The sequence below is a fragment of the Pongo abelii genome, chromosome 2 (assembly GCF_028885655.2).
Source record: "Pongo abelii isolate AG06213 chromosome 2, NHGRI_mPonAbe1-v2.0_pri, whole genome shotgun sequence".
Lineage (NCBI taxonomy): Eukaryota > Metazoa > Chordata > Mammalia > Primates > Hominidae > Pongo > Pongo abelii.
The window spans coordinates 206,199,591-206,342,453 of record NC_085928.1 but is presented as its reverse complement, the minus strand read 5'-3'; the positions used below and the strand labels follow the sequence as shown (position 1 = coordinate 206,342,453).

At 46.7% G+C, this 142,863-nt stretch overlaps 3 protein-coding genes, 1 long non-coding RNA gene and 1 other non-coding gene across 26 annotated transcripts in view; 4 read left to right on the top strand and 1 right to left on the bottom strand.

The window, feature by feature from the left end:
- The window catches only part of TNK2 (tyrosine kinase non receptor 2), a 44,441-nt gene extending 30,033 nt beyond the window's left edge, over positions 1-14,408 (top strand). For 7 of the 21 annotated variants that reach the window (XM_054551029.2, XM_054551026.2, XM_054551025.2 and 4 more), the window contains 9 exons: positions 348-494; positions 593-687; positions 6,896-7,090; positions 8,794-8,885; positions 9,462-9,506; positions 10,211-11,559; positions 11,656-11,751; positions 11,904-12,031; positions 13,628-14,408. In XM_054551029.2, the coding sequence (XP_054407004.2) occupies positions 348-494; positions 593-687; positions 6,896-7,090; positions 8,794-8,885; positions 9,462-9,506; positions 10,211-11,559; positions 11,656-11,751; positions 11,904-12,031; positions 13,628-13,634 (2,154 nt within the window). In that variant the 3' untranslated portion in view covers positions 13,635-14,408. Of the gene's footprint in view, positions 1-347; positions 495-592; positions 688-6,895; positions 7,091-8,793; positions 8,886-9,461; positions 9,507-10,210; positions 11,560-11,655; positions 11,752-11,903; positions 12,036-13,627 lie in introns of those variants that run through there. The other 14 variants (XM_063722620.1, XM_063722618.1, XM_063722619.1 and 11 more) reach the window with 6 other exon arrangements.
- Positions 13,870-41,885, top strand: LOC103890336 (uncharacterized protein DDB_G0290685-like). The gene is made up of 7 exons (XM_063722434.1): positions 13,870-13,923; positions 14,163-14,361; positions 16,744-19,583; positions 33,524-33,688; positions 33,972-34,152; positions 37,229-37,292; positions 40,538-41,885. Exons 1-4 carry the CDS (start codon positions 13,870-13,872, stop codon positions 33,614-33,616), a joined length of 3,186 nt encoding a protein of 1,061 aa, XP_063578504.1. The 3' UTR covers positions 33,617-33,688; positions 33,972-34,152; positions 37,229-37,292; positions 40,538-41,885.
- Positions 19,707-29,919, top strand: LOC134761119 (uncharacterized). 2 transcript variants are annotated; one of them, XR_010139393.1, is made up of 4 exons: positions 19,707-20,059; positions 26,503-26,579; positions 27,017-27,134; positions 27,446-29,919. It is a non-coding gene; the product is annotated as an uncharacterized LOC134761119 (long non-coding RNA). The 2 variants fall into 2 exon arrangements; XR_010139392.1 differs by having other exon boundaries at positions 19,711-20,059; positions 27,017-29,919.
- A 19,481-nt stretch (positions 41,886-61,366) lies between the features above and the next one.
- On the bottom strand, positions 61,367-120,077 carry LOC112131255 (uncharacterized). Its single transcript, XM_063722636.1, has 5 exons — positions 119,683-120,077; positions 65,219-65,282; positions 62,722-63,024; positions 62,279-62,383; positions 61,367-62,016 (listed from the first exon to the last, which is right to left on the bottom strand). Exons 1-5 carry the CDS (start codon positions 119,733-119,735, stop codon positions 61,921-61,923), a joined length of 621 nt encoding a protein of 206 aa, XP_063578706.1. The 5' UTR covers positions 119,736-120,077; the 3' UTR covers positions 61,367-61,920.
- A 20,588-nt stretch (positions 120,078-140,665) lies between these two features.
- Positions 140,666-140,769, top strand: LOC129058773 (U6 spliceosomal RNA). The gene has a single exon (XR_008524123.1). It is a non-coding gene; the product is annotated as a U6 spliceosomal RNA (small nuclear RNA).
- Positions 140,770-142,863: the final 2,094 nt, after the last annotated feature.

Sequence of the window (142,863 nt, the reverse complement as noted above, 5' to 3'; positions counted from 1 at the left end):
CGCCCCGTCTCTCCTCCCACGCCCCGTCTCTCCTCCCACGCCCCGTCTCTCCTCCCACACCCCGTATCTGTATGGCCTCAGGGAGAGCCCAGCAAAGAGACGCGGGGGGAAAAGCTGGGGCCTGCCTTCCTTCTCTAGCCCTTGCCACATCCACTTGTTCTGAGACCCCAGACCTGGGAAGAAGGGACTGGGGTTCTGGAGAGGGCCCCTCCCAGGCAGGCAGATGCCTTCTTTGGAGGCTGGGCCCGGCAGCAGCCGCTGCAGCTGTGGACGGGCCAGAGGGAAGGCGGGAAGTGAAGGGCTGGGTGCTCTGTTTGTCCTCAAACTCTGCACCTCCTCACCTTCAGATCCTGCATAAGATCGACAAAGAGGGGGAGCGGCTGCCTCGGCCCGAGGACTGTCCCCAGGACATCTACAATGTCATGGTCCAGTGCTGGGCTCACAAGCCAGAGGACAGACCCACGTTTGTGGCCCTGCGGGACTTCCTGCTGGAGGTGAGGGACAGGTCAGCCCAGGAGAGCTGGGGTGTCCAAGCCGAGGGGCTACCCAGGCGTCAGTCCCAGAGTTGGCAATGACCTTCCTCTTCCCCCAGGCCCAGCCCACGGACATGCGGGCCCTTCAGGACTTTGAGGAAGCGGACAAGCTGCACATCCAGATGAATGATGTCATCACCGTTATCGAGGGAAGGTAGGGAGTGCGGGGCTGGGCCCCGCCCTGGGATCGCTTGAAGGGCACGGGTCGGAGGGGCCTGTGGACAGATCTCTTTGGCCTCCAGGATTCCCTTGGCCATACACAGGCTGGCGATTGGGCCTGAACCCTGCAGTGTGAGGGGAGGACAGGCCTGCCTCCGTCTTCCTAGTACCTGTCCCTGCCCAGCTTTCCTCCACCACCCTTTCCCACTGGGCTGCAGCCCTAGCTGTGTGATTGGGCCCAGCTCCCTTTATGGAGGGGTAGGGAGTGGCCTGGCCTGGCCTCGGTGGCAGCAGAGCTCTGGACTCCCGTGCTTCCTCCTCTGCTCCTCCCCGCTTCTCTCCCTGCTTCTTCCTGCACAGGGACTCAGCCATCCACCTGGGTGCTTTTCAGTAGCTGAAGCAGCCCAGCCTGCCCTCTTGCAGCTTTCCATCCTTCCTGCTGAGCCCACCACCATCTCCCAGGCCTGCCTCCAGCCTCTGGTCCTCTCTTCCCATCTCCCCTTGAGGGGACCCCCTCTATACCTAATCCTCCTCCCACAGCCTCTCCAGAGTCCCTGTCTTCCACCTGAGCCCCCGCAATTCTAGCGCCTGCCCTGAGGCCTCACCCATTGCTGGCCTTGCCTTCTGCTGGCTGATCCCCAGGGTGTCTGAGCAACTGGCTGAGGCAGGGCAGGTTTCAGGTGCCTTTGAGGCAGGGGGCAGTATTGAGGACCAAGAAGAAGAGTGAAGTAGAGGAAATCCCCTGTGCTCCCACCTCCTGTGACTCAGGCCAGGCAAGGATGGGGCTGGGGCTGCTTCCCAGGGAGCCTCTTCCACCTGCACTGCAGCTTTTGGGGTCTGCAGCCTTCGGTGCAATCCTGTGCCTCTTGGGGGTGGGTGGAGGAGAATTGGGGGGGCCTGTGTGGAGTGTGACCTGCGCCGCTGTGGCCCCAACACCCCGAGCCTTCCCAGGCCTGGCTCCCTCACCCTTGGGCCCAGGGTCTGGGAATAGGAATGACATACTGAGACTGCAGGGCCTGAGGTTAGGGGTGTTATGCTGGGGAAGAAAGCAGAAGGTTCTAGAAAGAGAGGCCTGGGGACAGGAGGCACACAGTCTGCAGGTTTGGAGCTAAGGGGCCAGGGATGGGATTGCAAGCGTGGCGCTCCAGGAAGCGTTCTGGAAATAGGAAGATTAAGGGTGGGGGGTCCCCTGGAGGTACCTGGCAGGGCTTCCAGCCCGAAGTCCAGCCACACGACCGTGTCTGCCTCCACGAGCTGGAGGGCCATGGGCCTGGCCCCTCTTGTACTGCTGCAGGAGCCTCAGATGTTTACTACCTGCTTCCCTTGCTCTCAGCAGGAGCCTGTGTGCCTGCCAGTGTCCCCAGGGGTGACTCAGAGTGGCCTGTGTTTGGGGCGTGTGTCTCTGGAGCTGGTGCTTTAGGTCACCGCCTGGGCAAGGCGGGCAGTGGGAGGGGCCGGGAGCGGTTGCTATTGGGAGGGTTGTGGGTGTGCCCTGCCCCACCCTTCCGTCGAAGGCTCCCGTTGGCCCCAGCCACTGGTTCCCTGTGGCTGCTGCTGGTGGGGCTCTGGGGTCTCCTTTCCCCCGGCCACCAGCCCTGGCTTGGACCACAGCACCTGCCCTCCGTGCCTGGAGCTGCTCAGGAGGTAGGACGTGAGGGGCAGGAGGCCACGACAGCCGGTGAGGCTTGGGAGCGGGCCTCGTGTCGGTGGTGGCAGAGCTTGACTCTGCCCCCTTGTTTTCTCAGTCCCTGAATATCTCCATGTTTGTTTGGCTCCTCCGTCTCCATGTCTTCAGGCAGATGGCTCTGTGTGTGTCTTTGGGCCTGGGTGTGCATCTGTGGGTCTCTGTGTTTGGAGCTCCCTCCTAGCCTGGCCTTCTCTTTGCCGTGGCTTCCCGCTTGCTAAGCTGTGTCCAGTATTTGTTTCCTGGTGCGGAGTCTGGGAGGGCCACCTGCCCCAGCTCTGACTGAGTCTAGGCTCAGTCCTTTTCAGGGTACCAGGCCGTGGGCAGAGGGGAGACACCTAGATATTTCGTGCTCTGTCTAGATTTGGAGACACAAATGATGACTGGTCTTTCCCGGGGGCTTGTTTGGAGGAAGGGGTGGCTGGCAGCACTTTTGTTCCGCGTACACAGCAGGTGTTGGAATCCATTGCGGGTCCTTGGCCTGGTCTGGCCCTGGAGCCTCGGCTTCCTGTGGTGGGTGGGAGCCAGGCATCCGGGTTATCCGTCCAGGCCTGGGTGCCTGGGACCCCCAGAGAGAACAGTGGGCGGGCATTTTGAACAGAGAATGTCCAGCATTGGTTGAGCCACTTCTGGACTACCTTCGGCCTGGACGGGAACATGGTGCTGAGATTTCCAGAGCTGGGGCAGCCTGAGGCAGTTCTCAGCACCGGCCTCTGTTTTCTGTCTTGTCTACCCCAGGGATGTTGACCAGAGGCCCGGGGGCAGCAGGAGGTAGAAGGTTCACACGGGGGGTTTTGGGCCCTTTGCCTGCCTCCCCAGGAAGTCCTCATCCACCCCTGCTTCAGTCACGGCCGAGTGGCAGCCCTGGCCCTCCCATGGCCACGGGGACTCCGGCCTGTTCGTGGCAGGAGAGAGGGGGCAGACAGGGCGGGCCTGGAGGGAAGGGCTGGCCTCAGTCCCCTCTGGGCTGCTGGTGCCTCGGCCACACTGAGCCTCACACGGGTGCGTGTGGGCTGTGAGAAGTGACACGGTCCTCTTGGAAGTCCCTCTGGAGCCTCGGGATGAAGCTGCCTCGGAGTGCTTGGGCGCCATCCCGAGGGGGAGTTTCTTGCCACTCATCCTCCGTACTCTTACTCTCCTTCCTCCAGGAGCAAGCATGTTTTCTCGAGTGGTGTCAGGACTCCCAGCAGCCATGGGGGCTCTTGCCTCGGCCATACCTGCACTAAGAGAGGTGGGCTTGGTGTCGCCTTTCCCTCTCAGAAGTGGGTCCCAAAGGAGGCTTCCGTGCCAGGAGCTGGGCAGTGTTGGCAGAAGGGAAAGGCCAGACGGAGTGACCTGCCTTGGGCACGAGTCACGCTGCTCTGAGCAAGGTCTCTGCCTCAGCTGCATCCTCACCTGGTAACTGAGCGCCTCTGAAGAGGCGTGGAGAGCAGAGTCCAGCGTCCGGCCCGCGGCGGCCACCAGGGAGCCCGCAGGTGTAGCGGGAGAGCCGCAGCCTGGCCCGTGCCAGGGGTTCCTCCTCTACGGGCTGCCGCGGGAGGCTGTGTGTGTGCCGGGGAGCCGTGGCTCTGCTCCTTCGAGTGGCCCTGCTATTTTTCGGATGGGACTCGTCCCTTCTCGGGGTATTGTTCTCTCTCCTTCCTTCGCGCCCTGCAGGCAGGGTGGGAATCGCAGGGTGGCTGTGTGTGGTGGGGCCGGGCCAGTGGCCCCCTGTATGAGGAGGCTGGGCAGGGGGAGCACAGCCCCGTCTCCCCGCACCTCCCGCCTCCCCGCACCTCCTGCCTCTCTGCACCCCCCGTCTTTCCCCACCCCCACCTCCCCGCACCCCCACCTCCCTGCACCTCCCACCTCCCCGAGGACCGTGGTACTCTGGGGTTTGACTTTGGTCTCTGGGATGGGCTGTTCCGGAGTCACCCGGCTCCAGCCAGGCCTTGTCACCTCACAAGGCTGTGGGTCTGGGTGCCCAGGCGTCGCCGCCTCCTCCATCCTCTCTCCCCGACCTGGCTGCGTTTCAGAGGAGCCCTTCTTGACGCTTTGGCCCTGGGACAGGAGAAGCGGCGGTTGGTGGGGAGGGCGTGCAATGTGGTGCCACACGTGTCCACCCTAGCAGCTTGGGGCTGTCACTGCCCCCGCCTGCCCAGACTCTGCCCACGACATCACGTATGACAAGTCCAGCAGCAGACGCGGGAGCCTCACAGCCTGTGAGAGCCTTCGGGAGTCAGGAGTGTCTTGCGGAAGCCCTGTGCTTCCTGGCCTGCCTGCCCCCGCCCCCGCCCCTGCCCAGGCCCCGGGTTAGGCCGCATCAGCAGAGGTTTCGTGTCTGAGATCAGAGGGGGACTGGCAGGACTGTCTGGTCACTGTGGGAGTGCTGAGTTCCCTTCTGGACACAAGCAGAGCCCCTCCTGAGGAGATGGGGAGGCGCCCGCAGGCCTTCCGGGAGGTGGTGGAAAGCTCTGGAAGCAGGTGAAGTGGTGGAGAGAGGGACTGAGTTGCCCGAGTGCTTCTAGACTCCCACGGGTCTGCATGCGGGAGGCAGGTTGTAGTTGGAAGCCTGGCCCCCAGCCTAGTGTGAGACCCTCGGTGTCCCCTGGTACCCCCGCACCTCTCAGAACTCCTGGAACCCAGCCGAGGAGTGAAATCAAGTGGCCAGAAGAGGACTGGGGCCCCGGCCTTGCCACGGGACTGAGGGGTGAGGAGGAGGTGTGGGCGGGGCGCTGGCCCCACAGACCTGAAAGCTGGGATTGGGTCCCAGGTCTGCTGGGATCTTTTTGGTAACCGCAGACAGGTCATGTTGCCTGCTGCAGCAGCCTCTGGCGTGCCTCCTTATTAGCAAACCGTAGGGAAAGTGCCTGCTGCAGCAGCCTCCGGCGTGCCTCCTTATTTGCAAACCGTAGGGAAAGCGCCTGCTGCAGCAGCCTCCGGCGTGCCTCCTTATTGGCAAACCGTAGGGAAAGTGCCTGCTGCAGCAGCCTCCGGCGTGCCTCCTTATTGGCAAACCGTAGGGAAAGTGCCTGCTGCAGCAGCCTCCGGCGTGCCTCTTTATTGGCAAACCGTAGGGAAAGTGCCTGCTGCAGCAGTTTCCTATGTGCCTCTTTATTGGCAAACCGTAGGGAAAGTGCCTGCTGCAGCAGCCTCCGGCGTGCCTCCTTATTGGCAAACCGTAGGGAAAGTGCCTGCTGCAGCAGTTTCCTATGTGCCTCTTTATTAGCAAACCGTAGGGAAAGTGTCTGCTGCAGCAGCCTCCGGCGTGCCTCCTTATTAGCAAACCGTAGGGAAAGTGCCTGCTGCAGCAGCCTCCGGTGTGCCTCCTTATTGGCAAACCGTAGGGAAAGTGCCTGCTGCAGCAGCCTCCGGCGGGCCTCCTTATTGGCAAACCGTAGGGAAAGTGCCTGCTGCAGCAGCCTCCGGCGGGCCTCCTTATTGGCAAACCGTAGGGAAAGCGCCTGCTGCAGCAGCCTCCGGCGTGCCTCCTTATTAGCAAACCGTAGGGAAAGTGCCTGCTGCAGCAGCCTCCGGTGTGCCTCCTTATTGGCAAACCGTAGGGAAAGTGCCTGCTGCAGCAGCCTCCGGCGTGCCTCTTTATTGGCAAACCGTAGGGAAAGTGCCTGCTGCAGCAGTTTCCTATGTGCCTCTTTATTGGCAAACCGTAGGGAAAGTGCCTGCTGCAGCAGTTTCCTATGTGCCTCTTTATTGGCAAACCGTAGGGAAAGTGCCTGCTGCAGCAGCCTCCGGCGTGCCTCCTTATTGGCAAACCGTAGGGAAAGTGCCTGCTGCAGCAGTTTCCTATGTGCCTCTTTATTAGCAAACCGTAGGGAAAGTGTCTGCTGCAGCAGCCTCCGGCGTGCCTCCTTATTAGCAAACCGTAGGGAAAGTGCCTGCTGCAGCAGCCTCCGGTGTGCCTCCTTATTGGCAAACCGTAGGGAAAGTGCCTGCTGCAGCAGCCTCCGGCGGGCCTCCTTATTTGCAAACCGTAGGAAAAGTGCCTGCTGCAGCAGTTTCCTATGTGCCTCCCTATTTGCAAACCGTAGGGAAAGTGTCTGCTGCAGCAGCCTCCGGCGTGCCTCCTTATTAGCAAACTGTAAAGAAGTGCCTGCTGCAGCAGCCTCCGGCGTGCCTCCTTATTAGCAAACTGTAAGGAAGTGCCTGCTGCAGCAGCCTCCGGCGTGCCTCCTTATTAGCAAACTGTAAGGAAGTGCCTGCTGCAGCAGCCTCCGGCGTGCCTCCTTATTAGCAAACTGTAAGGAAGTGCCTGCTGCAGCAGCGTGCCTTCTTATTTGCAAACCTTAGGGAAAACTGCCTGACCTACCTAGAGTTGCGGGTAAGGCCGTGTGCAAACAGGCCTGTATGGGGTGTGGTGGGTCACGGGGGCTGTTGGGGAGGAGGGCCGGTGGCAGACAGCCTGGTCCTGAGGCCTGAGCTCCATCCCTGTTCTGCCACAGTGGCCAGGCTGTGAGGAAGGTCCCAATGCCGGGGCTGCCCCGCCATGCCTGGCATTCACTGTGCCATCTCTGTCGTGCAGGGCCGAGAACTACTGGTGGCGTGGCCAGAACACGCGGACGCTGTGTGTGGGGCCCTTCCCTCGCAACGTGGTGACCTCCGTGGCCGGCCTGTCGGCCCAGGACATCAGCCAGCCCCTGCAGAACAGCTTCATCCACACGGGGCATGGCGACAGTGACCCCCGCCACTGCTGGGGCTTCCCGGACAGGATTGACGAGTGAGTACCGGGTGGGGATCGATGCTGACCTGGCCCCGCTCGGGACTCCAGGGCCCTCAGCACGGCACTCATGGGCGGAACCTGCTCTTCACCCTTTCGCCCGGGCTTCAGCCCCCAACCTGCCACTCTCCCCTCGGGGAAGCTGTGGAACCCTAGGAAGCCCAGCCTGGTGGGGGTTCTCCAGGGGAGTGTTCTCCAGGGGAGGGGAGGGTTCTCCAGGCGAATGCTGTCCCTGCCATTTTCAAGTTTCGGGGGGCCAATCTCCTAACTCTGAGACTGACTTCATCTGTGAAACGGGTCCACCCCCCCGGTGAGGGGAAGGCTGTAAATGCACTCTGAATTAGAACTCGCTGCTCAGATGCAGGAGTCCTGAGAGAAGCTGTCCCAGTCATCGTAGATGAAAGTAGGGTCAGGAGCTTCTGAGGATGGACTCCTGTTTGGTGGAAAAGTCCCCGGGTCACAGCTGTAACCCCTCTTGGTACTCGGGCCTTAGGAAAATGGACTTGGGAGGAACCCGGTGGGAGCTGCTGAGGAGGAAAGCTTCTCCCGTGACCCCCTGTGGCCCCGTGTGACCCCGTGTGACCCCCCTGTGACCCCTGCACGTGAGCAGTGGTTTTCCTTCTCCTGCTGGTGGTGCCAGAGTCCTGGAGACGTGAACCTGCTGGCTGGGGCCCTGGGGATGTGTGCAGGTCCACGTGGGAGGGAGCCTGCTTCCCAGAACCAGAGCAGGACTGGGGACTTGGGGACGCAGAGGGAACGTCAGGTGGCAGCTCCGCCTCCCCACCGCACAGTGCTCTACGGAGCTCACTCCATATCTGGGAGGGGCCCTGTCTCCTGTGTAAGAGGATAAGGCCACCAAGGGGCATCTGGGAAGGACACGCAGAATCAGTCACTTCCCGGATGCCACACCCCCCGGAAGCTTCTTGCGCCAGGCCTCCAAGCCTCTCTGCTGGCCAGAGGGGGATTCCAGGCCCCTGGCCTCTGCAGCCCTTCTCCTGCTGACTTCTGATACTCTGGTCTGCCCTGAGAGGCGTGGAAAGCAGAGGCCTTCACCCACCGGCCCCCACACACCAGAAGCCCAAGCTCACAGGGCTCAGCCCATGTGTTTTGCCTAAGAAGAACCCGGCAAGGGCCTGAGAGTTGGGGTGAAAGATTGCAGACACCTCCAGGAGAGGCTGGTGCCCTCTGCCCCACTCCTGGCTGTCGTGGCCAGTCCAGCCCCATTCCTTCGGGCTTTAATCAGCCCCAGTGACTAAGTCGCAGATAACTGACAGTTGGTGCAGGGATGGAGGGTGGATCCGGAGCAGGACAGGTGGCCCAGCCTCTCCCGTACCTCCTGGCCATGTGGTAGAAGGGTGCCTCCTGCCCACCTGGCCGGGCACCGTAGCTGAGATGGCCCGTGTCTGCCCTCTGGCGGCTGCCTGGTGTGGGCTGGGGCCCTGGGGGGTTGTGGAGGACCACCTCTGCCCTCGTAGGGTGTAGTTGGAGCCCCTGAGGTTCTAGGCTTTCCATCCTGGGGTCAGGTGTCCTTTCTCTGCTCTCTCTCCAGGACACTCCCCAGCTGAGATGTGCGGTCAGGTTCTGTCGACTGGGAGGCGGGAGGCCTACACCCAGTTTCCTCCAGGAGGAAGGGGTTCTGATGAGATTCTGCCACCCCTCCACACGCTTCCCCTGCCCTCTTGACCTGGCTCTGTCCCCCACAGACTGTATCTGGGAAACCCCCTGGACCCCCCCGACCTGCTGAGCGTGGAACTGAGCACCTCCCGGCCCCCCCAGCATCTAGGAGGGGTGAAAAGTAAGAGCTCCCCTCTGCTCCCTAGTGTCCCTAACTCATCGGCTGCTCAGGAAGGGGCACTGTCTTCACAGACCACCCTGAGCCTGCTGTTCTGGCTCTGGGGACAGTGGGGTCAGGGCAGCAGGCGGGACAGCTGTGTCCCTGGCTCCCGCTGGGCGTGGGGTGGAAGACAGGCAGCTGTATCCGCCGAGGTGGGCCTCCTCGAGCTGGGTCTGCAGCAAGCCCGTCTGCCCTGGAGTCCCTCCTCCCTCCTTCCACAGCCGAGCTCAGATTCTGGCTTTCCTCACTTCCCCCTAACCCTGCTCTCCTGTCCCAATCCAAAACCACCCCATGGCTCCGGCTCCACCTAGAGCCTCCTCCATCTCCCGGTCCTCTGCCTGTCATACCGGACCGCCGTGTTCCTCATCCTGCCGCCCACGGCCTCCCGTTTGCTGGGGGCTTGTACACTCACCCGCCCCCATTCACTTCTCTCCCTTCCTGTTTCTCTACACTCTGTCCTCTCGTCCGGCCGTCTCCCTCCTTTGTCCTCTGTCCTGCTCCGTCCCTCTCCCCCTGTCCGCATGGCCTTTCTTGCAGGGGAGCCTCCACCTCGCCCACCTCAGCCTGCCTTCTTCACTCAGAGTAAGTGGGGCTGCTTCCGATGCCTTGGCCCCCGCCCCCGCCCCCTCTCTCTCACTCCTCTCCTGGAAGGTACAGAGCCCGGGCGGCTGGGCCGGAGGGGAGGTGGGTGTGTGCTGTGAGCTTCCGCGGCTGCCCTGGCCTAGCGTGCCTGCCTCCCGAGCCTGCCCCCCGGAGCCTGGGCTTCTGGAGCACGAGTGTGGCCCTGGCTTCCGCCTCGGCCTCACTCCCTCCCAGACCTGCAGGCGCTCTCTGGGCTTCGTGGCCCTTGGTCAGGAGTGCTGTTCTCTCCAAGGATAGTTCCTATAGCCCCTGATGGCAGGAGGCGGCTCCGTGCCTGCACTAATGGTGTGCCGTGACGGGGGCGGGGATGAGGGCTTACTAACTCACCCGGGCACAGGAGCAGGGCTGCGGGGTCTTGTGCTGATGGAGGCAGCAGCCAGTGTTGCTTGCTCCAGCTTAGACGGAGGGAAGCGGGGCTCACCGGCCCGCACGGGGCTGCCGCGCAGAGCAGGTTCCGCCCTCCTGATGGAGTGGTCGGAGGTGCGCTGAGAACCTGGCCGCCGATGGCTGACCTCAGACCTCGGGGGGAGCTGGGAGTGGAGGGTTGCTGGGGGACACTCGGCTTTCTTTCCCATGTGCCACCTCCCCTCGTGCCCCGACCCTGCCTGACTGCCTTCCTGTTGGGGTCTCCCTTTCCATCACAGAACCAACCTATGACCCTGTGAGCGAAGACCAAGACCCCCTGTCCAGCGACTTCAAGAGGCTGGGCCTGCGGAAGCCAGGCCTGCCCCGAGGGCTGTGGCTGGCGAAGCCCTCGGCGCGCGTGCCGGGCACCAAGGCCGGCCGAGGCAGCGGGGCTGAGGTCACGCTCATCGACTTTGGTGAGGAGCCCGTGGTCCCGGCCCTACGGCCCTGTGCGCCCTCCCTGGCGCAGCTGGCCATGGACGCCTGCTCCCTGCTGGACGAGACCCCGCCTCAGAGCCCCACGCGGGCACTGCCCCGGCCCCTGCACCCCACGCCTGTGGTGGACTGGGACGCACGCCCGCTGCCTCCCCCGCCCGCTTATGACGATGTGGCCCAGGATGAGGATGACTTTGAGGTCTGCTCCATCAACAGCACCCCGGTGGGCGCGGGGGTCCCTGCCGGGCCCAGCCAGGGCCAGACCAACTACGCATTTGTGCCTGAGCAGGCGCGGCCGCCCCCTCCCCTAGAGGACAACCTGTTCCTCCCGCCCCAGGGTGGGGGCAAGCCGCCCAGCTCCGCACAGACGGCAGAGATCTTCCAGGCTCTACAGCAGGAGTGCATGAGGCAACTGCAGGTTCCAGCCGGCTCCCCGGCCCCCTCTCCCAGCCCGGGGGGTGACGACAAGCCCCAGGTGCCCCCTCGGGTACCCATCCCCCCTCGGCCGACGCGCCCACACGTCCAGCTGTCTCCAGCCTCCTCGGGCGAGGAGGAGACCGGTCGGTGGCCTGGACCTGCCTCCCCTCCCCGGGTGCCTCCACGGGAGCCCCTGACCCCTCAAGGCTCGAGGACACCCAGCCCCCTGGTACCATCTGGCAGCTCCCCGCTGCCATCCCGGCTCTCAAGCTCACCTGGGAAGACCATGCCCACCACCCAGAGCTTCGCCTCAGACCCCAAGTACGCCACCCCCCAGGTGATCCAGGCGCCTGGCCCGCGGGCCGGTCCCTGCATCCTGCCCATCGTCCGGGATGGCAAGAAGGTCAGCAGCACCCACTATTACTTGCTGCCCGAGCGACCGTCCTACCTGGAGCGCTACCAGCGCTTCCTGCGTGAGGCCCGGAGCCCCGAGGAGCCAGCCCCGCTGCCTGTGCCTCTGCTGCTGCCCCCCCCCAGCACCCCAGCCCCCGCCGCCCCCACGGCCACCGTGCGGCCGATGCCCCAGGCCGCCTTGGACCCCAAGGCCAACTTCTCCACCAACAACAGCAACCCAGGGGCCCGGCCACCAGCCCCGAGGGCCACTGCTCGGCCACCACAGAGGGGCTGCCCTGGCGATGGGCCAGAGGCGGGCCGACCAGCAGACAAGATCCAGATGGTGAGCACCCAGCCTGGCTGTGGGCGAGGCGGGGCAGGGCCCAAGGGGCCTGGAGCAGTGGGCCCTAGTGGTGCTGACGGGGGTGGGTGTGCCCAGCTGCAGGCCATGGTGCATGGGGTGACCACAGACGAGTGCCAGGCGGCCCTGCAGAGCCACGGCTGGAGCGTGCAGAGGGCTGCCCAGTATCTGAAGGTACCGCCACCTCCTGCTCACTCTGGCTTTCAGGGACCCTGAAGCCTGGGTCTGCTGCCCCCAGCCCCCCACCCCCTGGCTCCGACTCTTCTCTTCCCCACCCTAGTCGGTGCCCTGGGCCCTCGTGTCCATGGTGCCACCCTTACCCCCAGGTGGAGCAGCTCTTTGGGCTGGGTCTACGGCCCAGAGGGGAGTGCCACAAAGTGCTGGAAATGTTCGACTGGAACCTGGAGCAGGCCGGCTGCCACCTTCTGGGCTCCTGGGGCCCTGCCCACCACAAGTGAGTGAGCCCCACAGTCTGCCCCGCTCCATGCCCCAGGAGGGCTGTCCCAGAGCCTGCCACGCTAGGAGGAAGCCCAACACCTCTCACGCCGCTCCTGGCCAGGGCCACACAGCTCTCCAGCTGTGGGAGGGAGGTGCGCACAGGGCCCAGCAAATCGTTTCTCCTCAATGTGTTTATTTGGACATTTTAGCCACTTAGTTTTCAAATGAGTACAAGAGGGACTTGGAGCCTCTCTGGTTGAAGGAGGCTTGCTTCCCTAGCACCTGCAGCGACCCTGAGCGGCTCCAGGAATGGCACTTTTTAGGACCCCATGATTTGCACACTTCTTTCTCACCTCTGTGTTTCCATATTTCTGTTTAAAGTAACATTTAAAATTTCAGTGTTGGCCGGGCACCGTGGCTCATGCCTGTAATCCCCAGCACTGTGGGAGGCCAAGGAGGGAGGATCACCTGAGGTCAGGAGTTCGAGACCAGCCTGGCCAACATGGCGAGACCACGTCTCTACTAAAAATACAAAAATTAACCGGGTGTGGTGGCGCATGCCTGTAGTCCCAGCTACTCGGGAGGCTGAGGCAGGAGAATTGCTTGAACCTGGGAGGCGGAGGTTGCTGTGAGCTGAGATTGCACCACTGCACTCCAGCCTGGGTGACAGAGCGAGACTCTGTCTCCAAAAAAAAAAAAAAAAATTTCTGTAAAAAGAAAATATATTGTCTTTCCTGTAAAAGGTTTATATTATAGTGTAACAAAATATATAGACATTTAAAACATATACATATATAAACATACTTTATATATTATGTAAATATGTGTATGAGAGTGCTGTCAAGTCAAAAAGAAGTGAACTGAGGTCAGACGGGAGGAGCCAGCATCCTGGCGGGAGGCGGAGCTGACACGGGCCAGGCCCTGGATACGGCAGCTCAGTTGGGACCTGCTGCCCTTGTCCCAGCAGCGTGGCCCTGTGCACGGCGCTGAGTTTCTCCACATGTAAAGCGTGTAGATAATAGTGCCCACCCCGTGGAAGGGACTGGCGCGATGGATGGGGGACATGTCTGTCATATCGCACACCGAACACCTGGCGCCAGGATGCAGGCACTCCGTGTCACCTGTCTGTCCCATACTGTCTCGGGTGGTTCTTACTGATTTGCACCTGGGACGCAGGCACTCGGTGTCACTTGTCTGTCACTGTCTCGGGTGGTTCTTACTGATTTGCACCTGGGACGCAGGCACTCAGTGTCACCTGTCTGTCCCATTCTGTCTCGGGTGGTTCTTAGTGATTTGCACCTGGGACGCAGGCACCTGGTGTCACCTGTCTGTCACTGTCTCGGGTGGTTCTTACTGATTTGGACCCACATGGGCTTGGGCTCTAGCCTACCTGTCTTCTTCGGATTCTCTAATACACAGGAGTGCTCTTCTGTTAGTTTACTCAGTTTATTAAAGTACAGAGAAAGGACATCCAGGATGATAAATTTTACAGTCCTTGCCGGGGACTGCCAGCTTCCAATGGTGTTGCCTGGCACCAGTGTGGCCCCTGGTACCCGCCCCGCTGAACTTTCTGTAAACTGTTTAACTGTGCTGGTGGTTTCCCATTCTGTAGGCGCTGAGATGCGTCTGGAGAGCCAGAGGGCCTGCCTGAAGGAATCACCTGAGCCTGTCCGTCCACCAGGAGTGGGGAGATGCCCCCATCCAGTCCTGGAGGACCCGCTGCTCCCTGCTGCTCCCAGGGATGGAGCAAGGCCAAGGCTGCGGGAGGCCGGGAGCCCTGCCCTGCCCTGCCCATTCCTCCCGCACCAGCGCTGTCCCTGCACACTTTGGTTCAGCCCTGGTGCCCCAGCCAAGATGAGGAAGGAGCCCGGTGAAGACAGGCCTGGGGGCTGCCCCAGCAGGCTCTGGGTATGACCTGCCTCTGGCCCTGGTCCTGGGTGGGGCCTGTGGCTGGAGTAATGCCCCCAGGCCCTGCCCTGGGTGACAGACTGGGAGGAAACCAGGCTGGACCTGGGCAGGCGGGATGTGTTGGCCACAGAGAGAGACGGAGCAGCACCCGGTGGGACCTCCTAGGACTGGGCCTTTGTCCAGGGGGCCCCTGGCAGCAGTTGGGGTGTCGGGCCTCAGGATCTTGTGCTTGGAAATAGCCTGAGGTGGCTCAGGAAGCGGAGAAAGGGCGCCAGACCATTCTCTGGCGGGGACCAGGGCCCAAGGCCCCAGGGCTGGAAGGAGACCAAGGGGCAGCCGCCCTGGAGGGACATCAGTGCTTCCTCTTCCACCCGATTCCCCTGCGTGGTTCCACGTTTTCCCACCAGCCTGTCGGCAAAGTTGCTGCTCTGGCATTCGGTACCTGCTTCTTCCAGAGAAATAAAGTTAGTTTCTATTTTATGTTACTTACTTGTGCCCGCCTGTTTCTTTGCCTGTTGGTCAGCAAGCTCCAGGCCCCAAGCGAGGCTCCCCAGGCCGCCAGCATCTGCTCCGGGCAGCAGGCCTTGTAGCACCACCTGGAGGCAGCGGGAGGCCTCTTCCCTCACAAGGCCGGCAGTGGGGCCGGAGTCCCCGCCGGTCTGGTCAGTGACTTTCACAGTGCCTGGATTTCACTTGCCGCGTGGACTTTTGTAAGGCAGGATATATACTGCAGGAGAGAGTACAGCAACTCAGTTAAATAGAACCAAGCCAGAAATGTTAGCAACAAGGAACCCTTCAATACGTTAGGTATTTTAATTGCTTTTCTGAATAACTCATATGTTCACACGGTTCAAAATTGAAAAGGCACTGAAGAGTGTACAGTGAAATGACTGGGGAACAGCCCAGAAAGGTCTGTATCACCCACCCCGGCCGTCCACTTCCCCAGCGCAGAGAGGCCTGGATCACCCACACCGGCTGGGCTTTCCCATTCTTTCGGGTTGCGTGGATGTACGGGTGTACCATAACCTACTTAACTGGGTTCCTTTTGATGAAGGGTAATTTTAGTCGTATCCAGTCCTTTGCAATTACAACCATTGCCTCAGTAAATTGTGTATGTGGGCTGTTTTTCAAAAACTCGCACATCAATCTGAAAGATGAGTTCCAGCAGTGGGACTCCTAGGTCAAAGAGTGTGTGCCATGGCGGTGGGTGGTGCTGAACCTGCCCTCAGTGGAGGGACATTCTCAGTTGTCACACCACCTGTGCAAGGGAGCTTTCCATGTGTTAAGGAGTTTTCTGATCTTTGCCAGACTGACTGGTAGAAAATAGTGTTTCTATAGTTTTATTATGCATTTCTATTACGAATAAACTCAAAAATAAGTTGAGCCATTTGTATTTCCTTTTTAATGAGTTGCCTATTAATATCCTTGGCCCATTACAAAATGTTAGATTATTCATCGGTTTCTTACTGCTTTCTAGGAAATTACTGGATCAATCAAGGAAACCAGCTGTTTGAGCTTCACATATGATCATGTGAACTTTAGGAAAAGAGGTGAATCATAAGAAAGTTAAGAAAGTTAAGCTTAATGACTTGGGCTTATTGAAAACAAAACAGAGGCAGTTCACGACGAGTCTGGGCCACGTGTGTGTCTATGGCTATAGGATGGCCTTCGTGGGTAGGCCCCGAGGCTCAGAAGCTCTGAGGCCTGGGAGCTTTGCATATGCCGTTTGCAAAGGCAGGAATTCTATTATTTTAACTGTGATTTAAAATACCTACTCAAATATATCACAAAAGGGAACAAGTTTTTTTTTTTTTTTTTTTTTTTGAGACAGTCTTGCTCTGTCGCCCAGGCTGGAGTGCAGTGGTGCAATCTGGGCTCACTGCAAGCTCTGCCTCCCGGGTTCAAGTGATTCTCCTGCCTCCACCTCCTGAGTAGCTGGGACCACAGGCGCATGCCACTGCACCCAACTAATTTTTGAATTTTTAGTAGAGATGGGGTTTCACCATATTGGTCAGGCTGGTCTTGAACTCCTGACCTCATGATCCGCCCGCCTCAGCCTCCCGAAGTGCTGGGATTACAGGCGTGAGCCACTGCGCCCGGCGAGAGCAAGTTCATATTAAGTGAGCGTTGAACATTGCTGTTAGACCTGGATTTCATTCTTAGCTCTGTTTCATCTTAGAAATGTTATTTAACCTTTCTGAGTCTGTAAACTGATGGAGTAATTCCTGCTTTATAGAAGGGTTGTGAGGACTGACTGAGGTTGTGAAGGTAAAACATTTTGCTTAGAGTATGGTCAGTACCCACTAAACAGTAGTTATTATAAATGTTATTTCCCCGTGTTCCTGCCTGTTTCTGTTAATTAATAGCTTACATTATACACTGACCACACTCTGCGCATAGAATTGTGTTTTACTTTTCTCATTTTCCCTCTTTTTTTCAGAAACAGTTTATTCTTTTGCTCACAATTATCCTATTTATAGATCATAGGTGTTTTTACTTCATTTTAAAAAACATCAATTTTTTGTAAGCAATCCAGACGTATGTATGCTTTACAAGCATTTAAAAATCTGTTTCAGAGCCAACACATCCAGAAAGATTTCTGCAGGGGGCAGAGGATGTCAAAGCAGCTCGAGGTTTCTCAGGGGAGGAGGGAACCCAGTGTACTTTTCCTGCCAGACACACAGTTCCCTAAACCCTGGGTTTCCTGCTATGTTTTTCTTGCTTCTAATCTGCCTGCCAGCTTTTCCAGCATCTCCTGGGTTTACTGAAAAGATCTTAAGTTGGAAGTTGAAACGCTGACCCAGGTGTGTTTGCCAACAGGCAGAATCAACAACAGGGAGACTCAACAACGGGGAGAATCAACAACGGGGAGAATCAACACCACGGAGAATCAACAACGGGGAGAATCAACAACACGGAGAATCAACAACGGGGAGAATCAACAACGGGGAGACTCAACAACGGGGAGAATCAACAACGGGGAGAATCAACACCACGGAGAATCAACACCACGGAGAATCAACAACGGGGAGAATCAACAACGGGGAGAATCAACAACGGGGAGAATCAACAACACGGAGAATCAACAACGGGGAGACTCAACAACGGGGAGACTCAACAACGGGGAGACAACGGGGAGACTCAACAACGGGGAGACTCAACAACGGGGAGAATCAACACCACGGAGAATCAACACCACGGAGAATCAACAACGGGGAGAATCAACAACGGGGAGAATCAACAACGGGGAGAATCAACAACACGGAGAATCAACAACGGGGAGACTCAACAACGGGGAGACTCAACAACGGGGAGACAACAACGGGGAGACTCAACAACGGGGAGAATCAACAACGGGGAGAATCAACACCACGGAGAATCAACACCACGGAGAATCAACAACGGGGAGAATCAACAACACGGAGAATCAACAACGGGGAGAATCAACAACGGGGAGAATCAACAACGGGGAGAATCAGCAACACGGAGAATCAACAACACGGAGAATCAACAACGGGAAGAATCAACAACATGGAGAATCAACAACGGGGAGAATCAACAACACGGAGAATCAACAACGGGGAGAATCAACAACGAGGAGAATCAACAACACAGAGAATCAACAACGGGGAGAATCAACAACGGGGAGAATCAACAACGGGGAGAATCAACAACGGGGAGAATCAACACCACGGAGAATCAACAACGGGGAGAATCAACAACGGGGAGAATCAACACCACGGAGAATCAACACCACGGAGAATCAACAACGGGGAGAATCAACAACACGGAGAATCAACAACGGGGAAAATCAACAACGGGGAGACAACAACAGGGAGACTCAACAACGGGGAGAATCAACAACGGGGAGATCAACACCACGGAGAATCAACACCACGGAGAATCAACAACGGGGAGAATCAACAACGGGGAGAATCAACAACACGGAGAATCAACAACGGGGAGAATCAACAACGGGGAGAATCAACAACGGGGAGAATCAACAACGGGGAGAATCAACAACACGGAGAATCAACAACGGGGAGAATCAACAACGGGGAGAATCAACAACACGGAGAATCAACAACACGGAGAATCAACAACGGGGAGAATCAACAACGGGGAGAATCAACAACACGGAGAATCAACAACGGGGAGAATCAACAACACGGAGAATCAACAACACGGAGAATCAACAACGGGGAGAATCAACAACGGGGAGAATCAACAACACGGAGAATCAACAACGGGGAGAATCAACAACGGGGAGAATCAACAACACGGAGAATCAACAACGGGGAGAATCAACAACGGGGAGAATCAACAACACGGAGAATCAACAACACGGAGAATCAACAACGGGGAGAATCAACAACACGGAGAATCAACAACGGGGAGAATCAACAACGGGGAGAATCAACAACGGGGAGAATCAACAACACGGAGAATCAACAACGGGGAGAATCAACAACACGGAGAATCAACAACACGGAGAATCAACAACGGGGAGAATCAACAACGGGGAGAATCAACAACACGGAGAATCAACAACGGGGAGAATCAACAACACGGAGAATCAACAACGGGGAGAATCAACAACACGGAGAATCAACAACGGGGAGAATCAACAACACGGAGAATCAACAACGGGGAGAATCAACAACGGGGAGAATCAACAACACGGAGAATCAACAACGGGGAGAATCAACACGGAGAATCAACAACGGGGAGAATCAACAACGGGGAGAATCAACAACGGGGAGAATCAACAACACAGAGAATCAACAACGGGGAGAATCAACAACGGGGAGAATCAACAACACGGAGAATCAACAACGGGGAGAATCAACAACACGGAGAATCAACAACGGGAAGAATCAACAACACGGAGAATCAACGACGGGGAGAATCAACAACACGGAGAATCAACAACGGGGAGAATCAACAACACGGAGAATCAACAACACGGAGAATCAACAACGGGGAGAATCAACAACGGGGAGAATCAACAACGGGGAGAATCAACAACGGGGAGAATCAACAACACGGAGAATCAACAACGGGGAGAATCAACAACGGGGAGAATCAACACCACGGAGAATCAACAACGGGGAGAATCAACAACACGGAGAATCAACAACGGGGAGAATCAACAACACGGAGAATCAACAACGGGGAGAATCAACAACGGGGAGAATCAACAACACGGAGAATCAACAACGGGGAGAATCAACAACGGGGAGAATCAACAACACGGAGAATCAACAACGGGGAGAATCAACAACACGGAGAATCAACAACGGGGAGAATCAACAACGGGGAGAATCAACAACGGGGAGAATCAACAACACGGAGAATCAACAACGGGAAGAATCAACAACGGGGAGAATCAACAACGGGGAGAATCAACAACACGGAGAATCAACTCAGTGGGGAGGTGTCGGCTGCTTTTTGTGTGTAGAGCCCTGATGAGGAAACACAAGCCAAGTAGAAACAGTCCGTGCCCCAGAGGGGTTCGCAGCCTTTGGGGGACTGTGACAGCATCACAGCAGGACGAGTGCTCTGTGATCCTCACGCACCAGGTGTCTCGGGAGCAGAGGAGGTGGCTCCGCACAAGGCCACGTGGCGCCGATGTGACGGGGGAGGACGGCGAACGCCAGGTAGGCGAGGGGACGGAAGCCGGCTTGTCCCAGGCACCGGCGTCGGCAAGGCCGGAGCGCGCCCTTTTGTTGCTTTGGGGGTGGGTTAGAGGCGGCTCTCGCGATGCTGGCGCGTGAGGCTGCTGCTGTGGGACGCTGAGTTCTTTCGACTTTGCAGACGAAGGGAGACAGCGGCAAGAGCCAGAGGGGTGGTGGGGCTGCGTCCGCGCGTTCCAGCGGGACGGGCCTGCCTCACAGTGGCTGGCGGCTCCACTGCGGCCGCGAAAGGAGGAAAGACCTAGCGCGTGGCTCTCGCTGCACGCTGCGGACGAAAAGGTGTCCTTAATTCGAAGCAAGTTAATTTGTACAGAAACTAGATTTGGAGATTGGAGGAACCTCCGACTGCTGGAGTCTTTGTCGAGAGCAAGGGTTCTCGAAGGCCAGTCCAGGGCCGCTGCCGGTCTAGAGTCAAGTTTTCAGCCACCTGAGGTGAAATGGTAAGAACTGCAGAACCGAGCTTTTCTTAAAATGAAATAGATTCCGCTTCAAGGACGGTCTCTATTCGGATGTTTCTGTCTTCCTGAGTTCTTGGTATTGAAATGGCTGTTGCTGCGTCGTGGCGGTGGTGGCGGCGTTAGGCGGTAACCGTGTCCCCCGTGCCCTGTGAGGATGCCCCTCGGCCATTCCTGCTGCTTGAATGGCCCCGAAGTCGGTCTTGAGCGCCCGGGGCCGGGGCGCGTTCGTGTTAGGCAGCGCCCCCTGTTGGCAAAATGTGGCTTCGCGGCCCCTCCGGCTCAATTTCAGAGTGGGAGGGATGAGATCGTGTATTCATTGCCCAGTAAATCAATTAATTCCAAATCTGCGGGCTCGAGCCCATGGGTGCTTAAAGGGAGTCAGCCCAGGGAAGCTTGGAGGGGAAGGAACCGGGTCGCCCGCCATCTGGAGCCAAACGGGGACCAGCTGGGATCTAAGGTCAGAAAAGGAGACGGGTGGGGGGCTCTGAAAAAGGCCACGCCTGCACCTGGGCCGGAAGCCTGCGGCTCTGGGCTAGCTGGAGAGGAGCTGAGGGCTGGGAGAGCGGGCAGTCACTCTCCAGCAGAAGTCCTGGCGTCACACCAATCCATCTGGGAAGCCTCAGCTCCACTGTATTTGCAAAAAATGTTTTTATGATTGTCGTACATGCTCTTTGTTGAATGCACCATTCAGAAGAGCGCAGTGAGAAAATTAAACACCCAGAAAGCCGCTTAAAATGTTGATATATTTTCTTCCACTTTTTTTCTGTGCACATGTATGTTACGTGTATTACGGTTTTATAAAATAAGGTCATGCAGCATGCAGGGTTTTCTTAAGGTTTATTTTTGTCTTTATTTTATTTGGTTTTGTTTTGTTTGAATCAAGGTCTCACTCTGTCACCCAGGATGAGTGCCATGGCATGATCACGGTTCAGGGCGGCCTGGAATTCCTGGACTCAACCGATCTTCCCACTTAAGCCTCCCAACCAGCTGGGGTGACCGGTGTGCCCCACCACACCCGGCTAATTTATTTTATTTTTTTATTTTTAGTAGAGATGAGGTCTCACTGTGTTGCCCAGGCTGGTCTCCAATTTCTGGACTCAAGCGATCCTCCTGCCTCAGCCTCCCAAAGTGGGGGGATTATAGGTGTGAGCCACTGTGCCTGGCCAGTTTTCTGTATCTTTAAATTCATCTTCTCAAAAAATATTTAAACACTGCCTAGTTTTTATTCTGTGGATAGACTCCAGTTAACACATTTTGTTAATGTTTTTTATCTTGTAACTGTTCATTTATTTAGAGACAAGGTGTCCCTCTGTCTCCCAGGCTGGAGTGCAGTGGCTCCAGCTCAGCTCACCGTACCTTGACCCTCCAGGCTCAAGGGATCCTCCCACCTCAGCCTCCCAAGCCATGAGGACTACAGGCACGCACCACTATACCCACAGAATTTTGTTCTTTTTTTTCTTTTTTCTGTAGAGATGAGGTCTCACTATGTTGCCCAGGCTGCTCTCGAACTCCTGGGCTCAAGTGATCTGACCACCTCGGCCTCCCCGAAGTGTTGAGATTACAGGCGTGAGCCACCGCACCCAGCTGTAACAAATTGTTTTAATAAATAGTGCTAAAAGGTTTTCCAGAAATGTTTGGCTCTCTTACTAAAATAAAACATATGTTTTGAGTTTTTTTCATGAAAGAAAATGTACTATATATATATATGTTTTTTTTTTTTTTTTTGAGACAGAGTTTCAGTCTGTCACCCAGGCTGGCGTGCAGTGGCTGGATCTCGGCTCACTGCAACCTCCGCCTCCCGGGTGCAAGCGATTCTCCTGCCTCAGCCTCCCATGTAGCTGGAATTACAGGCACACACCACCACGCCCAGCCGACTTTTTTGTATTTTTAGGAGAGATGGGGTTTCACCATGTTGACCAGGCTGGTCCTGAACTCCTGACCTCAGGTGATCCACCTATCTCAGCCTCCCAGAGTGCTGGGATTACCGGCGTGAGCCACCATGCCTGGCCATATATGTTTTTAAAGAAAGGACTTATGTTCTGGACATACATTTTAAAATATTTATGTAAAATTTTTATATGTATGTTTATATAAAATATATATTATATATATTGAGATGGAGTCTCACTCTGTCACTCAGGCTGGAGTGCAATGGTGCGATCTCGGCCCACCAGAACCTCTGCTTCCCGGGTTCAAGCGATCCTCCTGCCTCAGCCTCTGAGTAGCTGGGGCGACAGGCAGGCGCCACCACGCCCGGCTAATTTTTGTATTTTTAGTAGAGACGGGGTTTCACTCTGTTGGCCAGGCTGGTCTCACAAATTCCTGACCTCAGGTGACCCGTCCGCCTCGGCCTCCCAAAGTGCTGGGATTACAGGCGTGAGACACCGTGCCCAGAGGATTTTTATTTTATTTTATTATTTTATTTCATTTTTATTTATTTTATTTTTAGAGATGAGGTCTCACTATATTGCCCAGGTTGGTCTTGAACTCTTGAGCTCAAGCAGTCCTCCCACCACGGCCTCCCAGAGTGCTGGGATTCCAGGCTTGAGCCACCGCGCCCGGCCAAAATGCAGTGATTGTTTTAATGGAAGACATATTGTCTGCAATGGCAAATCACTGGGTCCCCAGTCCCATGTCCTCCCCTGCCAGTATCAGAGAGGGCCCTGGAGCAGTGAGCATCCCTGAGCCGGGGTGGGCTCTGGAAGGACTCAGCCTGCAGGGAGCCCCCGTACTCCCTTCCCTTCTTGGCCTGCCAGCCACCCACCCCGCTCACCCTCTCTCCCTTGGAACCTCAGGGCTCATCATGGCCTTGGGAGTGAGGAGAACTGATCAGAGGAAAAGCGGTGTCAGGCCTAACCCGGGTTGGAGGTGGCGGCGCTACAGGCTTGAGCTTCTTTCAGAGGCCCAGGCAGCACTGTGTTTGGGGGAGTGGTTTGGCTGCCGGAAGTCCTGGGGTTACGAGCACTGTGTCTTGTCTGATAACGATGCTGTTTAACCGCAGCCTAGTCTGCAGGCAAGAAAGCTAACAGCTTCCTCTGTCTAATGTGCATTTATTTTTCTTTGTCTCAGTTACATACTTCCCATTTGGAATAATTCTAATTCCTTTCTCTACTAGAAGTTTTGTTGTTGTTTTTGAGACAGGGTCTTGCTCAGTTGCCCAGGCTGGAGTGCAGTGGCACAATCTGGGCTCAGTGCAACCTTTGCCTCCCGGGCTCAGGTGATTCTCCCACCTTAGCCTCCCAAGTAGCTGGGACTACAGGCGGGCGCCACCACGCCCGGCTAATTTTTTGTAGAGACAGGGTTTCACCATGTTGCTCAGTCTGGTCTGGAACTCCTGGGCTCAAGCAATCCACCTGCCTCGGCCTCCCAAAGTGCTAGGATAACGGCCGTGAACGACCACACCCAGGCATTTTTTTTTTTTTAATTAAAACGATTTTTTTTCCTGGAAGCTTCTGAGGTCGAAAAAGGAAAAAAGAAAAATAAAATTCTGCCCCCTCATAGAAGTTTTAAAATTTCAAATAATGTCGTATGTCTAAGTATATTATTCATCCATTCATCAACACACATTTTCTGCTTTCTATTGTGTACCTGGCACTGTACCGGGAGCCAGAGGTGCAGTGATGAGCAAAGTAGGAATAGGTTAGCAGGTATGGAGGGGCTTGACATCACACAAGCTATCGTTCCAACTGTCAGCCCCGTGCCAAAATAGAAGAATGGCTTTTTTCCCCCAAATAAATGTTTACCTTCTTTGCCAAAAGAACATTCTCATTATAGAGCTTCTGGATAATCTCTCTCTCAGATAACCTCCCTCTCAGAGTGTTTCCCGGGAACTCCACCCAAGATGCTGCCCTAGTGTCATGCAAAAGAGAACGACGGAAACCTTCAGCTCATCCTGGCTCTTGAATCCAATCACTGTTGAACAGCTTGGGGCTTCTCTCCTGTTGTGTGTATGTTTTTTAATGTGCTCACTTTATTATAGATTTGTAAATATTGAGCACATGTGCCAAAATACTCTGTCATTCCTGTTTGGTTGGTTATAGAGGTAGTTCCCATTTTTCTTCTATTATTCTTATTGCCAAAAAAACCTCATAGTGCTAAGTCTATTACTATTGAATCATCCCCTCTCAGTGCTTAGCATTTACTCTGGTGCAGTCCTTGAAAAAATCACAGTTAGCCATTATGCTTTTTAAAAAAAAAAAAAAAAAATACAGAATCTCTCTCTCTTGCCCAGACTGGAGTGCAGTGGTGCAATCTTGGCCCACTGCAGCTTCTGCCTCGCGGGTTCATGTGATTCTTCTGCCTCAGCCTCCTGAGTAGGTGGGATTCCAGGCAGGTGCCACCACGCCTGGCTAATTTTTGTATTTTTAGTAGAGACAGGGTTTCACTATGTTGGCCAGGCTGGTCTTGAACTCCTGACCTCAAGTGATCCACCCGTCTCAGCCTCCCAAAGTGCTGGGATTTCAGGTGTGAACCACTGCGCGTGGGCCCATTATGCTATTTGAGCAAAAGATTTGTTAAGCACACCTCTACACTCCTCCCTGCTTCCCTCCCTCCCTCCCTCCCTTCTTCCTTCCTTCCTCCCTCCCTTCTTCCTTCCTCCCTCCCTCCCACCCTCCCTTCCTTCCTTCCTTCTTCCTTCCTTCTCTCCCTTCTCTCTCTCTCCTTCCTTCCTCCCTCCCTCCCTTCCTTCCCTCCCTTCTCTCTCTCTCTCCTTCCTGCCTTCCTTCTTTCCTTCCTTCCCTCCCTTCTTTCTCCTTCCTTCCTTCTTTCTTTCCTTCCCTCCCTCCCTTCCTCCCTCCCTTCTTCCTCCCTTCCTTCCCTCCCTTCTCTCTCTCTTCTTCCTCCCTCCCTCCCTTCCTTCATTCCTTCCTTCCTTCCCTCCCTTCTCTCTCTCTCCTTCCTTCCTTCTTCCTTCCTTCCCTCCCTTCTCTCTCTCTTCTTCCTTCCCTCCTTCCCTCCCTTCTCTCTCTCTCCTTCTTCCCTCCCTTCCTTCCTTCCTTCCTTCCCTTCTCTCTCTCTTCTTCCTTCACTCCTTCCCTCCCTTCTCTCTCTCCTTCTTCCCTCCCTTCCTTCATTCCTTCCTTCCTTCCCTCCCTTCTCTCTCTCTTCTTCCTTCCCTCCTTCCCTCCCTTCTCTCTCTCTCTCCTTCCTGCCTTCCTTCCTTCTTTCCTTCCTTCCCTCCCTTCTCTCTCCTTCCTTCCTTCTTTCTTTCCTTCCCTCCCTCCCTCCCTTCCTTCTTTCCTTCCTTCCTTCGTTCCCTCCCTCCCTTCTCTCTCTTTCCTTCCTTTCTTCCTTCCCTCCCTTCTCTCTCTCTCCTTCCTTCCCTCCCTCCCTTCTCTCTCCTTCCTTCCTTCCTTTCCTTCCTTCTTTTCCTTCCTTCCTCCCTTCCTTTTCTTCTTTCTGATAGGGTGTTGCTATTCTTGAGTAACTGGATCTACAGGCACGCACCACTGCACCTGGCTCAAGAACTTTCTTCTTACACTGTACATATTTTGGTAAAAATGAAATCCTAATGAAGCTTCTAAAAGCCTTATTGTACTTAGTTTTACTTAAATATAGAAAGTTCAGGAAAGCAGGTATTTCTGCCACTGGTTGTGTGACCTTAGGCAGGCCCCTGTTTTCCCTGGGCCTGAGTTTCACAGACTGTAAAGGAGGAGATCGGGCCCCTCCCCAGCTCTGGCGTTCTGTCCCAGGAAGGAGAAGGCCGATGGCGGAGGCTGATGCTTTGGCCCTTCCCAGAGCTGCCTCTGCTATCTGTGCCTCTTTTCTTTTCTCTCTCATCTTCCCTTGCTAAAGGCCCTGGGTTGGGCCCCAGCTCTGCTACTTGTGTGCAACTTCGTTCTAGCCTTTTATTTTATTTTATTTATTTTTTGAGACGGAGTCTCGCTCTGTCGCCCAGGCTGGAATGCAATGGCACGATCTCGGCTCACTGCAACCTCTGCCTCCCGGGTTCAGGCGATTCTCCTGCCTCAGCCTCCTGAGCACCTGGGATTAGAGTTGTGAGCCGCTGCGCCCGGCTAATTTTGTATTTTTAGTAGAGACGGGATTTCTCCATGTTGGTCAGACTGGTCTCAAACTCCAAACCTCAGGTGATCCGCCCGCCTCGGCCTCCCAAAGTGCTGGGATTACAGGCATGTGCCACCACGCCTGGCTAATTTTGTATTTTTAGTAGAGATGGGATTTCTTCATATTGGCCAGGCTGGTCTTAAACTCCTGACCTCAAGTGACCCACCTGCCTCGGCCCCCCAAAGTGCTGGGATTCCAGGCGTGAGCCACCGCGCCCGGCCCATTCTAGCCTTTTAATCTCTCAATGGCATCAGTTTCCTCATCTTGAAATGGGGTTGAGAAATTGTGAGGAATTCGATGTGTCAGAACTTCCAGCTGCGAGACCTTATTTCCTGTTCACTTTTGCCTCTTCCCTGCAGACCAAGTTGGATGTGCGTCCTCCGTCTGCCAGACCTCCTCTTGTGCCTCTTGCTGTATGCAGAGCGTCGTGATGACAGTAAGAGAGAAACCACCAGTCCCCTCCTGGCGGGAGCTTGCCTCTGGGTGGGAGGGCTCATAGAGGAGGCAGTTGAGGAAATTCGTAATGGTTGTGGGGCAGGGGTGGGGGTGAGGGGAGGCAGGCACAGCCAGACTGTGAGCCAGGCAGGACTGGGCAGATTTGGACATGGGTGGCCTCAGTGGCAGCAGCATCAAGGGTTCTGGGACCAAAGCCACTTGGTTTGGTGCTGGTCTCAGTGCCCTCCACGCACGTCCTCCAAACCGAGGAGGCCTTGGGGCTGCCTGTGGAGGTCATGGCCTGTGGCCCATTCTCGTCTTGTGCCTCTCGGCGAGTTTTCTATTTGGGTTGTTGTATTTTTCAGTTCTAAAATTTTCATATTTCTTTTTAATATTTCATGTATCTGCCAAGATGATGTATCTTTTTGTTCACTTCAGTAGTGTTTGTTCTTACTTCTTGGAGCATGGTTATAACAGCTGCTTAACGTCTGTGATATTCCAACACCTGCCTCATCTTGGGATTGGCCTCGGTTGCTTGTCTTTCTCCTTGTGAGATGTGAGTTCTGTGGTTCTTTGTGCATTGAGTAGTTTTGGATTTTGTATCTTAGACTTTGTGAAGATGATGTTATGAGATTCTGGGTCTTGTTTAAAGCCTGCAGAGAATGTTATTTTTGTTTGGCAACGGGTTGGTTTTAGCAGGTAGTTGACTTAGGCTGAGACCCCAAGTTCCAGTCTGCCTCCTGTGAGGGGCGTCTCCAATGTCAGTTCAGTTTTCAAGTCTTTGTATTTTGCGGTCGAGATCCGTCCCAGACGTGCACAAACCAGTGGCCAGTCTGGGACCGGGGTGATAATCTACCCACGGTTCAGTTCTCAGGGCCTTCGGTGTGCAATTTACAGTCCATGCCTGTGCCGTCGAGGGATGGGCCCAGGAGCTCGGATCCAGCTTTATGGGATTCCTGCCCCGAGCCACCTCCTTCTCTTCAGTCTCTGTGACACTTTCTGGCTTTGGGGCCACCCCACCCCACCCTCATTCCCCCACCCTTTCTGGCTTGAAGGCCTGGGCTTCAGCTTCCCTGCTCCACCACACGCTTCGTGAGACTGCAGCTGCCTCTGCAGCCGAACAAAGAGAAGATGGAACGAGAAAAAAAAGCCAAGGGGAATTTCCTCCATACTTTTGGAAGCACAGATCCTCTGGTCAGAGAGAAGAGTTCTCTGTGCCTGTCCAGCTGCTGTGGTGGGTTTGCTGTAAACTAGGTACCCATTGACTGATGCCAACTATGGGATGCCTTGTGGGTCATCCAGAGGGCAGACGTGGGCTTGAAACTGAAAACTGTGATCACAGCCTGTAACCCCTTGCCACCTGCTGGAATGTAAGCTCCAAAGAGGACACGCCTTCATTGCTTTGTTCTTCGATGTATCTCCAAGTGCCTAAAACAGCACCTGGCACACGGTGGGCACTAAATAGGTATTTGCTGAGCTTGGTGAACTATCATTTCTGGTAATAGGAGCCTCTGCCATTTACTCTGTACAGAGGCTCTAAACCTATGAAACTCAGTATTCCCTTTCTAGGACAAATATTTTACAACACCTTTACTATACTGAAATGAAATTCCAAAGGTAATATAATCTGTCCACATACCGTGTTTAAACATCAGCGTACTGTCAGTCATAGATTTGGGGTGTGCCTTACTATACTGAAATGAAATTCCAAAGGTAATATAATCTGTCCACATACCATGTTTAAACATCAGCGTACTGTCGATCTCAGATTTGGGGTGTGCCACCCACACCAGTCATCCAGGACCAAGACCCTTCCTCCAGCTGCGGGAGTGTCGGCTGCTCACAGCTCACAGCTGAGGCCCAAGAGAGCCACATTTTTGTCCCTGGGGGGAGGGGAAGCACACATCCAGTGACCGGTCAAGTCTCCACTCTGGCATCAATTTGGGACATCTCTGAAGGCCACCCCAGGCCTGAGCCCTGAGGGACCAGCTGCATCCTCTGCTATGACTATATCACAGCTCCACTTCTCCCTCTGCCCGATCCTGTATTATCTGCCCCTCACAGGTGTTTTTGAGAGCACGCCCTCATTCACTACAGGCACACAAATCTCCCTCTCAGAGTGTTTCCTGGGGAACTCGACCCAAGATGAGGCCCTAAGTGTTGTACAAAAGAGAGATAAGAGGCCGGGGGTCGTGGCTCAGCCTGTAATCCCAGCACTTTGGGAGGCTGAGGTGGGCACATGACTTGGGAGGTCAGGAGTTTGAGACCAGCCTGGCTGACACGGTGAAACCGCGTCTCTACTAAAAATACAAAAATTAGCCCAGCGTGATGGCGCGTGCCTGTAATCCCAGCTACCTGGGAGGCTGAGGCAGGAGAATCACTTGAACCTGGGAGGCAGAGGTTGCAGTGAACCGAGATCACTCCATTGCACTCCAGCCTGGGTGGCAGAGCAAGACTCAAAAAAAAAAAAAAAAAAAGGAGAGATAAAAGAAGCGTAGTTTATAACAAATGTGTTCTCTGCACACACACTTAGGCGTGACTACACTAGGACCTCATAGCATGAGTTTCTCAGGTCCCCCCTCAGACCAACTGGACGGGAGTCTGCACTTTGACAAGTTCCGCAGGCATTTGTGTGCACACTGGCGCGAGAAGCATTTCTCTAAGATGTTACAAGGGTCAGATGCTTGTGCCTAAGTGACTGCTGTGACACACGAGGGCTGACGCACGAGTCACGGCCACTCAGATACCACACGCGGCAGGTGCCACCAGTGATAAGATTTCCACGTCGGTGAACAACTGTTGGTAAAGTGCCAAACAAAGCACGTTATGAAACTTTCTCAACTTACACAGTAGTTGCATTCCCGGAAAATTCAGTTTGTCTTAAAATTGTTCGCAAAACTATTTTGTCACGTAGGATCCGTGACATTTCCTCATGGCGCATCACTGCCCCACGCACCGCAGGAGGCCCTGCCCTTAAAGCCAGCAGCCCTTGGCTCGGTGACAACAGAAAATACCCCCAGAGCTTCCCACACTGTCCACTAGGGGTCATCACTATCCTCACTGAGAATGACTGGTTTACCAGAGGGAACCCTGTGCTTAGAACTTGACGTGGTATTACACGAATCCTCCTGACAAGCATAAGAAGTCTTATATTCTCTCTCATTAGCTAAGAAAACGAAGTTCAGAGACGTTCAGCAGTTTGTCCAGGGTCACACAGCTAGTAAGCAGGTAGCAAGCAAGACCTGGACCCAGGTCTTCCTGTCATCAAAGCCCGTGTTTGCCACGACGTGTGCTTTCCAGGTGTTTGTAGGTGATCAAGAGTTGCATGGTCCCTAGGCCGTGGCCAGGTTGGTTTATTTATTTATTTATTTATTTATTTATTTTTATTTTTATTTTTATTTTCGAGGTGGAATCTCGCACTCTTGCCCGGGCTGGAGTGCAATGGTGCAATCTCAGCTCACTGCAACCTCTGTCTCCCACGTTCAAGCGATTCTCCTGCCTCAGTCTCCTGAGTAGCTAGGATTACAGGCGCCTGCCACCATGCCCGGCTAATTTTTAGTATTTTTTAATAGAGTAGTTTCACTATGTTGGCCAGGCTGGTCTCGAACTCCTGACCTCATGATCCGCCCACTTCGGCCTCCCAAAGTGCTGGGATTACAAGTATAAGCCACTGTGGCTGGCCTATTTTTTATTTTTATTTTTTGAGACGGAGTCTTGCTTTGTTGCCCAGGCTGAGTGAAATGGCACCATCTCAGCTCCACTGCAATCTGCGCCTCCCAAGTTCAAGTGATTCTCCTGCCTCAGCCTCCCCAGTAGCTGGGATTACAGGCATGCGCCATCACGCTGGACTAATTTTTGTATTTTTAGTAGAGATGGGGGTTTTGCCATGTTGGCCAGGCGGGTCTCGAACTCCTGGCCTCAGGTGATCCACCTGCCTCAGCCTCCCAAAGTGCTGGGATTCCAGGCGTGAGCCACCGAGCCCGGCAGCCCATAAGTTTTAAGAAGCTCTCCACGGAGTTGTCATGAGCACCCAGGACTGAGAGCCCCTGAGCTTCACTTGGAATTAACGTGAGCTTGAGCGAAGCTTTGCAGCGCGCCGGGCTGGGCAGGTGCAGGCGGGGCGGACCCCGAGGCTCGGAGGCGGGGGCTGCGCGGGGAGGGGAGCGCGTCCTCCGCGGGCCGGGGTGGGGCCTCCCTGTCTGCGCGCGCCCCCTGCCGGCGGCACCCGGCCCCGTGGCTTCAGCGCGTCGGTCCTGGCTGGAGCTGAGCGTGGCTGGAGAACAAATCCACAGCCAAGTGCGCGTCCGGCTCCTCCGGGAAGCAGTGGTGAGATGGGGATTAAACTCCCCAGGGTTCTATTAGGGGAGGGGACTGTGTGAGAGAAAATAAGGAGGGAGCCAGAGGAGCTGGGAGAGCCTTCAGACGGCCATGCAAGTCTGAACCTGCGTGAAGGAACGAGGGAGGGAGGGTGGAGGGGAGCGCCCCAGACCCGCCGTGTGCCTTCCCACCCCTGCCCTCCCACCCCTGCCGCAGCCAGCCGCTGCCCTCCCACCCCTGCCCTCCCACCCCGGCCTTCCCACCCCTGCCTTCCTAGCCCTGCCGCAGCCAGCCGCTGCTTGGGGCTGCCCCGGGAGGCCCGGCCTCAGCGCACACCATGCTCAGGGCTTCCAAGGGCTGCAGCTGGGCCTTGGAGTGACGGAAGGTCCCTTCCTCTCCGTGGCCACCTCACCAGTGTCATGGCTTGGAACGTGGGCTTTCGTCAAGACCGCCTGGGCATACCCCACTCCTGCCTGGGTATAGGACGGCGAACAACTTTCTCACCCTTCTCGAGCCTCGGTTTTCTCTTCTGTATCATAGACATCAAAAGCATTTGCCACAAAGAGCGGTCACAATGCTAAGTGCTTGGCATGTGGTACAGACTCACTCATTCTTAGCTGTTGTTATTCGTGTCAGAGGCGTGTGAACCAGAGCAACTGCATCTTGAATGGGAACTGGGTAACATGAGGCCGAAACCTACTGGGCTGCGTTCCCAGATGGTTAGGCATTCTAAGTCACAGGATGAGATAGGAGGTTGGCCCAAGATACAGGTCATAAAGACCTTGCTGATAAAACAGGTTGCAGTAAAGAAACCGGCTCAATCCCACCAAAACCAAGATGGCCATGAGAGTGACCTCTGGGCGTCCTCATTGCTACACGCCCACCAGCACCAGGACAGTTTACAAATGCCATGGCAACATCAGGAAGTTCACTACATGGTCTAGCAAGGGCTGCATGGATAGTCCACCCCTTGTTTAGCATATCATCAAGAGAGAGCCGTAAAAATGGGCGAAGCAGCCCTCAGGGCTCCATCTGTGGCGCAGCTATTCTTTTATGCCTCTACTTTCTTAATAAACTTGCTTTCGGGCTGGGCACGGTGGCTCACGCCTGTAATCCCAGCACTTTGAGAGGGCGGGGGGGGGGGGGCGGTGTGGATCATGAGGTCAAGAGTTCGAGACCAGCCTGGCCAATATGGTGAAACTCTGTCTCTACTAAAAATACAAAAATTAGCCAGGCGTGGTGCGGGTGCCTGTAGTCCCAGCTACTCAGAAGGCTGAGGTGGGTGAATGGCTTGAACCTGGGAGGCGGAGGTTGCAGTGAGCCGAGATCACGCCACTGCACTCCAGCCTCGGCAACAGAGCGACTCTGTCTCGAAATAAAAACAAACAAACAAACAAACAAATAAACTTGCTTTCACTTTACAGACTCACCCTGAATTCTTTCTTGCACAAGATCCTAGAACCCTCTCTTGGGATCTAGATCGAGACCCCTTCCTTGTAACATTAGGACTTTTCAAGTATTCCCATGTTATCTGAAAGAGTGTAAAGATACAGTCTATTCCAGAAGGAAATCTTTCTTGTAAATCCATCAAATATTTACATGTTCAGAGCTGCCTTCCCGCATGATGGGGACGCTGGGGATTCTTTCTGCTCTACCCTAGCTTTTCCCTCCCTCCTCCATATCCAGGGGGTCCTGGAGGCCCTTCCATCCACCCAGGACCTTGGCTGTGTCCAAGCTTCCTCTTCCTGGAGCAGACGAGAAGACTTTAGGGGCCATGGTGGAGGGGAGAGGGTGAAAGAAAATGGCCCTCAGAAAGGCACAGCCACAAAACCAGCGCACCTTTGTTTTGCCATCATTGGTGGCCTCACGACTCTGGTGCACTATTATGCTGAGAGCATCTCTATTTCCCCTCCATTTTCATAAAGATACCCCCACCCCCAGGAAGGGTGTGGGGGCCAAGTCGGTGGGCTGTAGTGTTGCCTGTGGATGAGCAGGAGAAGCGCCGGGGAGGGTGTGGCCTGGTCCGGCTTGGAGGTGGGGGAGGCACTGTGCAGGGCTGCTCCTGGGAGCCTGCAGAGGTGGTCTCAGGGCAAACCGAAGGTGGGGCGTCTGGGGCGGGGGTGATCAGGGAGGAAGCCCCTCCTTGGTCCCAGGGAGCAAGACCCAGGCCTGAACCGAGGCACCAACAGGAAGTGCCAGGGTTTGTGACAGGCTGGAAGGAAGAGAAGAGGGCAGCGCAGGCCAGCCCAGGACAGCCGGGACTGCTCTCCTCCGGGTGTGTGGGCAGATCAGGCACGTCACCGGTGGGGCCCCGCACCTAGCGCCAGCCCCAGCTAGACCCATCACTGGCCTGTGCCTTCTTTTCTCCCCGGGACAGGCTTGGCCGTGGTCATTCCAGAGTGGCCCAGAGGCGGTGAGACCCTGGGGCAAGTCCTTGCTCCGCAGCCCAGACTTCCTCCCTGTCCTCCAGGTGACCCCATCATCTCTGCTGACCCACGTTCCGCAAGCCGAGTGACCAATGCACAAAACCTCCCCAGGGAGAGCAGAGACCAGGCCACACTCCGAAATGGAAACCGAGCCCAGAGGGGTGTGGCTGATAACCTGGGCAACCTCTTTTTCTGCCCATAGGTGCCAAGAGAGGAGCGAGGCCCAGGGCAAGGGTCAGAAGAGGGCAGGCAGAGGGAGTGGACACCAGACAGATGGGGAAAGATTTCCCACTAGACAGGAAGCTCCATGAGGGCAGAGACCAGGTTTATCTCCCGTACCCACAGCCTGGCAAGTAACAGACACACAGTAAGTACTCATGAGCCACCGCGCCCGGCCCCCTTGTCTGATCTTGGTGATCTTGGCGGGGAAAATTATATACTTGCCCAGTGGGAAGATGTTTTGATCTAAAACTGCTTAATGATTTTTGTGCCACTCTCTGTCATTCGATTCTGAAGTTTAGTTGCAGCCTAGCCTGGGAGGTCTCGTCCCACAGCCTCAATGGGGAGGCAGAGTCACCCACTGGCTATTTTTCCAGCCTCAGCAGACATCTCTATAACTGCTGTCACACTTTTGCTAATTTTACTGAAAGATGCAACAAAATCCCTGGGAATAAGCTGTGATGTGAGCTGCCTTCAGCTTCTGATACGATTCCTCCTTCGAAGACACGTACCAGCCCCCGCATGGGACTTTGCTGGTCACTTCATATTCCACTGGAGGCCACTGCCGAGGTCTGCAGGAAGCCCGTGGGTCTTGAAGAGCTAAACTGAAAGGTTAGCCAACTCCAGAGACTGACCTTCTCGGAAGAGTCTGATCACTTTTCTCGTTTCTTAAGGAGTGGTTAGTAACATAGGCAAAGCCAGAATTTCCCATAGCTGGCTAGGGAGGGAAAGACAATTTTTGTCCTAGTTACATTTGCCAAAGCAAAACAAAATAACAAAGCATAACTGTTCTCCACTGTCCACAGCTTCCATAATCGATCTGCACGGCCAGACCTCCTGGGTCCCCTACCCTGGGCCCTGCTCGCTCACAGGCCAGGGTGTCTGCAGGAGGGCCTCCATTCTAGGTTGAGATCCAGTGCTCTCCTGTGGTCCAGGATTATTGCTATTTCCATTTCTTTTTTTTTTTTTAGGTAAAAAATTATTTAACCATGCTGCATATATACAACAATATCAATATATACAACTTGAACAAATACAATTTATACATAAGGTACAATGAAAGCGTGGTTTTGAAATTGATGCAGCTGACTTACTATTCACTTTGTAATTTTGGCCAGTATACAGTATTGCAGTAATACTGCTGAAGTTATTAATTATTTAAATTAGTTAGATTACAGCATAAGTTTAAGGGCACTAGAAAATCTATGTTTTCCCAGCCTGGGCAACATGGTAAAAACGCATCTCTACAAAAAATACAAAAATTGGCCTGATGTTGTGATGCATGCCTGTAGTCCCAGGTACTTGGGGGACTGAGGCAGGAGCACTGCTTGAACCTCAGGAGGTTGAAGCTGCAGTGAGTGGGGATCGCACAACTGCACTGTAGCCTGGGTGATAAAGTGAGAACAAGAAAGAAAGAGAAAGAGAGAGAAAGAGTGAGGGAGGGAGGAAGGAGAAAGAAAGAAAGAAAAAGAAAGGAAGAAAGGAAGGAAGGAAGAGAAAGAAAGGAAACAAAGAAAGAGAGGGAGAAAGAGAGAGGGAAGGAGGAAGGGAGGAAGGTGAAAGAAAGAAAGAGAAAGAAAGAAAAAGAAAGATCTATGTTTTCTTCCATTCTTCTAGGTTTTTTGTTTTTGTTTTTGTTGAGACAGAGTTTTGATCTTGTTGCCTAGGCTGGAATGTAGTGGCGCGATCTCGGCTCACTGCAACCTCTGCCTCCTGGGTTCAAGCGATTCTCCTTCCTCAGCCTCCCAGGTAGCTGGGATTACAGGCATGCATGCCTGGCTAATTTTGTAATTGTAGTAGAGACAGGGTTTCACCATGTTGGTCAGGCTGGTCTTGAACTCCTGACCTCAGGTGATCCACCCACCTTGCCCTCCCAAGATGCTGGGATTACAGGCATGAGCCACTGCACCTGGCCTCTCTTCGTATTTTTAAGAACAAGGAATAATTAAAAAGAAAACAAATGTGTACATTAGGAAATTGAGCAGACACTGGCTTACTTAAACGTAAACTCTACCCATTCTTTAATTCACAGCCCTGTAGGAAAGAGGACTTTCCTTGAGATTAGAGTGAAGGGGAAAGATATTAAAAACAGACTAAAAAGAAACAGAAGCAAAGCAAAAAAAGAGAAAAAAAGCCCAAACCATAATCATGGTTTTAAAAATATGTTACAGATGAAGTAGCACCACCCCCTACCACAAAGTCACCTTAAATTTTTGCTGCAAAAAAATTCCCCTTTCTCCAGAAAGTGAATGAAATAGCATATGGAATGGATTCCATTCATGGGGCAAGTGTGTGATGCAACCTCCTCGCCTTATTACATTTCTGCTTTACAATAATCTAAACACAAACAGAGAATACAATTATATTTTAACACCCTAACTATTGGTATATGTAACATAAGGATTCTTAAAGAACACACTGTAAACCAGTAACTCTACCAAGCCTCCTTTTTTAGTAGAGACGGGGTTTCACCATGTTGGCCAGGCTGGTCTCGAGCTCTTGACCTTGAGATCCTCCTGCCTCAGCCTCCCACAGTGCTGGGATTACAGGCGTGAGCCATCACGCCCGGCCCAAACTTTCTTTAAGATCTCGGTCTTTCCCTGTGGTTCCTCTTGCAAACTGATATATTTTCCTTCAGTTTCCAAGCGTTCTCACCACTTTCCCTCAAGTTCTCTGCGAAGTTGCTCTGCTCTTTTCCTCCTTTCTTCCAGTTCCATATGAGATTCTTCAAGAAGTTTCTCTTGTTCCTCGGCTTTGGCCAACAAATCAACACCACCACCAATTACCTTCTTCTCCAGGGCAGAGAACTTTTCTGGCAAAGACTGATGCTCTTGTTGGGTTTGAAGATCTTTTTTCCTGTTTCTCGAATTTAGCTGCAGCCTTGTTTCTTCTTCTTCCACATCAAGCTTTGTTTCAAGTGCCTTTCTCTCCGCATCCGCTGTCGCCAGCGTTTCAACCGTCTTCTCTGGGGAGACTTTATTTTTTCCCTTTTTTTCATTTTCTCTTCATCTTCTCCAATCTTACCCTCTTCATTGTCATCTCCATCTGACCCACTGACATCACAGCCTGATATTTCTTCCCCTTCTGTGAGCTTCTTTTTCAGGTCTTCTATTTCTTTCTGAAATTGATGAAGCAAAGCATCCTTCAGATCTCCATTAATTCTAGCTTTATTTTTAATACTTTTTTTTTGAGACAGTCTTGCTCGGTTGCCTAGGCTGGAGTGCAGTGGCGCGATATCAGCTCGCTCCAACCTCCGCCTCCTGGGTTCTAAGCCATCCTCCTGCCTCAGCCTCCTGAGTAGCTGGGATGGCAGGTGCCCACCACCACGCCTGGCTAATTTTGTATTTTTAGTAGAGACGGGGTTTTACCATGTTGGTCAGGCTGCTCTCCAGCTCCTGACCTTGTGATCCAACCCCCTCGGCCTTCCAGAGTGCTGGGATTAAAGGCGTCAGCCACCATGTCCAGCCCCATGGAATGATTTTTAAACTACTGAAGTATAAAATGATTTTTTTAAATTTATTGATCGGCATCATGACCCCCTCCCGTGCCAGGCAGACCACCCTGCTCGGGTGCAGCCCAGTGACGCTGGGCGCGTGGAAGAGCTTGCCAGGGACTCTGTGCGCAGGCGCACCCTTGGTTTTTCTGCCTGTTTCCCACTAGCTGTTTTTTTTTTTTTTTTTTGAGACAGGGTCTGACTCTGTTCCCCAGGCTGGAGTGCAGTGCCGCGATCTCGGCTCAAGCAGTCTTCCCAGGTCAGCCTCCAAACCCACTAGTTTGTTTGTTTGTTTGTTTGAAACGGAGTCTTACTCTGTCGCCAGGCTGGAGTGCAGTGGTGCAATCTCAGCTCACTGTAACCTCTGCCTCCCTGCCTCAGCCTCCCGAGTAGCTGGGACTACAGGTGCCCACCACCACGCCCAACTAATTTTTTGTATTTTTAGTAGAGACAAGGTTTTGCCATGTTGGCCAGGATGGTCTTGATCTCTTGACCTCGTGATCTGCCCGCCTCGGCCTCCCAAAGTGCTGGGATTACAGTGTGAGCCACCACACCCAGTCTGTTATTTAACATTTTAAAAGGAGAGGATAAAGAAAAACAACAGGCTGAGTGCGGTGGCTCATACCTGTAATCCCAGCACTTTGAGAGGCCGAGGCAGGCGGATCACCTGAGGTCAAGAGTTCGAGACCAGCCTCCCCAACATGACGAAACCCCGTCTCTACTAAAAATACAAAAAATTAGCTGGGCGTGGTGGCAGGCGTCTGTAGTCCCAGCTGCTTGGGAGGCTGAGGCAGGAGAATTGCTTGAACCAGGGAGGTGGAAGTTGCAGTGAGCAGAGATCACGTCACTGCACTCCAGCCTGGGCGACAAGAGTGAAACTCCATGAAAAAAAAAAAAAAAAGAAAAGAAAAAGGAAAGGAACACATTATAGGGAAAGGAAAATATTTGCAACAAATCTGACAAAAGTGTCCCTATCAGTATCAGTATTTAATGAAAACACTCACCTAGATTGATAAGAAAAATACTAAGATCCTAACTGGATGGACTTGTTTATACAATTGACTATGAGACACACACACGCACACGCACACTCACACACACACGCACACACACACACACGTACACAGACACGCACGCGCACACACATGTACACACGCACGCACACACACACACGCACGCACCCTCACACACACACCCCCCCAGGAAAAATAACTATTTAACTCTCAAAAGTGGTAAAAAAAAATACATTAAAATACATGGAATGATTTTTTTTTTTTTTTTTAAGACAGAGTCTTGCTCTTGCCACCCAGGCTGGAGTACGATGGCTTAATCTCGGCTCACTGCAACCTCTGCCTCCCGGGTTCAAGTGATTCTCCTGCCTCAGCCTCCTGAATAGCTGGGATTACAGGCGCTCACCACCATGCCCGGCTAATTTTTGTATTTTTAGTAGAGATGGGGTTTCACCATGTTGGCCATGTTGGTCTTGAACCCCTGACCTCAAGTGATCCGCCCACCTTGGCCTCCTGAAGTGCTGAGATTATAGGCATGAGCCACCGTGCCTGGCCCCATGGAATGATTTTTAAACTACTGAACTATAAAATGATTTTTAAAAATACTTCCCAATGCTTGCAAAGATTTGGTGAAAGTGGCACTTTCATACATTTCTAGGTGCAATTTTTTTTTTTTTTTTTTTTTGAGACAGGGTCTCACTCTGTCACCCAGGCTGGAGTGCAGTGGTGCCATCATGGCTCACTACAACCTCCACCTCCTGGGCTCAAGCCATCCTCCCGCCTCAGCCTCCTGAGTAGCTGGGACTACAGGCACTTGCCACGATGTCCGGCTAATGTTTTTATAGCGACAGGGTTTCACCGTGTTGCCCCAGGCTGGTCTCAAGCACCTGGGCTCAAGCAATCTGCCCACCTCTGCCTCCCAAAGGGCTAGGATTACAGGTGTGAGTCACTGTGCCCAACTGAGGTGCAAATTTTTGAAAAGTAATTTGGTAATGTGTGTTAAGAGCCACCAAGGATTTCTACACATTGATGTAGTAATACTACTTCTGGGAATCTATCCTAGGGAAATACTAAAAGAGAAGGAAAAGTTGTAGGCATAGTTTCCATGGCAACTATTTAGAGTAGTGAAACAAGCAAACCAAGCAAAAACAATAATCTAAATATTCAACAACAAGGGAAAAGTTGGCTGGGCGCGGTGGCTCACACCTGTAATCCCAGCACTTTGAGAGGCTGAGGCGGGCGGATCATCTGAGGTTGAGAGTTTGAGACCAGCCTGACCAACATGGAGAAACCTGTCTCTACCAAAAAAGTACAAAATTAGCTGGGCGTGGTGGCGGGTGCCTGTAATCTCAGCTACTCCGGAGGCTGAGGCAGGAGAATTGCTTGAACCCAGGAGCCGGAGGTTGCAGTGAGCCGAGATTGCGCCATTGCATTCCAGCCTGGGCAACAAGAGAGAAACTCTGTCTAAAAAATAATAATAATAAGGGAAAAATTTGTTAAATTATGGTATAACTACTTGATGAAGCTCTTCCCTTAAAATTAAAGACACATAGTAATATTAAACATGTTTAATATAGCAAATAAAACAACAGACTACAAAATTGTATCTACAGTGTGGTTTCAGCTATGTAAAAATATATGTAGATGAGAAAATTAGGAGCAAAAAATTATTAAGTTTACCTATGGAGAAGGAGGGTTATATGTGATTTTCTAGTATACGTGATTTTATTTTATTATTTATTTATTTTTCTTTTTTCTTTTTTTTTTTTTTTTTTTGAGATGAAGTTGAGCTCTTGTCCCCCAGGCTGGAGTACAATGGCTTAATCTTGGCTCACTGCAACTTCTGCCTCCCAGGTTCAAGCGATTCTCCTGCCTCAGCCTCTCGAGTAGCTGGGATTACAGGCGCCTGACACCATGCCCAGCTAATTTTTGTATTTTTAGTACAGATGGGGTTTCACCATGTTGGCCAGGCTGGTCTCGAACTCCTGACCTCAGGGGATCCTCCCACCTTGGCCTCTCAAAGTGCTGGGATTACAGGCGTGAGCCACCGCGCCCAGCCTATTTATTTATTTTTTGAAATGGAGTCTTGTTCTGTCACCCAGGCTGAAGTGCAGTGGTGCGATCTTGGTTCACCGCAACTTCTTTCTCCCAGGTTCAAGCAATTCTTCTGCCTCAGCCTCTGGAGTAGCTGGGATTACAGGCATGTGCCACCACGTCCAGCTAATTTTTGTATTTTTTGGTAGAGATGGGGTTTTGCCATGTTGGCCAGGCTGATCTTGAACTCCTGACCTCAAGTGATCCACCCGCCTTAGCCTCCCAAAGTGCTGGGATTATGGGCGTGAGCCATTGCACCTAGCCCTAATATATGTAATTTAATTATAAATTAAATGTATATAATATATACATTTAATTATAAATTAAATATAATTAATATATGTGATTTTCTAATGTCAGATTTTAAAAAACATTTGTATATTGCTTTTTTTTTTTAAAGTAAGAACGGGAAGAATGGAGAAAGAGAGAGCGAGTGCATGTGTCTCCCGGCTGCAGGTATTTTGGACACTCCCACCCCTGCCTCATGCCGGCACTCAGCCTCAGTCCTGAAATCCTGCATGCAGTGTGTGGGCTCTGGGCCCCAGCTCCTCCGCAGGAGGAGGGGAGCAGACAGGGGAAGCAGCTCCTGACAGGGAGGGCAGATGAGGGTGGAGGAGAGGACAGTGTGTCCTGGCCCTTTCGTCCACCACTGGGTTCCTGCTCCACCTATTCCGATCCCACCACCCTTCAATAACCACTCACATCTGAGGATCTGATTGACTGGCCAGCGTCGCTCCTGCTCGTGCCCTCCAGATGGGAACCCGACAAGGCAGGGAGCCAGGGTCAGGCCCAGAAACCTGCCTAGAACTTCAGCATCCAGCCAACCAGCTGCACTGATGAACTGACAATCCACCCAGGGCTGGCCGGGGCCGCTTGGAGGCCCAGATCTCTTCCGCTGAAGGGCGAGGGGGAGGAGGGAGACAACTGGATGTTTGCTTCATCTCCCTCTGCCAGAGACCCCTTTCCTTTCTTGGCCTGGCTAATTCCTACCGTCTTGAAAAACTCCGCAGAGGGGCCACCTGCTGTGTGACGCCTTCCTCAATACCTGCCTCCCTCCCGGGCTGGCTCCCGCTGGGGACACCGGGAGGACAGAAACAGGCTGCAGCTTAGCAAACATGAGCTGATGGAAAAGAAAATTACTTGTTTGTGACTTCCTTGGTCTCACTTCTCCCTGGGCCCCAAATCCTCTGCACCACCCATGCTGTCTTTCAAAGAACAGCTCCTCTTTTTCTGCATCTGTTGAAATCAAGAAATAGAAATAAAGAACAGCTTCCTCAGCCCACTTAGGGAGCATGGGGAGGGGAGCAGTGTGCTGCTGCGTGAAATACTCGTTTGTTATTTGAAGCCACTTGGTTTTGGAGTCATTTGTTAGGCAGCAGCAGATGACTGACAGACCCTCCTCCTTTCACGGGTGTTCTCTCAATACATCTTTTCATTCACTTCTAACCCTGTCATGCCTTCAGCTTTTCAGACTGGAAAACACAGGTGTAAACATAACAGTCAAAACAACCAGCTCTTACTGAACACCTACCTGTGGGACACACTTCTAATCACGTACCGTTTGAGTTAATCCTGCAGCCATCCTGTGAGAGAGTCCTGTGGTTCCCATTTTACAGATGGGAAACACACACAGATGTTAACTCATTTGAATGTGGAGAGAGAAGTTAGAACGGCAGAAACAACTGTGGTGACTGCAGGGGTTCTTGTTTCGGCTCTGCCATGTGACTCTGGACAAGCCATTTCACACCTCCAGGCCTCAGTTTATTTTTATTTATTTATTATTTTTATTTTTACTTATTATTTTTTGAGACAGAGTCTAACTCTGTCACCCAGGCTGGAGGGCAATGGTGATCTCGTCTCACTGCAACCTCTGTCTCCTGGATTCAAGTGATTCTCTTGCCTCAGCCTCCCGAGTAGCTGGGATTATAGGCACCTGCCACCACACCCAGCTAATTTTTGTATTTTTAGTAGAGACGAGGTTTCACCATTTTGGCCAGGCTGGTCTCGAACTCCTGACCTCAGGCGATCCGCCCGCCTCAGCCTCCCAAAGTGCTGGAATTACAGGCATGAGCCACTGTGCCTGGCCCAGACCTGAGTTTCTTCATGTTTCTAAAGCAGCATACCTAACTACACACTACATCACTGGACCCTGAGGTCCCTTTTATGATGGTAACAAGGATAACAATAAGGTATCACTAGGATTCTGAGAGTTAGACTCGTAAAACCAACATAGACCAATGGACCAGATCACACACAGATCCATATGTACGTGTGTGTGTGTGTGTGTATGTGTGTGTGTGTGTGTATACAAACATACAACACAAATGCCAACTGGAGTCATTCTTTCCATGGGGCCTAGAAATAAGAATGGATCAAGCCCGTTCTGCCTCCCTCGTCAAGTACAAGGTTCTCCCGAGACCCCTAGAATCCTTCGGTGGGGGTGACGCTCTCGTGCCGCCTCCAGCTCCCATGTCCCAAGACCCTGAGAATCCTTCGGTGGGGGTGACGCTCTCGTTGCCGCCTCCGGCTCCCAAGTCCCGAGACCCCGAGAATCCTTTGGTGGGGGTGACGCTCTCGTTCCGCCTCCGGCTCCCAAGTCCCGAGACCCCTAGAATCCTTCGGTGGGGGTGATGCTCTCGTGCCGCCTCCGGCTCCCAAGTCCCGAGACCCCTAGAATCCTTCGGTGGGGGTGACGCTCTCATGTCTCCTCCAGCTCCCAAGTCCCGAGACCCCTAGAATCCTTCGGTGGGGTGATGCTCTCATGCCGCCTCTGGCTCCCATGTCCTGCCTGTGACGTCTTGGGCTCCACATCCCACGAGGCATTTCTGCTTCGTCCTCTGTCCCTGCGTCAATCCCGGTGTGAGACTTGGCGTTTCTCTTTGATTTCTGCCCCCATGCCCCATCTCCGTGAGGCACTCGCCTGCTGGAGAGCTCTGACTGTGATCTCCAGGCCACTGGCCATGCTGCGTGACCAGCTGCTGCCTGTCGCCAAGAGGTGGGCAGTCTCTCCCCCAACCCCTCACCCTGCTGCCCTCCACCAGAGCCTCCGCCTCCTGCTGCTGCGTGGATTACCGGATAAAATACAGGACCTTCAGCCACGTTGAATTTCACATAAATGACAAATCTTCTTTAGTATAAGGGTTCCCAAATCTTGTATGTGATTATAATACTTAAAAAAAGATCATCTACCATTTATATGAAAGTAAAATTTAACTGGATATTCTCTATTTTTATTTACTAGATCTGGCTTCGTCTTCCTTTCCAAGGCTCTCCTCACCCCTCCCTCCCAGATCACCCGACCCCGCAGATTTTGGCCACTCTGTAAACTGGAGCAATTCTGGTCTCCCCAGACCTCACCCCAAAACTCAGCCCAGGTCCACGCCTCTGTGTCTAAATCCCTTCGGGACATCTGCTCCTTTATTAGTTCAGGGCACCTACAGTTTATGTTTTTGTGTTTAATCCCTGTAACCTGTTCATTTTGTCCCTGTGTTGTTGGTGTGGTATTTCTGTTGCACAGAAAGGCCTCCCGGGCTGACATCAGGGTGGAGCAGGCCCTCAGTGCCTAGGCAGCATCAGTGACGTGGATCGAGAAAGGATGTACCCGAAAAGCCGGTCAAAGGAGAACAAGAAGGGGGCATCCTGGGTGGCTGCTCCCAGGAAAAAGCCTGGTGGGAGGGCAGGCTCCTTGGACACGGGGACCCAGCTCCCCACCTCAGAGAGGCCTGGGAAATCATTCCTGGCAGTCGCCCGGCCTTGCCCATCGGATAGTATTAGGGAGGGTGAGGGAAAACACTTCGTGGTCAGATCAATTTGGAAAACTTCCTGTAAAGTCGTGTTTGTTTCAGAGCTTTGACTAGGCTGATGCGCAGTGTGAATTTCCAGAAGTGGGTGAGCGCACAGCCTTCTGCAAGCTTCATTATCCACAGAGTCTTTTTTTTTCTTTTTTTGGAGAGCTGTTCATGCAAGAATGCTCTGTTTTGGGAAACACAGCCTCACACCCTCCTCTCCCCTAATCCTGTTTCTAGGCTCATCAAGCTTTCCAATTTGAGTCTTCAGATAGATGGACAGACCCACACAGGGGACAACAAATCAACCGGCAAATGAAGCATTCAGCCAGCTTGGGAGTTCTGCTTTCCATTTTAAATTAATACACTGGCCTTCTGGTTTGTACATCGGTTGTCCTCCCATGGGTCTGGCTGGCAGGCGTTGTTTTCTGAGGGGCTGGCTGTGTCCGGGCAAGGCGGAGACCTCAATCCTGGGCTGCTGGGATGGGCCAAAGTGACCTTCGATGGAGCATCTCCCAGCTCTAGAACTACAGGGATTTATGAAACGTGGATCTTTCCTGAATGTTAAATTTGCTGAGGGCCAAAGGGGTCAACCATCTCAGCAATGGGCAGGGGCCAGAGGTGCACGAGGGAGGAGAGAAGTGAGGAGTAGAAGAACGACAGATCAGGGTACAGGAGATCAGGCACGGGCAGGCAGGACAGGGGCCTGATGCGGGAGGGCAGTGGTGGGGACAGTGTGGGGAACAGGAGGTGGGGAGGAAGCAGGCTGCCATGCAGGCTGACCCCAGGAGAACCAGCCGGGAGGAGAGGTGTTTCCCCGTCCGGGAGGGCTGAGAGATGGCCGAGGCTCTGCTGCAGCCCTGGTAGAGGCCAACCCTGGGAAAGCCTCCGTTCTGAGCTCTGGCTCCTGGGGAGGAAGAGCCAGCCGCCAGTGAGAGCCCTGCTGGGGTTCTAGGTGGCAGCAGGAAAGCTCTGGGAATCCGGGAGTCAGAGCCTCCTGGGCCTTATCTTCCTGTTTGGACGTTACTTTCATTGGCCACTGCTCTGGTCCTGCTGGCCCGTCCTGGGTGTGAAAGGAGAGGGGGGCTCCTTGTGGGCCTGTGGAGAAGGGCGAGACCCCTTTCTAGAAGACCTCCTCGGCCTCCACTTCTGCCAGGACATCCATGGCGGCCGATTCCATTTCCCCACCCCCCGGCGCACCTGAGCTCACAGCTGCCCATTCTTCTGCTAGTAGACGGAGCTGGGACAGGCCTGCCACTCCCTGCACCCCCCCAACCCCCACATGTCCCGGCCCCGTCCCTGGATACCGTCAGGGCCTGTTCCCCACCCAGTTCTCAGAGCAGCCCGGAATGAAACTGTATTTGAAACATCCCCTTACTTCCTTGTTCCTCTTGGTACCCGATCACCTCGGTCCCAGCCCCAAAATGCTCATTGTACCAGCATCCTCCAGAATCAGAGACCCACCCAGGCAGACTCAGAGTCTGACAGTGTCAGAGCTGAACGGGGTACTGACCGACTAGCTCAACCTCATTTCACAGACGAGGAAACTGAGTTGCAGGGTGGGGAGGAGCCAGCAAAGGCGGCACGGCAGTGAGACCGTCCCCATTTGGGGACCTCCGTGACCTCCCCGAACCGAACAGCGCCCATGACAGAGGGTCCTCTATCCAAATCCAAAGGCCAAGTCCTCCAGCCTCCAAGTGGTCGATGACAGCAGGGGCCACGCTGCCCCATAACCTCTCTGAGTGCCAGGACCACCCGGCCTCCTCGGCTGCCCAGTGGCGAGTCCAGCTCGGCCTCCTCCCGGGCCCCCCCCCCACATTTTCTGACTTCACATAGGTCATTGGGTAAACGGTGTCACCTGCATGAGCCTCAGTGTATCCATCTGGGAAAGGGGAAGAACCTCCCAGCAGGTTCTTCTCACAGTGGTATTGCAAAGCGAAAATGAGATTCGGATGCAGACGCACGTGGGGAGGGAGCCTGTGGGGCCTCTTCTAAGGCAAAAACCCGTAACACACACGACTGGCTCTGCTCAGACCATCGGCTCTGGGGCTGCCTCGTCCCATGTGGGCTCTGGCCTTGCTGACACCGTTCCCTCATCTGGAGGCTCTTCCTCTGACCCTCAGCGGACCCACTTGACAGACGGTCTGATGTGCCTTCTTCCTTTAAGGAAGATGTGGTGTCCTTCTGGTTTTGGAATCAGACTGAGCTGGGTTCAAATCCTGTCTTTGAGCTGGGTTCAAATGGTTTGGGTCGCAATGGCTTCTGCTTTCTTAGAAAAAGTCCCAGATTCAGCCAGGTGCGGTGGCTCACACCTGTAATCCCAGCACTTTGGGAGGTTGAGGCAGGTGGATCATGAGGTCAGGAGTTCAAGACCAGCCTGGCCAACCTGGCGAAACCCTGTCTCTACTAAAAACACAAAAAAATTGCTGGGTGTGGTGGCGGGCGCCTGTAATCCCAGCTACTCGAGGCTGCAGTGAGCTGAGATCGCGCCACTGCGTTCCAGCCTGGGCGACAGAGCAAGACTCTGTCTTAAAAAAAAAAAAAAAAAAAGGGAAAATCCCAGATCCTTCAGATGGCGAATAACACCCTTGAAATGTCCTCATCCGGCCACTTGGGGAAACAGGTCCCAGGGCAGACTCACAGACTGAGGCTCCAGGGAGGGCACGGCCGGCCCCAGGGCCTGCACTGAAATCAGCTTCCTCAGGAGATTCTGATGCTCACAGAGCTTGGAAACCCAAAGAACCTGCCTCCTGCCCCACTGTTTAAACCCACCTCACTCATCCTACTCCCTCTGCTCCAATCCCCCTGGACTTCTTTCAGATCCTTGGATGGGCAAAGTGTCTCTCCACCTCAGGGCCTTAGCACATGCCATCCCTCGGCCCACAGCAGTCATGCCAGCCTCTGCCTGGCTAACCTCACCCTCCTCCACTGGCCCCTGGTCAGGCATCCCTCTGCCAGCCTCTCACTGCCAGCTGAAGTCGGTACCCTGCTGTACGTCCCTAGAGAGTCTCTGCTTTCCCGTCATAACACTTATCACAATTATAATTATTTGCTGGCCTTTGTGTTTATCATCTGCTTCCAGACCAGGCTGATGAGAGCAGAGACACCAGCCTTCCTCCCCACAGCCTTTATCTCTGCTTCTAGCTCCACCCCTGGCACAGATAGGCACTTAATAGACATTGTTTCAACAAGAAATGAACCTTTCAGTTTAATTTTCTCATCTGTAAAACAGGATGTTAACATCTACTTTTTAAAGATTCAGGCTAGGCACAGTGGCTGACATCTGCAATCCCAGCACTTTGGGAGGCCGAGGTGGGTGGATCACCTGAGGTCAGGAGTTCAAGACCAGCCTGACCAACATGGTGAAACCCCATCTCTACCAAAAATACAAAAATTAGCTGGGCGTGGTGACACATGCCTGTAATCCCAGCTACTTGGGAGGCTGAGGCAGGAGAATCGCTTGAACCTGGGAGGCGAAGGTTGCAGTGAGCCGAGATCACGCCATTGCACTCCAGCCTGGGTGACAGAGTGAGACTCTGTCACAAATATGAATAAATAAATAAATATTCAATGAGTAGAGATTATTTGTATATATATTTACCTGCTGTAATTTTTAAAAAATTATTTTTAATTGACAGAGATTATCTGTATTTCTGTGTACAACATGGTGGGTTTTCTCAAGTTTTTTAAACTTTTTTTTTTGTGTGTGTGGTAGACACGGGGCCTCACTATGTTACCCAGGCTGGTCTTGAACTCTTGGCTTCAAGCAGTCCTCCCACCTCCACCTCCCAAAGTGTTGGGATTATAGGTGTGAGCCACCACGCCAGCCAACATGGTGTTTTGATATATGTATACATTGTAAAATGACTACATCAAGCTAGTGAACACAGCGTTACCTTACAAATGTATGATTGTGTGTGGTGAGGACACTTTCAATCTACCCCGTCAGCCATTTTCGAGCGCACGATACACTCGCCATAGTCACCATGGTGTGCAGTAGTTTTGAAGGATAAGTTTCGAATGAGAACACTTTTTTTTTTTTTTGAGACGGAGTCTCGCTCTGTTGCCCAGGCTGGAGTGCAGTGGTGCCATCTCGGCTCACTGCAAGCTCCGCCTCCCGGGTTCATGCCATTCTCCTGCCTCAGCCTCCCCAATAGCTGGGACTACAGGCGCCCGCCACCACGCCCGGCTAATTTTTTTTGTATTTTTAGTAGAGACAGGGTTTCACCATGTTAGCCAGAATGGTCTCGATCTCCTGACCTCGTGATCCGCCCGCCTCGGCCTCCCAAAGTGCTGGGATTACAGGTGTGAGCCACCGTGCCCGGCCTCGAACGAGAACACTTTGAATCTACCCCGTCAGCCGTCTTCGAGTGCACGATACATTCACCATAGTCACCGTGGTGTGCAGTAGTTTCGAAGGATAAGTTTCAAACGTATCCTTCCAGTTTAACTGAAGTTTTGTGTCCTCTGACCAACGTCTCCCCAATCCCTCCATCTCCAGCTTCCAGTGACCACCTTTTGACTCTGTTCCTGCTGAGTGTGACTTTTTAACATTCTGCATATAACTGAGAACATGCATTATTTATCTTCTATGGGTGCTTATTCTACATCCCATAATATCGGCCAGCATTATCCATGTCACAAAACAGAATTTCCTTCTTTTTAAAAGGTACGTAGTATTCCGTCATCTATCTATGCCATGTTTTCTTTATCCATTTATTCGTTGATAGGTTGATTCCATATCTTGGCTATTGTGAATATTGCTGCAGTGAACACTGGAGTGCAGACATCTCTTTGACATACTGATTTTAGTTTATTATTTTTCTATTGCTGCTGAACAAATCAATGTGTTTTTTGTTGTTGTTGTTTGTTTGTTTGTTTGTTTTGAGACGGAGTCTCGCTCTGTTGCCCAGGCTGGAGTGCAGCGGTGCAATCTCGGCTCACTGCAAGCTCTGCCTCCTGGGTTCATGCCATTCTCCTGCCTCAGCCTCCCGAGTAGCTGGGATTATAGGCGCCCGCCACCATGCCCAGCTAATTTTTTGTATTTTTAGTAGAGACAGGGTTTCACTGTGTTAGGCAGGATGATCTTGATCTCCCAACCTTGTGATCTGCCTGCCTCGACCTCCCAAACTGCTGGGATTACAGGTGTGAGCCACCGCACCCGGCCTGTTTTATTTTATTTTTAGAGACAGAATCTTGTCTGTCACCTATGCAGAAATGCAATGGTGTGATCATAGCTCACTGCTGCCTCAAACTCCTGGGCTCAAGTGATCCTCCCACCTCAGCCTCCCGAGTAGCTGGGACCACAGGCATGAACTACCACACCTGGCTAATTTTTAAAATTTTTTGTAGAGACAGGGTCTCGCTATGTTGCCCAGGCTGGTCTCAAACTCCTGGGCTCAAGCAATCCTCCTGCCTTGTCCTCCCGAAGGGCTGGGATTCCAGGTGTGAGCCACTGCACCCAGCCGACCACTGCTTTTATATACTTTTATTATGCACTGTGGGATATCCACAGTGCAGTGGAATTGCTGGATCCTATGGTAGTTCTATTTTTAATTTTTTGAGGAACCTTCAAACTTTGCCATAATGGCTGTACTAATTCACATTCCCAGCTGTGTACAAGGGTTCCCTTTTCCCCATATCCTCCCCAACACTTACTATCTTTCGTCTTTTCATGAAAACCATTCTAACAGGAGTGAGGTGATGTCTCATTATGGTTTTAATTTGCATTTCCCTGAGGGTTAGTGATATGGAGCATTTTTTCATACACCTGTTGGCCTTTGTATGTCTTCTTTTGAAAAATGTCCATTCAAGTCCTTTACACATTTTAAAATTCAGTTATTTGTCTTCTTGCTATAGAGTTGTTTGCATTCCTTATATATTTTGGAAATTAATCTCTTATCAGAAGTATGGTTTGCAAATATTCCCTCCCATTCTGTTGGCTGCCTCTTCACTCTGTCGATCACTTCCTCTGCTGTGGAGCAGCTTTTTCGTTGATAAAATCCCATTTGTCTATTTTTACCTTTGTGGCCTGTGCTTTTGGGGTCTTATCCAAAAATTTAATGGCCCAGACCAATATCATGGAGTTTTCTATGTTTTCTTCTTACTAGAAGAAACAGTTTCAGGTCTTACACTTAAGTCTTTAATCCATTTCTAGCTTACTTTTGTATATGGTGTGAGATGAGGGCCTAATTTACTCTTCTGCATGTGGGTATCTTTTTCCCAGCAGTGTTCATTGAGGAGGCTGCCCTTTCCTCAGTGTGTGTTTGGCATCTTTGTTGAAAATCAGTTGACCATAAATATGTGTATTTATTTCTGGATTCTCTATTCTGTTCCATTGGTCGATGTGTCTGTTTTGATAACAGTACCATGCTGTTTTGATTACTATAGTTTGTAGTAGATTTTGAAGAAGAGAGAGAGCTAATATATTAAGAGGCCAAACACAGGAGATGCTCAATGAATGGTAACTTTAAAAATAACAATGACACAAGGACATGACAAATGAGGTGTGCGGCGTGAAAGGCGCTGACAGGGTTCGACAGTTAGTAGCGAGTCCGTTCTCTCAGGTGGTCATTCCGGTCGCTGGCCCTCAGGAGTCCTTGAAGCCTGGACGGGGCCAGCCGGGGGTCAGAGGTCTACACCTTCCCAGGCTGCCTGCTGGAGGAACATGCCCTGACTGGGAGCTGGCCCAGAGGAGCTGGAGGGCGGGCAGCAGGCGGTGGCTGTGCAGTTGAGGCTGGCTGGCTTCTCTCGGCTGATGACCAGGATGAGTATCAGTCCCGTCGGACCTCAGCCAGCCCTCATGGGGAGCACAGCTTCCTTGTGACAAAGATGCCCTGGGCCAACTTGCCTCACCCCACCCAATGGGGGGCTCCCCAAGGCAGGGGGCTGGGCCTTTTTTGTTCTTGGGGTGACTCCCCTGCACCCAGCACTGTGCCAAGAACACGGCCAGTGCTTACTTAATGATCTGCAAATGAACCTATGGGTTAATAAATGAGTAAAATGGCCTGGCTTGATGCCTCGGTCCTAGGGTGGAGATCATATTTTAATGGACCAGGTGGCCTGGGTGTGGGGAGGGTGTCCTTAGAAAAGGAAGTGGCTCAAAACTTCGTGGTGGAGGGCGGTTAAGGAGCTGGGGATGGGATGGGGAGGCAAGCCTGGACTTGGGGGGTGACACAGTGGCTGCCTCCCAACATCTAAGCTGCTGCCCCAGAGAGGGGGTGCGGGGAGCTGGCTGGGCACGATGAGGAACCAACGCTTGTTAAATATAATAATAATAAAAATGCCTAACAGTTTGTATTGTCAAGAAACATCATAAAGTTCGGGAGTTCTCAAGTTCCCTATTACTAGAAGGGCTCAGCCAGGGCTGGGCAGGGCTTGGCAGGTGCTACAGTAAGGCTTGGCGGGGGCTACTGTAGAGTCTTACTGCACAACTTTTTTTTTTTAAACTACAACTCACATAAAAATACATTTCTGCCTGGGGTGCGGTGGCTCATGCCTGTAATCCCAGCACTTTGGGAGGCCGAGGCGGGCGGATTGCTTCAGGTCAGGAGCTCAAGACCAGCCTGGGTAACATAGTAAGACTCTGTCTCTACACAAAAAAAATTTTTTAATTAGCTGGGCATGATGGCACATACCTGTGGTCCCAGCTACTCAGGAGGCTGAGGTGGGAGGATCACTTGAGCCCGGTGGTTGAGTGAGCTGTGATCGCACCACTGCATTCCAGCCTGGCCAACAGAGCAAGACACTGTCTCAAAAAAGGAAAAAGATTCATAACGCAGTTCTCTACACATGCAGACACACAGCTTTTTGCAGTGCCCGGTGCCTGGCACAAGTCCAGGGAAGGCTTCAAGCCGGTTGGCCCTGGGGAGTCCTTTCGGCCTGGGGTTCTCTGCAGGCCCCGTTCCTTCCTGCCTCCTTCCTCCCTGGATTCCTCGTGTCCCTTTACCAGCAGCGGCCGTCTTCTCAAGCAAGTCAGGCTTCTGTTAATACTAACCTGAGAAAAACTCAACTGGGAAGATAGAGCTTCATTTTAAAAACCCACAAGACTTTTGTATTATAAAATAATACTTAGTGTTGAAAAGATCGACAAGCAAAATGAGCAAAATGAAAGTTACCCCTAACCCTACCACTCAGAGAATGCCAATGTTGCACCTTAGTACATTTCATTCTGGGCTTTTTTTCATGTTATGTAGCTTTTAAAACAAGTTGGGATCATATTGCATAAGCCATTTGATAAACGTGTCACTTCACACTGTTTTATTACCTTTCCCCCGATTGCTATATACAGTAGATCTTGGAACAATGTGGGTTTGAACGGGGCAGGTCACTTACACACAGATCTTCTTCCACCTCTGCCATTCCTGAGACAGCAGGACCAACCCCTGACCCTCCCCTCCTCCTCAGCCGGCTCAGTGTGACGTCGACGAGAAGGAAGACCCTCGTGATGATCCACTTCCACATAATGAATAATAAATATATTCTCCTTCTTATGATTTTCCTAACAACAGCTCCTCTTCTCTAGCTTACTTTACTGTAAGAACACAGGATATAATACATAGACCAATTATGTGTTAATTAACTTTATGTCATCAGCAAGGTTTCTGGTCAACAGTAGACTATTAGTAGTTAAGTTTTTGGGGAGTCAAAGGTTATCAATGGATTTTCAGCTGCATGGGGGTTGGTGTCCTTTAACCCCTGAATTGTTCAACAGTCAACTGTATTTTTCCACAAGATCAGCTTTAAATTTTGTTTATTTATTTACTGTTTATTATTATTGTTATTTTTTGAGACAGGGTCGCTCTCTGTCGTCCAGGCTGGAGTGCAGTGGTGCCATCCCCACTCACTGCAACCTCTGCCTCTGGGGCTCCAGAGATCCTCCCATCTCAGCCTCTCGAGTAGCTGGGATTACAGGCACATCCACCACGCCCAGCTAATTTTTGTATTTTTAGTAGAGACAGGGTTTTATCGTGTTGGCCAGGCTGGTCTCAAACTCCTGGGCTCAATTCATCCACCTGCCTTGGTCTCCCAAAGTGCTGGGATTACAGGCGTGAGCTGCCACTCCTGGCCTTCCACAAGATCATTTTAAAGAATATTTTATATTCCACTGCACTAATGCATTGTAATAACCAAACTCCAGTCATAAGCCAGCAGGTAGTTTCCAAGTGCTGCCATGCGCAAACATTTTTGTATACTTGGCTGGCTATTTCCTTTGAGTGAATTCCTAGAAGTAAATTTTAAGGAGTAGATGTAGAATCTTAAGACTTTCACCATGTCAGGCCGGGTGCAGTGGCTCACGCCTATAATCCCAGCATTTTGGGAGGCCAACCCTGGCGGATCACTTGAGGTCTGGAGTTTCAGACCAGACCAGACGGTGAAACCCAGTCTCTACCAGAAATACAAAAATTAGGCTGGGCACAGTGACTCACGCCTGTAATCCCAGCACTTTGGGAGGCCGAGGTGGGAGGATGCTGAGGTCAAGAGATTGAGACCAGCCTGGCCAACATGGTGAAACCCCGTCTCTACTGAAAATAAAAAAATTGGCCGGGCGTGGTGGCGGGCACCTGTAATCCCAGCTACTCAGGAGGCTGAGGCAGGAGAATTCCTTGAACCTGGGAGGTGGAGGTTGCAGTGAGCCTTGAGATCAGGAGTTCAAGACCAGACTGGTCAACATGGTGAAACCCCATCTCTACTAAAAATACAAAAAATTAGCCGGGCGTGGTGGCACACGCCTGTAATCCCAGCTACTCAGGAGGCTGAGGCAGGAGAATCACTTGAACCCGGGAGGCGGAGGTTGCAGTGAGCTGAGATCACACCACTGCACTCCAGCCTGGGATTCAGAGTGACACTCCATCTCAAAAAAACAAAAAGAATTAACTCCCATATATGAGGAAGAACACTTTTTAGGCTGCTGTCAATGAACAAAAGCAAAAACAGGATTTTAAAAAGAGGGAAGGAGAAAAAGAGTAGTACGGGAAGAGTGATTTTTGTTTTTACACTTTTTTAGCCAATAGATAGGTGGGTGGCTGGGCAAGGCCCCACTAGGCTGTCTGCCCCTGAGCTGGCTGGCGGGGGCTGTGGGAGGCCGCCCTTGCCTTCTGGATTCTCTGGGAAGCCAGGACAGTTCAGCCGCACCGTATGTGAACGGTGGACTCTGTGTGAGGTCTCTCAGGATCCCTTTCCTTGGCCACAGCCCTTTATTGAGGGGGGTCCTCAGCACTCCCTCCTCAGAATGGCTCCCAGTAACTACCTCCTGGGGTTACGACCGAACAGTATCTGTGCCAACACCTATAAACGTCAGAGCATTGCAGTTACTTCTGCTATAACTCTTGTTTCAGAAAAGCTAATTTGTTCCAACATGATTGACATAGTAGGGTACAATTTGAGGTAAGTGTGAATTTTTCAATTATTTATGGGCAGTTTCATTTCGGGCATTGTGCTGGCCATGGAGACCTGGGGAACGGGGGTAGATGGCACCCGAGGTGAAACCTACGGCAGCGGAAAAAGCCAGCACCCTGTGCCCGTTGGCCTGGGTTTCCTCTGGGTCTCGGATGTCAGGAGACAGTTTTTCACTGGTTTCCCACATTTCTGCAAGTCTCAGGAGCAGACGCGCCGATGGCCTTTTGTTCTGGACTCTTGTCAAGGATGTGTATACAGTGAAAGTCTTGGCGCACAGGGACAGTGCCTCCCTCTGGGGCAGAAGGGAGATTTGCTCGCTGTCCCGTGTAACAAAGATAACGTCTACCCCGGGAAAGGTTGGGCAGGTTTGCTTCGCAGCCACTCATGAGAGACCAGCGTTTCCTAAGCGCGGGGATCCTCGGTGGTGAAGCAAACCCCCTGTGCCACACAATCCACTTGGGCCTCTGCGTAGCCCCTGTGGGGTTTGGGGAGCAAAGGAAACGGGAGTGAAGAGGAAGCTCGTTCACACAGCAATGTGCCGAGCCGTGAGTGACAGAGTCCTTTGCCCTGGGCCAGGGTCTCTGGTCTTCTGCCAGTGTCCTTCAACCACGGCAGGCTCGCCTGTGAGCTTGCAGGCCAGTGAAAGCTCAGGCCTTCCCAGATCTTCATACGAGGAGGTCTTTTCAGCTCAGTAAGTGGACTGTGGAGCGATGGTGTTCCGCCTGGCCCAGGAGGGAGCTGCAGGGGAGGCGAGGCTGGGGCACTGGCACCCGTAGGTCTGTCTGGGGAGGCAGGAGGGCAGGAAAGGAAGCGAAGGTTTGCCTGGGTTGGAAACAGCCCCAACAACTCCCTGGCCGAGAGCCGCCTCTTCCCTGAAGAAGGAAGCCTTGGGGAGCAGTCCCTGGGGCAATGTGAGGAGGGGCCTCCCCCGGGCAAGCTTGCAGGCCTTCAGGGGACCTGGGCAGGGCTTCTCGAGAGGCAGGAAGGTGACAGCGAGGCCGAGGCCGGCAGGCAGGGCCTGACCCCGAGGGGAATCTCTGGGCGCCAGAGGGAAGCTGGAAGTGTCTGGCCAGGGGCCAAGGGGGCTCCTGCAGAAGCCCCCAGACAAGGACTTTCCCGTTCTGGGTCCTGCTCACCTCTCTCATTCCCCATGAGCTCGAGGACCCCCATTTCAAGTAGAAAACAGCCGTCCGGAGAAAATCCCCAAACATGAGAGCCCTCTGCACAGCCCCTCGGCACTTCCCACCCAGCACGAGAGCTGGAGGATGCTGCTCCCAAGTGGCAGGCTCTTCCTCATGCTCTTCTGGAAACTTCCCTCCTCCCTGAGGCAGCCCCAGCAGAGCTTGGACTCCAGCAGTGTCCAAAACCACACAGAGCACCTGGGCTCCAGCACCTGGACGCCAGCAGTGCCCAAAAGCCACACAGAGCTCCTGGACTCCAGCAGTGCCCAAAAGCCGCACAGTCCCGGGACTTTGATGAGTCAACACCAACACGTGTCCCAGTGCTCACAGCACTATGCAGGTTGGCAGTTGCACAAGCGCCCTGCCAAAGGGGCCCTGGCTTCACGGCTTCATTTATTCTTGTTACTGCTCCCGGCATGCCCTAGCCTGGGCTGAGTCCACAGCTGCGAGGCTCCTGTCCGCCTCACGGAGGCAGGTGAGGCCAGCGCCACCCGGGCCCTGCTTTTCTGCTTTCTCCGCTTGTCTTTGGCCCTCCTGGACAGAGGAGATGGTAGTCTCAGCATGGGCCTGATGAGGCACAGCTGGGGGCTCCTGGAGCTGCCATCTACCCAGGACAACCGTCTTCCCGTGTCCCTGGGGGCTCTGCGCTCTCCTTAGTTCAAGGTCTGGTCCGCACACCTGGATCCAACCTGTACATTTGCTCAGCGCTCCCCTCCTGCCTTCCCCACCTCCTCCTAGCCTTCCTAACCCTCTGTAGGCATCTGATGAAAGACCATACTTCAGGTCCTCAGAAGGATAAAGTAGGTTATTGGTTTTTAAATGAATTGATCACTTATACAGAAACACAGACTCACAGATATGGATAAAAACACCTGAGTTTTAGTTTTGCCTCTCACTTCTGCAGAGGGCTGGTGGGGAAAGAAGGAGAGGCTCTAATCAAAGAGCAAGAGTTTGGGTTTTTCCTAATACTTTATGCAAAATACAGTGATCTTGACTCTGAAGGCACAGGGGCTGGAGGTGGGGGCGTCTTTCCCACACCAGGTTCCTCTGAAAGCCAGGCTTGTGGCTGAATGTCAACATCCAGTTTCTTTGGAGAGCCGCACTCAGGCCCCTGTGCTGGTAGGGTCAGTTGGGTGAGGGCCTGCCTCTTGGCAGAGGGGCCAGAATAACTGAAGGTAGGTGGCCTAATTGTCATCATGTGACCAGGGCTGTGGGGATTGGCTGCCCGTGCGTGTTAAAGGGTGTGACACATTCAAAGACTCTCCAGGCAATAACGGCTTATGAATGTTTTTAAAGCAGTTTTTTTTTTTTTAAGTTAATCTCGGCCAGGCGTGGTGGCTCACGCCTGTAATCCCAGCATTTTCGGAGGCCAAGGCAGGTGGATCACTTGAGGTCAGGGGATTGAGACCAGCCTGGCCAGCACGGTAAAACCCCGTCTCTACTAAAAATACAAAAATTACCTGGGCGTCGTGGCACACGCCTGTAATCCCAGCTACTCGGGAGGCTGAGGCAGGAGAATTGCTTGAACCCAGGAGGCAGAGCGATCATGCACTCCAGCCCGGGCAACAGAGCGAGACTCTGTCTCAAAAAAAAAAAAAAAAGACCAGCCTGGGCAACAAAGTAAGACCCTATCTCTATAAAAAATAAAATGTTTTTTAAAAAGCAGATCTCATATTTAGATGAAGCTAATATAATAGTAACTGTGTTATATGTAATAAATGCTATGATATAACATCACAATATATTGATTCTTAGGTAATATGTATCAATTATTATAATGTAGATATTGGAGCTGACATTTAACTCCTCTCACACAGTCAGATTACATCTGGGCTCTGCAGGCTTTAACAACTTGGAGAGTTGGTATAGTGTCAGAATTTTAGGAAGCCCTCCAATCCAGACCCCCGTCTTCTTTGCCCTTGTGCGTTATGCTCGGCAGTAGGCTGATTCGAACTCAATGCTTCTGCTTCTCAAAACTGCATTCTCACAGATTTCTCTCCCCATCTCGAAATCACGGTGCTTGAAGAAGTTACCAACTTGCCAACTGCTGCATGAAAAACCTTTTACCCGCATATGAGAAAACACCTTTACCTGCATGTGAGAAACACCTTTACCTGCATGAGAAACACCTTTACCCACGTATGAGAAACACCTTCACCCGCGTATGAGAAACACCTTTACCCGCGTATGAGAAACACCTTTACCCACGTATGAGAAACACCTTTACCCATGTATGAGAGACACCTTTACCCGCGTATGAGAAACACCTTTACCTGTGTATGAGAAACACCAGCTCACCTGGCCCAGCCAGTCTGCGAGGATCCTTGAAGGGACAACAGTCTCCTGAGCCCTGTGGCCAGACCCACCCCCTCACCCTTCCAGAATGATTCCCTCAGCCAGAATCAGGCTTTGCCATGCCATCATGTCAGTGATCTGGCCCTCCACCCAGAACCACCCCAGATTCTCCTTCCAAATTGTTTCTCTTTCCATGCCCACATTTGGGGGGCGGTGGGGCGGGGACGCTAACATTTGCTGAGAATCTACGATGTGCTAAGCTAATAGGAATTACATCTACTCTCCCCACTGTGCAGACATGGAGACTGAGGCTCAGCTAGGACGTGGCTTGCCCACAGTGACTCCAAAGCTCCTGCTTTTCCCCCAGCACCCACTCTGCCTCCTACAGCTCAACAGTAGCCCCTCTCTCACCCTGCTCCTCCAGCGGGAAACCAGGAGGGCCAGGCTAGATGTTGCCTGAAAGCTCACCCCCGGGCCTCGCCAGGTCCCGGCAGCTTATGCTGTCCCTGGCACCTTGGGGCCAAAGCCGTCTCCGGACCCTGGAAGCTGAGCTTTCACTTCAGTGACAATGTCCCTGCAGGCTTATTAGTCATCACCCTCTTGCCCCCTCCTCCAGCTCCAGGAAGTGTGAGTGGGAACTGAGGCCGAGGAGTGAGAACACTCCAGGTGCACCTGAGGAAGCAGTTTCAAGGGGTGTGGCTTGGTAAGATGTCCCTTTTTCCTCTAAAGGGAGAGTCTGGCATGTGTGGGCTGAAGAGAGTGTCCAGGTCTGGCTCCTCCTCACCTGGAGGGAACACGAGGGTCACAGGTGGGTGAAGCAGGTGGACACACCTTTCTGTGGAATGCTTGAGGTTGAGGTGGGGTACGTTTATTTTTAGATATACTGTCCTGTCTCTCTCCCCTCTCCCACCCTTACCCTCTTCTCTGGTTATGGAAGGAAACGAGGGAATGTGATACCTTCCAGTCAATAGCAGGTCCACCTTTGAAAGAGCAGGGCTGAAACCATGGAGGCTGGTGTGGCCAGTGCCGCCTGGGCCCTGCTCTTCTGCCCTCCTGGGCAGGGGAGGGGGTGGTCTCAGCATGGGCCTGATGAGCTACAGCTGGGGGCTCCTGGGGCTGCCATCTGCCCGGCCTCGTGACCCAAGAAGTTAGATCGAGGGATAGTCAAGCTGGTCCCTTGGTCACGCAGCCTGGCTCCTGACGCAGTGGTGACAAGAGCCGAGATTTGGGGGATTTCCAGAGCCAGCCCAGGGTGACGTGGGCACACCTGCTGGTCTTCCCAAATAGGTCATCATTCGGCAAGAATCATCTATTGTCATGTCCCATACACCTACCCTGCCCCAAATTGTCTTCAAGGAGGTTGTACTGGGGTGAATGCATGTCCCCCAAAATTCATGTCACTCAGAACATGACCTTATTTGGAAATAGGGTCTTTGCAGAGGTTATTAGTTAAGTTAAACTGAGGTCATGCCGAATTGAGGCAAAGCCTAATCCAGTGACTGGTGTCCTTATGAGAAGAGGAAACAGAGACACACACACAGGGGAGAAGATGGCCACGCAACACGATGGAGGCAGAGGCTGGAGGGACACGGCTGCCAGCCCGGGAATGTGGAGAATGGCCAGCCACCCCTGAAAACCAGGAGCGAGGCCAGGACGGCTCCACCCCAGAACCTCCGGAGGGAGTGTGGTTCTGCCCATGCCTTGATTTTGGACTTCTGGGTTCCAAACTGTAAAAGAATAAATTCCTGTTTGTTTGAAGCCACCAAGTTTGTGAACACTAAGGCAGAGGCCTTCCTGGATGGCCCTCACTGATTCTTGTCTGTTGCCCGGCACACAGTCATGCCCAGGGCCACAGACCCTGTTGCTAAAATGCTCCTCCTTCCATGTGTAGATTCCACTAGCTCGTGACCCCGTGAGGGTGTGGGCCCGGCACACAGGACCACGTGAGAATGTGGCTGTCCATTGCCGGGCTGCTCCTCTGCCTGCATTCTGCCGCCCGTGCACACTGGGGAGCAGAGCTCATCAGACCCCTCTTCTGTCCCCTGGCCAGCTTCAGCTGGTGGCTCCTCTCCCCAGGGAGCAAGGGGACTAAGGAACAAGTCTCACTTTCCAGCCTGATGGGCTAATCTCACTCCCTTTTTTCTCTTTTCAAATTTTGTCTGGATCACTTTCTTCAGGATAGTCACCTGGGCTAAGCATAGTGTCCAGTATCAAAATGAGAGGCCTGGCAGTTGGTCCTGGATCGTGGCTGGGAGCTCACCCAGGAAAGAGCTGGGATGGGGAGGGGGTCTCCACCTTTTCCCAACCACCTGCAGAGTCTTTAATCCACCCATCATTTTTAGGCTTCCTGAGTAATTATTCTATTTATTTTGTTTTATTTTTTTGAGACGGAGTTTCACTCTTGTTGCCCAGGCTGGAGTGCAGTGGTGTGATCTCAGCTCACTGCAACTTCTGCCTCCCAGGTTCAAGCGATTCTCCTCCCTCAGCCTCCCAAGTAGCTGGGACTACAGGTGCACACCACCAACATTTCTACTAAGTTTGTATTTTTAGTAGAGATGGGGTTTCTCCATGTTTGTCAGGCTGGTCTTGAACTCCTGACCTCAGGTGATCTGCCCGCCTCGGCCTCCCAAAGTGCTGGGATTACAGGCGTGAGCCACCGCACCCGGCTCCATTGTCGGCTTTGCCTCTACCATTAGACCATCAACATTAAAAGAGTTAATTGACCACAAGTGTCCAAAAAAGTGACGATGTCCTGGACAGAGCAAGCTCATGTTCACGGACTTCTGACTGTAGAAGGAGGGTCAGAGCCGCTGATCAGAACACACCAGCTCTGCTTCCAGGTTCAGGAAATGATCCTAAACACAGAAGGCACTTTGGGTACAAAGCCTCTGATCTGGGCATTACCTGTAACAGGGACGCCGAGAGTAACCCAGTGTCCAAGTTAGTTCAGTTATGGTGGCAGCCAATGCAGTATCACGTGGCCTTCAGAAATGTGTGAATGGAGTTTTGTAATAATTGGGGAGACATTTAGGTTTAAAGCTAGGTCATGGCCGGGCGCCGTGGCTCACGCCTGTAATCCCAGCACTTTGGGAGGCTGAGGCGGGCGGATCACAAGGTCAGGAGTTTGGGACCAGCCTGAACAATGTGGTGAAACCCCGTCTCCACTAAAAATACAAAAATTAGCCAGGCACAGGGGCACGAGCCTATAATCCCAGCTACTCGGGAGGCTGAGGCAGGAGAATGGTGTGAACCCAGGAGGTGGAGGTTTCAGTGAGCCGAGATCGCACCACTGCACTCCAGCCTGGGTGACAGAGCGAGACTCTGTCTCAAAATAAATAAATAGATAATAAAGATAAATAAATAAATAAATAAAGTTAGGTGGTAAAGAGGAGATCGAACTATATCTAGGATATGATAGATTTAAACTATGGATATGAGCTATGTATGAGGAACAAGCCAGAAATCTCTCAACGCATTAATAGGGTTGTTCCTGGGTGGTGAAACATTGATGATGTTTTTCTTCTCTCTACTTTTAAGTATTTTCATATCTCCATGGACAGTGTGCATTACTTTATAATGAAAAAAGAAACCCAGTAAACTTTATTTTAAAAGACGGCTTTCGGCCTGGGTTGGGCTTTCTGTCAGAACCCCGCGTTGGAGAGCTTTGTGGGCCCACCCTGTCTGAGAAGATGGCCCACCCTCATTTGGTCCCCATGGTGACCGCATGTATGTGTCCCCTGTGGCAGAGGTTCCGCCTGGGAGCAGCGGTCTAACTGGGAGCCAGGAGTGTGCAAAAACAACCGAACAGACGTGGACGCTTGGCAGCAGACAGAGAGGGCGCCGGAAACCCGGGCTCCGGGACGCACCTGCCGCTCACCGGCTGTGCCAACGAGGACCTCCCTTCTCTCCGGGCCCACACTTCCTCCACGGTAGAATGAGGACTTCGGACGACACAGTCACCAGGGTCTCTTCCAGTTTTAAAATTATGTTAAGATCCTCTTATTCTTTCAAGCTTTACAAAGGGAAGCCCCACCAAAGGACACAGGTGGCAAATCCGGGGACCTGGATGCTGGGTCACCGACTTCATGTTCTCGCTGACTTAAGGCTGGGTGAATGGAATGAGTTTAGATCCCTAGACCTCCAGGCCCTCCTGTGCCCCGGGGTGGCCCTGCTCCACGGGGATGCCGGTAAGAAGATGTTGCGTGCGTAGGCCTCATGCCCTGCTCCACCACAGAGGTGAGATGAGACGGGAAATGAGCTAATTGTGTGAGAATGCTTGGCATTTTTAGAGAAAGGAGAAACCGAGTCCCAAGAGAATGACAGTGGCCTTTGTGTGACCCTAGTACCAGGGCGCCTGCTTTCACCGTGGCCTCGGACAGGGACCACATACAGCAGGTGCCGGGGCCTCCAGCCAACCCGCCTCCTTCCTGAACTGTGGAATAAGGAGCCGCAGAGGAGGACAGGTTTTGGAGTCATGCTGACCTGGGTCTGAATCCCAGCTTGGAGGGCCGGCTTCCACATCTGTACATGGGCATCCTCTTTTACGTGAGTGTCTAGGGTTGAGTCCTCCCAGAAGCAAATGCTGAGCTGGTGGAAGGAATGCGAAGGCTATAGGGGAGTGGCACCTGCTTAAGGAGAAGGAGGCCGGGCCGGGCAGGAGGATGTGGCATCTGGTAAGGAGAAGGAGGCCGGGCCGGACAGGAGGATGTGGTATCTGGTGAGGAGAAGGAGGCTGGGCAGGAGGATGTGGCACCTGCTTAAGGAGAAGGAGGCCGGGCCGGGCAGGAGGATGTGGCACCTGCTTAAGGAGAAGGAGGCCGGGCCGGGCAGGAGGATGTGGCATCTGGTAAGGAGAAGGGCGGAGGCCGGGCAGGAGGATGTGGCATCTGGTGAGGAGAAGGAGGCCGGGCAGGAGGATGTGGCACCTGGTGAGAAGAAGGAGGCCGGGCCGGGCAGGAGGATGTGGCATCTGGTGAGGAGAAGGAGGCCGGGCCGGGCAGGAGGATGTGGCATCTGGTGAGGAGAAGGAGGCCGGGCAGGAGGATGTGGCATCTGCTGAGGAGAAGGAGGCCGGGCCGGACAGGAGGATGTGGTATCCGGTGAGGAGAAGGAGGCCGGGCCGGGCAGGAGGATGTGACATCTGGTGAGGAGAAGGAGGCCGGGCCGGACAGGAGGATGTGGCATCTGGTGAGGAGAAGGAGGCTGGGCCGGGCAGGAGGATGTGGCATCTGGTGAGGAGAAGGAGGCCGGGCCGGGCAGGAGGATGTGGCACAGCCGACACAGCCACAGAGCTCCTACTCATGGGGCGCTCTGGGGGGCAGACCGCCTGTTGGAGGAGTCTTGTGGGGTGGAAATGGTGAGGTCACTGTGATGCCACTTTGCTTAGTCATCGGCCACAGGGTCACCTAGAGAAGAGCATGAGCTCATCATAAAGGCAAGGCCCACCCTGAAGGGGCCGCAGCTGGGGGCTGTCCACTAACCACTATCCTTGCAGCTGGACAGCGAGGCCCCTCTGAAAGGCCGTCTCCACCTGCCACCATGAAAGGACCCGGAGCAAAGGATGTCGTGGGCACTCAGCCCAGGTGATTGCCCTTCTTTTGCTTTGGAGCCAGACAGAACAGAGCTCAAATTCCAGCTTTGGGACAGTATGTGGCCCAGAAGGCTGTAACTGCAGAGTTACACTCTCCAGTTTCCCTAGATGGCCCGACCTGGCCCGTGACTCGGGGATGATGGGCGCACGTGCTCATCTCCTGGAGCCTCAGTGTGCTCACATGAGAGGTGGGGCAGCGCTTTGTACTTCACGGGGCCATGGGGACAGGCTCAGGGCCTGGCACTCTAGTGACCGGCTTCATGCTGGGTCACTGACTAGAGAATCCACACACCTTTTTAGTCCAGACTGAGTAGGCAAATCAAACTTAATAAACATCCAGCTTCCTGCCCGAGGTCAGCCTAATTGTCCTAAGTCTGACTGAACTTTATTCACAGCACGAGGCATAAATGATATAAAGGTAAGCAATTTTAGGGGACCCAAAAAACGAGGGACTCCTACTTGGGTAGCTTAGAAGGGGAATCTGTCTTGGAGATCCTGGCTTTGCTGCCTCAAATCCAGCTGTCTATTCAAGCCAAGTCTGGGAGAATCTCATGATCTTTTACCGTTGCTCCAGTTTACTTACACCCCACACCCACACTAAGCTCTTCCTGCCTCCCACGGAATATTAACTTACAACTGACTCCAGACTCCTGCCCCTATGCAAACCCAGCAGTATGCGGGCCTAGGAGGTTTTTCGGCCCCAAGGAACTAGAGAAGCCACTCATTTTGTCCGCTCTCATTCACCCCATTCTGTCCCCATCAGATGCCTTGGGATGGGAGAAGGAAGGACAAATGGGTGTCCCGTGACCCAACCCGGATGAAGACAGAGCCATTTATCACAGAGACCCTGACGCATCCTAACTCGAAGATAGGCATGTTGAGGGGAGCTGGAAAGCAGAAGGGAAACGGGCGTGGGCAGGGAAGAGGTGAACAGGAGCGCGCATGCCCAGTTCTCCAGGATCTCATGCTTCTAATCAGGATCCTGTAAGAGTCAAAGGGGATGCACGAAAGACCTGGGCCTGGAAATTCACTTCCGGACTCCTCCTGTATCCTGGCTGGCCCCGTGTGTGTCTCCCTCCTGCATCCTGGCTCCTGGCTGGCCTCGTGTGTGTCTCCCTCCTGCATCCTGGCTCCTGGCCTCGTGTGTGTCTCCCTCCTGCATCCTGGCTCCTGGCTGGCCCCGTGTGTGTCTCCCTCCTGCATCCTGGCTCCTGGCTGGCCCCGTGTGTGTCTCCCTCCTGCATCCTGGCTCCTGGCTGGCCCCGTGTGTGTCTCCCTCCTGCATCCTGGCTCCTGGCTGGCCCCGTGTGTGTCTCCCTCCTGCATCCTGGCTCCTGGCTTGCCTCGTGTGTGTCTCCCTCCTGCATCCTGGCTCCTGGCTGGCCCCGTGTGTGTCTCCCTCCTGCATCCTGGCTCCTGGCTGGCCCCGTGTGTGTCTCCCTCCTGCATCCTGGCTTCTGGCCTCGTGTGTCTCCCTCCAGGGATGATGCCCGGATGGAAGGAGGAGCCACGTTCCTCCACAGGTGTCCTCACAACAGGTGTCCTCACAACAGGTGTCCTAACACTCCCGCAGCCCCTCAGCATCTACAGGCTCACTCCCACCCTACAACCTTTCAGATAGGTGTTATCCCCATTTTACAGATGAACGAGGAAAACAGCTCGAAGAGGCTGTGACTTTGTGGCGATGCGGTGGCAGAGCTGGGATCAAGCCTGGGTTTGTAACGCCCTCCTGGAGTCTTGGCCGTCACAGCAGCCTCGCCTTCCTGGCATTGGAAAGAGGTCAGCTACCTGTGCTCGGTCAACAAGATGTCCAGTGCTTAGTTTGGTCTCACCTGGATGCTTCTTTCTCCTCTAGAGATGGAAAACTGTGGTCCTGAAAGCGTCACCAAACAAAACCTGTGGAAAGGTAATGGGGGACCCATGAGCAAGAGCTGACATAGAAAAATGACCACGGGCCGGGTGCAGTGGCTCACGCCTGTAATCCCAGCACTTTGGGAGGCCAAGGCGGGCGGATCATCTGAGGTCAGGGGTTCGAGACCAACCTGGCCAACATGGTGAAACCTCGTCCCTACTAAAAATACAAAAAAAGTTAGCTGGGCGTGATGGCAGGTGCCTGTAGTTCCAGCTACTAGGGAGGCTGAGGCAGGGGAATGGCATGAACCTGGGAGGCAGAGCTCGCAGTGAGCTGAGATGGTGCCACTGCACTCCAGCCTGGGCAACAGAGCAAGACTCCGTCTCAAAAAAAAAAAAAGCGCAAAATGTTCACGAAGGCCAAGCTGGGCCTTAGTGTCTGCAAATTCCCTTCAGTAGGTCCCTCCTGCTGCCCTGTCCAGGCGCCCACAGGATGCTCCACATCCCTCTTTACCTTTATGATTTTCTTACCTCCAGGAAGAACAGGATCAGCTCATCCATCCAGAGCTGGAGGGACTGTTGGGGGACCATGCCACTTCCCCACGGTATCCGCATTATTATGGCGTGGCCCAGGCTTTGGCCTGGGGCCATGAACAGACTTTCAGCTTCTAGAAGCAAGAAGTCACAGGGCCTCCATGACCCTCGGAGATGGCACCGCAGCGTCAGCTGCCTACTCCTCGCTGGACAAGGCTGGCTCTGCTTGGGAACGCAGAAACCCTGAGTCCTTGTCCTGGGCTCCACGGTGTCGGAGCATCGAAGGTCCCTGCTCTGGGACCAGTCACCCCACAGACACCCCACATTCGGGAATCAAGTCTTGAGGAATCAGAAGCAGAGATTCACACTGTGGCAAAGAGGGGAGCGGAGGTATCCCCGTTTTCCTTTGCTGAGAGCTACACCAACTGCCCTCTTCACGTTCACAACCTGCTTGGGGTCCCTGTCCCTCCTCGCTTGTGCCTGTGAATTCCAAGAGGTGGAACTGGGGTGAGCAGAGCCCCCAGGTCTCCAGGAGCAGCTCCACCTCCTCAGAGGTTACAGTCGCTCCCTCCTACCCAGGTTCCACCTTCAACCCACTGTCCATGCCAGCTCCCTCAGGCCAGTCTCCCAGATTGTCCCGGGCTCCCTGCACCCTGGCTCCAGCTCCCTGCCCTGGAAAGAAGAAGTCCACCATCTGGTGAGGGTCTGCCATGTGTCTGGGGTCTGCCATGCGTCTGGGGTCTGCCACGCGTCTGCACTGAGGTTCTGCTACGCGTCTGGGGTCTGCCACGCATCTGCACTGAGGGTCTGCCACGCGTCTGGAGTCTGCCATGCGTCTGGGGTCTGCCACGCGTCTGGGGTCTGCCACGCATCTGCACTGAGGGTCTGCCACGCGTCTGGAGTCTGCCATGCGTCTGGAGTCTGCCACGTGTCTGCACTGAGCAGATATTCTAAGCACACCACCCCTTTCCGAAAGACGGCATACAGTGCATTTCTGTTCCTGCCTCTCACCCACATGCTTCCGCGCTTCCCAATTCCCTGGGATCTGCTTAAATCTCACTCTCTATCCCCCATTCATACACCCGCAAGGTCGCTCCCTCTGGGGCCCTTTCTTCCCCATTCTTCCCAGCAGTCCAAAGCTCTGGCGGGACAAGGGCAGCCCCTGGGGAGGGAGGGGAGGGAGGGGAGGGCCCAGGAACCCAGCTAGGAGGGTGGCCCCCCCATTTCCAGTGTGACCTGTTCCCATTCCCCCATGTCTCCTCCCATCCCTCCCGCCACTCAGCTCAGGCTGATGAGGAGCAGAGCAATGGGTGTATCGGTGTTTTCTTTCCTGGTGGGGGAGTGGGGTGGGGCTGAGGAGAGAAAGGGGTGATTAGCGTGGGGCCCCGCCCTCTTTTGTCCTCTTCCCAGGTTCTCTGGCCCCTTCGGAGAAACAAACGCACTTGGTTCGGGCCAGCCACCTGAGGGGAGGGACGGGCTCACGTCTGCTCCTCACGCTGCAGCTGCTGGGCCGTGGAGCTTCCCCAGGGAGCCAGGGAGACTTCTGCCTCAGCCATGAAGGGGACACACTGGAGGAGGGTCCCCTGGGTGCCCCTGAGCTGCCTGTGTCTCTGCCTCCTTCCACATGTGGTCTCGGGTAAGTGATGGAGACAGCAGGTGAGGCTGGCTGCGGGGAGCACTTGGGGGAGGTGGGAGCTGTCAGAGAAAGAGAGGTCTGGGGAGAGAGAGAGAGAATAGGGGAAAGGGAGACAGTGAAGAGGAAGAGAAGAGAGAGAAAAAGAGGGAGAGAGAAAGGAGAAAGAGATGAATGTGACAACATGGGGGGAAGGTGGAGACAGACCCAGAGAGGGAAAGAAGAGGAAGACAAGAGGGAGAGAGAAGGAAGAGTGGAGGCCGGGCACGGTGGCTCACGCCTGTAATCCCAGCACTTTGGGAGGCCGAGGCAGGCGATCACCTGAGGTCAGGAGTTCGAGACCAGCCTGGCCCACGTGGTGAAACCCCGTCTCTACTAAATATACAAAAATTAGCTGGGCGTGGTGTCGGGCGCCTCTAATTCCAGCTACTCAGGAGGCTGAGGCAGGAGAATCACTTGAACCTGGGAGGTGGAGGTTGCAGTGAGCCAAGATGGTGCCACTGCACTCCAGCCTGGGAGAGAGAGCGAGACTTTGTCTCAAAATAAATAAATAAATAAATATAAAATAAAATAAAAAATAAGAAGAGGAGAAAAGTGGGGAAGAGGAGGCGTGAATTGGCAGATTCGGGACAAGATCTGAGGGGAAAGACAGAGGGAGAATGCTCAAAAGAGAGAGAAAAGAGGACAGAGGGCCAGAGAGCAGCCCGGCGATGTCTGGAAGGATCCATGGTGACAGCCCGGGCTTACTCGCGGAGAGAAAGACAGGCAGAGCCAGAGCAAGAGGAACAGAGTTAAGGAGAAAGATGTACACCCTTGTGTACAGAGCCGGAGGTAGAGGGGATGCCAGGAAAGCTGGGTGATGGAGACGGAAGGAAACTCATATAAAGCCACAGGGTGAGACGACGAGACAGGTGAGAGACATACAAACTGAGGCCCCCGGGAATGGAGAGAGGAGAAGATCAGGAGACAGCAGCAAGCGAGAGAAGCGACAAGGAGGAGAGGGGCAGGCCGGCCGGGAGGGCGGTGCGGAGGAGGCGGCAGGGCGCAGAGGGCCGGGAGGTGCTGGCCGTGGGCTTCTTACTTCTGAGCTTGGGTTTAAAAGCCACCACTTGGGTCACGGCCTTCCCTGGGGCTCGTAGCCCCGGCATTGGCCTTGGCTCCTCTATGTACAGAGCTGGGAGTGGAGGGGATGCCAGGCCTGTGGGAGCCGTTCCCTTGGGGGCCCCCATCCTCTTCCCCACACTTTCCAGGCTGTCCCTCTGGCTTCAGGACCAAGTTTTCATTCTGTATTTCTGGGTGTCTGAGTCTTTGGGGGAGAGTCTGGGGTCCAGGAGAGGGTAAGGGGTCCGGAGTTCAAGCTGGGGTTAGAGTCTCAGCTCCTGCCCTGCCTCCCAGCAGGCTGGGAACATCCGCCGAGGGAAAATATTTCTGGGGCGCATTTTCGAGGAGCTTCCTGGGAGTGAGTCAGAAGGTGAATATGCCGTTTAAAGGCTGCAAGAGAAACCATGCTGGTGAAGCGGGCCCTTCCACCTCGGAATGTTTCAGGACTTGGCTGCAGGCAATGGAAACTGCCACCACCTCCTTACACCTCCCTACCCTCCAGCCCCCTCACCCCACCCTGGCCACACACCCCCGCTCGAGTGCTCATCCCACCGTGAGGACGTGGAGGCCGGAAGGAGCCACCACATGGCCTTGCCCTGCAGATGTGGTTGAAGGAGTCTCCACGGGAATCACGACTCCCAGAGCGAGGCTGGGGGTTGGGGCGCCAGGGAGGCAGCTTGGATTTAGAAGCCCCAGTGCCAAGTCTTTGCCATGAACCGTTCTGGCCCCTGTGACCAGGCCCTGCCTGGTGTCTCCCCAGGGCCCCGGTCCCCTGTGTAAAAAGCAGTGGTGAATGCTGGACCTCCTGATGCCTAAGTTCTTGAGTTTCAAAATCTGCGATTTAAAGCTGACCCCAAATGTGTTGGGTACCAGCTGGACACTCAGCTCCATGTGGGGCCAGGAAGTGGGGTCTGTAGATAGGAGCCCAGAGGGGCAAGACCTGGGGTGGGCGTGGAAAAAGCACGGGGGCATGACCTGGAGAAGGAGTGAAGGACTGTTGGTGTGCAAGGGCGTCTCCGTGACAACCCGAAGAAGCTAGGCATGTCCTGGAGCGCTGAGTCATTTGAGGAGCTGGGCCAGGAGAGGAGGTGGTAGTGGCTGGGAGATGGCACCCACACATCTGACCGGGCATGACCAGGGCTTTGGCAGGACAAGCAGTCACCAAGGGCAGGCGGGCAGCCCCCACCCCCACAGGGCAGCCGCTGGAGGACTGGCAGCCAGCCAGCCCCGTTCCTTTTGGCTCCCTGAGGGGGCTTACAGATGACCTGCCTATATTTGAGTCTAGGGTCTGCTTGCACACTTGCCGGCAGGACCCTCACCCAGGCTGGGTCACGCTGAAGCCCCAGGCCAGAGGAAAAACCCAGAGTTTCCACAAAGGAGCCGCTGCAATGAGGGTTTCCTTAAGGAACAGCCCTGGCTCTCGAAGGTTAAAGGATAAGGCACAGCAGACAGAGGTGGGCTAGACAAGGACAAATGGAAATTTGGCGTCTACTGGTCACCCCAGGCAGGAATGACTCAGAAGGAAGCCTGGCTGTCCTGGTTCCATGCCACAGGGAAAGGCAACTGGGTCGAAATAGGCCTTGGTCTCCAGCACTATCAGTGACCCCGGGGAGGTGACAGGCTGGAGCAAGTGCAGGACAGGCAGGGGAGGGGACGCCGGCTGCAGTGCACCCTGCGGGGAAGGGTCTTTATGGGCCCCTCCTCGGAGAACCCCCCGTCTGTCTGTCAGTCTGGGACAGGCCACCTCAGCTTGCCACCAAGGACACCAAAACTCTCCACAGACCCCTCTGCCCCTCTGGGAAACCCCACTGTGCTCCAGGACACTCAGAAGGAAAGGATCCCTGGACAAGAGGTCCTGCCAGGAAAATCAGCCAAATTTTGGCCAATGACCAGCAAGGTGCACAGGGAAGAGCAGGGGCTGAAACTCAAAGGTCCAGCATCAGCGACGCCCTTAGCAGCCCGGGGAGCACAGGCAACACCCTTTGGCTCTGGAGTCTCAGGCTCTTCATCGGCAAACTGAGCCCAGGGGGAAGGGGCTACTACGTAGGGTTGTCATGAGGATGAAACGAGACAGCATCTGGTGTAAAGTAGAAAACGCATAAAGGGCCAGGCGCGGTGGCTCACGCTGTAATCCCAGCACTTTCGGAGGCCCAGGTGGGTGGATCACCTGAGGTCAGGAGTTCAAGACCAGCCTGGCCAACCCCGTCTCCACTAAAAATAAAAAATTTTTGCCGCGCGTAGTGGCGGCGCCTGTAATTCCAGCTACTCGGGTGGCTGAGGCAGGAGAATCGCTTGAACCTGGGAGGCAGAGGTTGCAGTGAGCTGATATGGCAGCACTGCACTCTAGCTTGGGTGACAGAGCAAGACTCTGTCTAAAAAAAAAAAAGAAGAAAAAAAAAGAAAAGCCATAAAGACGTGCTTGAGAGAGAGGCCTGGGAAGATGGGGAAGGAGGCTGATGGAACCCGGAATGGCACTTGTGTTGGCCCGGGGTCATATCCCTTCATCTAAGGATCCTCGTGCCTCTAAAAAGCCACCCTGTGCTTCCTGTGGGTTTGCAAGGGCTGGCTTGGTGTATTCAGAATGTGGCTTATTGCATGAACGGACCCCGAGGGCCATGGCCCTAGAACAGGGGCTCGCTCCAGCCGACGGCTCTGCCTCACCGCTCCCTGCCTGTGAGTCCTGCCACACCCTTGGTTTCTGGGCTCGGCCGTGGAGGCAGAGGCTGGCCTGGCAGAGGCTGGCCTGACAATGCTTGACACGTGAGTGATTTGTGTCTTCATTGCCAAGGACAAGAGGCAATGAGAGGACAAGAAGTGGTTGGCCTTTTGTATGCTCAACGGGTGGTTTTGCTACTGTATCTTTTCTCTGATTTGACGGTGCTGTTAAATGCTTAAAATATGCACATCGTGTAGCTCACAGAGCCACTTCTCTGAAGGCCAGGACAGAGACCTATAGGCTCTCTGTCCCCCTAGTTTCAACCTTTTACCTTAAATATACGTCTTTCTTTCTGCTAGGCTGAGTTCATGGCCCAGCATGTTCTGAGAAATTGAGTCAAAATAACTGAGTCTATTGGCACTTCATAGACGGTTTCTTCATAGACGGTTTTTTTGTTGTTGTTGCTGGTTTTTTGGGTTTGTTTGTTTGTTTTCTGAGACAGAGTTTCTCTCTGTCCCCCAGGCTGGAGTGCAGTGGCACGATCTCAGCTCACTGCAGCCTCTGCCTCCCGGGTTCAAGAGATTCTCCTGCCTCAGCCTCCCGAGTAGCTGGGATTGCAGATGCCCAACACCACAGTGGCTAATGTTTGTATTTTTAGTAGAGATGGGGCTTCACCATGTTGGCCAGGCTGGTCTTGAACTCCTGACCTCAAGTGATCCGCTCGCCTCGGCTCCGAAAGTGTTGGGGTTATAGGCGTGAGCTACTGCGCCCGGCCCTACCTCATAGAGGTTTAAATGCCTTTTCACCCTTTTCCTGGAGACTCTGAAGAGGCCTCAGGAACTGGGCATTTGTGTTGCACATGAGGCCCTGCAATGGCAGCCCTGCTCGGAGAAAGGGCACTGGCCTGAGTTGCCAGCAGCTCCACTCCCCGTGTATGTGTGTTTAGGGACCGCAGCAGACATCGACTCTCTGTAGAGATGCCGCCCCGCCCAGGTTGCAGTTTAGGTTCCAAAAGTCCAGTTGCCAGTGGATTTTGGGGGAATTTGGAATAAGAAACAGCCTAGACTTTGGAGTTGTTCATTCACTTGCAGAATTCCTACTCATGCCAGCTGCTCTGGACAGGAAGATGAACACGTCACAGTTCCTGCTTTTCAAAGCTCTCTAAGTTAAGTGACTTGTTTAAGGTCATAGAACCCATAAGTGAGGCAGCTGGGACTAGAACCAAGGTCTCCTGACCCACTGCAGCACACAGCCTTTCGGCAGTCTCCAAACCAGCCCAGCCCACCAATGGAGGGAAGAACAGAAGCATTCACACACCCTGCTGAGACCGCCATTCATTCATTCATTCATTCATTTGTTAATTAAACAACCATTTAGGAACTGCCTTAAGTTCCTGACATTGTTCTAGGACACAGAGTGAAACAGACGTGGCCCAGTCTCTTGGCACTAAAATCTTGGTGCAGACAAACATCAAATAATTACAGAAATGTTCTCAACTGCACATGCGATAAATGCAGTGTGGAAAAGTACAGGGTGTGCTGAGAGCTGCATTTTGAATAGCCAGAGAGTACGGGAGCTGCATCTGACTGACAAGTCAGGAAGGCCCCTGCGAGGAACTGCTGTGTGGGGAGCTGAGGCCTGAGGCTGAGGACAGCCAGGTGGAGAAGGTGCCAGGTGGAGAAGGTGCCAGGTGGAGAAGGTGCCAGGCCTGAGCAGGCAGAGGCGGAGCTCACGGAGATGCAGGAAAGAGCTTGGCCCCTTGGAGGGCTTGAAACAAGGCAGATGTTAGATTGTGCAGGGCTTTGCAAGCTGTGGAATAGATTATGAATTTTATGTTATTTTATTTATTTATATTTTTGAGACAGAGTCTCACTGTGTCACCCAGGCTGAAGTGCAGTGGCGTGATCTCGGCTCACTGCAACCTCTGCCTCCAGGGTTCAAGAGATTATCGTGCCTCAGCCTCCCGAGTAGCTGGGATTACAGGCACATGCCACCATGCTCTGCTGATTTTTGTATTTTTAGTAGAAATGGGGTTTTGCCATGTTGGTCAGGCTAGTCTCAAACTCCTGACCTCAAGTGATCTGCTTACCTTGGCCTTTCAAAGTGCTGGGATTACCAGTGTAAGCCACTGCGCCCGGCCCAGATTATGGATTTTGAGTAATTAAAATGACAGACAAGGCCGGGCATGGTGGCTCATGCCTGTCATCCCAGCACTCTGGGAAGCTGAAGTGGGCGGATCACTTGAGGCCAGGAGTTTGAGACCAGCCTGGCCAACATGGTGAAACCCTGTCTCTACAAAAAATATAAAATTAGCCAAGTGTGGTGTAGTGTGCCTATAGTCCTAGCTACTCGGGAGGCTGAGGCACGAGAATCGTTTGAACCCAGGAGGGTTGCAGTGAGCCGAGATCATACCACTGCATTCCAGCTTGGGCGACAAGAGCAAAACTCCATCTCAAAAAAAAAAAAAAAAAGATTTTGAAAGAGGCCACAATATTGGATGCTATGGTAGATCCAACAGCGTGATGACTCATTGCATTAAATGACATGGAGGTCATGGTTCACCTTAGCAGGATTGCATATTGAAATGAAAGCAGTGAAACTCAGACAAAATAGGTCAAAAGTAAATGTTTGAGGATTTCATTCCCATTAACACCAATGTTTTATTTCTAATGTGTCTAATGGAATGGAAGAACAAGTAGACATATTGTCACTAATATTATCAGCTTGTGTCATATATCACATTCCAAAATCATAGATATCTGGTAGGAAAGTATACATATTTTGTTACTACAGATGAGAAATCTGAAGTTGAGATAAATTAATTAAATTTCCTGAATTTCTTTTTGGTTTTAGCTACTTACAAAGCTAGAATTTAAATACAGATCTATCTGGTTTTAAATAGTCTGCCTTCAATATGCCTTTTGACCTCTCTGTTAATTAAATGAAATTCTGCAACATTGCTGTAGTAGCAGAAGTTGATATTCTTAAGCAGAATAACTCACACATTTTTGTTATATATTATTATCCTTCCATTTCTTGTGTGTGTGTGTGTGTTTGTGTGTGCATGTTAAATACAGCCCCACTCCTCAATGCCGTCTTAAGAATTAAGGAATAACAAAATTCATATCATATACTTAGGAATAGAGTATGCAATAGGCCATGCATCACATAGAAAATAACTTACAGATAAAAATATTTACTAATAAGAGAAATAGCAGAAACCCTCCAAGCAGTTATGAGCAAGGGTGGTAAAATCAAAGTTTTAAGGGATTTAAATTTCACTTAGTCTGAGGTTCCATGGCTTGACTTATTGAGCAGGGATTATGACTTTATCACTGACATTTTTGTGATTATGTATTGAAGGTGGCAGTAGAAGCATGAAATCATTTCTGATGACCAGTCTAGAAATATCTATTTCTTAAATTCTCAATCCTTTATAAAATCCCATTTGACAGATGCTGCTTAAGTTGAGACACTATCTTTTCATAATAACTTTGATTTTTTAAAGGTACATAGATTATACAAATGTAGCAAGCTAAAGCTTTCTCTTTATACTTATAGAAGAGTAATACTGAAAGAAAGGAAATATGCTTCAGATATAATCTTTAAAATCTTCAAAGGGAAATAATTTTAAATATTATTATAATTTAAATCATGGTTACACTACCATTTTTTGTAACTTGTATTTAAAAAACTATTTCATGGAATGGATTTGTTTTTTCATCTCAATACTGCAAAAACTGCTTATTTATGTTTTATCTGAGTTGTAGAGTGTGATTTTGGAAGGCATTTTAATGTAATCTTCAGGCTGTTTCTTAAATAGTTACGAAAGTTGGCATCTATCTTTATTGAGTTTATATTTCATGAATCACTGATTTATTATAAAATGGTCCAGTGCAAACCATCTCACAAATTTCATTGGTGCATTTCTAAATGGCATCATTTTGTGCTGTATTCTATAGCCTCTTCTTACAGAAAACATCATGTACTGTATTTGTCGGTGCCTACCCAATATAAATAAGCAAATTTATTGGTCCAAAATAGACTCTTGATGACTATTAATTACACCTGAATGTATCAAATATACTCATCACTTAATAGTACTGAAATTTGTGCTTCTATTTGGAAGACTGTAAGATAGCTATCAACAAAATTATAAAACAATTTAACATATGAAAATTAATAATAAGCCCTCCCACCATTTGAGAGACAATGTCTATACTTCTTTCTAAATGATTATAGTCTATTTTGCATTTGACTTGGGTTTTGTTGATGAAAAGAGCAAAATCTGTAAAATATTTAAAGAGATATATTCTGAGCCAAACATAAGTGACCATGGCATGAGGCAGAGTCTCTGAGAACATGGGCACAAGGTGGTTGGGTTGCAGCTTGGTTGTATATGTTTTGGGGAGACCTAAGACATCAATCAATACATGTGAGGTAGACATTGGTTTGGTCTGGGAAGGCGGGACAACTCGAAGTCAGGGTGGGTTGAGGAGGCTTAGAGGTCATCAGTGGATTCAAAGATTTTCTTACTGGCAATTGGTTGAACAAGTTATTATTTAAAACTTCAATCAATAGAAAGGAATTTCTGGGTTAAGATAAGGGGTCTTGAAGATCAAAGTTCTTATTATGTAGATGAAGTATCATAGGTGGCCACCCTTAGAGATAACAGATGGCAAATGTTTTCTATTCTCACCTTTTCAGGTGTTAGACTATCAGTCAGTCTCTTCAGGACTGGGAGGATCTGGAAGAGAAAAGATCTAGTTATGTTAAGAGATTCTTTACAAATGCAAATCTTCTCCCAATAAAAATGAAAATGGCTTTTCAGGGCCACTTCAAAATATGGCAAAGAAACATATTTTGGGGCTAAATAGTTTGATTTCCTTCTTTATCTGTCACGTGATGTGATGCCAGAGTCAGCCTGGAAAGTAAGCCACTTTATATGGGGTTAGATAGAACCATCTGATGAGATTTTCTGACTTTTAGGGCATGACTCCCCAGGCCCCTTAGATGGGAATTTGGGCAAGAGAGATAAAAGGTCAGAATTTAGTACTTGGATTTATAGTTTGCATATTAGTTATCTCATCTGATTCTCAAACAACTCTGGGACACAGGGAGATAGAAATGAATTCCTTTACAGATGAGGTAAAAGAGGTTTAGAAAGTTCATATTTAAATAAAGTTCATATTTAAATTTGCTTCGTATGTGTGTGTGTGTGTGTGTGTGTGTATCTGTGTGTGTATGTATGTGGGTGTAATTATGCTTCTTAAAAGTTAGAATTAAGATTTGTAGGGAACAAGAGTGCTCTAGTCAGCATTTTTTAGGAGAAATAAAAACATAAGCAAAAGTTATTAGTAAGTTAGCTTTTGTTTTGTTTTGTTTTAGCATTACTATACAAAATATTTTTTCTTATTATGTTTTATGCAACTTTAGTGACTCTCAAAGTGTTGATGTTTTTCTCTAACCAGGTTTCTGCCACAAAATCAACTCGGGAAACTGAGTTCAGAAATATCTCAGTCCCGTGGAATTCTAAATACTAAGACTGGATGGGGGAAAATGGTGAAATGTTAGTCAAAGACGAACAAGTGAGACAAGCGAGACAAGATGAATAAACTCTGGGTATCTATTGTACAGCATAAAGACAATAGCTAATAATGTATTGTATACATGAAAATTGTTAACAGAGTAGATGTTCAATGTTCTCACCTCCAAAAATTTGTAAATATGAGAGGGGATGTATATGTTAATTATCTTGATTTAATTATTTCACAATGTGTACACATATCCAAACATCACATTTTACATACTAAATAGATATAATTTTTACTTGTCAATTATACCATAATAAAGCTAGGAAGAATAAAAAACAAAAATAAACTAAACCCCACATAAACTAAACTGGAGTAAAAATGAAGACTACAAATGAAAAGCAATATTGACTACTTGAAATTAATCTAATAGACAGCAGAGTCAGTTATTTTCTCAATTGCTGTTTGAACCTCCATAAACAGAAAAAGGCTTTACAGTAAGAAAACAAACTATGTTATGATCTACCAAACACTTTCTTCTTTTCTTATGAATGTCTTAAGTCCAAATATATTTACAGTGTTCTAAAAAAGAATTACTTCCTAAAGGTAAAAATGCTGATTGACAAATGTTATAATGACAGTATGTTTTAGTTTCGGAATTGCCTTAGAAATACTGCATAACTACAATAATTAATGTTTATATTTAAAAACATTTATTTCATAGACATGCACACTGAAATTTTAACATCCTCTTTAGAAAAAAGCAGTGCAACTATGACAAGTCTCTGGAAAAGGTATTTTAAAAAACAACAGTGTAGCATCATGTTTTATATGCTGCTTTGAAACATATCACTAGGGTCTCAACCTACTGATCAGTTTACATGAAACTTACTTCTGAAAAGCAGTGAAGATGACTAAATGCAACAATGCTATCAATATTTTTAACTAACTATCAATATTTTTATCAATTAACTGTCAAGATTACATAAGAAACAACAAGGAAGCATTGGATATCTGTCCCTGAGTGTGTGAAGTAAAAATTTTTTAGCAGTGAAAACAAGATAATGTTATAGCTATATCATTAGTCATCATACAACCTTATCTACCACTGGTTATACATTATCTACAAGACACTAAATCAATGTTCACATGTAGCTAGGAAGTAAGTATAGATGTTTTACTTTTAAGAAGAGTGAGAATTAGTACATATATAAAAAGCAAATGTCATGAAATGGAGTAACACTTTATGAAAATGTTGGAAAAAATAGCATTTTTTCCCAAATATCTATTGGATCCAGACTCCATTTCAAGTATTAGTAAATAAAAGTTTAAAATTTCAATAGCAATTCTTAATGGAAACATATTTTTGACCAAAAAAAATGGCTAGAAAAAACAAGAGAGTAAAATATATTATTAATTTTGGTATCTTAAAAATAGAGGAAAAATCTGCATAGCATACTCATCTACCCAAACAAAAAAAGGTAAAAGTAAAAATTTTTGAATTTTGATCAGATTGCCTGTCATAACTTTCTGCTGTTTTGATTTGTCTCTTTAAAATGTTAAATGGGTAAAGATATGAGTTTTCCTAAGTCTTTAGAGAATTTTCATATTAGCCATAGAAACATTTCTCAAATGTGGAATTTTTCAGGCTATTCTTGATAGTCCCATTTGTGAAAATATGGGAAAACAATCAATCTCTCCTCTCAGTGTATGCATTAAAATAACCAATAGTTTTAGAAAAAAGGAAGGACAAAGATTTCAGTACAGGAATAAAACAGGAGGTAAATAAAAGAAAATTGTTTCCTAATTTCTAGCAAAAGAAATTATATGTATCTAAAAAGTGAGCTGGTGCTAAATCTTGTCTATATTGTAGGATTATCACCAAGAAAACTGAGGAAATATTTTCATAATTGATAAATAAACTATATAAATTTATTTGGAGATTTGGATATGTTTTTTAATGTCTCTTTATAGTTTAATTTTAGAAAATTTTCAGATGTCTCAAGACATACTAAATGAGATTATAGGCCAGGTGTGGTGGCTCACACATATAATCTCAGCACTTTGGAACACCAAGGTGGGTGGATCCCTGGAGCCCAAGACTTTGAGACCAGCATGGGCAAAATATTAAGACCCCCATCTCTACAAAATAAAAATTAAAAAATTAGCCTGGCATAGTGCCACATGCTTGTAGTTCCAGCTACCTGGGGGTGCTGAGGATCACTTGAGCCCAGGAGGTTGAAGCTGTAGTGGGCTTCGATTGTGCTACTGCACTCCAGCCTGGGTGACAGAGCAAGACCCTGTCTCTAAAAATAAATAAATAAATAAATAAATAAGATCATCTGAAATCATTTATTCTTGAATTATTACCGTACTTGGAATGATTAAAATGGTTTGTTTTGCCTGTGTGTTGACTGTGTATCTTCCAATCTTGCAAAACTCACTTATTAGTTCTGGAGGTATTCTGTAGATTCTTTTGGGTTTTCTACGTATACAACCACGATGTATATAATAGAGTCTGTCTTATTTTTTGTTTTGCAATCTGAATTCTTAATTTATTTATTTTATTTTTTTTGTAGTTAATGCATTTTATATGTCAAAATTCCTTAAATAGTAGATTTTAAATATTCTCACCACAAAATTAGATGTGTTGGTGATGGATATCTTAATTAGCTTAAAGTAATTGTTCCACCAATGTGTACATATATCAAAACATCACATTGTATCCCATGAATATATACAATTATGATTTGTCAATTAAAAATAACTTTAAAAAATCTTTTAAAAATATTTCAGCATTATTTACTATAATAACAAAAAAACTGGGGTGGGGGATAATAGCCATTGATTAAGAGGGGTCGGGTTAAATAAACTCCAGTACATCCACACCGTACACTGTGTGAATTTGTTGTTTGTTTTAGATGAGATAAATGTTGATGATGAAATGTTAAATGAAGAATTTAAAACAAGTATTAAGTTACCCCTATTTCAACACATTAAATAGCTAGTAAAGACCGTGTGGTATGGACAGAGGGAGATGATCTATAGAACAGAAAAGAGACCAAAACAAATGCACCCAGCTGGTTTTGGACAAGCATGCAAAAGCACCTCGTGGGAGGAAAGGTAGCCTTTCCATTCAAATGGGAGTAGGGCAATTGCACATCACAGGCACAGCAAACAAGCAGGCAAACCAAAACCCTTGACCTAAACACTGTCAACTTTAGAATCCTAAGCCCCCACCAAATGAATGGACCCCCTCTTGGCCAAGGGGACCTCAGGAAAATCTTAAATGTTTAGTTCTAGTCATGACAGGGTGGGAGGTCAAACATGCCTCATTATACCCCCTGCCTTTTGGGGTTTAGACCAGCATTAATGTTAACATAGAGATCAGAAGACTGACAGAATAGACTCTGTGGCAATAAAATACCAAATTATAAACAGGACCTAAGGCCATGCCAGGCAAGGGTTAAGTCACTAACCCTACGCCTAAAGAATAAACTGTGTTCTAAGGACCACAAGGCTTTTCTTTTTCTCTAGCAGCTAAACAACCACTGGCCTCGAGATAGACAAGATTAAAACAATTTCCAGCTCCACCACCCACTGACTTACTGAACCCCTGCTCTACCAGCCATAACTTCCTGATAAGACCACCAACCGTGGATTGTCTTTGGCTGGTTTACAGAGGCTGCACGCTTGTGTGTCTTCATGCCCTGAAAAGACCTGTTGAAATATAGGACCTAACTGTAATACATTTAAATGTTAAGACTCCACCCCAAAGTGAACATGGGTCATATGCTACATGCATGTCTGTTCAATATGCATGTGTCAGGACCACCTTCATGAATACTCATAGCTCCTCCTATAACCTGTTGAATATGTATGTTTAGCCAACCTGCCCAGCATAAAGCTCCTACCCTAACCCCTCCTCCTTCAAAGTGCCTGTTTCTGGTCCCTTGGCTGAGCTGGCCACCTTGAAGTCTGTAATCCTTATGAGAAATAAAGTCTCCTCATGTTTCTAAATGGATAAATTGTGGGGGTTCTACCCTCACACCTCATGCAAACCTTAACTCCAAATGGATCACATATTTCAATGTAAAATGTAAAACTATAAAATTTTAGGAAAAAAATTCTTAGAGAAAATTGGGATCTAGGCTAAAAAAGGAGATTTTATACTTGACATCAAAAGCATGATTCATAAAGAGAGATGGATAAATTGGAAGTCATCAAAATTAAAACCCTAGGCTCTGTGAAAAGTTCTCTTCACCCCCGCCCCCCCGAGATGGAGTCTGGCTCTGTCACCCAGGCTGGAGTGCAGTGATGCAATCTCAGCTCAGTGCAACCTCCTCCTCCCGGGCTCAAGCGATTCTCCTGCCTCAGCCTCCAGGTAGCTGGGACTACAGGTGCGCACCACCACTCCCAGCTAATTTTTGTATTTTTTGAATGGACGGGGTTTCACCATATTGGTCAGGCTGGTTTTGAACTCCTGACCTCGTGATCTGCCTGCCTTGGCCTCCCAAAGTGCTGGGATTACAGGTGTGAGCCACCACACCCAGCTGAAAGGTCCTTTTAAGAGGAGGAAAACAAATTATAGATCAGAAGAATATATTTACAAACCATATGTTCTACAGGAATGTGTAAAAAAAAATTCAAAATGCAATGGTATTTTTCTTCAAAATCCAATTACAAAATTGACGAAAGACCTGTTAAAGTAAGCCCCCTGTAGAAAGACAAAATGACTCCCAGGAGACTAACTGAGGTGCTCAAAGTTAAAATGGAACCAGGCAGCCATAGCTGGGTGACAGAGCCTTCATGTACTCTGTGTTCTCAGAAAGATGTTATAAAAGTATCACAAGATCTCCCTTCCACAACCAAACCAAACCAGTTCCTGTTGTCAGTGCCAAAATAACTGTAGCCTGAGCACCATTTCCCTGGACCCCTGACAGCCATTTATAAGAAATTTCTTTTTTTTTTTTTTTTTTTTTTTAGTATTTATTGATCATTCTTGGGTGTTTCTCGGAGAGGGGGATATGGCAGGGTCATAGGATAATAGTGGAGAGAAGGTGAGGAGATAAACACATGAACAAAGGTCTCTGGGTTTCCTAGGCAGAGGACCCTGCAGCCTTCTGCAGTGTTTGTGCCCCTGGGTACTTGAGATTAGGGAGTGGTGATGACTCTTAAAGAGCATGCTGCCTTCAAGCATCTGTTTAACAAAGCACATCTTGCACCGCCCTTAGTCCATTTAACCCTGAGTTGATGCAGCACATGTTTCAGAGAGCACGGGGCTGGGGGAAAGGCCATAGATCAACAGCATCCCAAGGCAGAAGAACTTCTTCTAGTCAGAACAAAATGCCCCACTTCTTTCTACACAGACGCAGCAACAATCTGATCTCTCCTTCCTTTCCCCACACTTCCCCCCCTTCTTTTCAACAAAACTGCCATCGACCTCATGGCCCGCTCCCGATGGTCGCTGTCTCTTCGGAGATGTTGGGTAAACCTCCCAGATGGGGCAGCCGGGCAGAGGCTCTCCTCACCTCCCAGACGGGGTGGCCGGGCAGAGGCGCTCCTCACTTCCCAGACAATGGGCGGCCTGGCAGAGGCGCTCCTCACTTCCCAGACGATGGGCCGCCGGGCAGAGGTGCTCCTCACCTCCCAGACGATGGGCCGCTGGGCAGAGGCGCTCCTCACCTCCCAGACAGGGCGGCCGGGCAGAGGTGCTCCTCACTTCCCACACTGGGCGGCCAGGCAGAGGCACTCCTCACCTCCCAGATGGAGTGGCCAGGCAGAGGCGCTCCTCACTTCCCAGATGGTGTGGCGGCTGGACAGAGGCGCTCCTCACTTCCCAGATGGGGCAGCCATCTTAATTTATTTTTATTACCTGACTGCACTGGTTAGAATTTTCAGTGACAGATCTGAAGCTGGAGAATTTAATGTCAGCGAAGGATAGTTTGATAATTTTGGAAAGAGGTTTGGCTTAAATTTTTTTTTCAAGAAAACATTTCAAGAAAAGTTTCTGCCAACCAAGAGGCAGCAGAATTTTCAGATGCCATTAAGAAAATCCCTGAGAAGAGGGCAATCAGGCAGGAGAAGGAAATCAAGGGTATTCAATTAGGAAAAGAGGAAGTCAAATTGTCCCTGTTTGCAGATGACATGATAGTATATCTAGAAAACCCCATTGTCTCAGCCCAAAATCTCCTTAAGCTGATAAGCAACTTCAGCAAAGTCTCAGGATACAAAATCAATGTACAAAAATCACAAGCATTCTTATACATCAATAACAGACAAACAGAGAGCCAAATCATGAGTGAACTCCCATTCACAATTGCTTCAAAGAGAATAAAATACCTAGGAATCCAACTTACAAGGGATGTGAAGGACCTCTTCAAGGAGAACTACCAACCACTGCTCAAGGAAATAAAAGAGGATACAAACAAATGGAAGAACATTCCATGCTCATGGGTAGGAAGAATCAATATCATGAAAATGGCCATCCTTCCCAAGGTAATTTACAGATTCAATGCCATCCCCATCAAGTTACCAATGACTTTCTTCACAGAATTGGAAAAAACCACTTTAAAGTTCATATGGAACCAAAAAGAGCCCGCATCGCCAAGTCAATCCTAAGCCAAAAGAACAAAGCTGGAGGCATCACGCTACCTGACTTCAAACTATACTACAAGGCTACAGTAACCAAAACAGCATGGTACTGGTACCAAAACAGAGATATAGATCAATGGAACAGAACAGAGCCATCAGAAATAATGCCACATATCTACAAGTATCTGATCTTTGACAAACCTGACAAAAACAAGAAATGGGGAAAGGATTCCCTATTTAATAAATGGTGCTGGGAAAACTGGCTAGCCATATGTAGAAAGCTGAAACTGGATCCCTTCCTTACACCTTATACAAAAATCAATTCAAGATGGATTAAAGACTTAAATGTTAGACCTAAAACCATAAAAACCCTAGAAGAAAACCTAGGCAATACCATTCAGGACATAGGCATGGGCAAGGACTTCATGTCTAAAACACCAAAAGCAATGGCAACAGAAGCCAAAATTGACAAATGGGATCTAATTAAACTAAAGAGCTTCTGCACAGCAAAGGAAACTACCATCAGAGTGAACAGGCAACCTACAAAATGGGAGAAAATTTTCACAACCTACTCATCTGACAAAGGGCTAATATCCAGAATCTACAATGAACTCCAACAAGTTTACAAGAAAAAAACAAACAACCCCATCAAAAAGTGGGTGAAGGACTTGAACAGACACTTCTCAAAAGAAGACATGTATGCAGCCAAAAAACACATGAAAAAATGCTCACCATCACTGGCCATCAGAGAAATGCAAATCAAAACCACAATGAGATACCATCTCACACCAGTTAGAATGGCAATCATTAAAAAGTCAGGAAACAACAGGTGCTGGAGAGGATGTGGAGAAATAGGAACACTTTTACACTGTTGGTGGGACTGTAAACTAGTTCAACCCTTGTGGAAGTCAGTGTGGTGATTCCTCAGGGATCTAGAACTAGAAATTCCATTTGACCCAGCCATCCCATTACTGGGTATATACCCAAAGGACTATAAATCATGCTGCTATAAAGACACATGCACACGTATGTTTATTGCAGCATTATTCACAATAGCAAAGACTTGGAACCAACCCAAATGTCTAACAATGACAGACTGGATTAAGAAAATGTGGCACATATACACCATGGAATACTATGCAGCCATAAAAAATGATGAGTTCACGTCCTTTGTAGGGACATGGATGAAATTGGAAATCATCATTCTCAGTAAACTATCGCAAGAACAAAAAACCAAACACCGCATATTCTCACTCATAGGTGGGAATTGAACAATGAGAACACATGGACACAGGAAGGGGAACATCACACTTCGGGGACTGTTGTGGGGTGGGGGGAGGGGGGAGGGATAGCATTGGGAGATATACCTAATGCTAGATGACGAGTTGGTGGGTGCAGCGCACCAGCATGGCACATGTATACATATTTAACTTACCTGCACGTTGCGCACATGTACCATAGAGTCTAAAGTATAATAATAATAATAAAAAAAAGAACATGATTTCAACACTGATATTGTAGTTCCAATTGATAACTCCTTTCTAAATAACAGAGGTGATTATATCAGGTTTGCAATTATGTACAAACATTTTATATGGAGAAACTTTGTCAAAGACTTATTTTATACCCTAGATATTTTCTTAAAATTATTTAAACTCAGATTTTTATAAATCAAATACTTCAAATATAAAAAAAAAGTAGAAAGAAAAACAAATAGACAAATAAATAAATAGCAGGAAAAAAAAAAAAGAAAATCCCTGAGAAGAATGAATATCTGCCTGCATAGGTTATTAATGCAGACGTAAGTGACCTATTCCGGGGAAAAAAAAATTCTACAAAGGGTATGTATTAGTAAGGAAGAGAAGTGAGGACCAGGATTTAAGGCAGAAAGGGATAGGCTAACTCTACTGCTTTGTTCAAATGCAATGAGGATTATGACTAGGACTACCCTTATCTATAAAGCTGCAAATTTCTGAGCGCTGAAAGAAAAAGTTAAATACCAGCTGCCAGTCTTTTGATTGTACAACAAGAAGGCCTCAACAACCAGAACACGTTTTCTGCATTGATTCCGCCGATGCTTTGTTCCTGAAGTCAGGATGTACCCTGCCAGTAAAGGACTGCCTTCTAAAGTTCTTTTCATATTGGACAATGCCCCTGGCCACCCAGAACTCCATGAGTTCAACACCAAAGTCAACAAAGTGGTCTACTTGCCCTCAAACACAATGTTTCCAATTCAGCCTCTAGATCAGAAGGTAATATAGAACTTTAAGGCTCATTACACATGATACTTTACAGTAAAGGCTTGTCAATCATATGGAAGAGAATCCTAATAGAGAGAATATGATGAAAATCCGGAGGGATTGCAACACTGAAGATGTCATCATTGTTATAGAAAGTCTACGAAAGACATGAAGCCCCAAACAATAAATTCCTGCTGGAGAAAGCTGTGTCCACATATTGTGCGTGAATTCACAGGATTTATGACAGAGTCAATCGAGGAAATAATGAAAGAGATTGTAAATGTGGCAAAAAACGACTGGGTTATAAGTTTCAATATATGAATCATGGAGAAATTTGAAAGCTATTAGACACCACAGCAGAGGAATTAACAAAAGATGACTTGATGGAGACAAGTACTTCCAAAACAGTGCCAGAAGTTCAAGAAGACATAGAGGAACCAGGGCCAGAAAACAAGTTGACATTAGACAATCTGGCAGAAGGCTTTTGATATTCTAGACTGCTTTTGATTTATTTTACAATATGGATTCTTCTATGATATGGGCACCAAAATTAAAGCAAATGGTAAAAAGATTGGTACTCTATAGAAACATATTTAGAGAAATGAAAAGGCAAAAAAACAGACAGAATTTGCAATGTATTTTTGTAAAGTTATACCAAGTGTGCCCGCCTCTCCTGCCTCCCCTTCCGCCTCCTCCACCTATTCCACTTCTGCCACCCCTGAGTCAACGAGACCAACCCCTTCTCTTCCTCCTCCTCTGCCTAGTCAATGTGAAGACTGTGAGGATGAAGACCTTTTGATGATCCACTTCCACTTAATGAATAGTAAATGTTTCATCTTCCCTGTGATTTTCTTAATAACATTTTCTTTCTTCTAGCTTACTTTATTGTAAGAATACAGTATATGATACATTTAACACAAAAAAAAGTTAATCAACTGTTTATGTTATTGGTAAAACTTCCAGTCAATAGTAGGCTACTCAGTAGTTACGTTTTGGTATAGTCAAAAATCATAAGCAGATTTTTAACTTTGTGCAGGGTCAGTTTCTTTAGCCTCTGTCTTATTCAAAAGTCCACTGTATGCATATTTTTTTCTCTTCCTTTATTCTTAATGTTCAAGTGTCCTGCTGGTATCATGTCTATTCTGTATGAAGAACTTCCGCTAATTTTTTAAAATTTTTAATTTTTTTAAATTTTACTTTAAGTTCTGGGATACATGTGCTGAATGTGGTGGTTTGTTATATAGGTATCCATGTGCCATGGTGGTTTGCTGCACCTGTCAACCCATCGTCTAGGCTTTAAGCCCCACATGCGTTAGGCATTTGTCCTAATGCTTTCCCTCCCCTTGACCTCACCCAGGACAGGCCCAGCGTGTGATGTTCCCCTCCCTGTGTCCATGTGTTCTCATTTTTCAGCTCCCACTTATGAGTGAGAACATGCGGTGTTTGGTTTTCTGTTCCTGTGTTAGTTTGCTGAGAATGACGGCTTCCAGCTTCATCCATGTCCCTGCAAAGGACATGAACTCATTCATTTTTAAGGCTGTATAGTATTCCTTGGTGTATATGTGCCATATTTTCTTTATCCAGTCTATCAGTGATGGGCATTTGGGTTGATTCCAAGTCTTTGCTATAGTGCTGCAATAAACATACATGTGCATGTGTCTTTATAGCAGAATGATTTATAATCCTTTGTGTATATACCCAGTAATGGGATTGCTGAGTAATAATTCATTAAAACAAGTCTGCTCACTAAAGATTCTCTGAGTTTTCTTCCAGCAGAGAATGTTTTAATTACCCTTTACTCCTGAAAAATATTTTGTGCTGGATATAGAGTTATGGGTTGAGAGTTCTATTTTGTTTTTCTTTGAGTACTTTAAAATACTATGCTAATTCCTTCTGGCCTACATACTTTTAAATGATGAGTCCACAGAAATTCAAATAATTGGACCCCTACAGCGAATATGTCATTTTCCTTTGGCTGTCTTTAAAACTGTCTTATTGTTAAATTTTCGCCAGTTTGATTGTGATGTGTCTGCATGTACAGTTTTGGGCCCCTTCAGCTTCTGGAGTATGTGAGATTATGCCTTGCCCAAACTTAGAAATATTTCCTCATATTTAACTTTTTTTCAGTCCTACATTGTTTTCCTCTCCTTCTGGGACTCTGAGACACAAATTTCACAGCATTTGCTATGGTTCCGTAGCTCATTTTTATTCAACATGTTTTGTCTGTGTTGTTAAATTGAATACTTTCTGTTGACTTCTCTTCAATCTGACTGACTCATTCCTCCTACTTTCTGTTACTGAGTTTATTTAATGAGTTATTTTTTATTTTAGTTGTATTTTTTCAGTTCTAAATTTTTTTCCTCTTTATACCTATTTTAATTACTTTTTCTATTTTGACATTTGTTTTCAGGACTGCTTGGGCAAACATTTTTGTAAAAAATTAAAGTCTGTGTAAGGTATTGCCAACATCTCTGTCTATTTGTGGGTATCCATTATCTTTTCCCATGCAAGTGGAGATTGTCATGGTTCTATTCTGAGGCCATGATTCCAATGGCAATTCAGTTTTTAGGCTGTGCTGTTATCTCTCTTCCACCATGCATGCTACCCAGTGGTCAGCCTTACCTCTGTGTGGAGGTCTATCTGCTACCACAGTTTTCAGTGTCTATTGTATTCTAATTAGGGACATAGTCACACATGGGCAGCTTGTGTTGAGCCTAAGAATTCATAAGCAGCCTCGCTTTCCCAAGATTTCTCTCTGCTGTCTCCTAGCACTGTCTAGTTGGCTGGAGGCTAATGAAAAAGTTAAATATTCTAAAACCATCACTGCTTTTTTTTTTTTTTTTTTTTTGAGACAGAGTCTTGCTCTGTTGCCCAGGCTGGAGTGCAATGGCACGATGTCAGCTCACTGCAACCTTCACCTCCCAGGTTCAAGCAATTCTCCTGCCTCAGCCTCCCAAGTAGCTGGGATTACAGGCATCCACCACCATCCCCAGCTAATTTTTGTATTCTTAGTAGAGACGGGGTTTCACCATGTTGGCCAGGCTGGCTAAAACCATCACTTCTGTGATTGTCCTGTAATTTTTGAAGAAAAAACAAAGGAAGAAAAAGAATCAATGGGTTTGACCCCACTCTGAAAGCCACGGCTCCATCTCACAGAGGAAATTTCAACTCCTATGGCATTGCTGCCTCTACAGTTGGCTACTTTTGTTGCCATCTCGCTCCCAGCTTAAGGTGGCCTGGGGCATGGAATATAAGTAAGTGAAAATGTGAAAAATTTTCCCAAATCTTTCTGAGCCTAGAAGTCTCCATTTTTAACTCCTCAAGCCAGAACTAGAGAGTTTCTCTCTCTGTGTGTATCACAGTGCTCACTTCTCAGTTCCAGGGTAGTGAATACCCAAGGAACAACAACAAAAAAAGTCAAATTAGCTGCCATTTCTTTAGTATTTTGAATTTTGGTGCTTCTCCTGACTCTACCTACTTATATTTATGTTAGCAAGACCTCAAATAGTTATTCCACATATTTTAACTAGGTTTTCTAGATGTAGTGTTTTCTGGAGGTAGTGGGAGAGAAATGTCGATGCATGTTTGCTTTATTTTACCCAGAATGGGTACTTCTGGTTCAATCATTTCTTTAAGAAAAAACTTTTTAAAAAGTTTTATGAAATCCAATCTGTATGTTTAAAATTGATATCATTCTTCTAAGTCACAATATAAGCAAGTTCTTTATCCTATATAATAGTTCTTGGCATTCCCATGTTCTTTTGGGAGAAGATATTTCAAATCACAACTACGAAAGACACAAGAGGCTTGTTTTAGTCACCAAATTGTAAATTTCTCTCAGATACTTTACAACTCTTCTCAACTTTAGTTTCTCTTTGCAACAGTTCTCATTTGCAATAGATGACCTAGCTTAATGAGAGGCACAATTTCACCGACTGTGAGTTTATGTTTTGTTTTGTTTTTTAATCATTCTCTTGAGGTAACTTTATTTTTCTCTACATTTCCACCTCTTGCAGAGAAAGTTTCTTAAACTTAATCTGCCTAAGATTTTGATTCCTTCCCTAATGCCTACCTTGGCCCCCCAATATGTGATTATTACCATTTCACCATATCTTCCTTGTTACCCCTGTCACAGAATCCTTGGACTGTCACTTCAGGAGCTAGAAACCTCTGTGGCCAGCAGCATGTCTGCCTGAGTAATTGATTGTGCCCCTGGGCTTGTTATGTCCACTCATCCCAGCAGGCTGTGCTCGGTTTGTGCTACCAGCCAGAATCACACACCTGTCAAGGGTGTGCCAGGCACGTAGTGGAGAGGAGTGTGTGGGCAAGCAAGCGCATGGTCTGGCTACTGTGCACAGTGGAGTGGGCAGCTACAGGTGCTGGCACAGGTACCAGTTCTGTGCCAAGCTGTGTGCCTGGACCAGATGTATTGCACGTGGTTTCCACTGTGGGCACCCATATCTGGATGAGGAGAATGCGGTGGCACCTGGAAGTTTGGAGATGCCAGGAGCTGCAGAGCCCAAAGAGAGTGTCACAGGCCTAGCTTGGGGGGCTCCTAGGTCTAGGCAACCTGAAGGGCTAAAGCTCTTCTCTCCTTCTCCTCATCTACAATGTGGCAAGCTGGGGGCATGTTTCAGGCCTGTTTGTGTTACAGCTCTTTTAGTCCTGCCATTTAGGAGTTCCCGAGTTCTTGTCCCACATCCAGGAAGAATGAGGTACACAGACAACTGGAGTGAAGGGTAAGCAAGGTGTAGAGGAGCTTCATTGAGTGGCAGAACAGTTCTCAGGAGACCCAAAGTGGGTAGCTCCTTTCCACAGGCAGGTCATCCTGATAAGCGTCCAGCTCTCAGCAAACAGAAGACCCACAGTGGGTAGCTCCTTTCTGCAGGCAGGTCCTTCTGACTGGCTGAGGAGGTGCCAAATGGGTAGCTCCTTCCCGCAGCTGGTAGTCCCCTCTGTGTGAGTCTGGCTGGGTCTGGGGGTTTTTATGGGCTCAGAAGGTAGGAAGTGCCTGCTGATTGGTCCATGGGCAGCCATGGCTGGGCACAAAAAAAGCACCATAAGTGGCTGACTTACCCGGAACTGACAGCTTGGCTCTGGGCTTCAGGCCATCCCTGGCTTGAAGGTGGGGCTTCACCAAGGATCCATGCCTTTCCATCCAGGAACGTTTCTGCCTCCTGCTGCCATTAATCATGTCATTCATGGGGCCCAGGCTGTTTGTGCCAAGGGAGTCCAGAAGGCCTGTGCAGAGCCATCCTCAGTGCCCCCTTGACTGCCCTCTTGTGCTTGTTGGTGCCAAATTCCAGAGAAAGCCAAGGCTGCAGGGGGCTGGCATGTCAGTGCCTCCTCAAGCACACACCTGGCCAGGTTGGGACAGCACCCATGCTTGGCTTTAACTTTGCTCCAAAATCACAGTGGGTGCTGGGAGTTGGGGAGAGACAAGGCAGTGGCAGCAGACACTTCTGAGCCTGTGAGGGAAGCGGGGCTTCCCAGGCCCTTGAGAGCACAGGAATGCTCGGGTCCTTAAGTTGACAGCCATAGCTAGGGGGCTGCAGCTGTACCCAGGAGTGCAGGGCTTCACCTGCCAACTTGGAAAGGGTCAGGGCTCCCACCTGCTCTGGGCTCCCTCCAACTCCACGGGGCATGCAGCGCCGGCCACACCTCCCCAGCTGCAGCAGGAATCCCCAGAGGCTGCTCCAGATGGGCCACCACTGCTGTCAATCATATATGTTTAAGTTTCTATCTATCTATCTATCTATCTATCTATCTATCTATCTATCTATCTATCTATCTGACTGTCTGTTTCTGATGTATCTTGAGGTAGACATAGAGAGATCTTAACCTCTACATCTCTACTGTCATTTAGCTAATTTTCTATGCAGAAAATTCTAACAAAACCTTTATTTATTCAATGATCTCAGCTGTTATCTACCAGCTAAGAACTTTTCTAATCTTGATCCTCCAAATTCCATGACATTAAAACCAAATATAAATTACTTAGCTCCCAAATTTCATTTTCAGAGAAAAAGAAACTGTTACTTTTTTTTTTTTTTTTTTTTGTGAGACGAAGTCTGGCTGTGTTGCCCAAGCTGGAGTGCAGTGGCACAATCTCAGCTGACTGCAAGCTTCACCTCCTGGGTTCACACCATTCTCCTGCCTCAGCCTCCCGAGTAGCTGGGACTACAGGCGCCCAACACCACGCCCGGCTAACTTTTTTGTTATTTTTAGTAGAGACGGAGTTTCACCGTGTTAGCCAGGATAGTCTCGATCTCCTGACTTCGTGATCCGCCCACCTCGGCCTCCCAAAGTGCTGGGATTACAGGCTTGAGCCACTGCACCCGGCCAACTCTTAGCTCTTGGTGTTTAATTTTATGTCATATATGTTCCATGTTATTGCTCTTACACCTCTTCTGGGTAAAATTTTCTTAGAATATTTATCTTTTCTTGGCTTCTACCAGTTTATTATTCATATTTGAGAAGTGTCTTTGTGTATAAAGTTATATAGAAATCTGTGAAACTATGAAAATAAAAGCAGACAGGTGCGGTGGCTCAGGCGTGGAGGCTGGCGCCTGTAATTCAGCTACGTGAGAGACTGAGGCAGGAGAATTACTTGAAGCCGGGAGGTGGAGGTTGCAGTGAGCTGAGATCGCACCACTGCACTCCAGCCTGGGCTAGAGAGTGGGACTCTGTCTTAAAAAGAAAAAGAGAGGAGAGGAGAGGAGAGGAGGGGAGGGGAGGGGAGGAGAGGGGAGGGGAGGAGAGGGGAGGGGAGGAGAGGGGAGGGGAGTGGAGGGAAGAGGGGAGATGGGAGGGGAGAGGGGAGACGGGAGGGGAGGGGGGAGAGGGGAAGGGAGGGGAGCATACAAGGAGAGGAGAGGAGGGGAGGGGAGAGGAGGGGAGGGGAGGGGAGGGGAGTATACAAGCATCCAGTTCTTTCTTATGCCCCTTCCCCCACAGGTTCAGAAGTGCCTTCTGTATGACGATAAATTTTAAAGGAGATTACTTCTTTCCTTTTTTCTTAGTTGAAGCCAAATCTTTATTTTTTAGTACCCCATTCCTTCTTATTCTACTAATCATGAAGTCTAGTCTAGCTATTTGATTTATTTCTTTATTATAGATAAGAAGCTTTCTAAAAAATATTCTTACTGCATGTTTAGGACATCATATTTTAAGTTCTAATTTGTAATTAGCTTTCACATTAGATCCCCTGTTACATACACAAACATATAGTAATTAGAGATAAGTAGTTAAACTGTTAAATGAATTGTTGAAAACTACATGCTCCTACTTATAAGTTCAGTAGTATTCATAAATAAATAATGTGGACAATAAAGTCCTATAAACAAATAAATAAATGTATACATATATATTTTTTCCTATTCAAACAGATTTGGGACAGTATCTGTTCCTGAGGGAGACACTAAGGCTCAGACAAATAGTGTCTTCATATTTTGCCATTATAAATATTTTGGTATCAAAAATTATTTAAACTTATTATTACTTTATAAAAAAAAGTTGCTCTTAAAGTTTCTCTCTTTAAACTATGTGAGATGAAAACTGCAGTATTTGCATTTCTGCAAATCTGGTCAGAATCAGCACATTAATTTTGCTAGTTTTGCTGGCTGCGCATAATTTTTGTGCCACTATTAATTTTGTAGGTATATGCAATGAGGTTGTTCTTTGCTTGGCTTTGAAAACTACATTCATTTGGTATACATTTTTAAAAGATGTGTTGTGAAAGAGAATACATTTAAAGGAAACAGAAATATAAGTTAAAAAAAATTTATGTACAATTACCCAAAGTTAACCTTGACTGTAATAAGAGTAATATAATACAAAAAAAAGTACTAATCATTAAATATTTAAAACTTCATAGGAAAAATATGAAAGTAGCAAGGCTTATCTTGTTTACTGCTATTACCTCTATACAGAGAAGAAATAACTGGTACATTATAAGTGGTCAATAAATATTTGGTAAATGAAAGAAAAAATGAGTTAGCAATATTTATAAAAATAATGTATTTCTTAAATATAAAAATAGGTATTAAGATATTCATACACACATTAAAAACTAACTCAGTGACTATTATTTAATCACAATATCAAATAAAGCAAAATATTTGAGGTTCAGAACATTATTCCCATCGGAAAATAAAGCTATTTTATTTTACAATTTAAGAACTAATTCAATTTTAATTTTTGGAACTTAGGAATTGAATATAGTAAAATAAATAATTCTAGATCTGAGCCTTGTTTAGAGATGAGTGCCCATAATAATCAGACTTTTGATGGTTTTGAAGATATACTTTGTGTAAATACAAGAGTAGAAAATATTGAATTCTTAAATAATATACTTGGCTGGCAAGTGAAATGAGTTCTCTGGACTATATTGAAATCAATATTTTCAGAAATGTGTTCAGGAGAAAGTGTCAAATATTTTTAAAACTATATGCAATATAAACTATTTCTATACAATCTGTGGACCTAATTAGTGTTAAAAAAAAAATGGTCAACGATGAAGACTGAGGAGAATTGACAGAAATGAAATAAGACAAATAATTAAAATCCCAGAAGGGCACATGTTTCAGGGAACACATCTATTTCTTAATAAAGTTGAACTTATTGATAGAGAAAGATGAGAAATTGATTGACAAGAAGGGAACCAAAGCCCTATATTAATCCCTAGAATTCATAGAGGGATGGAGAGACATCCACGTTGACTTGTCAAAACCAGCACTGACAATAGTAGTCATATTTTTAAGCTTTTTCTACTACAAGTCCCTACAGAAATCACCTAAATACTGCAAATTAACAACACAATGATAATTTCTCATACTTACTACAATTATAATATAAATACAAAGTCAAGCTTTTTAATTTCTGAATATGTGGTTAAATCATTTAGTTGAAAATTACTTTTTTAATTCTTAATGTACAAATGCTTTTTGTAAAAGTCTTATACAAACAAATTTTCTGATTTTCTTAGTAATTTCTTATTGTTTGATGAATTTTTGTAAATAAATTTGCATTGTAAGGTTTAGGTGACTTCTAGCCATATACATTATAAAGTGTGTGTGTGTGGGTGGGTGTGTGAATGGTTCAGCCTCAGTAAATGGGAAACAAACCAAATAGAATTTTAAGTTGTGGCAATATTTGAAGGAATACCTGAGTTAATAGAATATCTTAATTCTTAGATTCTATGTTTATAATTTTATAAACATCTGGTAACAAATTTTAAAACTAATCAGTCTTTCCGTTGCTTTCTGTCTTAGTATGTTTAATGCTGCTATTAAAAAAAATACCTGAGGCTAGTTAATTTATAAAGAAAAGTTTATTTGGCTTTTATGTATTCTGTAGGCTAGAAGATTGGACATCAGGTGAAAGCCTCAGGTTGCTCTCACTCATGCAGGATGTTTAAGCCAGCATGTGCAGAGATCATATGGTGAGAGAGAAAGCAAGAGAGAGAGAGCAGGGAAGTGCCAGGCTGTCTTTAACAACCTGTTCTCAAGGGAAGTAATAGAATGAGAACACACCTCTTACTGTGAGAAAGGCATCAAGCCATTCATGGGAGATCTGTCACAAACCTCCCACAAGGTTCCACCTCCAACACTGGGGATCAAACTTCAACATGAGGTTTTGGAAACAAATATCCAAACTGTAGAATTTTCAATTGGTAAAGCATTCTCTTCCGAAACCTAAAAAACTCCTCATCAACATTTTCACCAGTCATGTTTTTAGTAGCCACACAATTTTAGGGATCTCACACTAAATTAAAAAGTATTGTTATAAATTCATTTTCATTAATGGTAATCCTCTTTTCATTATCCTTGCATGTTATTCTGATTTTTCTCTCACTAAGAAATGTGCTAAAACTGTATTTTCATAACTGTAATTTCCATTGCTTCAAATAATAATTTGGTGAATACTACATCAAATCACTAATCTTTATTTTATTATGAAATTAGGAAAGAAATCCAATTATAACTAAGTGGGCTTGATCTTTTCTTCAATGTTTAGAAATGTGTGTGTATGTATATTATTATGTGTGTTTATGTACGTTATTAAGAAAATCACAAAAAAGAGAAAATACATTGACTCTTCATTGGATGGAAGTGGATTATCATAAAGATGTTCACCCTCATCATCTTCATGCTGAGTAGGCTGAGGGAAAAGAGGAAGTGGGGTTGGTCTTGCTGTCTCAGGGGTGGCAGAGGCAGAAGAAAATGCATGTATAAGTGAATGTGCACAGTTCAAATTCATGTTGTTCAAGGGGCGACTGTATACTCTCTATATACATATTTCTACATAGATAACATTCTATATATTTCTAGACATTATATTTATTTCTAGCATATGTTTTCTGACATAAAATCTTTCTAATTGGAATTTTACAATGGTGAATAATTATAGTTTTATCAGCAGAAATTATATTTTACTAGAAATACCAAAATATTATGGCGAATTCTATCAGCTCTCTATAAATAGAATGATAGCAGATTAATGCCCCAATGTTACTACTTATAGTTTTGTCCCTGAAACTCATGCTTAGTGATAAGCTTTTGCACAAAATGGAAAAATCAATTTTATGGCCACATACACTACAGTGTAGGCCACTTTTTCTCACTCAGCCGATGTTTAGTGTCATTGTCCAAGGCATTCCATTATCTTAGTTTAAAATTTATGTACTTCAGCTCACTATATAATATAATGTGTAGTATCCATCCCCTTCAAAATTACATGACATGTTTTTGTATCATATCACTTCACTTAGATTTTCTTTGTTCTAATATCACTATTACTCTCCAATGATCATCATGGTGCAAAGGAAGCCATGGTAAACCCATGTGAATCTCAACTCCCAATTACAGTCAAAACTTCCCAGATTTTAAAAAATAGTAATTAATTTAATGGGAGAATAAGTAATCTAATACAGTCCCCAGTATATAGCAGTATTTAACAAATATCAGTTTTATTATTTAACTATTTAATGTAATTAATGAGGATTGCTACCCCTTACAAATTAAGATGTGTGAAATATATTCAAAAGATAGTAGCTACCAGTGTAATAAAAAAGTTGACAAAATAAAGAGTGACAATAGGAGGAAAAGAATTTAAACAAAACAAAAATAGACTATGTGTGTTCATTTCTTATACACAAACCGTGGTCTCTGTTAATGTCAAAAGACATTTACTTGCAATGAGTTATAAGCAAAAGAGTTAAACTATTGAGCTCTGTGATAAATCAAATATGAGAGTTAATTGGAAGGTTCAGTGTACATAATGCATAGATTACTTGTGTTCAAAGAATAAGAATTTAATAACATATTAAACTACTGATTTATATTATATTTTCTGTGATGAGTATAAACAAATGTTAGGTTTTTACAGCATCTCCTTTGATTGACAGAACATTAGCTTTACTTTGAATTGAAACTGATATAATACTGTTATACTGCAGAAGCACTGGTTGATGGTAATAGTTGATAACATCTAAGGTAATGGATGTTATTATTCAAGGAAAATAACAGTGAAAATTAAAATATTAATTTATCTTAAATTTTAGAATACTAATGTTTAACTATAAAAACTAAACATTATGTGTCAAATCCAAATATATTATTGTTAAAGACAATTATAAGCTGACTTCATCAGATATAATTATTATACAGAATATTTTGTTTTGGTTATGCATTTTTTAAAAAAATTATATAATGGACAATATCTAATTGCAAACATGAGAAAATGAATTATCTGCCAGTATACTCTACATGAAGAGTTAGTACTTAGTGGATACGTAATATTTTAATTAAGATGTTGTAATTTCTTATAATTAATATACAAATGAGGAAGAAATAAATAATGGCAAAATAAATTTTCAATGTTTTCTTAATTATTTTAAAATGACAAGCTTAGGGTGTTTAAAAGAAATTTAAGCAGTATAATTGTGGCAAATATCAAAGTGTCCTTTATATTGTTTCTTATAGGTAGCTTTATATTACAACATTAATCAAACATGGATCATTCCTCCTTATTTTATAGGAATTACAAACATTTGTGAATATGAAGTTGTCACTTCAACTGCTGTATTGTACAAAAGCTTTTCCAGCATGATGGTAACAATTTCAAATAATAATTTTCTCAGTAAAACAAAAACTGAAGTTTAATAAAGTAAGTTGTTTATGAAAATATGTATGAGAACATATGTTCTTTTGAAAAACAACAAGTAGAATATTTCCTTACAGGAGTATTAATGATCATAATGCCTTTAAATAAAAAAGAAATTCTGTAACTACAGAACTATAAATTCAGAATATCACCTGGAGGATACAGATGTCTTGACAGATGTGATGCGCAATACAACAAACTTCAAAAAGACAATAAACTGAAAAGAATCTTGCTAATCACACATACACATATCATGGTCCCTCATATGGGTCCACACTACACAATGAGGTCCACTTGAAGGCTGTGTGGAAGAGAACTGAAATCTATGTGTATATAGTTTACTTATAAAAGTAATTATTATCAAGACATTTAAAAATTACTATTTTTTAAGTCTTACACATTATTAACTATGTTTTTACTTTATATTTTTATTTAGGTAAATTTTTCATGAACAAAACAATGTATATCTTCTATGTTAATAGAGAATGAATATATACATAGATTATATCATAATATTTTAAATAAGCTTTTATCATTAGCCATGGAAATTTTGTAATTTTGAAGGACTACATATTTATTTATTACATGTACATGTGCACTTTCCTACATGTGTATTATACTTTAATAATAAGTCTAAAATATATAAATTTGAAAATCTGTAATTACTTAGGATTATAGTATTTATTAATCTGTCATTACTTAGGATTATAGTATTTATAACAGAACATTTATTTAATATATCTGTGCATATTTTGATGATTTTTTATAGGGTTATGTATAACTAGTAAGAAGGCCAATATCTCATTTTTCTAATTTACACTAGTGGTTAATACCGTGTAACCCTGAAAATATCCTACATACTTTTTAAAATACATTTTTAGATTTAATTTTTCAAGCATAACTCATAAGTCTTAGAATAGCTAAAATTAATCCATATACAACCCGGCACTTTGCAAAATTTTAATAACTTGATGTAGTGATCCCTTAATGCTAATCAAATCTATTTCTTTATTTTAGGTTAGTCCTGTGATTTATGATTCAGACAGTGGAAAATGGCTTTACATAGCATCTTATGTAAAAATGTTTTCTTCTCCCTTCCTATAGGCTGTTAAGCTGGTAGTGAACACATTTTCTTTTTGACACAATGTACTAATTTTGATATTGGCATATCACACTTACTGCAAAATACAAGTTATTAACATGATTGTATTTTTATACTTAAATTTAAGGTAAATGGTAATTTCACACAGTGCTTCACTTCCCAAGTGCTGTAAATTTTATTAATGTAGTTTCAATAAGTAAACATGTTAAGCTAAGACCAGTTGTTATATTTATAAATTCAACAATAAAACAAAGGCTCTAATTCAAAAAATACAACAGAGACTCAAATTCCTAGGATTTGGATGTATGGTAATTCTAACATGAAAGTCACAATATGGGATAATAATAATGTTTGCTGCTTATGTTAAACCATCTTCCATAATGTTGTAATGTGTCTTGGGGTCACACCCTGTTTCTAATATGTTCCAATGAGAAGTGACCTTGAGCAAACTGTTTAATCTCTGTGTTTCAGTTATTAGTTCACTTACCTGTTAAATGATTATAATAATATGTTCAGGTAGGTTTTTGAAATTTAAATCAGAGGTTGAACTAAAACCTTTACAATAAAGCCCAAAAATGTAAATATCAATTGAAATATTATTTTTTATTATCATTGTTATTCTTGGTTATTATTTTTATATTGTGCTATGGCAGAAGTTCTGGAAAGCATCCACAAATTACAATATGGGTGAATATGAAATAAAATATTTCAAATGTCACATTTGAATGTAAACAGCATTCACACCCCTTCAAAATTAAAAATTTCCAAGTCAAATATTCCTATATTCATTAAAATATCAACAAAATTCTTGTCCTTGAGATGAATTTACTGATTTTGGTGTTAACAAACAGCAGTAAGTGATAACATCAGATAAATCCAGTCCAAAATGTAAAGATATATTTAAGCAATTCTAGATTAAATGGAGCTTCACCAAGGTTAGGATCTGAAAAGAATGAGGTCTTCTAGTAATCAGAAAAGCTCTATGTACAGAAAAGATTAATATGTCATCCATACTATTTGATTAAAAGTCCATGACATTGCCTTTAAAGTTCTTGGAGAAATTGATGGGGCCAAATGTGTAGCAACTTCACTGATAGCTGCTATATTTTAATTATTTTGAATAACTTGATAATCGGCAGAGACATATGAAAATATTTTTTCAGATAGGGATTGAGATAACCCAGCACCAATTTTACCATAGTTCTTCAAATTTTTCATTATTATTTTAAAATAAGAGTAATAATGACGTCTCTTCTCTTTCTAAATAAAAGCTATTTGAAGAGAATTAAGTCAGCTTTACTTACATGGAGAGTAAATTAAAAAATTATATAAATAAATGTATTTGGTCTAGTTAATTAAGGTTTGGGCATTTTAGTTGCAATCCTCAAATGATAGAGGTTTGCATACTGCACACATTTTAAAAAAATTAAACTTGGTAGCTTATAAAACTTAATATTTACAAGATGAAAAGATTTATGGAGAAGGATGGTGGTGATGATTGTGCAACACTGTGAATGCATTTAATGCCACTAAACTGAACACTTGAAATGGTTAAAATGGTAAATTTTATGTTATGTACATTTCTCACAATTAAAAAATTAAGCTTACTGTTTGAAAATTAAGCTCTTATTGAATCATGCCATTCACATATCCTATTGAAGTTGCCTATCTATAATTTACCTTTGTTTATTATCTAGCATGTGTTTTATCACCTTATATAGGTCAGTCTATAGTTAAATTTGCTGGTAAAATTATTTCAAATTTACTGTGCAAATTACTTATGAATTCATTTACTATACCTAATTATGCTTTCATTTGGATTTTTGAATATATTCCCTTCACTTTTGCATCTTTTAGAATTCCAGTTACATCACTTTTCCCTTACCTTTCCTTTCCTTTTTCTCTCTCTTTTTTGTTTTGTTTTTTTCTTTTTTTGAGACGGAGTCTCATTTTGTTGCCAGGCTGGAGTACAGTGGTGCGATCTTGGCTCACTGCAACCTCCGCCTCCCAAGTTCAAGCGATTCTCCTGCCTCAGCCTCCTGAGTAGCTGGGACTACAGGCACCCACCACCACACCCAGCTCATTTTTGTATGTTTAATAGAGACAGGGTTTCACCATGTTAGACAGGATGGTCTTGATCCCTTGACCTCGTGATCAACCAGCCTCGGCCTCCCAAAGTGCTGGGATTACAGGCATGAGCCACCGCGCCTAACATACCTTTCCTTTCTTTTTTAATTCACATCAGGTAATGTCTAATTTTTCTGTCTTCTTATTCTCTCTCTTCTACAAAGGAACACAGGCTCTCTTCTCTGCCCACAGGCTTCTCTCCACTTCCCCATGTCTGATGTTCTGCCTGTTTGTCTCCTAGGATGTTATTTCTCTTCTGGCAGTCAAGCATCTCAATTCTCAGTTTGTATGTGTGTGTGTGTCTCTGTGTGTGTGTGTTCATGTTTGTTTTTTTTTTAACTCTATTTACCCCATTTCTGCCAACATATAATGTCCCATTTGGTTATTGTTTTCATTTTTAGAAAAAAAGTGTTTTCTGCTATCCTTTCTTTTTTCAGTTGACATGAAAATTGGACCAGATTAAAGAACATTTTTGAAAGAGAGAAAGATTACAGTCAGTAGACGTCTTCTTGGACTCATCCCCCAACTAAGCTTTGATTTTATTGGATCTACTGATTTGATATGATGTTCCTTCTTGACACTACTATGGTGACTACCCTGGGAACTACACATTCCCTTCTCCTCATTCCTCTTCTTTTCCTACTTCAACAAGTCTTGTCTATTCCTCTTTAGCAGAAACATCATGGTAGCTAAGATAGTTATGAAGGTAGGTTGCATATTAGTGTGATCTGAGAGACAAAAACAGATGCCCTTTTATCAACCAAGGTGGACTCTGAAGTTCAAGAAACAAAAGTTCTCTACAGTTTGAGGGCTCAGGTGTTTGCTGGCATGGCAACTCTCCAAGTTCCTACAGCTACAAGACAAAAACACTCTCTTGCTAAACACCCTAATAATAAGAGCTGTCATGCAATTTATTAGACCCCTCCCAATTCTGACTTACAACCTGGACCACTACAACTCTGATTGGAGAGACGACCAGCCTTACAGACATTCTTTCCTGATAAGCAATTGCAGGTCTTAAGCCCATTCCAGCAGCTTACAGAGGCTGTGCACAAACTGTCTTTGTGTGCTCCAGTTCACCTTTTGGTTTAAATAGCCAAAGTCCACCATATTTTAATACTAAAACCTGCCCCAAAGTGAACATGGGATATATGTTACATATATGTTCATCCATTCCACGTGTGCTTGGCTCACCTCATAAATATCTATAGCTTTTACCTTCAAACCTGCTGAATATGTATGACTCTACTGTGTGATACAGGTTCTGTGAGGCATGAAACCAACCTGTTTTGAAGAGAGACCACCCAGCAAACTCACACAGGAACAGAAAACCAAACACCACATGTTCTCACTTGTAAACGGGAACTGAATTATGAGAACATACGGACACATTCGGGGGAATAACACACACTGGGACCTGTTGGAGGGTTGAGGGTGGAAGGAGGGAGAGTATTAGGAAGAATAGCTAGTGGATGCTGGGCTTAAAACCTAGGTGACGGGATGATCTACTCAGTAAACCACAATGGCACACATTTACCGATGTAACAAACCTCCACATCCTGCACATGTACCCCTGAACTTAAAATAAAAGTTGGAAATAAAAAAAAAATAGAGAGCACCTTTAACCCATGATGGAGGCTTTCACTTCCCAGTGTGCAAACTGATGTCACCAATAAAGCTCTCTTTTCTACTATTTAGAGAACATGGTTGCCTTTTGGGCAATGTTAGTTAAGAGAAGAGGTGTTGGAGAAAGGCTAGTTGGGGTAACACCCTCTTTCTAATATGTTCCAATTAAGTGAACTTGGGCAAATTGTTTAATCTCTGTGTTTCAGTTATTGGTTCACCTACCTGTTAAATGATTATAATAATATGTTCAGGTAGGTCTTTTGAAGTTTAAATGATAGGTTGAACTAAAACCCTTACAATAACGCCCAAAAGAGTAAATATCAATTAAAATATTATATATTATTATTGTTGTTATTTTGGTTATTATTGTTATATTGTGCTATGGTAAACATGAAATAAAATATTTTAAATGTCACATTTGTTCCTTGTTTCTATGACCCCATGATGTTTTACACCATACAACATTTTGAAAAATAAAGGATTTATATTTCAATTCCATCAATATTTCAATTAAAAGCTATGTAATTGATCATAAAAATATTTTTAAACTACCAAAAAACTAGAAAACAGTTTAAAAATAATGACAATATTTTTGAGCCAAAGCTCAAACTATTTGAGAAAAGGCAAAAACGTTTCACGTTTTAGGATAGCATGAGATCGTGATATTATACAACATATAAAACATTCATAAATATAGCATTACTTCAATATTAAAATGAAGTTAAATATGGGAAAGATAAAGGAGAATTTATGATTACATAAAGATGTATAAAATATATATCCATGGGTGAGGAAAAAAGTTGAAAAAGAGAGATTACAGGTAGTTGAGTGCCATTAGACCTTTGCACATAAAGGGAACTTGTAGCAATGTTGGTACGAAAGTTACTTAGTGTACTGGACCCAGCTGCAAGAAAACATTTTGATTTATCCACTTACAGACCATGTTGTAGAAATTGTTACAACCTGACATTTACTGGAATGTAGGATCGTGTATCCAATAAGTCCTCAAGGGACAGAGGACAGTCAGAGGAGAGACAAACCTGGATGTCCCCAGAGGCTAATTTTTTCTCCTCTTGTCTAATTTGATAGATCTGCAGAATTATCAGAGCAGAAGAACTGGAGACCTCTAGCTGGTACCTGAACTCTAGATTAACAAGCCCATATCTCTGTTGAGAGATGTTCCTTTGTTATACAATGAACTACTCAAGGGATGTGCCATGGGCTTTTCTCAACTTGCCTATAGATTTATATAGTGGTAGGAAGGTTGGATCCTTCCCTTGGAGCAATTTCCACAGTGGTATCTGGTATGTCACTTTCAAGGAAAGCTGAGACATCAGAGAGCTGTGGACTACACTGATGTTTCTGCCTATGAATACTTCCATAAAATTTACATTTCATCTTCCCCTGAATCTGGTGTGATTCTTTGTCACTATTTCCCATATATATCTTTTTTTTAATACAACATAGAGTAGACATAAAATAATTAATTTAAACACTGCCTGTTGATGAACATTTAGGGTTGTAGACACCTCTTGATTTTCATTCATTTTCCATGCCTAGTATTGATTCTTGGCAACATTATTACCATCACAGATAACTTAGGGGGCTGATCTACCATGCACCCGTTAGAAGATTCTGTTAGTACCGCCAATTATATTAGCCCTCCCCCACCCAGTGGGAAATTGGAACTGCAAATGTAATTGCCCCAAATTCTGAGCAACCAATCAGGTCAGGTTCTCCTTGCTAGATTTTCACACCTGAACTGAAGCACTGAGCGATGCTCAGCACTGGAGTTTAGTGCAGTAAACTTTATGAAAATCTATGAAATCCTTAAGTTGAAAACATAATTTTGAATATTAAAATAAACCTTTATTTCAGAAAAATACAGAAATTATAAAAATGCAGCTCTATGTATTCCACAATATGAACACACCTATGTGTTCATGCCACAGGATCACACACAGTTCTCAGTTTGCTGCAGGCTGTGTAGAATGTAGCCATGAGTTCCCACTGGTAGATTAAAGAATTTGCCCAGGTTCACTGACTCAGAACATAGCAGAATGAGGATTTGATCTCCAAGGAACTTCACTATGATGCTTCTTCTCTTAAGTAATAGGCATGCTGCCTCACTATCTTAGCTAGAACAGTTTTTCTGATAAATCTCCAACATGAAAATAAGGTCTGTTTTCTGATTTGTTGTATTTAACATAAGACGTTGATTGTGTATTTGTTTATTTATTTTTGTGGAGACAGGGTCTGGCTATGTTGCACAGGCTGGTCTCAAATGATCCTTTTGGTTGAGCCTCCCAAAGTGTTTGAATTATAAGCTTGAGCCACCACCCCCTGCCAGTATTGAGAATTTATGACAAACGTTTCCAACCTGTCTTAAAACATTTTATGTAAGAATATTAGAAGAGTATTTGAAAGCAAGCAAGAGTTACTTATTAAGAGTAGAGAAACAAGAGGAAGGACCATGTGTGGTTCCTGGGGCACAGCCACTGTGTGCAAGCACAGGTGAGTCATCCCAGGGAAATCAATGGGTCCAATAAAGCTGGTAAGGGATGGCTGGGGATATGCATGTTCAATTCACTCAATAACATCAAAAATCCTCCAAATGGATACTCCCCTCAGCAGTGTATAAGAGCTCTGCTTACTTCAGGTCCTCACTTAAAATTGGTGTTTTCGGTCTTTGAAAAAAGAATGTATTACCTGCACTGATGTATGTGTTCGTACTTCACTGTTGTTTTATTTTGCATTTTCCTGATGACCAGGTGGTGGAGCTTTTCGTATGTCTTTGTTAATCTACAAAGCGTTTTAGCTGAAGTCCTTTTTCCAATGTCTCTCCATTTGCTCTACCACATTTCTATTTCTTGATTATTTAAAGGGTTTTTTATATTCTAGAAACAAGTCCTTTGCTAGGTATGGTACTATAAATATATTCTGTTCTTTTTGTAGATAGTTTTTTTATGAAAAGTTGTTTTAAATTTTAAAGGCTAAATTTACCAATCTTTTTCTTTATTTTTATTGCTCTATTTTTTTAAATTTTTATTTATTTTTATTGCTCTTTGTGTTTTATTCTTCTTTATTTTTATTGCTCCTGGTGTTTAGTCTTGGCAAAGGCATAAACATATTTTTCTATATTATATTCCAAAATATTTATATATTTTTATCTTCTACAATGATATCTGTAATTAAAGTGTTTGGGGGTGTACAGTTAGGCAAACTTTATGTCTTGTTCTCTTTTGCTTTGTTTTCCTGATATGGCTAACCAGTTTACTCAGCAAGGTTTATTGGAAAGTCTAATCTTTCCTAAGTGTCCTGTTGTGCTACCTTAATTACAAATCAAGACTCTGTCCATGTGTGGTTCTGTTTGGGGGCTTGTCATTCAATTTTGGTGGCTTAAATGTTTATGCTTACACTAGTATCACACAGTCAATTTACTGATCTTTCTAATAAGTATTAAGCTCTGGAAGTGAAAGTTCTTTATTCTATTCTTTCTTTTAGATTTTCTTAGCTATTCTGAGCACTGTATTTCCATACAAATCATCTTCTTAATTTACACACACACACACACACACACACACACACACACAACGTGTTGAAATGTTGATTGGGATTTCATGGAATCTGAAGAACAACGTGGGTAAAATTCTGTCCTTTGGAATACGGAGTCTTTCAATAATGAACATAGTCTTTACATTGATTTGGTTCTTTAATTTTACTCCCTTATTTTTGTTATTTTTGGCATAGAGATTTTGTAGCTCTTTCATTCAACTTATTCCTAGGAATGGGATGTTTTTGATGTTACTGGAAGTAATAGCCATATTTTTTTCTTAAACTGTTGTTGGTACGGTGTTTAGAAACACAGTTTTTAAAAATATTTACTTGCATCCAGTAAGTTTGCTAAATTTCTTTAGAAATTCTAATAGCCTATTTGTAGATTTTTAATATCCTATTTTATATTTATGTAACTTTCAAGTAATACTATTTATATATTTCTATTTGATATTTATTTATCATTTATTTATTTGCTTGATTAAACTAGCTGAGGCTTCACTACAATATTACATAGGAGAATAAAAGTAGTAACAGTGGACAGCAATGTGTTATTTCTGATCTTGCAAGGAAAGTTTTTAATTTGTTTTAATTTAATCTGATATTTACCGTAGGATTTTTTTTTTTTTTTTTTTTTTTTTGCCTCTTCCCCCTACCCCACCTCGGCTCTAACAAAAACTGAAGCTCTGGCAGGTGCGGTGGCTCATGCCTGTAATCCCAGCACTTTGGGAGGCCGAGGCGGGCGGATCACGAAGTCAGGAGATCCAGACCATCCTGGCTAACAGGGTGAAACCCCATCTCTACTAAAAAATACAAAAAATTAGCCGGGTGTGGTGGCGGGTGCCTACAGTCCCAGCTACACAGGAGGCCGAGGCAGGAGAATGATGTGAACCCGGGAAGCAGAGGTTGAAGTGAGCCAAGATCATGCCACTGCACTCCAGCCTGGGCGACAAAGCGAGACTCCGTCAAAAAAACAAAAAAACAAAACTGAAGCTCTTAAATAGGAAGTTTCTTCAATCTTTAGGTGGATAAGAAATGTTATGATAATATTATGAATTTTATGAAATGGATTGTTTCTGCCTTTATTGAAAATACGACAGAAGTTTTCTATTTGTCTTAGCTTCTATTCTATTGTTTACTTATCTTTTGTGAATATGGCATATTATATTGGTTGATATATGAATGCTAAATCCTTCTTGCATTTCGAGAATAATCCCAGCTTGATTAAGATGCAGCATTTTGTCATTTCTGTCACTGCATTCATTTTTATATGAGGATTAATTTCATTTTATTATTATTATTATTATTATTATTATTATTATTTGTGATAGAGTCTCACTCTGTCACCCAGGCTGGAATGCAGTGGGGCAATCTTGGCTCACTGCAACCTCTGCCTCCCGGGTTCAAGCGATTCTCCTGCCTCAGCCTCCCTAGTAGCTGAGACTACAGTTGTGCACCACCGTGCATTGCTAATAATTTTTGTATTTTTAGTAGAGTCAGGGTTTCACCATGTTGGCCAGACTGGTCTCGAACTCCTGGCCTCAAGTGCTCCACCCACCTGGGCCTCCCAAAATGTTGAGATTATAGGTGTGAACCATGTACCTGGCCTCATTTCACTTATTTTTAGCATACATGTGTTTATCCCATTCTCTCATTGTTCTTTTGATGACCATAAATTTTAAAGGATATCTCTGTTTCTATTATTGGTACTGACAAATTATGCCTCTAGACTACTTTAGGGGAGGGAGTGTTGTGCATTTGTTTTTCATTTTATTAGCCCACACTGTCAGCATTTTGAAGAGTATGTATTAGTCTTTTCAAAAGACCCACCTTTGATTTAATTATCCATATTATATTTTATATTTCATTATCTATCTGCTATTCTCTTTAAGATTACATCTCTCTTCTTTGAACAAAATGCTTGAATCACTGATTTGCAGCTTTTCTTTGATCATAGATGCATGAATGTCTATAAATATTTCTCTTTTGGATGTGTTTGGTGACTTTCACATCCTTAAGTATCTATTTTTTGTGTGCGTGTACTCAGTGGAATATATGTCCTAACTTAATCATTCCTTTATGATACATGTTTTATGTTTAAATGCATTGCTAATTACTAAACATTTTTGAATTTTAAAAGTTATTGTTTTGTACTTAATTTCTGGATTAATTCTACAATGGTAAGAAAACCTACCCATTATGATTTCAGTTCCTCAACATTACTGAAGTTTTTGCTTTACAGCCTGCTGTTCAGCACAAAAGTTTGCTAAGTGCTCCTTGTGCAGTTGACAAGCGTGAGTGCTGGAGTCATATGTTCACTTTTGACATTATTGTCTTACATTTCTTAATGACATTCCAATTTTCTATTTCCTTACTGACTTCTTTAGTCTGCTTTTCTTACTATTTTGTGTTAGCTACTTTGAATTTCTTTAAGATTTTAAGGCTACGAAGCTATGTTATGTACATAGCAGTATAAAATTGTAATATTTCCACAATGAATTGATTCATTATTGTGAAATGTCCTACCTTAACTCTAGCTGTGCTTCTTGGTTTCAAGAAGACGTTAGTTTGCTTTAGTATAAAGGCACCCATTTCCTTAGGTTACTAATCATAAATACCTTTTTATATACTTTTTACTTACAACATCCTTATTTTGAAAGTCGAACAGAAATGATTTATGTATAGGTGTATATACGTAAATCTTTGCCTTTTAATTTCAGCATGTGATACATTTGTTTTTAATATCATGATTAATACCAACTTACTATTCTTTTTCTACTGAGGCCACTTTTCTATGTTACTTTTTTTCTACTTTCTTGTCTCTTTTTGATTAATCTATTACTTTCATTTTTATATTGTTATTAACTATAGTCCCCATGTTGAGTAATATATCTCTTGAATTTATTCCTCCTTATCAGCTATTTATCATTTCTTTTGCAATTTTATTAATGTGATAATTAGACTATTGCTATTTCTTTATTATTTTAGTAGACATCATAAAGTTTATCCTAACTTACCTTAGTCTAAAACAAATTAGGACTTTTTCTTCCTTCCAAAAAATAAAAGACTCTTGGAATATTTTAATTGTATTACTTTCACTTTTGCCACACTAGATATTATGTTAAGTATATGTATATATACACATATATACATGTATATATAAACACATGTATATACACATGTATACATATATACATAAGTATATATATACACACACACATATACATAAGTATATATGTACACACACAAACACTCCACCAGACATTAGTATTCTTATTTTAATATAGTCAGTATTTATTTAGATGTATCTGTAGCTTTATCTTTTATATTACATTTAATTCTTTCTTTATCCTTGATTCATAATTTTGAATCATTTTTCTTCTGCCTGACAGATGTTCTTTTTAGTAATTTCAGGGCAGACCCAATGAAGACAGTGCTCCCAAAGTTTTTTGTCTGTCTGAGAATGTCTTCAGCCTTCTTTAATTTTGAAAGATACTTTCATTAGTTTGGAATACTGGATTTCCAGTTTTTGTTTCTTCACACTTTGAAGGTGACACTCAATTATTTTATAATTTTCAAAAGCAGTGGTGGCATCTGGAACTGGTCTGCACTTACTGTTAGACTCAGTGTCATTTAAGGCTGGCCTGGCAAGGAAACAACTAGGATATGCTGTCTTCCTGTTAGATGCACACACTCTCACCCCACACCACCACCAGCAAAGCCCACTCTGCAGCCATGGGAAGGTGAGACACAAGAGCTCACTTTATAATTTTGTGTCTGAGAGTGGGCAAAACCAAAGTCACTGTGCAACCCAGAAAATAGCAAACACAATCCTCTCCTGGCTAATATGACTGCTCTTCTTTGCAAATTGAAGCTCTATTTTCATTCTAGGGGCTCCTCTTCCTAGGTAAGATTTACTGAAATAACCAGTCATAGAATGGTCCTTACTTCCTAAGAGCACCCAATGCATAGTGAGTGCCTGCTTCCTTGGATGGTCTCCAAAATCATCCCATCAAAGTCCTCCCTAATACTCACTACTGAAAAGCCAGCTGACTTCCCATGATGTGTGTCCTTGCTCACTGAAAAGAATAAACCCAATTTGTTCAACTACAGGTGTGTTCCTGGTGATATATGACTGAGTGGCATTGAAATCGTAATTTCTTGTAATAAAGTCATGGTTCATTTGATTGTTTATCTTTTCATTGTAATCTGCCTTTTATCTCAGGCTTTTAGATGTTTTTCTTTGTACTTATTTTACGCATTCTTACCACATTGGGCCTAAATGTGTTTTTCTGTTTATTTACCCTGCTTGAAGTTTGCAGAATTCTTCAGTATGTGAGTTGCTGACTTTAATGAGTTTTAGAACATTCTTATTCATTATCTTTTCAAACATTGCTTCTGCTCCGTAGTCCCTGTCCTCTCCTCTTAAATCGCAAATACACATGAGTCAGATTTATTCAGCATGCTCCTCATGCCTCTTGCAATGTTTCTGAATTGTTCTCATATTTTTTTCTTGGCGCTTTAGTTTGTATGTGCACTACTGACCTGTGTTCCAGTAAACTGGTTCTATTTCCTTCTGTGAGTTGGGGGGTGTCCAGTGTCATGGGCTCAGACAAGTTGGTAATTGATGCACGGTGAACATGTTTCATGAGCCTCTTCAGCAATTTGTTTTTCTTTTTTTTTTAAATTTCACTCAATCCTTTTTAGGTGATCTTTCTCTTCTGGAGCAAGTTATACCTTCTTAATTTTTCCCCTCCAATGCATATTAATTGTCAGTTTACACATGTTAATCATTTCCTCTAAAAATAAAACTTTTTATAGTTTTGCTATTTTACTATAATCTTATTCATCCGTATGTTCTACTACCTCTTTCATTTTCTTTCCTAGAGTTTATGTCACTGTTTCTTTTTTGAGTGTTTACTGGAGTCAGACATTCCATTAATCTATTTTTCTTATACAAGGCTTATATTCTTGTAGAACATGTATTTTATGCTCTGTTTTCATTTGTATACTACTTTAGCTCTGTTCCAAGATTCTAAAATATGATGATTCCTTTACTGTTATTTTTCACATGGTCTAGTCACATTCCTATTTGGCCCACAGTTATGAAATGTTCCAAAGTGCCCCAAATCTCTCTTTCTTTAGGAACCAAATACACTGGGGCTTCCACTGTCATATTGAAATTTACAATAGATTCTTGGATCTTTGGAGTAAGAGAGTACCTTATTTTACTTTTGTTCTTTATATTTGTATATGTCTTACTTTTTTACATTAAATATAACACTCTTTGATAGAGTATTCTTTAATCATCATAATAGAACATTAAGCGTAATTTTTATAGAAAGTTTAATTGTTTAATAATTGTATTAGTTTGCCAGGATGTCATAAGAAAATGCCACAGATTGCTTGGCTAAAACAACAAAAAACACTAGAAATTTATTTCTCAAAGTTCTGGAGACTGAAAGTCCAAGACCAAAGGATTGATTTGTCTGGTTTCTCCTGAGGCCACTGTCTTTGGTTAGCAGATGGCTACCTTCTTGCTATATATTCACATGGTATTCAGTGTGTGCACATTTCTGGTGTCTCTTTGTGTGTCCAAGTTTCCTTTTCTTATAAGGACACCAGTTATATTGGATTAGGTCCCACCCTAAGGGCCTTATTTTAACTTAACCACTTCTGCAACTACCCTATTGTCATGGGTGCAATGGCCACGGCCAGCATTGCTGTTGGTAAAGGAATCTAGCAACACAGTTGTTGGGGAAGAGAGGCAGATTTATTAGAGGAAAAGTACATTGCAAAAAAGCAATGGGCAGTATGGCAGAGAAGGGACTGCCTGGAAAGTGGCAGGGGCTGGAGGGAAGTTTTATAAGGTGGTGCTGAAGAGACTATGTGGGGAACCAGGTATTTGGGAACAGAATGTTGTGCCAATGGATTGTGATTAGCTGTCTCTCAGAACAATTGTTTGTCCCAACCCGGGGCCCCTTCCTCCTTCCTGCTTACTTACCTATCTCAACCCCACACCTGTCTCCACATACAGTCACATTCTGAGATACCGGGAGGTTCAACATAGAAATGTTTTTGAGGAGGGGGACAAGACAGGAACAATTCAGCCGGTAACAATGGTATTTTACATAAATTTTTGCTTAAACATATTTATATGCATGTGAGTAATAACATAAAATATACAAAGAAATAAATGAATATAGTTAACTTAGAAAATTAAAGATTATAAATTATTTTGTGTACCTGTTTTTAGTTTTCATACTTAAAATAGGAACAGTGAACTCACCAGTTTCTTTGTGATTTCTAATAAAATATTTTGATATCTTCTTTTAGTGGAAGAGAAGTTCAATCTTCACTGACTATTTTCCATTCTCATTTTATTTCGTTATAGGAAATAAGAAGACCTGGGAATATGTACCACAGAAAAATATTTCTCTTCTTTATTGAATACATTCTAATAAAATATATGGATTAAAATGTTTTTGAAAGTAAAATTAAGTGGTAAATAGAAATTTGTAGGTGTTAAGAATGTTTTTGTTAATTTTGATTTTTTCCAAAGTGTTAAACTTTAAATAAATTTCAATAAGTATGAACAGATTTGAGGCTGAGAAATCCCACTCTACTACAAACTTATAATTCTCCACACCTACTCCTTTATTTTCATTTACATTTTTACACTTTGTTCAAATGAATGGAATTCACAGACGTAAATAGCAAAGAAAAACCCTCACAACTTTGAACAAAAGGAAGAAAAAATCATGATTTGTTGAGAAGAAAACCATTTAGTTGCAGTAATTTAGAGGACAAAATCAATGGGTCTATAAAAGAAATAAAATAGTTCTTTCACCAAAATGACAAATTGTTAAATCATATTTAAGTTTTCTAAATGAAGCACAACGGAACCTTTAAAAAATTATACCTATGAAAAATTTGTAAACTTTTTTCTTTAGGTGATTAATTTTTAGTTTCTTTTCTAACTACAAATTGAATTTCTTTTCCATTTCTTATCAGATCATAAAAGACTTAAGAAATTACCCTGAGTGGGTGGGAAGAAAAGGCCATTTTTTTCCCCTTTTTGTGTTTTGTTTCTGCATAGAGAATCCTGTGGAAATTACATTTTTTATTCTTTTTTACTAGGCACATTCCACTAATAGATAGTTTGTGATATGTAAAGCTTATTTCCAAAGCTCTCCAACATCCTTGTTTATTGAATCTTCTTCCCTTCAGAGGTAATTACTGCTACCTTTTCTCCTGAGGCAGCCACTTACCACTGTTCAATTTCTATACTTAACCCCTTCCAGAATTGACCATGAAATATTCATCCCCAAGTATAACAGAGTAGCACTTGAGTGTAAGTCTTTATCACTTGCTATTGCCCTTCTTTACATCTGATACTTGCATTAATTGAAATCAAACTCCTAGCAGGGAAGAAAGCCCTGATATTACACCTTCAGATAATCTGCTATACAAAAAAGAAATTCCTTAAGGGGGATCAGTTCTCTCCAATAGCTTTAATATAAATTCTTCACACAAAGTCTATTTATTTGGTAAAATGCAAATTATATTAGAATATTATTTTAATTTGTTTCCTTTTTTATTCTGTGTTTTAAATGGATATTAAAGATAGAAATTTTATTTCATACTTTGTGGTATTTCTACAACCTAAAATAAGACTGATACATAGAAGGCACTCAATAATAATTTATTAATGAATGAATCAATGTAAAACCCCATTCCTTTAAAAGTAATTAAAATTTTCAATTGTGTAGAAGAAAACAATTAAAATTGCATAGGGTGTCAGGGATTCTCAATACAACATGAAGGCTCACTGACTCACTAGAAGGACTCACAGGCTTCAGAAAAGCTATTAAATTCAAATTAATTCTCCCAGCAATTGATATGGACAGGAGACAGGGAAATATTGGGTTGAAGAGGGTAGTTCCCTGGCAAAGGCCCCGCCTTCAATCCTGGAAACCTGTGGCCCTAAATGAGAACAGACATTCCTATTTTTGTTCCCAAAAGTTACCTTTTGGCCTGTCATGACCCCCATCCTATACTCATATAAACCCCAGACCCCAGGCTCTAGAAGCAGATGAGAAGGAGACAAACAGAAGAGCCGGAGAACAGCAGAGCGGCGCAGCAGAAAGAAGAGAAAGAGCGTCTGAATGCTGAGAGGAGTTTGGCTGTCGGTGGTCAGAGAGGAGATTGGCCACCGGACAGCCAAATTCCTAGGGAAGATCATCTTCCCTACTCCATCCCCTTCCAGCTCCCCATCCATCCTGCTGAGCGCCACCTCCACCACTCAGTAAAACCCCTGCATTCACAATCTTCACGTTGATGTGTGACCTGATTCTTCCTGGATATTGGACAAAGACCTGGGTGCCAAGAGGGCACTGAGCTGGTGAACACTTAAGCCGTATGTGGATGGCAAAGCTAAAAGAGCACACGGTAAGACAGGCCACACCCATGTGGGCTTTGGGAGTCACAGGCACTCACCTCTAAATGCTACCACGGGGCTGGAGCCCCAAAGCACTCGTCTAAGCTCATGTACCTGCCAGTCTGCACGCTCCCCGTCCTCCCCATCCTGTAAGGGGTTTGAGTGTGCAAAGGGGTCATTAGGTTACGGTATTTAAACATATGGCTCGTTGCCTATTGTATTCAGAAAACACAACTGCTAAAATGAAGAATCCTAGTGTATCTGTAATCGTTTTCCTCTCTTTATCTCTGTAATTAATGCCAAAGCTGAAAACAAAACAAAACTAAACTAAAACGCTATGCTACCACCCCTATTAAGCAGTCTGGAGAACACAGGTTTACTTTGCTCCAGTTTCCTTGATTTTTCTGTCTCTGTCCACAGCTTCTCATGAATGAGGAGGTAACATGCCATCAAGTGATGGTTGCTATGAAAGTTGCAAGCCCCTTGGACATACTCCACTGAGTTGCCTTGACCATATCACTTAAAAGAGTTACTAGAGTTAAACATTTCATTGCCTGCGCTGCAGCAACAGTTTTTGAAATATGGCTAGGTTGTCACTAACAGACATTACCTTGCTTGACATAAAATTTATGCTTCATAGCTGAAGATAGTTACATGTCTATCAAAACAGCTGTAATAATGGAAAGTTAGCAGAGTGATAGCAGTCATCAGTTTTGTATTTTTAAAGCTACTGTCAGGACCTTTTATCCGGGAAAATTTCTTCCTAGTTATAGATTTGTTCCCTTAATGGCCACTCCCTTCTTTGCTAAATTATTGTGTATATATAATCTAAGATACCTATATTGGGGTAGAAAACTAACTCATTTGGTGACAGAGATAGAATATGTGGTCTATGTCCACGGCCCGTCTTTCACCTGAATTGTTATGTTTTATAGAGTTATTTAAAAGATTACTATTACCATTGGCCCCTTTCAAGCTGTGAATTTTGTATAAATCTTTCCATTGGCCCCTTTTAAGCTGTGAATTTTGTATAAATCTTTCTTCAGAGTTTCTCTTTCATTGGCTCACATAGTTGAAGAAAATATTGATGTTCAGGACTGCAAATGTTTTCTTGTTTTTGGCTTATGTCATAAATCTCATAGTGTACATTTGGCTTTTCACTTAGTGACACAAAACAATATTCATTCTGTGTCTTATAACTTGCACTTGTCCCCTCACTACTTTAGATTCCCTTCCATATCTGAAACATATTAAACTTTGCCCACTATGCGTCAAGTTTCTTAATAGATGGGTGATATTTCAGTGAAGTTGAGCACTGAAGGTGCCTAGCTATACTCTGGTTAAGTCAAGAACTGTATTACTTTCTTCAAAATGTCTAGCACATTATGTGTCAAATACATCTTGGCCTAGCTCTTTAGAGAATATTAGTTGCTGAATTACTTTCATCTCATGATATAATATTTTTATTATGCTGATGATTTTGAGGGGAAGCTAATTTCTCACTTTAAGGAAGAACTTAAACATTTTCAGTTCAATTTATGTGAGTGCAGCATTTCTCATGTCAGAGAACAACAGGTGCATTAACAGAAAAGTTAGCAGGTTGTTTTAGAAACTGTATTGTTAAAATACTTTCAGAGTGGAAACTTTGGGGATCTTGGATGCTGTCATCTTTATTGAAACAAATAGCTTTAAAGACCACAAATATATACTACATGCACACTCACACAGTCACCCACCCAATACTGTTGCTATTAATTACCACATTTAGTCACTAGGGACAGACTAATGAAACTTTTTATTAACACAATAGAAGCACAACGTACAAAACAATCTGTTTAATTCCAAGTAAAAAGCTCATTTGCCTGATGTGTCTCAGAAGGGAAACAAGAAACTCGGAAATTGTAACTTGCCAAATACTAAATGGATGGACACCTTCTGTCATGAGATTTCTGAAGCTCTCAAGATTGGAAATGTTTAAACAAAGTCAAATTTATTTCATTGGTAAAGTTACTTTGAAAAGATCAGGTAGGATAATTCTTATTTGCAGGCACATAAAAAAGTATCTTGGGAATTCGACTGATATTTAGTATTAATACAAGATTTGTGGAATAAAAGAAAAGATGTAGTGTAAAATAAAAATATGTGTTGCATTCAGAGTGTCTATACATAAAAACACACATATATCATGTATATATTTTGATATAGGTTTATATTTTTAAAGAAAATAAGCAAAAAGTATTATTTATAATATTTCAACCCACAGTTTATAATTTTCAAAGTTGAGCTTAAAATTTTAAATGAAATGAATTCTGTGAAAAAAACTATAGGTGAAGCATTTAATCAATTAATATACAAATGTGCAAGAGATTAGTACAAATTAATTTTAACATATTTGCAACAGTTTTCCAAAATCCTTACATTATCATAAACTGCAGACTTCCTCAGTTATGATGGTACAATTTACTTTTTTTTGACTGTACAATAGTATGAATGCCATCTGCATGCAGTGATCCACATTTAAAAACATACTTAAGAGTACCCATACAATCATTCTGTTGTTTACTTTCAGTTCACTATTCAATAAATTGCATGAGATATTCAGCACTTTATTATTAAATAGGCTTTGTGATAGATAATTTTGCCCAAATATTAATGTAAGTGTTGTGAGGATGTTTACGATAGGCTATGCAAAGGTGTGATGTTTGTAAGTTAGGTGTATTAAGTGCATTTTTGACTTACAGTATTTTCAACTTACGATGGGTTTATTGCGATGTAACTCCATCGTAAGTCAAGGAGTATCTGTATTCATGTAACAGAAATAACAGATTCATTTTAAAAACAACCACCATTATAAAAGGAAAGACTATACCTCTTAAAATTCTTAAGCACTAATATATATTTTATGAGAAAAGAAATAATCATGCCAAACAAATTAAATGTCCCAAACAAATTAAACTGTTTTTTATTTTAACAAATAAGCATATATTTCAAGTTTGAAGATATTGTTTACTTTATTACTTAGGTTATTGTTTAACCTAAGGTTAAAACAAATTATAAATCAGATTATGATAATTAACATGGCACAGAGTTAAAGTATTTATTGTTAATAACTCACTTAGCATAATAGGCATGTTTAGCCTAAGTAACTGATGTCACAATATTTTTACGCCTAGGAGGAATTCTTTTTATATTAGCTCTCAAAAGAGATAAGATTCTCTCCACGTGGTTTGGGCTTACCCCTTTGACTGAGAACATGCCACTTGTTACTAGAGGTTGATGTATGACTCAACTTAGAGTTGAGGATGAAAAGTGGGGATCATAGCACCTGCCTATACCCTGGTACAGATCATACGATGTTGATTGATTTATTTGTGGAGTCAGGGTCTCGCTGTGTTGCCCAGGCTGGAGTGCAGTGGCACGACCATGGCTCACTGCAGCCTTGAACTCCTGGGTGTGGTGGTGCGCACCTGTAGTCCCAGCAACTCTGGCAGGCTGAGGCAGGAGAATCGCTTGAACTCAGGAGGCGGAGGTTGCAGTGAGCCGAGATTACACCACTGCACTCCAGCCTGGAGACAAAGTAAGACTCCATCTCAGAAAAAAAAAAAAAAAAAATTAAATTAAAAAGTTCTAGTACCTAAAATGAGCAATATCGCCAGGCACAGTGGGTCACACTTGTAATCCCAGCACTTTGGGATGCAGAAGTGGGTGGACCATCCGAGTCAGAGGTTGAGACCAGCCTGCAGTGAGCCGAGATTGCACCACTGCACTCCAGCCTGGGAGACAGAGTGAGACTCCATTTCAAAAAAAGAATTAGCCAAGCGTGGTAGCATGCACCTGTAGTCCTAGCTACCGGGGAGGCTGACGGGGAAGGATTCCTTGAGCCCGAAGGTCAAGGCTGCAGTGAGCCTTGTTTGCACCACCTCACTCCAACTTGGGCAAGACCCCATCTCAAAAAAGAAAAAAAACCCCACAAAAACAAAAAACAAAACAGAACAGAACAGCATCACTTCCTTATCATTAGTTTGAAGGAAGTGAATTGCCTGTAAAAGTTTCCATTTTCAAAAAAAGTATTAAAATATAGTGTAAAGCCAGGCACGATGGCTCATTCCTGTAATCTCAGCACTTTGGGAGGCTGAAATGGATTGCCCCAGGAGGTCGAGGCTGCAGCTGAGCGATCCTCCCGCCTCAGCCCGGCAAGTAGCAGAGACTACAAGTGCGTGCCACCATGCCCAGCTAATTTTTTATATTTTTGTAGAGACAGGGTTTCACCATGTTGCCCAAACTAGTCTGGAACTCCTGATCTCAAGCGATCCACTCGCTTCCGCTTCCGCCTCCACCTCCCAAAATGCTGGGATTACAGGCGTGAGCCACGGGGGCTGGCCTAATTACTTTCTTCAGTCTGAGCGTGAAGGCTGGAAGAAAAGCTCTCACTTGCATATAATTTTTTAGAGACAGAGTCTCCCTCTGTTACACGGGCTGGAGTGCAACGGCGCAATCTCAGCTCACTGTAACCTCAACCTCCCGTGCTTGATCGCTTATATAATCTCAGCTCACTGTAATCTCAACCTCCCGGGCTCGATCGCATATATACACACATATATTTGTTTGTTTAGACAGAGTCTTGGTCTGTTGCCCAGGCTGGAGTGCAGTGGCCCGATCTCCGCTCACTGCAACCTCCGCATCCCGGGTTCAAACAATTCTCTGCCTCAGCCTCCCGAGTAGCTGGGATTACAGGCACCCGCCACCACGCCCGACTAATTTTTGTGTTTTTAGTACAGATGGGGTTTCAGTGAAACCATGCTGGCCAGGCTGGTCTTGAACTCCTGACCTCGTGATCCACCCGCCTCGACCTCCCAAAGTGCTGGGATTACAGGCGTGGGCTACCTCGCCCAGCCGATCGCTTATATTTTTAAAAAGATGTTTTCTTCGTTTCCTAGCCCCTTCTACCTCGCCACAAAGTTTCAAAGACTTAATGCTATTACAAAAGGCCGTCAGAGGTCAAGCTCAGCGGTGCAGCTCCCTCATGCCCGGCAGCCTCACAGGGGGCCGACCCTGCCCAGGATGAGCGGCGCCAGGTAGCCGGGGACGCTCCCGGGGGTCCCCGGGCCCTGGCTGGGGGAGGTGTTGTGGGACGCACTTACCCAGGCTCAGGAGAGGCGAGTGGGCGGCTGGGGCTGCAGCTGGAGCTGGCCATTGAGGAGCTTCCGCGCGACAGTGCGATCGGTTGCACCTTCTGCGACAGGTGCCAGCCGGTTGGCGCGCAGCGCCTGCTAGGGCAGAGTCTGGCCCTTGCTGCGCCTGGCCCCGAAGACCGGGAAGTCGTAAAGCTCCTCCTCGCAGCGTATGTGCGGCTGCGGCCGGGCGGAAGCCTCGGGACACAGAACTGCCAGCTCAGCAGCCGGTTACATCCCGACCGGCCACCCGTAGCCAGCGTCCGCTCATGCGCGCTCCTGGAAGACCCAGCAGCCCCGCCGCGAGTTCCGATTGGCTCCGCGTGAGTGGCGGTCCCCTGAGACGTCACAAGGGCGCGCCTTCCGTGACGTCACAAGGGCGCGCCTTCCGTGACGTCACAAGGGCGCGCCTTCCGTGACGTCACAAGGGCGCGCCTTCCGTGACGTCACAAGGGCGCGTCTTCGCCGACACGGTAGAGGTGGGCGTTCGGTGACGTCACAGGCGCCGGGTGTTCGGCGACATCACCGGGGCGCTACAGTGCCTGGGGCTGGGCAGTCTTCTCGTCAGAGTGGGGGCTGGTAACAGCGACCTCCCCGCCAGGTCTGTGTGTTGCGGGCTGAAGAAGGGTAGCTGAAAAATTCAGACCCAGCACAGTGTTTATGTTCGTCAAAAATAGAAAACTATGTCTGACGCCGCTGAGGCGAGAGGACCCTTCAGGGCAAGAGCAGCCTAGCAACATGGTGCAACCCCATCTCTGTAGTCCTACCTCAGCCCCCCAGCTACTTGAGCCCAAAGGTTCAAGGCTCCAGTGAGCTATGATCCAACCATAGCATTCCAGCCTGCGAGATTGAGGTAAACCCTGTCTAAAAAAATTAAGAAACTATCCAAGTGTGCAACAGGGAGGGACTGCTAAATAAAACATGAGGCTGGCTGGGCCCTACTGTAATCCCAGCACTTTGGGAGGCCGAGGCGGGAGGATGGATGGCTTGGGCTCAGGAGTTCGAGACCAGCCTGGGCAACATGACGAAACCCTGTCTCTACAAAAGATACAAAAATTAGCCGGGCGTGGTGCGCACCTGGCCTAATTTTTGTATTTTTCTAGAGATGGGGGTGGGGGGGGCTCGCTATGTTGCCCGGGCCAGTTTCGAACTCCTGAGTTGAAGCGATCTTCTCACCTTGGCCGTCAGAGTTGTCGGGATTACAGGCATGAGGGACCGCGCCCCACCTGGGTTAGGCTACTTAATAACAGAAGAAAGTGCTTCGCCAGGCTCAGTGGCTGACGCTTGTAATCCCAACACTTTGGGAGGCCGAGGCGGGTGGATCACCTGAGGTCGGGAGTTGGAGACCAGCCTGGCCATGGTGAAATCCAGTCTCTACAAAAAATACAAAAATTAGCCAGGCGTGGTGGCGCATGCCTGTAGTCCCAGCTGCTTGGGAGGCTGATAAAAGGAGAATTACTTGAACCCGGGAGGCGGAGGTTGCATTGGGCCGAGATCACACCACTGCACCCCAGCCTGGGCGACACAGCGAGACTCCAGTTTGACACCAGCCTGGGCAATATAGTGAAACCCTGTCTCTACAAAACAAACAAAAACCCAGGCGTAACTGTGTCCACCTGTGGCCCTAGCTAGTTAGGAGGCTGAGGCAGGAGGATCACTTGAGGCCAGGAGCTCAAGGCTGCAGTGAGCTATGGTAATCCCACTGCTTCCCATCCTGAGCAATAGAATGAAAGCATGTCTCTAGATAGCTAGCTAGCTAGATAATTGATATGTAGTTTTGAATCAAATTTTTTCCCTAGATTTGAACATGTTTTTCTAAAGTAGCATTCAACACATCAGCATTTTACAGTGTTATTAGTTGTTAATATGATTTTTTTCTGAAATACAGTATCCTTTACAAAAGCAGTTTTGTCTTTCAAAGTACATAGATAAGGCCCTCAAGTGAATTTGTCTGATGTTGGCAACCTTGGTACCATTTTGTCCACTTGATTGGAAAAGTTAGTCAATAATTTCAGGTCACTGTTGGCCTTAGAAGAAGAGCCCAAAGGCAACAAGCAAAGGCGCTGGTGTCCAGTCGCCTTCTAGAAGCATTTTCACTTTCCTTTAAGGTTTCCCTTGATGAACATAGAAGTACTGTATGTAGAATTGACCCAGTGCTGCCCTGGCAACTTTGTATATTAGGCCAAATTTACATTGCTTACCTTTATGAGAGGCACCCTGATAGGCTAGTGGAGTTACACACAAAGTCTGATCTCAGCTGCACTGTCCAGAGATGCAACACAGTCCAATCAAAGAACATTCTCTGAGCCCGTTTCTTTAGCTGTAAAAGAATAACATACCCATCTAAGAAGGCAGCTTATTGTATTTGATTGGTCTTTTATTTTCTATGAAACTGTGTTTAACACAGTAATTATTTTCATTTGTATACTTCATTTGTGTTGTGTTTTTGGTTTTAGTTTTGTTTTTGAAATGGAGTCTTTTTTTTAGTGGTTTTTCGTTTTGTTTTGTTTTGTTTTGTTTTTGAGATGGAGTCTTTCTATTGTCACCCAGGCTGGAGTGCAGTGGCATGATCTCTGCTCACTGCAACCTCCACCTCCCAGGTTCAAGTGATTCTCCTGCCTCAGCTTCCTGAGAAGCTGGGATTACAGGTGCCCGCCCCCACACCCAGCTAATTTTTTAAATATATTTTTAGTAGAGATGGGGTTATAACATGTTGCCCAGGCTGGTCTCAAACTACTGACGTCAAGTGATCCACCCGCCTTGGCTTCCCAAGTGCTGGGATTATAGGCATGAGCCACCGCGCCTGGCTTGTTTTCAAATAAGGGTTTCTTGGCTAGGCATGGTGGCTCACGCCTGTAATCCCAGCACTTTGGGAGGCCAAGGTCAGTGGATCACCTGAGGTCAGGAGTTCGAGACCAGCCTGACCAATATGGAGAAACCCTGTCTCTACTGAAAATACAAAATTAGCCAGGTGTGGTGGTGCATGCCTGTAATCCCAGCTACTCAGGAGGCTGAGGAAAGAGAATTGCTTGAACCCAGGGGGCAGAGGTTGCAGTGAGCTGAGATCGCACCATTGCACTCCAGCCTGGGCAACAAGAACAAAACTCTGTCTCAAAATAAAAAAAAGATTTCTTAAAATGATATTTTCAGTATTTTATAGATGATGTGTAAGCAGCAATCTTAATAGGATGTTACCCAACACTTTGCGAGACTGGCAGCTGATTTGATCCAGATGTCTCTAATTCTTTTTTCTTTTTCTTTTTCTGTTCTTTTTTTTTTTTTTTTTTTTTTTTTTTGACAGCCTTGCTCTGTTACCCATGCTGGAGTTCAGTGGCACGATCTTGGCTCACTGCAACCTCCACCTCCCGGGTTCAAGAGATTCTCCTGCCTCAGGCTCCCGAGTAGCTGGGATTACAGGCGTCTGCCACCATGCCCAGCTAATTTTTTGTATTTTTGGTAGAGACAGCGTTTCACCATGTTGGCCAGGCTGGTCTCGAACTCCTGACCTTAGGTGATCTGCCTGCCTCGGCTTCCCAAAGTGTTAGGATTACAGGCGTCAGCCACTGTGCCTGGCCCAGATGTCTCTAATTCTAACATGAGATGTATTGCAGGATCATAGCAGAGTGAGTTGCTGATGTATCCAGAAGGAAACAAGCATGGAACTCTCACGACAGCTGTCCTGAGAAGTGTGTGTGTGCTGTGCTTGAATATCTCACTGCTCATTTATACACAGGCTTTCTGGTGACTGAGTTAACAGTATCTGTTTCATAAATAATGTAGCCCTCTTTCTTTCTTTCTTTCTTTCTCTCTCTCTCTTTTTTTTTTTTTTTTTTTTTTGAGACAGGGTCTTGCTCTGTTACCCAGGCTGGAGTGCAATGGTGCAGTCTTGGCTCACTGCAACTTCAGCCTCCTGGGTTCAAGCGATTCTCCTGCCTCAGCCTCCCAAGTAGCTGGGATTACAGGCATGCGCCACCACGCCTGGCTAATTTTTTCTTTTTTTTTTTTTTTGAGATGGAGTTTCGCTGTTGTTGCCCAGGCTGGAGTGCAATGGCACAATCTCGGCTCACCACAATCTTTGCCTTTCGGGTTCAAGGGATTCTCCTGCCTCAGCCTCCCGAGTAGCTGGGATTACAGGCATGTGCCACCACACCCGGCTAATGTTGTCTTTTTAGTAGAGACGGGGTTTCTCTATGTTGGTTAGGCTGGTCTCAAACTCCTGACCTCAGGTGATCTACACGCCTCAGCCTCTCAAAGTGCTGGGATCACAGGCATGAGCCATCGCTCCTGGCCTAATTTTTGTATTTTTAGTAGAGAGGGGGTTTCACTATGTTGGCCAGGCTGGTCTCGAATTCCTGACCTCAAGTTATCTGCCTGCCTCGGCCTCCCAAAGTGTTGGAATTACAGGCGTGAACCACCGTGCCTGGCCAGCTCTATTTCTTTAAGCCTACATGTTTTGCACTTGTTAAAAGTATTTGAACATACAATTACTCAGCTTCCCTTGTTTAGCTTGAATTTTGTATAATCTTAAATATTTTTTCCAATCTAAGCTTTATTTTATCCTGTTTCTTCTATATTTGTATAACTTCAGGTGGCTATCTTCATTGAAAGTTTTTTCTCAAAAGCCTTAAAATAGAACATAGTTCTTGGCAGCAATTTGAAAGTTATTTGAGGAGAAGGGGAGACTTACAGTGATGATTCAAATGAAGCAAACTAAAAAGTAATGAAGCAAGAGAGAGGAAAAAGCAGTATTCACTTGAGCACATCCCAAAAGAATAACATTTCAAATGTAACTAGAAAAAAGTATGCTGAAGTTCGCAATACAGAAATAATTATTAATAAGATAGCTTTAAAGCCCTGCTCAGCTTTTGAATGTTGGGAATTGACCCAGAGGTGGCTGTAACCAAAGATGATTCCTTCAGTAATGACCATTTTTTCTTTTTCAAGATGATGATTATTCCCCACCTTCTAAGAGACAGAGATCAACGAGCCACCACAGCTACCAGTCCCAGAACCTGCCAATGCTGGGGAACGGAAAATGAGGGAGTTCAACTCTGGTAAGTTCTCAGCAAAATCCACGACCTTTTCCTTTATCTTCTGGACTCTCAATGTGACTGATGAAAGTTACCACATGCTCTGCAGGGGGAAATGGTTTAGCATGTATTACTACATTTTAATCACATCTTTGTAAAGCCAGGAGCATTTTGAAAGTCACGTTACAGACATTGTTTAAACATAGTCCGTACTTACCAAAGTATAGGACATTGTATCATCTCATATTAATTAGTTAGTTGGCTCAAAATTAGTGCTAATGAGTTAGTAATTCAGTGATTTCTGTTAGCGTTAAGACCTTTATTTCAGAACTATTTCACCTCTTGGTTTTCATTTTTGCTGTGTGTCACTGCCTGCCGGCTGCTAATTTATTGACTCCCAGTGAATCATGTGTCCCGTGAAGGCACTCAGTATTAGTGGCAAATTATGTTGATGATTTGTATTTTGAATAAATAGTTTGAATACACAGAACATTAAGCTTGTATACATTTTGAAAATAGTATTTTAATATTCTACTGTGTCATAGTCACAATGATTGGATATATATTGAATTTATATGTACTTTAAGTTGTTATATGTTTATGGTCTTTAGCATTCTAATGTGCAATTGTATATCTGTTAAGTCTTTTTTTTTTTTTTTTTCAAGATTAGACTCTGATTTATTGAGGCATTTGTTTGATGCCACATTGAGTGGCCCAGGCTTTGTGTAGGGGTTGAGGTTAAAGCAGGAAGAAGGGTGGTGAGAGGCAGGGGTACCAGGATTAGGTTGGAATACCTGGGGGTGCTCTGAGGCTCCCCAAGTTTCCCTGGTCTTGGCCGGCTGTGCTGCTGGCCTGAGCATCTGATGGGCCTGCAAGGGTGGTTCAGGGGCTAGGGCAGGGACTTTGGAGTCACGCTGTTGGTTTTGAATCCAGACTCCTACACTTGGTAGCTGTGAACTCTCCATGCCTCAGGGACCTGCAGAACTGAGCTCTGTCTGAGCCAGGTTCCATCCAGGCACTGCGGATCCATCCAGAGGGGCACTGCCTCAGGTTGCTCACTATTCACTGCCTTCTCAAGCAGACCCTTGTCTCCTTCTAGGCCCTCACAATCCAGTGGAGGAGACGAAAATCATCTGCCTCTGTCCCTCTGGGCACGCCTCATGCCAGGTTGCATCTGTGGACAGGGGCCATGCTCCTGGGCTTCGAAAGTTGGAGAAAGCTGCCAGGCTCAGGTGGGTACATCACAGCAGCTGCTGCCCTCTGGACATAGTGACAAAAGAACACTCTGGGCCTGGAGCCCTGGTCTGGGGCATTGGGCAAGGCTGTTGCACTTCTCTGAGCCCATTTCCCCATCTGGAAAGTGTGCTGATTGTATCTCCCTGTGGGCACTGAGGGCTCAGTGTTAGTTTGAGAGCCAGCATCTGGGGCTTGGGCTGTAATTCCCCGTCAGCCCCATAGCTGCAGGGAACCAGGGACTTTGTTGGGATTACCCTAGGCATCAGTCTAGCTTCCTGCCCCTGGCTTGGGCTCAGCACCTGAAGTAGTCTAGGGGGTAGGTGGTCCTGGTGGGGGCTGGGGCTTTTCGCCAGACTGAGGTCACACCCAGAGCCAGAAATCTTGGTGCCTGCTCTGGGCAAAGGTGCCAGCCTGTGCGACAAGAGTGAAACTCCGTCTCCAAAACAAAAACAAAAACCCTTGCATCATTTCAAGGGGCTCACACCTCCCTAAGGGCCTGGTAATTGGCTGGCTCTGGCCTGCATCTGGCCCCGAGGGTGTAGGTAACTCCCCACCTTACCTGGTTTCTTCCTGCCAGGGCCAATCTTCAGACCTCAGGACTTTGCAGCCTATCCCACCTCCCCTCTGTCCAGCCTTGAGCCCTTGTGGGCCCAGCACTTTTTCCAGGCTGTCTCCTGGTTGTCCTTCTGCCTCGAGGCCTGGCTCATGCTGCACCCCCTCCCTCTCACCAAGACCCACAAGGACCACTCCACACCCAGCTCAGCCCCATCCCCTCAGAGAGTCCTTTCTCTTTCCTCAGGTGGCCAGGTGCATATCTTGGTGTGAGGCCCTTCACTGTATCTGGGAATGCCTACTGGTGACCTCGGTGACAGAGACCAAGGCATTTACCTGATATGAGTGTCTTGGTTCACTGTCTACATGGCTAGGGAGGGAGTCAATAATAGGCTTTTCACTTGCTGCAAGGGCCAGTTCTCCTGGCCCCATGGCTCTAGGGATGGAGGATGCTGCAGGAGATGCACCGCTCACTTCCCAGCTGAGGACTGTGGGTCATCTCAGGACGATTTCACAGTCCCCACATGCCCCACCCCCTCAGCTCTGCAAATACCAAGTAGTGCAGCCTGCCTAGGGGATGATGGGCTCGAGAGTGCCCAGGTAGTGCCCAGAGTGCCCTTGGCAGGCCTCTCACCTAGCTGCTTCCACAGCTGTGTAGCAAGAGTTCTAACCTTTTTTGACCCTGAAGCCTGCTGAGAATAAGAGCTGTGGACTGTTTTCCCAGAAAGGCATGTTCATGCTCTCCACACAAAACCTTTCATCGTGGCCAAGCACAGTGGCTCATGTAATCCCAGAACTTTGGGAGGTGGAGCCAGTCGGATCACCTGAGGTCAGGAGTTCAAGACCAGCCTGCCCAACATGGCAAAACCCTATCTCTACTAAAAATACAAAAAATTAGCCAGGCGTGGTGGCAGCCACCTGTAATCCCAGCTACTCCGGCAGCTGAGACAGGAGAATCACTTGAACCCGGGAGGCGCAGGTTATAGTGTGGTGAGATCACGCCACTGCACTCCAGCCTGGGCGACAGGAGCGAAACTCTGTCTCAAAAAAACAAAACAAAACAAAACCTTGCATCCTTTCAGAGGGCTCACACCTCCCTAAGGGCCCAGTAATTAAACCCCCTGGGCCTGAGGGTGAGAAACTTTGTCTCAGTTTTCCCCGAGTGATCAGCCCAGGGGTAAGGAAGGAGAAGCCAGAAAGCAGGACCCATGAGAAGGGCCCCCTCCTGGAGTTTGAGGCCCACTCCCTCCTGCCCCTGCCTCTCCTCTGTCCAGGACTCCTCCCTGCTGTGCCCCACTCCTGGGGCTATAACCATGGGGAGCTGTGGTTTTCTACAGGCCCCTGGGCACAAAGTAGGCAGGCTCACCTGGAGGTGATCAGAGTAACATGGCAGGAAGTGAGGGGGAAAGCCGCCCTGGAACTGTGCCTCTCTGCCCCCGATGTCACTGGCGTGCACTCCTCCCTCCCCTCACTCAGGCAGTGGCATGAGTTCCATGTGAGCACTGTCCTGCTCCCTCTGCTGCCTCTTTTTTTCCTTGGGGCTACCATAACACTTTCCCTTCCCCAGCCCTGCCAACCTGGTGGGACATTGGGCTTCCCTCTTACAGGGTCCTGGGGACAGGCCCATCCTTTATCATACCCACAGAGAGACCCTTTTTTTCTTCAGGACCTGGGGAGCAGCCAGGTTCCATGAGTTAAATGCAGATCTGAACCAAGCTGGGATTGAGGTACACACTCTCCTCTACTGAAAAGTAGCTAGGGATTCCAACTAGGTAAGTAGGAGAGTGGGGCAGAGCCAGACCAGACAAGGACTGATCACCTGGAAAAAGCCTGCCATCAAAGATCTTGGCAAATGCTGGGTGCGGTGGCTCACTCCTGTAATCCCAGCACTTTGCGGGGCTGAGACAGGTGGACTACTTGAGGCAAGGAGTTCGAGTCAAGCCTAGGCAACATGGCAAAACCCCATCTCTACTAGAAATACAAAAATTAGCTAGGCATGCTACACTCCTGTAATCCCAGCTACTCAGGAGGCTGAGGCAGGAGAATCACTTGAACTGGGGAGGCAGAGGTCGAAGTGAGCCAAGATTGTGCCCCTGCACTCCAGTCTGGGAGACAGAGTGAAACTGGGCCTCAAAAAAAGAAAAGAATATGGCCTTGGCAGAGAGGGGCCAGCCCGGCAGTGCCTTTCCTTGGGTTTCTCCTGGGTAGGCCTCTGCCATGAGGAGGCGCTTCCTTCTGCCTGTCCGTGGCCCACAGCAATGGAATGTCTGCTTCTGGGGGTTGGGTGGGAGACTGCTGGCAGAACTGGAAACCTTCAGGTGGGGTTTTTTTGTTTTGTTTTGTTTTCGAGATGGAGTGTCGCTCTGTCACCCAGGCTGGAGTGCAGTGGTGGAATCTCAGTTCACTGCAACCTCCGCACCTGTGGGTTCAAACAGTTCTCCTGTCTCAGCCTCCTGAGTAGCTGAGATTACAGGCATGTGCCACCATGCCCGGCTAATTTTTGTATTTTTTGTATAGATGGCATTTCGCCATGTTGGCCAGGCTGGTCTCGAACTCCTGACCTCAAGTGATCCACCCACCTCAGCCTCCCAAAGTGCTGGGATGACAGGCATGAGCCACTGAGCCCAGCCCCTTCAGGGGGGTTTTGAGGCTTCACTACAATACCAGTTTCCTGTGGCTGCTGCAACAAATTACCACAAACTTAGTGACTTAAAACAACCAAAATGTATTCCCTTACAGGTCTGAAGGCCAGAATTCTCCAGTAAGTCCTGCTGAGTCAAGGTGGGAGCAGGGTTGGTGGCTTCCGAGGCTCTGCGGGAGAATCCGTTTCCTGGCCGTGGAGGTGGCCTGCTCTCCTCAGCTTGTGCTGCCCGTCTCAAAGGACTGGAGATTCCTGCTCTGTCACTACACCTCCCACCCTCTCCATCACCTGCTCTGCTCTTATAAGGATCCAGGTGAGTACATCAACCCCAAAAGCCAAAGACCCTTAACTTCATTATATCTGCAAAGCCCATTTTGCCATATAAGGTCATGTTCACCAGTTCCCGGGATTAGGATATGGGCATCTTGGGGGCATCAGCCCGCTACAGCTAGGCTGCAAAACGGTTACACCCTCCTGGTGTTTCAGTGATTGGGAGAAAAAGGGTTGGCATTTTTTGCTTAGGGGTCCCTCTTAAACTTGTATCTGTAAGGTCTGGGGTCCCACTTAACCTTGTGTTTTTGTTTTTGTTTTTTTGAGGTGGAGTCTTGCTCTATCATCCAGGCTGGCAGTGGCGTGGTCTTGGCTCACTGCAATGTCTGCCTCCTGGGTTCAAGTGATTCTCCTGCCTCAGCCTCCTGAGTAGCTGGGACTACAGGCGCCCGCCACCATGCCCTGCTGTTTTGTATTTTTGGTAGGGACGGGGTGGGGGTCGGGCTAGGGAGGGGGGGTTTTGGCTATGTTGCCCTGAGCTCAAAGCGATCCGCCTGCCTCTGCTGCCAAAGTGTTGGGATTCCAGGCCTGCACCACTGCACCTGGCTGCTGTAAAGTCTTATTTCACACAGCTGACACATGTTTTAGGAAGTTTGCTAAAAGACCCCTGGAGACCTCCTCATTGTGACCTCCCTGTTGTTGTGTTTAATTTGATTGAACTTTTCTGCCCTCCTGCTTTTCAGCTTCTCTAATAGTCTCCCATTAAATCAATTCTAAGAACCACCAAAAAAGGAAAATTTTTTTTTTGAAAGCAGTAAAATGACATGGACTGTTAGAATGTAAAGTATATGAAATAAGTCATTATATGTTAGTGCTGCTCTGACATAGGGACGCATTATTGAGAATCAACTTTTGCTTGATTTTCAGAGAAATGGAATAATCGTGTTGCTGATCTACGTAAACAAATTCAAGAATTGTCTGAAAGAAAATATGGTATGTCTAAACTGGAAAAGTCCTGTAATCTTATGTTCATGGGCATTTGCACAATGGAGTTACTGTTCATCATGGGGGTACCATGGACAAGCCCAGGGCTGCCGGCGAGTCATGCCATCCTTACACGTTTCTCCTTGTAAGGTGGTTTGTAGTGTCTACACACTTTGTTTCTAGATTGCTGCAAAGCTGAGGAAATGTTGTATTTCTTTAATTATTAGTTAGCATTTCTTTTAAACTTTCAGTATGGAGATTGGAAATTTATTTACATATTTATTGCAAAGCCCTGGATCTTAGGGATTTCATTGAATTATTTATTTATTTTTTTTGAGACGGAGCCTCACTCTGTCGCCCAGGCTGGAGTGCAGTGGCACGATCTCGGCTCACTGCAACCTCCACCTCCCGGGTTCAAGCAGTTCTCTGCCTCAGCCTCCCGAGCAGCTGGGATTACAGGCGCCAGCCACCGCGCCTGGCTGATTTTTGTATTTTTGGTAGAGACAGGGTTTCATGATCTTGGCTAGGCTGGTCTTGAACTGCTGACCTCCTGATCCACTCACCTCAGCCTCCCAAAGTGCTGGGATTACAGGTGTGAGCCGCCATGCCTGGCCAAATGTTTTGTTTTTAAATGAATTGTTTCTCTTAGTCTGCTTTGTTAAATTTGGAATTCATCTGGGCGCAGTGGCTCACACCTGTAATCCCAGCACTTTGGGAGGCCAAGGCAGGCAGATATCTAGGTCGGGAGTTCGAGGCTAGCCTGACCAACATGGAGAAACCCCGTCTCTACTGAAAATACAAAATTAGACGAGCGTGGTGGTGCATGTCTGTAATCCCAGCTATTCGGAAGGCCAAGGCAGGAGAATCACTTGAACCCAGGAGGCAGAGGTTGCGGTGAGCCGAGGTTGCACCATTGCACTCTAGCCTGGGCAAAAAGAGCAAAACTCCATCTCAAAATAAATAAATAAATAAAATGTTCAGTACTCACCAAGATGCCCCTGTTGTCTCTACTTTTATCTTGATGCATCACTGAATTGATGTTAGATTTCAAATTCATCATTGCCCTTATACTATTCTATGCTGAAGCCACCTTTATATAATGATGAAAGAAATTAGCGATTTGTTATTATCCTCTCTGTTGGTATACATCAAATGCTCACCTAAAAAGAGCAACAACCAGTGGAAAACACATGATGTTTTTATTTGGATGACTACTTGTAACCTACTAGCAAACTATAAAATTGTATGATATGCAGAATTTTAACTGAATTGCTTTAAGTGGACATTTAAACATGATAAACCATATTGATGGTATTTACGTTAATATACTTAAAATGAACATTTTTCTTCATCATGAGTAATATAACCTACTCCTCAATGAAAACCTAGCATTAAATTTGCTAATGAATTCAATAACATTTCCATAATATTTTTAGTTACATGCTTAAGGTTCTCTTAGTGTTTCTCCCACTTTTTAATAGCTTATGCCTTTTTCGCCTTTGGTTTTTTTTTGGTTGATTTTAAAACAACAATCTCACAACATGTGACACCTGGAAACACTGTAACCTAGTGGTAAGACCATAGGCCCTGGGGACACAGGCTGGCCATGTCTCCTCTCCTGTCTGAGCTTTAGTATCCTCTTTTGCGGTCATGAGAACTGAAGATCTGTCCCGAAGATTTCATAAGATAGTAAAGTGCTTCGCATAATACCAGACATATAAATACACAGTAAATGCTTCCTCCTTATATTTTTATTGATTAATTGATTGAGACAGAATCTTGCTCTTTTGCCCAGGCTGGAATGCAGTGGCGTGATCGTGGTTTCTGCAACCTCCACCTCCTGGGTTCAGGCAATTCTCCTGCCTCAGCCTCGCGAGTAGCTGGGATTACAGGTGCCTGCCACCATGCCCAGCTAATTATTGTATTTTTAGTACAGATGGGGTTTTACCATGTTGGCCAGGCTGGTCTCGAACTCCCAACCTCATGATCTGCCTGCCTCGGCCTCCCAAACTGCTGGGATTACAGATGTGAGCCACTGTGCCCAGCCTGTCTTTTCTCTTCACACCCACAGTTCATGATGAAATATTAAATATGTACTAGTGGATATTACTTTGCTGAATATTGCCTAGTGAATATTAAGTATTCTCACCTTTCAGACATGAACTTATGAATTCAACAGGTGAAGATTTACAACTTGATAAATCAGCTTTGTGAGGTACATCTTCAGTCTTAAGTCAGATTAGAAGATTATGTGAAGTAATTAACACTTAACATTGATTTAATGGTAGCTTCCACATGAAATAGTATGCCTCTAAGTATTAATTATGTCCTAGGACAGGAGAATTCATGTTGTCAAAATTCTCATACTCTCTAGAACAATGAACTCATTTTCTTTTTATTAGTAGATATTGCATTTATGGGTAGACAAAACTGAAAGAACACTATTTGTTCTACCTTTGAGATGCAAGATTCATCTGGCATAATGCATTGAACAGGTTATTATTGAAGTCTACACCAGTCAACTGAATAAGCATTCATCAAATGTCCATGATATGCAGGACATAAGTTTTCTTTTAGAGTATGGAACCATGCATATTATCTTTTAATTAGATGATTTAGTTAGATATGTTTTTAAAGAAATAGAAATATAATTGATTTTCTTGTTTTGGCTCTGGAGTGGAGTGGGGATGAAACAGAATGGATTCACACTGTTTAGATTTACTAAAATGGAAGGATTGCAGCAAGATCATATCTGTAGTCTCCCCATAGCAAATGTCACCTGCTAGCTGTTTTTTTTTTTTGTTGGTTTTTTTTTTTTGGTAAGTTGAAGTTTTGTTCTGTCGCTCACGCTGGAGTGCAGTGGTATGATCTCAGCTCATGGCAAGCTCACCTCCTGGGTTCAAGCAATTCTCCCTGCCTCGGCCTCCTAAGTAGCTGGGATTACAGGCCTCTGCCACCACGCCTGCCTAATTTTTGTATTTGTAGTAGAGTTGGGGTTTCACCATGTTGGCCAGGCTGGCCTCGAACTCCTGACTTCAGGAGATTGACCAGCCTCAGCCTCCCAAAGTGCTGGGATTATGGGTGTGAGTCACTGCACTTGGATTTAATGGGATATTTCACTACAGACTTTGGTAAACAGAATATTAGCATTTTTGGTGTTCTTTTTATTTTACTCATACTATTTTTCTTTGGACTCAATCACAATAACAGAATTAAAGATCAAAGTGTAAAAGTTAAAGACCAGTACAGATTCAATAATTATTCTTTTCTACATACTGTGTTTAAATGATATCCCTTTTTCTTTTTGTTCTTATAGCTCGAGCTGTAAAAGCCAAAGATCCGGTGATGATCCCATACCCTTTTTTCCAGTCTCACGTTGAAGATTTTTATGTAGAAGGCCTTCCCAAAGGAATTTTTTTTTTTTTTTTTTTTTTTTTGTTTGAGATGGAGTTTTCACTCTTAACGCCCAGGCTGGGGTGCAATGGCGCAACCTTGCTGGTCACTGCAACCTCTGCCTCCTGGGTTCAAGAAATTCTCCTGCCTTAGCCTCCCAAGTCGCTGGGATTACAGGTGCCCACCACCACACCAGGCTAATTTTTGTATTTTTAGTGGAGATGGAGTTTCACCATGTTGGCCAGGCCAGTCTCAAACTCCTGACATCAAGTGATCTTCCCGCCTCGGCCTCCCAGAGTGCTGAGATGACAGATGTGAACCCATGCCTGGCCAGGAATTTTGTTTTTTAGAAAGGCTTTCTACTAATGGAATTCCTGGCCTTGAGAGGATATTACTTTCGAAGGAAAGGATTTTTCTGTTATTTAAAGGTCAGATTCTTAGATTCTTATTGGACTATTATCTCTGTTATGAGTAATCCATCTTTAGTCATTCACCACTAGGGTTGTATTTAATTAAGTCTGAGTTATTTTATGGTGGTTTTGTTTTGTTTGTTTTGTTTTTACTGAATTTTGTTCTCATTGCCCTGGCTTGAGGGCAATGGCGTGATCTCAGGTCACCACATTCTCTGCCTTCCCGGTTCAAGCAATTCTCCTGCCTCAGCCTCCTGAGTAGCTGGATTTACAGGCATGCGCCACCATGCCTGGCTAATTTTTTGTATTTTTAGTAGAGATGGTGTTTCACCATGTTGACCAGGCTGGTCTAGAACTCCTGACCTTGGGTGATCCACCCGCCTCGGCCTCCCAAAGTGCTGGGATTACAGGCATGAGCCACCACGCCCGGCCTGGGCCTGCTTCTTTCTCTTTTTCTTTTTTTTCATTAGCAGCTTAAAATTGGTGCCTTATTCAGACACAAGCAAAAGGACATTAGCCCAGCTTTGGAAATAGATGTGAGCCCATATATGATTTTCCTAGTTTCTCCTCCCCCTTTGCTTTTTGCTCTCTTGTTAGTATGTTAATTGTTTTCACTCTCTGAATCTTTTTTCCCCATTTCTTTGGCAGACATTTTTACTTGTCTTGGAAGAGTAGGTGAAGAGCTGTTTTTAGGACTCTTTGAAAGGGTACAGTATGGGTGACAGTCTTGGCTAATGGTAACATCCAGGGAGCTGGGGTCAGCGTGAGCTGGAATCAGTTCAAATTAGCAAAGCACTGGCACTCGGTGGCAGGAATACAAGTGACTGCAAAGTGTTAAACACATCTGGAAAGGGATACTGACATCATCCTCAGAATCTGTGGGGAGTTCACATAGCCAGTTAAGACCCATTCCTCTTTGGCCCTATAAAGATTCTTTAAAGAATAATACCCTTAGTGGTTTTCTAGCCAGCTTGCCTGCTCATTTATCTTTGAGGACGACATGCCTTGTGGAGCTCCACAGGCCCCAGAGGGGTATGGATTCTGCATTTGAAAGTGCTGGAGCTGAGAGACTGGGTCTTGGTGGACCACAAGAGGTCTGTTTCTCCTCTACTTATTGTTCCTTTTTTTCCCAGCAGCTGGCATTGCTGTTTAAATGGGTTGTTCTTTGCTGTTTTAAGTTGTTTCATAGTGTTGTGTCAGGATTTGGGTTTTCTGAATACTTTCCAAGCTGGTGACTTGAGTGGTGGTTAGGGAGGAGCTGTTTTAGGGCTGTTCCGGAGCTATAGAGGTCAGGTGTCTAGATACTCCCAGCTTGTCTGTTGAGGAAAATGCTGTTCTCATTGTGCTGTCTTTGGTGGTGCTGTGTGTGGCTCTTTAGATGTGGTTGGAGGTGAGCTGGGGGAGTTAATGAGATCTTTTTTAGGTGCTTTTGATAAAGTAGCCTGCACTACAGGATTCATTGTGACTTTTTCCCTTAACCTGTGCATTTCTGTCTGCTAGCTTTCTCTGTCTTTCTCATGCCTTTGATTTTCCCAGCTCCTCTTGGTTGAATTAAGTGCTCTGCTATGGTTTAAATGTGTCCCCCAAAGTTTATGTGCTGGAAACTCAATCCTCAATGCAGCAGTTGGGGTGTGGGGCCTAATAAAATAGCCTTTATGAATGAGTTAATGTTGTTAATGTGGTAATAGATTAGTAATCACAGAGTGGGTGCATTATAAAACAGAATTCAGCCCCTTTTACCCTCTTGCTTTCTTGCACTCTCTTTTCCTTCTGCCTTCTGTAGTGGGATGGTGCAGCAAGAAGACCCTTACCAGATGCAGGCCCCTCAACCTTGGACTTCCTAACATCCAGAACTGTTAAGAAATAAAATTTATTCCTTTCCTTTCCTTTCCTTTTCTTCCTCCTTTCCCTTCTCCTCCCTTTTTTTCCCTTCCCCTCCCTCCCTCTCTCTCTCCCTCCCTCCTTCCCTCCCTTCCTCCTTCCCTCTTTCCCTCTTTCCCTTCCTTCCTTTCCTTCCTTCTCTTCCTTCCTTTCCTTCCCTCCTTCCCTCCTTCCTTCCTTTTTTCCTTTTTATAAATTATGCAGTCTGTGGTATTCTTTTATAGAAGCATGAAATGGACAAAGACAGACTCCATTTTCAAGAGCAAGCACTTTTGTAGTTTCTGAGCGAATTATGACTGCAAAGGAAGTTCTATAGATAGCCTCAGATCCACTACCTAGGAAGCATGCTACCAAGGAGACCTAGGATCTAGGATTTGATCAAGTGCTGGGCAACATGATACCACTGCAATTTAGCACCTCTGTATATACCTCCAGTTGGCTCAGCCCATCAGGGCTAAAACTACCCCTCATATCCTAGTGTCTCTTGTAGGCAGAAGCCTTGCCTAAACCCTAAGCTGCTTGGCTCACATTCTATCATGTGCTTTTTTTGTAGGGGGTTCAAATACACACAAAAGAAATATGTTGAACCTCCATGCACCCAACCCGCAGATTAAGCAGTTACCTCCATTTTTCCAGATTTGTTTCATCTGCTTCAATCTCCCTAAAAATTTATGTTTGTACAGGAAAAACTGAATAAATGGCTAATTCTCCACCCTACCTCTCATCTTAAGTCACTTTTCAGAGTAGTGAGTTAGTGACCTAGTAACCTTCCCTCTAATGACCAGTAGTTTTTTTTCTGAATACCATTATAAACTCATAGATTATTGTTTGCATTTGATGTATTTCAGGCCATTGCAGTCTTTATTGTTTTGGATGCTTACATTGTCTCATCTAGGTTAATAATTATCTCTTCAAGTTGACTTTCATGTCTTTTTGATGTGATCCTGTTGGACTTTGATGGCTTCCTTGCTTTCTGGCAAAAAAGATGTTCCAGGATCAATATACTGCACCATACATGGAGTCAGCCATTTCTCTAGGGAACCTTGATTCCTTTTAGTAGAGAACACAGTTTGAGGTCTTGGACTGAATGACTTTTGTGAACCTCCTCTCCTGAGACTACAGCCTGCATCCCTGCATATAGCCCATTTGGAGCTCTTGCTGGGCACCAACAGGTCTCCTAAAACTGCTATATAGTTCTGCCTCACTCTTACAAAGATTCATCTCTTGAGAGTTTTATGCTCTACCCCCAGATGTGGTCTTTCTGGTTCTGAAGCTTTTGCTTCAGTCACCCTGAATTTTGCCAGCCCTATGCATGCTATACCTTGGATTGCCAACTTGCCCTCACTGAAGCCAGTTTCTCTGGTTAGAATCGTTGCCCCAACCCATGCCTAATACTCTAGTAAACAAGGTTCTACCTGGGCTTAGGTTAACTTTTGCTCCTTTGGGCCCTGTGTTCTACCAGCATTCCATTTATCTGAAACTCTCCCTCACCTTAAGAACTTATCTGTTCTTTAATGATTTACTGCTGCTTCCTGGGTTCGAAAGAACCCAGTTCAGGAGTTTCTGTTTTAGTTTGAGATCTTATAGGCCTGTCTCATCAGGTTGGTGTCAGCCCAGCTAGGATTAGGCAGAATTGGGTGGGGGCTGTAGTGCATTTTTGGCACAGCATGTACCTATCTGACTAATTCTCCGTCTTTTCTTTCTTGTTGCAATTCATGGGTCTTAGCATCTTCTGAATGGTATTTAGTAGGTCATCCTGTTGATTTCCTGCTAAGGAGTAGCATACTCTGGCTCTGTACCATTGGCCAAGGGAGTTAAGGATAGATGAAGGGCTGCAGTTTTGTTAAATGGAACAACATGAAGAGATGGCATTGTAAAAAAAAAAAAAAAAAAAAAAAAGGCTTGGCAGCAGGGCCCATTTGAATGGTTGGTCCTTGGCTCCTGTGTTGATATAGGCAGATCCTTGATGGGAATTTGGAATGATCCCAAATATGGTATTGGTACATCAAGTCATCCTCAAGGTTGTGTGTGTAACAGTCTTGAATGATGTTTTGTCAGTCTTTGGAGATTCTCTGTATAGGGTTTAATCATTTAGTTATTTCAGTTGAGCCTGTTTAGTTTCTTTGCAAGGAGATAAGAAATGTGAAAGAGATGCAGACATTAAGGAAAAAAGTCAGGAGCCTTGTTTCCCCACCCTCTGCTTGGGTTCTGGAACTGGACTCATAGGTGAGCAGTGAAGAGCTGGGCCCAAGCACATTAATCCTAGATCTAGCTCTGCTTTGCGCTCGCTCCAGTTCTTGTATCAAATTCACTTCAAGCCACCCAGAGTAGTATGTAGAGGAGTCATTCAGGACCGCGCTTATACTTCATTGTATCAAATGGGAGATCCAGTAATTTATAGCCTATTATTTCTGGAGCCTGGAGATGGCTCTGCATAAGGTTTGCTGAAGCAAATTTTATTACATTAGAAGAGAACCTAGCTGGCTGCGTCCTACACTGGAAGCTTTTAGATGCTAATAAGGAGGTCATGTAAAGGTCACAGAATGACTCTGGAATCCATTCCCCGCCAAGAAAGAATAATGACAATTCTATGTTGGCCTCTTTTCATTTCCCTTTGATTTTGAGTAATAAATTCTCTCCTCACTTCCCAGCTGAACGGTTTGGGAGTCTGTATTCCCTTGAAAGACTTTGGTCACATACCCATCAGATTAAATCAGGTGAAAACTCTTTGGCCTTCATGAATGTTGAAGGATTTCAAAGGGCTAATGGAAATTCTTCTAGAAGTAACTGCAACCTCCGCCTTCCAGGGTCAAGCGATTTTCCTGCCTCAGCCTCCCGAGTAGCTGGGATTACAGGCGTCCACCACTATGCTCAACTAATTTTTGTATTTTTAGTAGAGATGGGGTTTCACCATGTCGGCCAGGCTGGTCTAGAACTTTTGACCTCAGGTGATCCGCCTGCCTCAGCCTCCCAAAGTGTTGGGATTACAGGTGTGATCCACCGTGCCCAGTTAAACTTCAGTTTTTCATGTTCCATGCATAGGGCAGGGTCTTAGGGAGTGATTCATTCTAGCAGAACTCCCTGGATTTTAAGGCAGGTGTTCCATTTATTAATTGACAAAGGAGGCATATTTCTCCCCTGGTAACCCAAAGATTTAGGTCGTTTTCCCAGAGACTCCATTTCCACTGTGAGGGTTCTTGGAAAACTAAGCAGAGGATGAGGAAAAGTCTGTGAACAAGCTTGCTGGTTTCTCCCTGTCCTACAAAAGAGCATACGTCTTCTGTAACCCAGAAGGCCCTTTTGATTAGTCAAGGCTGGGCAGACTGAGATTAGGGGTGTGTGTGTGTGTGTGTGTGTGTTTGTGTGTCTGTCTTGAGACAGGGTCTCACTCTGTCACCCAGGCTGGAGTGCAGTGGTGAGATCAGAGCTCACTGCAGCTTCCACTTCCTGGGCTCAAGCGATCCTCCTATTTCAGCCTCCAGAGTAGCTGGGACTATACGAATGTTTTACCGCACCCAGTTCATTTTCTAATTTTTTGTAGAGATGAGGTTTCACCGTGTTGCTCAGGCTGGTCTTGAACTCCTGGCCTCACGGGATCCTCCTGCCTTAGTCTCCCAGTGGGCTGGGATTATAGGTATGAGCCACCTCACCTGACCTGCAACGATTTTTCAACAATGTAATTTCTCTTTTACAGAACCACCTAAGCTGAAGATTCCCTTGAGAACAAGTACTGTCCTGTGGTTTCATGACCTTTCTTCCATTTGTGGTTCTTGTGAAGTGGAATTTAAATGACATCTTATCAAGATGGATAAACCCTAGTTTCCCAGTGCTGGAATATAGAAAATGATGGACAAGTAAATCCCACTCAGCACCCATAGTCCAGGCATGGGGACCTCAACACACCTGAGCCCCAGACATCACCTTTCATTGTGAGTAGCTCTGAGATGACACTTCTGCTGTTCCCAATTCCAGCATTAATTGAATTAGATAGTTATTTTATGAAGAATTTTCATATGCCACAATCCTGACCATATCTTCAAGTGAACAGAAAAATTCTATTAAAAAGTCAACCTTCTGTCTCACTCTGTTGCCCAGACTGGAGTGCGGTGGTGCAATTACGGCTCACTGCAGCCTCAACCTCCTGGGCTCAAGCAATCCTCCTGCCTCAGCCTCACAAGTAGCTGGGACTACAGGTGCTTGTCACCACACCTCACTAATTTTCCCATTTGTGTTATATGTGGATTCCACAGGACTGACTTCGAAAACTTGAGTATGCGTGGATTTTGGTATACACAGAAATGGGAGAGCTGGAACTAATCCCCCCATATACCAAGGGACTAATTGTATCTGTTTTTACAATTATACTGTAGGAGACATTATGTTCCATGACAATGGTAATTTTTAATGACAATTTTTAATTGAGTGAAATTACCATAAAAATAATAATAGCAGCTAATATTTACTGAGCTGTTACTAGGTGCCTATAAATAGCATAGATTTTTAAATTCTCCATAATTCTTCCTTATTTCACTTAACCACTCTATCTTAAATTACTCATGCTTGCCTCAGTAGCACACATACTTAAGTTGGAACAATAGAGAGATTGGCATGGCCTCTGTGAAAGAATGACATGCAAATTTGTGAAGCATTCCATATTTTTTAAAAAAAGAAAAAAATTACTCCCAGATTTTCACTGTGTTTGTGCATACGACCTTTTGTTTAAGTTGAATTATATCCAAAGATGAAATTTCCAGAAGTGAGATTAGTGTGAGTCACAGGGCATGAGCATTCTTATTACCCTTGATGTAAATTGCAAAGCTTTCAGGCATGGTGGCTGTCAGCCTGTAATTCCAGCACTTTGGGAGGCTGAGGTGGGAGGATTGCTTGAGGCCAGGAGTTGGAGGAGGCAGTATAATGAGTCACTGTCTGTATGATTTAAAAAAAATTTCCAAGCTTTATCCTGGAAGGCTTATATACATTTTAAACACCACTAATACTGCAAGAAAATGGCCATTTCACTGCACCTTCGCCCACACAGGTATTATAATTTAACAAGTTATTTTCTGTGTGATAAATGAAAGACCTCATATTATTACTTTTACTTTGTCACCCATTTTTTTTTTTTTTTTTGAGACGCAGTCTCGCTCTGTCAACCAGGCTGGAGTGCAGTGGTGTGATCTCGGCTCACTGCAACCTCTGCCTCCCAGGTTCAAGTGATTCTCCTGCCTCAGCCTCCTGAGTAGCTGGGATTACAGGCACATGCCACCATGCCCAGCTAATTTTTGTATTTTTAGTAGAAACGGGGTTTCACCATGTTGATCAGGCTGGTCTCGAACTCCTGACCTCGTGATCTACCTGCCTCGGCCTCCCAAAGTGCTTGATTACAGCTGTGAGCCATGCGCCCAGCCTATTTGTCACATATTTTATCTTTCCTTATGTTAGCTTATTAGCTTTATTTCTTTATTGTCCTTTTTTTTTTGAGATGAAGTCTCGCTCTGTCTCCTAGGCCTGAGTGTAGTGGCACAGTCTCAACTCACTGCAGCCTTGACCTCCTAGGCTCAGGTGATCCTTCCACCTCAGTAGTTGGGACTATAGGTACATGCCACTATGCCTGGCCAATTATTTTTATTTTTTTATTTTTACTAGAGACGAGGTCTTGCTTTGTTTCTTAGGCTGGTCTGGAACTCCTGGCCTCAAGCAATCCCCCCACCACCCCCTCCCAAAGTACTGGTATTATAAGCATGAGCCACCATGCCTGGGGTATCTGTGTCTTTTCCATTTATTTATAGAGTTACTTTGTCTTTTACTAATTCAATGATCTCTTTAATCTTTTATTAAATTAGAAAAATAGTAAATACTTTTAAATAAGTGAAAAATTTCCTTCACTCTTTAGACCCATAATCTTATCTCAGGAAATAATTGCTATTGAGAAAATGGGCCATATCCTTCAAGATACGTACATGGTGATTGAACATCACTTCACATTTTCATATTTCGTGGACAGTTGTGCCAATAGCTATTGATCTATCTTAATCCTTTTCATGGTTGCATAATATTTTATTATATGGGTGTATCACAATTTACCAGTACCAGTCAACTGCTGGAGGCATTTAGGCTCCTTCTAATATTTGCTTTGAGCTCTTTATATAATTAAAAATTAACCCCCTCAGCCGGGTGTGGCAGCTCATACCTGTAATCCAAGCACTTTGGAAGGCTGAGGTGAGAGAACTGCCTGAGTGTGGGAGATCACCACCAACCTGGTCAACATAGCGACACTTTGTCTCTACTAAAAATTAAAAAAAAAAAAATGAGCTACACGTTGCAGTGCACACCTGTAGTCCCAGCTACTGGGGAGGCTAAGACTGGAGGATCACTTGAGTCTAGAAGGTTGAGGCTGCAGTAAGCTATGATCACACCATTGCACTTTAGCTTTGCTAAGAGCAAGACTGCATTTCTTAAACAAAATAAAAATTAGATGGGAATATTGCTCAAGCCCTGGAGGTTGAGGCTGCAGTTAACTGTGATTTCACCACTGCAGTCCAGCCTAGGTGATAGAGCAAGACCCTTTCTCTAAAAATAAAATAAAATAAAAATTAATCTTCTATCATATTTCCCAGTAACACCTTCCCTCCTACGTTTCTCCTAGAAGCCCTTAAATTTTGTTTTCCACATACCATTTAAAACTTTTAAGTGCTGATGTCTGTCTGTGTCATCCCTCTTTTTTTTTTTTTTTTTTTTTAGAATGTCTTTTTGT

Excerpts from the sequence above, each read along its gene's own strand:
- LOC103890336 (XM_063722434.1), top strand. The coding sequence starts at position 13,870 with ATGAGGAAGGAGCCCGGTGAAGACAGGCCTGGGGGCTGCCCCAGCAGG. Across the intron at positions 14,362-16,743 it reads AGTTGCTGCTCTGGCATTCG|GCAGAATCAACAACAGGGAG; the intron begins GTACCTGCTTCT and ends GTTTGCCAACAG. Across the intron at positions 19,584-33,523 it reads GGGAGGACGGCGAACGCCAG|GTGCCAAGAGAGGAGCGAGG; the intron begins GTAGGCGAGGGG and ends TTCTGCCCATAG.
- LOC112131255 (XM_063722636.1), bottom strand. The coding sequence starts at position 119,735 with ATGGCCAGCTCCAGCTGCAGCCCCAGCCGCCCACTCGCCTCTCCTGAG. Across the intron at positions 65,283-119,682 it reads CTCGCCTCTCCTGAGCCTGG|GTTTTGTTTGGTGACGCTTT; the intron begins GTAAGTGCGTCC and ends ACCTTTCCACAG. Across the intron at positions 63,025-65,218 it reads GAGGAGAAAGAAGCATCCAG|ATGCCACATCCTCCTGCCCG; the intron begins GTGAGACCAAAC and ends TCTCCTCACCAG.